Here is a 142,221-nt window from a genome sequence, read left to right on the forward strand (position 1 = left end):
AGCAACACTGCGCTGTGCACGAGTCCCCACCATCATGTCCACCTCCCCCCATACACGCACTAGAGGGAGCAGGTCCCTCCTCTGCCATCCCAATCCTGCATCTGCCCATCCTGAAGCACCTGCCACCTCTAGGCCATCTCTGCTCACCTGGAAAGAGTTTCTGGTCCCTCCCACCCCTCCACCCTTCAAATCCGCCAGAAGCCGAATGCAGCTCCTCTGCACACCCCCACCCCTTCCCTCGGAACGAGCCCAGCCTCCACGGCGACTTCAAAATCTCCGCTCCCTTTTCTCGCCCTGCTCTTTGATTTGTTCATTTATTTATTCGGAGACAGGCCCTCACTATAGAGCCCTTGTGGCCTGGAACTTGCTATGCACAGGCTGCCCTCCATCTCTGTCTCTGCCTCCTGAGTGCCAGGACTAAAGGCACGTGCCACCATCCTGGCATTCTGCTCTTTCTCCTCTGGTCCACTGCCTGGCTTCTCCATACCCCAGTCACATTCTGTTCTGCCACAGTTTTCCTGTCTTTTACAAACCACTTCTCAACACAAAACTCTTACTCTTCAAAGCCCATCTTAAGGGCTGGAGAGATGGCTCAGTGGTTCAGAGCACCTGTTACTCTTCCGAGGGGATGAGTTCAGAAGCCAGCACCCACAAGGCAGCTCACAACTGTCCCTAACTCCAGTTCCAGGGGATCTGATACCCTCCTTTGGGGACTGAACGCACATGGTAGTGCACAAAACACCCATGCACATAAAGCAAATATTAATTAAAAAAATAATCCCATCACCCGGGGGCTGGAGAGATGGCTCAGAGGTTAAGCGCATTGCCTGCTCTTCCAAAGGTCCTGAGTTCAATTCCCAGCAACCACATGGTGGCTCACAACCATCTGTAATGAGATCTGGTGCCCCCTACTGGCCTTCAGACATACACACAGACAGACTATTGTATAAATAATAAGTAAGTAAATAAATAAATAAATATTTTAAAAAAAAATAATCCCATCACCCACTCTTTCCTCCGGGACAGAAGCAGGCAGTCATTGAAGAGGTGAAGGTACACGGCTTTGCTGGACAGCTTCAGCTTGGCAGGTGGTGCGGCGGGCAGGGGGGCCAATTCCACCAGCTCCCCGTGCCTCACCAGCCAGCGGGCCTGTGAGATCAGTGGAAAGATCTGGAAAAAGATAATTAGAGAGGGCAGGTGAGGAAGGGGTGCTGGGTGAGTCCAGACCAGGGAGATCATGGGCAGTGACTACCAGCCCCCTGGCCCCAGGGGAAGGAGGAAGCAAGAGCTTTCCTTTATGTATGGAGGCTCTGCATATATACCAGCATGTTAGAAGAGGGCATCAGATCCTATTATAGATGGTTGTGAGCCACCATGTGGGTGCTGGGAACTGAACTCAGGACCTCTGGAAGAGTAGCCAGTGCCCTTAAGCCCTGAGCCATCCCTCCAGCCCCGCAAGGGCTTTCCCCTACCTTGCCCTCGAAGTGTATCTTCTTACTCAGGTGAATGAGTTCCTCAGTCCTCTTCATGGACTGCACACTGGCATTGCATTCCTGCACCAGCTGGGGATGGGATGGATGGGGAGTTATCTGGGCTCCCACAAGGAGAAGAGGAGGCCCTCAGGAGCCCACAGCTCCAGTCCCCAAGCTCACCTCCTTGAGTGCACTGAAGGCCTTGGTGGCCATGTCCTCATCTTGAGAGCCTGGTGCTGTCCGCTTCAAAATGTTCTGGTGGGAGAGAGAGAGAGAGAGGGAGAGAGGGAGAGAGCGAGAGAGCGAGAGCGAGAGCGAGAGAGAGAGAGAGAGAGAGAGAGAGAGAGAGAGAGAGAGAGAGAGGCGTTCTTGGGTGCTGTAGTCACTTGCACTAAGTAAGTTCCTCACTTGCACTAAGCCGCCCTATTGAAACTCACTGGGTCACACACAAAACAGACATGAGAGTAGAAGGAGGGGTCACCCGGGAAGAGGAAGGAGACCAGTGGGAGGGGACACATGGGAAGAGGGAGATGGGTACGTGTGTATGGAAATGTCACAATAAATCCTATTATGCATAATTAATATATGATAATGAAAAGGAAGACAAACTTGATATAACAACGAAAACATAACCGCAGGTGGCAGGCCAGCCTCTCCCTCCCCGCCATTCCTGAAGTAAGCTACCTCTACCAGCATCTTGAGGCGAGTGACCCTCTGGAAGGGTAGGATGAGGAAGGAGGTGAGAGGCAGCCGCTGGCACACGGGAGATTCTTCTAGGCGGGCCAGGATGCCGGGAAACTTGGGGTTCTCTAAGCTGGACAGTGGGCAGGAAGGTGCTGTTACAGGTGTCTCTCTGCACATTTGCCCCACGCCTCATAGATGGACCTGCCCCACCAGGTCCTCTGCACCTACACCCACCCAAGCCCCCCACCGCAGAGCCCCTCCTACAGGAGGCGCTGGTAGGTGCGCTCCTGATAGGCCTGGTTGGTGACATAGGGCAGGTAGACCCGGCGGAAGGCTGGGCAGTGCTGCAGAACGACATCGCACACGCTGAAGCGCAGCACGTCGGCCTCTAGACGCTGTTCCAGGTCGTGGAGAAACCTGCCAGGCGAGCCAAGGTCAAGGACAGCGCCACTACAGACCTCTGTGCCCACTCTTAGCCAGGCTGGGCCTCTCGCTCACCTCTCACTGGTGCTCTTGACCTCGGGCAGTTTGGAAAATAGCCACTGCTTGTCCTGAGTCCCCAGACACTCGCTCAGCTCCACGGAGCCTAAGAAGTGGCCCACAGCCACCGACAGGCTATGGATGTAGGAGGCCTCCGAGGTGATGAGCTCAAATTTGGCCTAAGGGAGGGTGGAGGCCGGGTGGTAAGAGCAAAGCCAGGCCACCGGGGACCAGGGTCTCAAATCTCCCAATAGAATGAGGCCTCTGTAGACACCACTTCCCTGCCCCATGGATAATCTGGCGCCAGGTGGGGCCTGGGCGCGCCCGAAGCTGCCAGCTGACAAGCTCCGCTACTTGAAGTCTTTCCCAAGAGCAAGCGCTGCCCACGGCGCTCGGCTACGCCCAGCACCTGCCCTTGGCCACGCCCCCAACCGGGGAGGGCGCTCTCAATGGCCCCGCCCCTGTGCTGCTGCTGGGTCCTGTCCTTGACCTAGCCCTCTCCTCTGGCTTCTCCCCCCCCCCCCCCCCCAGGACCCTAGCTTTTCCCAGGTCCTTCCATCCACAACCCGTGTTGACGCGCCTCACTCCCTACTAAGTCCCCAGCGCCTGCACTTGGCCCCGCCCCGTTCTAGGCTCCGCCCCTCCGATCCCACGTCTGGCTTCCCCGCTGACTTCTAGGAGCCCTACCTGCCCAGGTCTTCTCCCCCACCCTTCGCTTTGACAGTCCCTGGGTCCAGCTGAGTCTCCTGATCAACTACTTCTGGTTCCTCTCCTGGCATAGGCTTCTCCCTCCGTTTTAGACCCTCCAGGCTCTTCTGGCTGTACAGATGCTCCCCGCTTTCCACTGCAAGTCGACAGCCCTTCATCTCCTAAGGTCCACATCACCTGCTTCTGGCCTCGCCCCATCCGAGGCTCCAATCCGCCTACCCCTTTTCCTGGTTTCCCGGCTGGGCTCTCGAGTCTTTTCCTAGGTCCTCCCACCCCTTCTCCACGTGGACAGCCCTTAATTCCCCCGTGGGTCCCCATCTCCTGCCTCTAGCCCCGCCCCTCACCTCCTGCAGTTTGCAGTCGCGCAGGCTCAGCGTCGCCAGGACGCCGCTGCCGCGCACGTCTGGGATGTCCTGCCACAGCGAGAAGGTGGAGCCTCGGGCAGAGCGCTGCGCGCGGAAGGAGCTGCTCGGGGAAAGGTTGGCGCGCGGTGGCCCGGGCCCCTCCTCCGCGCCCTCCGCCCCGTCCCCAGGGCCCTCCTCCTCGCGCTGCTGCCGCCGCAACTCGCGCGCGCTGGCCACGTCGCTGTACTCCTGGTAGAGGACAGCTGGGCGGGGCGGGGACGGGATCTCAGGATCTCATTTACCCATGCTAGAAACACTAATTGGGCACCAACTGCATGCCAACCCACCTCAATTTTCCCAAAAGCAGTCTTCCCAGATTCCAACGCCCCGGCCCCATCTCCTCCCCCTCCCCCCGCCCACTCCCGCATTCGCAGCAACTCTGCACCTACAGTTAAGGAGGAAGCGGGACTGGCGCCGCTCGGTGGCGCTGCTGGGATCCTGAGAGGGCTTTTCATGCGTGTCCAGCCTAGGAAAGAGTGTCAGAACCTGTTTGCATCCCTCCCCAACCCGAGTCCTAAGAGAGAGGTGGGTACCTGGGCTCCAGTAGACCACCGTGGACCTCATTTGGGTCAACAGGTGCTGGCAGCGACACACTATCCACCCTCATCTCCGCTCTTCGGTATTCCCTCACAGGCAGTTTCCCTAGAGAAAGCAAGAGCTGGGAGTGGGCGATCTAGAGAACGACGCGCGTGGGGCCGATCACCCGATGTTAACACGGGTGGGTAGGCTGCGCCCTGCCCGCCTGGCTCAGGCTGCCCTCAGTACCCGGAAAAATAGCAAAATAGCTGAGTACCTTCTCGGGTGATTCCAGCACCTGACCCTGAGGTCAGAGCCCTGGTGGCCGTGCGACCCAGGCGCAGAGATGAGTGAAGCCTCGTCATCAGTTCGGAGGCTGAGAAGCGCCTTCGCTCCTGAGCCTCAAGGCCCCCTCTGGTGCTTCTGGAAAGCTCCTGTGGCCTGGGCTCTTCCTCACATAGAGCCTGCTCGTGTGCAGCCTGGCCAGTCTCCAGAAGACCCATGGGGGGCTCGGTGCCACCAGTGGCCTCTTCATTATGATATACTTGGATCTTGCGCCCTAGGGGTGGGGTAAAATAACAGCTGCCCTCCACTGTAGTCTGTCCCATTTTCCTCCTTGTGGTGGCATGACCCTGGGCATCGAAATGAGATGCCCCAGGGCAACGGGATATCAGAGGTCCTGACCGCAGAGAACAAGGGAACTGGAACAGCTGCTACCAAACTGGTTATGTAATGTTGGCAAGTCATTTGGACCCTATGAGCCATCTTTCCCTTGTCGGTAAAACTTGTCCTGTCTTTTGGGACATTCTGAAGTTTAAAGAGTTCAAAAAGAGCCTCCCAGTCCCTCCCCTAGCTGCCCCCAAAGACCCACCCCCCACCACGGTGACTCACAGGCTGACTTCTTCTCTGAGCCACCATGGCTGGCCCTGCGCTGGGGCTGCATGTGTTGAGAGCTCCAGGGTCCCACCAGAGTTGGGGGCTGGGCACCAGGACAGTGGGGCCAGCTGCCAGCCCTGCTGGGTCTCATTCCTCCACTGGTGGAGATATGGGTATCTGGGCTTCCTGGGGAAGGTGGCCATAACAGTCCTTGGAGAGGGGCAGGAGTCGCCAGGGACCAACGACTACCAGGAGCTTGTAGCTCCTCTGGCGCAATGGGGAAAAGATCCACACACACTGGGCTTGGGGGCTGCAGAGAGGGCAGTTCCACGAAAGACAGGCTTTCCTGCTGGCACACGGCTACTGGGCGGCGGGCAGTGCCAGGTGGTCCAGCCAGGTGAGGCTGGAAGGTTGCGGGTGGCCCACAGTCCATTTCTCCTTTGCTCTGCCACCCTCCTGGGCCTGGAGGGTAGAAGGGACGAGATCCAGATATAGTACAACAGGCAGTGCTGGTGAGCCATCATGTCCTGGGGGCCCCGAGCAAACCCTCCGGCACATGTGTACGCAGCTACACAAACACACTCACATGCCCTTTTAGTAATTGTCAGTGTTAGTCAGTACTTATTAAATGAGCAACACTCATGTAGCACCTCAGTTAATCTCCACCAGCCTTCAGCACTGATTACGTTACCCCCATTTGACAGAAGAGGGGAGTGAGGCACAGTGGTTATCTACCAACTAGTAGAGCCAGGATTCCCACACAGACATCACGACTTCCACATCTGCGTTTTCAGTCACCTTGTACAATTTCTAATACACATTGACATGTGACCAGACATATAGATAACATACGTTGTCACACAAATTCATGTTCCAACACACAGCCACACATTCTCTTCCGGCACACATACTTTCATAGATAAACTTGAGACATCTCAAATGCGGATAGACACATACTTATTTTTGTTCTGTTTTGTTACATAGGCTTAGAAACTTTCAGTGACACACACACACACACACACACACACCCATTGCCTTACACACACACAAGCTACCTCACACAGCTCCAGGCAGACACACACACACACACACACACCAGGATGCAGATACATACGGGCCCAATTCCTTGTTCTGAAGTTATCCACCCCCTTCCATACCCAGACTTGAGGCCTTCATGCTGAGTGATGCCTACACCCTTGCCAGGCTGGCTGGGAGGGTCACAGACTGGCAGGCAGGCCACCACCCAGATTAGTCCCTCCCAGGGAAGAGCAAGGAGATGCCCAATCCCCAGTTTGGGATGACAGAGGGGCTTATCCCCGTCCCAGCTCCCAGACACTAGATCAAACCAGGCAGAATGGGCCGTTTCTGGGCAGGATGCCATTCCCAGGCAGTCTGCCAGTACCCCAGGACAGAATGATGAGCCCAGAGGTCCAAACCCCTTCAGCCTCTGCCCCAGGGCCCTCTGCGGCCTCCCTCTCGCCCCTCACCTCTTCAACAGAGACCGAAGTCTGCTGCTGATGCTGCCTGCCTGCTCCGGCAGGGGAAGCCCTCTCTCTGCCCAGCTGGCTGGGGGAGATCCCACCCAGACAAAGGGTTTGATTCATCAAACCCTGTGGTGAGGCGAGGAGAGGGAGGGAGTAGTCAGCGGGCTGGGGCTGGGCGGGGGCCTACACTTGCCTGGCTCCGTTGCGGGCAGTCTGGGCAGCAAGGACCCTTGCAGAGGCCCCTTGGGCCAAAGGAGCAGTGCCCAGTCTGACAGAAACGAGAGAGAGACCCAGAGAAATAGTGGCCTTGGAGACAACAGCTCGGAAAGCGACTCTGAGAGACTGAAGAAGAGAAACCACAGAGGCTGAGACACTTGAGGCCCAGAGCCTGAGACACCAGGAGACACCGAGGATTTCCGATGTGACCAGATGCCCAGGCCAATGGGAAATTCAGGAAAAATACAAACAAACAAACAAAAAAAAAAACAGGAAGACAGATGAACAAATAATAGCTCATGCCCAGTGGGGTTGCCAGTCTGGTGGGAGAGCCAAAAAACAAAAGCGGTTATAATCTGAGTTGGCAAGAAACAAGCCACAGGCACTAACACAGTAGGGGGCTGGGCCCGGCCCTATCTGAGTACGTCAGGAAGGCTTCCTGGAGTAGGTCCCAGCTCAAGGTTGCAAGGCTAAAACCCTCAAGGACCCAGTACAAAGATGGGACAGTAATCTCCAGCCTGAACCAGAGACAGTTTCTGGGTAGACCTAGGAGAGGATGGTTGAGTCTCCTGCTTTGCATCCCACCTGCTTCTCCCCGTACCCCTGCCTTAGGAGGCCTGAAGGAAAGACTGGCTGGTCCTCAGGGACCCTCCCCCAAACAAAAACAACAGCCATACCTCACTCACTCCCTGATTTAGCCTTTGCCCCTAAAGACTACCGTGCTCATCTGGGTAAGCCACTGTGAACCTCGGTTTCCTCAGCCAGCACTGTAGGAGAGCTAGCACCAACTTCCTAACTGCTAATACAAGAATTAATAGAGCACAGGAGGTGCCTCGGGCACAGGACACGGTGGGAGCCTTGTCATCGATAGCCAGTCCCCTGAGTGGGGTCATTTTCTCAGTCTTTGGGGTGGGGGAATGGCTTGGGCCAGCAGCCAGTGGTAGTAACAAGTGGGAGGGGACACAGCTCTGTTCACCATACGGGTCTCTCTTAGGTATAAGAACACACCCTGCCCTAGAAGCCTCTGGAGAACAGGAAATGAGCCCCTCTCCTGTGATTTATAAGGTAAATAACCAAAACACTGGAACTTAAGGTCGGAGACACTTCAATTAAGACCTCAGAGGAGAAGGCCGGGGGTGCTAAGGGAATGTGCAGGGCTTTCTGGAATATGAAATTAAAAAGAAAATTATAAAAAGGGTGGCAGGAAGTGTCGGAGTGGGTCAACCCCACTGTGCCCTGACCCAGCGGCTGTGGCAATGGCCAGTCAAGCAGAGACACCATTCAAGTAGCTTTTCAGGCAACAGCCCACTTGGCCTTGATGTTGGTAATTTGGGTCCAAGCCGGGTTTAAGACTGTGTAGCACTTTTCTATTAAAATAAAAAGTCAGGGAGGACTGGCTTCAAGTGGCTGGCCCTAGATGTGACTCCCAAGACAGAGGAGTGCTCACAAGGCAAGGGTCACTCTGGAAACCAGGTTCAAGGTCCTGTGTTGACACCGGCCAGTCCTGTGAGGCTCTAGGCAGATTATAAGCCATTCCTTGGGCTTTGGTATCCTTGTGTGTCAAGTGACCCTGAGGTCCCCCAGAAGTCTCCTCTATGAAGCCTGTGTCAAAGGTGTCTCCAGGCTAAGAAGGACTGGCAGAGGCCAGGGAGTGGTCTGTGCAGAGGCACTATTAGTTAGAGAGGGCAACAGGTCTGTCTAGCAAGGTGTCAGAGCATTCCAAAGCATTGCCATTGTCCGGGACAGCACCTCTGGCCCCGCGGTACCCAGCGTTTCCCTCCCTTCTTAGTACCCCTTGGCTCCCTGCTCAGAGAACAGACCTGCCAGACTCCCTTTTTCCTTAAGGGACAAAATCTAGATGGCAGTTTTGTCTGGAAAGGGGGTTCCAGGTCAACCAGAGCCCCAGGAGGCCAAGAACGGGTTGAAGCCAGAAGCAGCGGGCAGGCGGCACAGCACAAAGGACTCCCTTGGGACACAGCAAGAGGAGGTTGGGCTGCTGACCCAGGGCCCTACCTCAGCCAGGGAGCTCCTCCGTCCAGCGGCTGGTACAGTCCAAGGCTCCAGGCCACCCTGGGGGCAATGGGGTTGTAGCCAAGTCCTCAAAGGACCATGCCAGCATGGCTCCAATGCTGGACAATGCAAGCTCCTGGGTATTGTGTGGGGCAGGGAGGGGGGAGGCGAGGGTGAGGGAGCCTCGCAGAGGCAGGCGGCTGTCTCGACGTGCCTGCTCCCCGCCCCCCTTCCCCAGAACCGGTTTGGCCAGTCGGGTACAAGAGGGGGCTGGAACAATGGGAGTCCTATGCCTCCCAGAGGCTCTGAGGGACCCCAGACAGCTGCCCAAAGATGGGGTTAGCAGGGTTCTGCTCCTAAGAGGTAGGACACCCCTCTTTGGAGCTTTCCAAGTACTGGGGAGAGGCGGGAATTTTGTAGTAGTGAAGGACATCCTGGAAGGGAACCTCCAAACCTGGAATCCCCCTCAGGGATTCTGAGACCTCCTCTGCCCCTCTCTGAACCTGTCCCACCTCTGTAAATTGGGGACACATGACTGTCTCCTATGCTTGGGAGACAGAAGTCAATCTTGAAAGCTAGTTATCTTCTGGAGGGCCCCTTCTGGATGGCCCCTCCAGCATGGCCACTCCTCACCAATGACCCCTGTCTGCTGGAATGACCAGCCTCTAGGTCTCTAGCAACTGCCTCCCCAGTGGAATCTTCCCAGAGTCCAGACTCCTACCCGGAGAGAGTTCTCAGTAAGGCCAAGGAAACAGCCGAAGCCAAGGCAGCCTCCAGAAGAGGTGTGGAGGGGTGGGGATGGAGGGGGGGGTCCATGCTCTGTGCCAGGTACACAACTTTGCCAAGTCTGTGGAAAACGTAGAGCTGCTTCCTATCTCCCAGTGTACCGACCATTTGTGTGAGCACCTTGAAATTGCCAATCGGGTGCTATTCAGAGGCATATGTAGGGTGGGTGTGAAGATGATGCCCACGGGGTTAATAACTAGTACGCTTCCTGCATGCAAAGCACTTCACGTGCATGGATTCACTTACCGTCTGTCAGGACCCTGTGAAGCCCCTACCATGGCTGCTACCATGTAGCAGGTGAGTGAGTACACAAGGCTTGTGCCCCTAAACATGAGCACGGTCCCATCTGTGAGGTTTCCACTCCACACACACCTTTTACAGATGCTGACACTGAGGTTCTAGGGACTTCATTAACAAGAACAGCCAGGGGCTGGAGAGATGGCTCAGTGGTTAAGAGTCTGTGCTGCTCTTGCAGAGGACCTAGACTCAGTCCCTAGCATCCACATGGTGGCTCACAACCGTGTGTCAATCCAGTTTCAGATTATCTGACACGTTCTGGCTTTCATGGGTGCTAGGCATGTACACGGTGCACACGCATGCATGCATGCATGCAGGCAAAGCACTTCGTACACATAAAAGGTAAAAATGAATAAATCTTAACGAAGTAAAAGAATAGCCAGTATTGAGACCCAGGTCTGTCTGACCCCGCCACGAGCCTACATCCTTACCCACTTACCCACTGACTGTGTATTGGGAGATGCTCTGCTGACAGCTGACATTTTTTATTTCCAAACTTGGTGTATAGGTGAGGAGGATTTTAGGATGTTGAGCTTCCCACCTCTACCTTTTTGAGTGCTGGGATTACACAGAGCACCACCACAACCGGCGCCACCACACACAGTGCTGGGGATTGAACTCAGACTCTCTTGCATGCCAGACCTGTATGCCCAGACCCCAGTGAACTCTTCTTGGGAGTGGGTCCCTTAGCCTCTTATTGATGACTTACTTGCTTACTTACTTACTTTATTTATTTATTTTCGAGACAGACTTTCTCTGTGTAACAGCTCTGGCTGTCCTGGACTTACTTCACTCTGTAGACCAGGCTGGCCTCTAGCTCACCTGTCTCTGCCTCCCGAGTGCTGGGTTAAAGACGTGCGCCACCACTGTTCAGCAGATGACTTTTTAAAATTTTTTTAAATATTTATTTATTATGTATACAATATTCTGTCTGTGTGTATGCCTGCAGGCCAGAAGAGGGCACCAGACCCCATTACAGATGGTTGTGAGCCACCATGTGGTTGCCGGGAACTGAACTCAGGACCTTTGGAAGAGCAGGTAATGCTCTTAATCACTGAGCCATCTCTCCAGCCCAGCAGATGACTTTAAATTCACAGTGGAGTCCTCTATTCCTCCTGTCTATTTTGCCCTCCCCGAGCACCGTTACACTGCAAGAAGACGCTGATCAAAGTAGGTGAGGGGAGATAGGGTTAAGTCAACATCGCACGGAGAGCAGGAAAAAGGTGGAGAAAGGTCTCCAGCCTTCTCGTCAGCCCAAGTGAAATGACCCTGTACCCCTCGCTGGAAACCAGAGGGCTCCAACCTTGGAGTGGGGTAGGGCAAGAGCTCTAGATAACTTTAGGGGGCTGTGCCTCCGCCTCCACTGCAACGGGTCGGGTGAAGCAGGTGAAGCCAGCTCTCCAGAGCAGAGACCCTTCCTCTCCGCCCCCCCCCCCCCAGTCCTCTGAGAAGTCAAGGTAAACGGGGTGTGTCGTGGTCAGGGTTTGGTAAAGGGCAAGACCAAGTGGAAACTATTCCCTGTTCCACTCCAGAAGGCGGGGCATGAAAGGGCGTGGTGAGGCGTGAACAGGCTAAGGGGCGTGGTCAGTAGGGTGTGGATGGAGTCAGGGTCCACCCGGATCTTAAAGTAGCGCTCTTTGGTGGACCACCAGGAGCTCACTTGAACTTGGTAGGTACCACAGCGGGCATGTTCCACAGGAGTCAGACTATGCGATGCTGGAAGATCAGAAGGAATTGGGCAAAGAGGGACCAGAGAACGACTGCTTTAGCAATCTTTTTCTTCAGTTTTGTCCAGGCAGAGTCTCTGATGTAGCTCAGGCTGGCCTCAAAATGATCTTGCAGTTGGGCGGTGGCGGCGCACACCTTTAATCCCAGCACTCGTTAGGCAGAGGCAGGCGGATCTCTGTGAGTTCAAGGCCAGCCTGGTCTACAAGAGCTAGTTCCAGGACAGGCTCCAAAGCCACAGAGAAACCCTGTCTCGAAAAACAAAAACAAAACAAAACAAACCCCCCAAAAACAAACAAATAAACAAAAAAATGACCATGTAGCCCCGGTTGGCCTTGAACTCACTATGTAGCTAAGGATGGCCTTGAACTCCTGAAGCTCTTGCTTCCACCCTTTCTTAGTACTTGATGATACACGTGCTGCTGACAATTTTTTGAAAAACATTTCTTTGGGGCTGGAGAGATAGCTAGTGGTTAAAAGAACCGACCGCTCTTGCAGAGGACCAGGTTAGGTTCAAAGCATCCACAAGATGCCTCACAACTGTCTGTAACTCCAGTTCTAAGGGGGTCTGTCGCCCTCTTTTGGCCTCTGTGAGCACCCGGCACTTAGGTGATGCACATTCAGGCAAAACACATAAAAATATTAAAATAAAAATTTAAATAAGATTTTTTGGATTAAATAAATTAAATAAGAATTGTGGGAGATGGAGAGATGACTCAGAGGTTGAGAGTACTGACCGCTCTTCTAGACATTCTGAGTTCGATTCCCAGCAACCACATGGTAGCTCATAAACACCTACAATAAAGATTTGATGCCCTTTTCTGACATGTAGGCAGTACATAAAAAATAAATAACTCTATGAGTGTTTGCTTGCATGTATGACTGTGCACCACGTACATGCTTGGTGCCCTAGGAAGCCAGATGAGGGCGTCAGATCCCCTGGAAAACTGTAATTACAGAGGGTTATGGGTCACCATGTGGGTGCTGGGAACCTAACCAGGATCCTTGAAAGAGTAACCAGGGCTCTTAACTGTTGAGCCATCTCTCCAGCTCCTTCACAAAGATCCTGTTGTATACTATACCTCCTCCTACAGCAGGTTGGCCAGCGTCAGAGCCTGAACTCAGCTACGTCTGCAGACCCTAGACCGAGGCTCGGCCTTCCCCCAAGGGGACGACGAAGCCAGAGGAATGGCCAGCATTTTTCAGTAGTTGAGGGCGAATTCCCTCGCGCGCGACCTTGGGACCCCTGGGGGTCCCAAGATCCTCTCGGGTTCGGACTCCAAGCTCTGCACTCCTGCCCCTACCCGTCCCTAGAAGTTGGTCCTGCGGCTTCAACCCCGCAGACTCGGAACAGCTAGCTGTGTGCTGGACAGACTGAGCTTCCTGTTGTTCAAGCTAGGTCTCTCTATCCTGTAGTCAGAGCCTCACCCCATCCAGGATCATCTCTCCTCCTCTTCTATGCTCCGCACCTCCTCCTCTCCTAGGCCCGTCACCCCGCCCCCTTCCACCCAGCCTCAGCGCCCTCGCCCCCTTCAGGGCCCACCCCCTAGGTTGAGCACCCCTCCAAGGCAGGCCCCGCCCTACCTAGGCTTAGCTTTTGGGTCTTCCCGAGAAGGCCCTCCTCCACCCAGGCAGACTTCACCCCTCCGGGATTCAGCATACTGCCCCCTCTTGGGCAGGCTTGGTTCCACCCAGGTTAAGCACGGTGTCCCTACAATGCTCCCCACCCTCGTCCGTGCCTGATGGGTCTTCCTCCAGGAGGGTGTGTGTATGCTCTGGATCATGGCCAGGTGAAGGGCAGAGGCACCAGTGTGAAGTTGGCAAAGCCACTCTGCTAACTACAGTATTCTAACTGGTAGGGGAAGTGTGGCAAAGAGTTGGAGGAAAGGCCTGAAGGACCAATCCTATTTATCTCATCTCCTAGTCAGGTCCAAACCTAGGCTCACACTAAACTGTGCTTGACCTGGGATTTGCTAGGTCATGGACCCTAGGGGAAAACAGACTATTATTCTGCTTAATGAACATAGCAATAAAATGACTCCTAAAGACACACTACTCTACCCATAAATCAGTGCATCAGAGAAGCTTCTAGTAGTGGATGGGAATTAGCAGAGAGACCCACAGCTCTCTGAAAGGCACACGGCCCTAAATGGGAGATGTTTATCATACTCTCGGGCTCAGGGATTACGCCAGAGGGGAGGTAGAGAGAGACCATAAGAGTCAGAGGTGGTCGATGAATCCAAAGGAAACCACAGACTCAACAGGACAGATGTACATGTGTTACCTAAGACTCGCACAAGCTCAAGACAAAAACCCTAGTATTCAGAAGGCAAAGTGGGCACAAACTCTGACCCCTAACCAAAAGCATATTTGCAGTTGATACCGGCTAGGAAAGGAAAGATCAGTTTTCTTCAATGAGTGACGCTGGGTGTATCAACTCACACCAGGAGCAGCTGACCAACACAGATCTGACTCCAAGGGTTTCGGCTCAGGTTCTGTTTTGGTTTTTGGATTTTTCGAGACAAGGTTTCTCTGTGTAGATCTTGCTGTCATGGAATTGTCTGTAGACCAGGCTGGCCTTGAACTCAGAAATCTGCCTGCTTCTGCCTTCCAAGTGCTGGGATTAAAAGATGTGCCACCACTGCCCCAAGTTTTGTTTTGTTTAATTACTTTCTTTTTAAATAATTCATTTATTTTTATTTTATGTCCATTGGTGTTTCACCTGCATGTATGTCTGTGTGAGAGTGTCAGATCTTGGAGTTACAGACACTTGTGAGCTGCCATGAGGGTGCTGGGAATTGAACCTGGGGCCTCTGGAAGAGCAGTCAGTGCTCTTAACCGCTGAGCCATCTCTCCAGCCCCCTTGCTTTGATTTTGGTTTTTCTTCTTTTTCTTTTTTCTTTCTTATTTTTTTTTTCTGAGACAGGGTTTCCCAGTAGCTATGGAGCCAGTCCTGGAACTCACTCTGTAGACCAGGCTGGCCTTGACCTCACAAAGATCTGCCTGCCTCTGCCTCCCGAGTGCTGGGATTAAAGGTGTGCACTACCACTGCCTGGCCCCTTTGCTTCGTTTTTAAGAGAAAGAAAGAACATGAAGTTTGGTGGGGAAGAAGTGGGAGAAGATCAGGGAGGAATTAGGGAGGGGAAAGAATATGAACAAAATATACTGTATAAAATCAATAAAATATTTCTTAAAAAATACTCAGTATTTGTGGTGTAAATGTGCTTAGAGAACCCCATCACATAGCATACCTTATTTACTAATATATTCTATTAGAAACACACAAACAGAACTGAAAATATTTAAAGAAATAAGCAATATTTTAAGGAGAAACAGAAAAGCTGGACTTGCAGCAGCCATGCTACCCTCGGGTTTTCAGATCACAAACCTGGACTTTCTGCTTTTAGCTCCCATTTCCACACATGCACACACGCACAACACGCACGCACACACACACACACACACACACACACACACACATTCTTTCTTAAAATTTCATGTGTCTGCATGTTTTACCTGCATGTACATCTATGCATCAGTGCATATGTTCAGTGCCTGTGGAGTCCAGAAGAGAGTGGTGGATCTCCTTGGAACTGGAGTTACAGGGTTGTTGGCAGCCATGTGGGTGCTGGGAATCCAATGTAAGTCCTCTGGAAGAGCAGCCAGTACTCTTAACCTCTGAGCCCTCTTAGCCCCCAGTACCCTATTCTTTTTTCTTTTTGAGATAGGGTCTCACTATGCAGCCCTGACTGGCCTGGAACTGCCTCTGTAACCAGGCTGGTCTCAAATTCACAGACATCTGCCTGCCTTTGTTACTCCAGAGTGCTGGGATTAATGATACACTTGACCACACCCTGACACCATTTCCCTATTCTAGGCCTCTCCTCCGTCTCTGGTCTGATGACCCTGTATTTCCTTCCTCAACCACTCATTCCCCAAGACCAAAAGAAGAGTCCTGACCTCCATCTGGTCAACCTGATGCCTATGTCCTGAGCCCTCCATGCTGCCAACTGTTGGTTCCAGTCAGATTTTCACGCAGATGCTGAGCACAGCAAATGAGCAGTCAGGAAGGTTTCCATGGAGACAGCAATGAGCCCAAACTCTGGAGCCAGAGGAGGAAAGTGTCAGGCTTGCACACACATACACACCCCCAGGTCATATGGCTAGGCCGCTCTCACCCTTCTCTAGGAATTTATCCAAAAGCCCTCACACTCAGTGACTTCATAGCTGTCGCCGTGCTGCAGATTCTGGGCCACCACTTCGGCTGCCAGGGTGGAGAAACTGGAATGGCACAGTAGCCTGTGCCAGGAATTGCCACTACGATTCCCCCAAATTCCCTCAAAGTAGGAGCCATTAGTCACCCTTTAGAGAGGAGGGAGCTGAGACCTCGATGTCCCGCCTGAGTCTCCAGAAATTGAGACTTCTAGAGTCAGGACTCAAATGCAGTCGCCTGGACTCTGCAGTTGGTGCTCCTTGCTCAGTGCTCCAGAACGCCGTTTTGGTCTCTGGAATTCTTTCTCTCCCCAAAAGAGTAATAGAAGGCCGGCAGCTACCAATGCCTCCCATTTAGAGAAGTGTCATTGTCCTTATTGTCAGAGACTGAGAGAGTGGCAAAGCCACAGGGTCCGCTAGTGTCAGGGCTGGGCCTTGTGCCCCTGTCCCAGGCTTTCAGTCAACACTTCTTTCTACTGTGCTCTCCCAGACAAACTTGGTAAACAAAGGACACCTTTCTGGGGGCTTAGGACTGTGGCTGACTCTACCTCCCCTGCTGGTACAGTCATCTGGCTACCTACTGCTTCCCTTGACCTGAGAGACCCCTGAGGCAGATCCTACCCTACCAGGCTTGAAGATGTAATGACACTCACCCCTTCACCAGCTAGCTACCTGGGCATTCTCTTTTCAACATGCCGAGCTTCCTGCCGCACTGACCAGGAAACCCCGTTTAAACCTGTGGGCCCATTACATCTGCTAGCAATGTGTCCTTCTTCTTCGAAAACCAGACTGCTGCTCAAACTCCATGCTGAGGCATAACCACCCCTCTCCTCTATTATGCTTGGATTACTGCCCACTAACCCTGTGGGCAGGGCTGAGTGGATTTGCCAACCACTCCAATACTCGGGAGGCCTTTTTCCCCCCATGGATCTGCAGAAGAAACAGTGGCCTATATTTACAGTTCAGCCTGAGGTGTGGTACCAGAAATTGTAACATGGCTCTTTAGGAGACTCTCCGTCCATCCTGCAATGACAGTGGTAATTACATAGCAACAGCCATCTCCTGGGATCTCACCCAGTATGGCTTCTCAGTCCTCATTAAAGACCAGAGGGGTCCATAGGGAAAGAATCGACTCTGAGTCACTTCTGAACCCCACTTCTGGTACCCAGTTGAAGTCCCGGATGTACTGCAAGCTGGCCCCCTCAGAAGACACTGATGAATCCAAGCAGCTAAAGTGGGGGTTCTGTCTCCCCTCTTAAGATGAATGAAGGAATGAACGGAGGGATTGGGGGACCACAGCTACCTAGTTACAGCGGGGGAAGCTCATCCCAGGAGATGATGAGCCGGCCTCAATCTCAGCAGACAGTCTCTTGTCAGGCAATCTGGAGTCCAAAAGGTGTCGTTCCAGGCCCTTGGTTGGAAGAAAATCCTTTCAAGGAGAAGGAGTGGGGATAAGGACTAGCATCATCTGACTTTGAAAAAATGCCACAAAATTAGGACTGGAGAGATGGCTCCAGCAGTTAAGAGCACTCTCTGCTCTTCCAGAGGTACCCAGGTCATTTTCCAGCACCCACATGGCAGCTCATAACTGTAAGTTCCAGGGGAGGATCCAAAAACCCTCACACAGACATACATATAGGGAAAACACAATGCACATAAAATAAATAAATTTAAGAAAAAGAAAAAGAAAAATGCTACAAGAAGGGAGAGGAGTGGGGCTGGAGATGAGTCTCAGCTGATAGAGTGTTTGTCTGGCATGCATGAAGCCCCATGTTCCATCCTCAGCCTCTATAAACTAGACAGGACATGATGTCTGTGATCCTGCCAACCTGCAAGATGGAGGCAAAGGCAGGTTAGAAGTTAAGGTCATCCTTGGTTATATAGTAAATTACAGACCAACCTGGGTTACATGAAACCCCTGCCTCAAAACAACAAATATCGCTGGTGGGTGGTGGTGTACGCCTTAATCCCAGCACTCGGGAGGCAGAGGCAGGGTGGATTCTCTGAGTTTGAGGCCAGCTGGTCTATAGAGTGAGTTCCAGGACAGCCAAGGCTACATAGAGAAACCTTGTCTCAAAAAGGTTTTTTTGTTTTTCAAATGTAAAGTAGGGTTGGAGAGATGCTCAGAGGTTAAGAGCACGGACTGCTCTTCCAGAGGTCTTGAGTTCAGTTTCCAGCAACCACCATGGTGGCTCCAGCCATCTATAATGAGATCTGGTGCCTTCTTCTGTCCTGCAGGCATACATGCAGGACAGAACACCGTATACATAATAAATAAATAAATCTTTAAAAAAAATAAAAAATAAAATGTAAAAGTATACAAATCAACAAAGAAGATAAGAACTTGAACGTGAGTCTCCTTGTGCAGTCTAGTCCGAACACCTCGGGAAAGAGCAGAGCTGGTCGGAGTTATATTAGGTACTAAAGTCAGTCCCATGCTCCTGTCCCCAACCTACCATTACCATCCAGGTAGGGCATGAGGACTGCTGGCTATGGAGGAGTGGACTGGCTGTCCAAGCTTAGGGTCATACCAGCTTGAGTGTGGTACAGCTGATGGGGCAACACTGCCAGCCTAGGTGGAGGACCAGTACATCACCTGGATCCACTCATTGGAAGACTGGGAGGAACCCTAGAGTTCCCGCCTGGCACCTGGGAGAGTGCTCTTGCCTTTCCTTGCCCCAGGGAGTGCACCTGGGTCAGGAACACGGAGTTGCCAGCTCAGCTCGACAGGACAACGTTGAGAAGGCCATAGTAAATAAATTATGATAGATACCAGAAAAACCACCACAGTGGGAAGATCAGGAGCAGCAGAGAGGCTTTCCTAGCAGGAGGGTGGACCACTAGGGGCCCAGACACCAGGAGGGGACAAAAAAGCCTTCTCTCCATGAAGAGTATTGTGGCAAAGCAGTTACATATTGGGGGCAGGGTGATGCATTGTGGGAAGCAGGGTTCCTTCAGGCCTGTTCACAGAGTCTTAGGCCATCAGTGTGGCCAGAGCAATGGCCATTCCTGCTGGAAGGGACAGAAGAAAACAGCATCCTTAGGGCAGAGAGGCTGACGTCTCAGCCTTTAGATGAGGGAATGACCAGATTCATCATCATTTTGTTTCTGTTGTTGTTTTTAGACAAGGTGTCTCAGGGTTTCCATTGCTGTGAAGAGACACCATGATCAAGGCAACTCTTTTTGGTTTGTTTTATTTTTTATTTTTTAACGTTTTGGTTTTTCAATACAGGGTTTCTCTGTAGCTTTGGAGTCAAGGCAACTCTATAAGAAAAACATTTAATGGGGGTGACTCATTTACAGTTTCGGAGATTCAGTCCATTATCATCACGGCAGGGAGTATGGTGGGATGCAGGCAGACACGATGCTGGAGGAGTAGCTGAGTCCTACTACATCATGTAGGCAACAGGAAATGTACTGAGACGCTGGGCAGTATCCCGAGCATAGGAAACCTCAAAGCCTGACCCCAACAGTGACACACTTCCTCCAACAAGATCATAACCACCCCCAAGAAGCTGCACCTCCTAATAGTGCCACTCCCTATGAAATTATGGGGCCAATTACATTCAAACTACCACACAGGGTCTCACTACATAGCCCTGACTAGACTGCAACTTGTCATGTAAACCAAGATGGCCCTAGGTTCACACGGATCTGCCTGTCTCTGCCTCTTTCATGATGGTACTAATGGTATATGCCACTATACCTGATATTATCTTTGGTTTAGTATGGCTTTTCTCCTGAGGACTACTTAAGAGTCTGTGGGCCAGGCGGTGGTGGCATTCACCTTTAATCCCAGCACTCAGGAGGCAGAGACAGGAGGATTTCTGTGAGTTCGAGGCCAGCCTGGTCTACATAGCGAGTTCCAGGACAGGCTCCAAAGTTACACAGAGAACCCTGTCTCAAAAAACAAACAAACAAACAAACAAACACAAACAAAAAGAGTCTGTGGATGATGAGTGGAGGGGTGGACAGATAGATGGTGGGCAGTTTGGTAGATGGGTGGATGAACTGGATGGGTGGATAAATGGCAGGTGCATAGATGGCTATGTGGCTGGGTGAGATGGTAGATGGATAAGTGTGGGGTTTTTAAAAAAATATTTCTAGGGCTGGAGAGATGGCTCAGCAGTTAAGAGCACTGACTGCTCTTCCAGAGGTCCTGAGTTCAAGTCCCAGCAACCACATGGTGGCTCACAGCCATCTGTAATGAGATCTGGTGCCCTCTTCTGGCATGTTGGCATACATGGAGGCAGAATGTTGTATATATAATAAATGAATAAATCTTTTTAAAAAATTCTAAACTATTTATTAATTATTTATTTTATGTGCATTGGTGTTTTATGTGCATGCCTATCTGTGTGAGGATGCCAGATCCCCTGGAACTTGAGTTACAGACAGTTGTGAGCTACCATGTGGGTGCTGGGATTGAACCTGGGTCCTCTGAAAGAGTAGCCAGTGCTTTTAACTGCTGAGCCATCTCTCCAGCCCCTGAGTGTGGGGGTTAATCAATAAATGGATAGGTACTAGGATGGACAGGTAAGTGGATGTGTGGGTGAGTGAAGGAGCTGGTCAATAGATGGGTAAGGAGAGAAATAAAGTTTTAATATACGCAGAAGGCTAGAGACTGGTGCACGGCTGGGCAGGAGGCAGATACTTAGGCAGCTGAACTGGAAAAACAACTAGTAAATTTCTGTAAGGGCATACAAGTGGGTAAGTGAGTGGGAAGGCAGATGGGTGGGTGGTTGGACAGATGGATGGGTGGAAGGACAGATGGGTGGGTGGATGGATGGTGAACAGCTAAAGCAGATGAAGGTCTGATTGGATTGTTGGTGGATATGAGGACAGATGGATGGGCAGGGAGGTTAATTTACCAGTCTTAGTTAATTGACTGCGTGTGACTCTGCCAGCAGGACACTAGGTATCCCAAAGTGATGATGGGTATCCCAGAGGATGGTATCCCAGAGCGATGGGTACCCAAAGTGATGATGGGTATCCCAGAAGCAATGGGTATCCCACAGCGATAGGTACCCCAGAACGACGGGTATCTTACAGCGATGGGTATCCCACAGCAATGGGTATCCCACAGCGATGGGTATCCCACAGGGAACACACTAGACAAGGTCTATATACTGATGGAGTCTTCAGACTAGCTGGGGAGACCGACATCAAAGGAGCAGAGAGACATAGCTGTGAGTAGGTCCTCCTGAGGAGAACCTCTGCAGGGGCAGACAGACAGACACTGCAGAAACCAGTCTTAGCTGAGACCTAGAAAATAAAATGGAGCCCAGTAGGATGACAGTAGGGGGAACGCAGGGCAGTGTGCAAGGGCCAGGCCATTCTGGAAAGCCATGAGTTGTGTACCACAGCTCCAGGGGGAACCACTGATATTTACATTGTTTCTTCACCCTTCTGCTTTTTCAGTTTTCCAGCACCCATCTATCCAAATATTATGTTAAATTCCCTGTTAAAATAGTGGCTTTTGCTTTCTGAAAACACTAACCACTGAACGACTAGTATTTGAATGGCTGGATAGACGGAGAGCTAGACTCATGGATTCATTCAACAACCATTTACTAAGCACCTTCTACATGCTAAAGACTATTTTGGGCACCAGCGGTAGGGTAGCTGGCATGACATGACACACCAGGTCTCTGTTCACATGGAGGTTTCATTCTAGTTGGCAGAAGACAGACAACAAAACTAGAGCGATAAACGTGAGGAAGCCCAAGGGTACAGGGCATCTAGGGATTCCGGGGTCCCTATGAAGGCGGTGTCAACACTGACACCTAAACCAACATAAAGCCTGAGTGGAGAGAATCCCAGCAGACACAGTGCTAAGGCATTGGGTGTAAGTAAATGTGTTCTACTCAAGGATCCGGTTAGTGCCAGTCAGGGGAGACACCGGTCGAGGCCAGATGGAACAAGGCTTGCAGGCTGCTGCAAGGGGTCTGGATAGATCACCAAGGGTGTCCCATGTGAGCACACACAGCAAGTGGGTGATCGGATGCAATATTAGTTTTTTTTAAAAAAATAGCTTTGGTTATTATTTTATGTATACAGTATTTGGGCTACATGTATGTCTTGTGGCACCATGTTGTGTGCCCTGGTGCCCTCAGAAATCAAATCCCCTTGGTGCTGGAGAGATAGCTTAGAGGTTAAGAGCATTGCCTACTCTTCCAAAGGTCCTGAGTTCAATTCCCAGTCAACCACATGGGGCTCACAACCATCGTTAACAGGGTCTGGTGCCCTCTTCTGGCCTACTGTCATATTACACAGACAGAATTATTGTATACATAATAAATAAATGAATATTTTTTAAAAAAATAAAAAATAAAAATAAAAAAAAAAGAAATCAAATCCCCTTGAAACTGGAGTCATATACAGGTCTGCCTCATATTGCCTGGGCCTGAGGAAGCCAGAAGAGGATGCTGGATCCCCTGGAATTGGAATTACAAACCTTTGGGAGTCGCAATGTGGATTCTGGGAACCAAACCTGAGTCCTTTGGTAGAGTAACCAGTGCTCTGAACCACTGAGGGACCTTGAGAGACTCGATCCCTGAGGTAACCCCATCCTCCTCTACCTGTAGCAGGCACAGTCCCCGTGGGAGGGTCAGGATAGCCCAGATTACCACTCAGTTGTGCTCCTGGGAAGCCAGGCGTCAGGGTGGTCCCCCAGGACTAATCACTCCAAGAGGCGAGAAAGGGGGTGCTGCAGCATTCCTGGGGAGAGAGGAGGCTCAGGGAGATTGTCTCTGGCTACTCTAGCTTCCTCGGTGGGGTGTGGGGGGGTCTCTCATCTGGAAGAAAATGCTGTCACTGGGGAATGGGACATGAGTGTCCTGTAGTACCCAGAGACCCTGGTCACTACCGGAGCGTTGTCTGCAGCTCATTGCTGCCTCAGGTGGAAGAGGCGTGAGGGATGGGTGATCAGAGAAGGCAGATAGGCAGGAGCCAGGAGCTGCTCATGCAGTCCGGCTGGGCCACCCCTCCGCCTACTCACCCTCACTTACCTGAGCTAAAGATAGAATGAGGAAGCTCCTGGCAGACTGAATCCTTTCTTACTCCCCTCCGTGCTCTCAGCCTAAGTGTCAACCTCGATCATTAGGATGGCCTCTGCACTGGTGCAAGAGTGCCATGACAGTTGGGAGTAATCAGGTAACCAACTGCTTTCGATTGGACTTGGGGTCTGCCCCAGAGGAGGAGGGGATTCATGTCTGGTACTGTAAGCCTGGCAAAGGCTCTGGATGCCATAGGCTCTAGTGGGAAAGCCCTTATACTGCTGCTCTGTTAAATGGACTGAGTCCTCAGACTATGGGTGGAGCTGTCAGGCTATGGGAGGATTGTCAGACCACCTTCTAAACATTTGTTTATAGCTACAGATTAGTGTTGCTCTCAGCCTTGGCCGCAAAAGCCCCTTTCTGCAGTGGAGAGCAGTGAGTGCAGAGATTCATAAACTAATCAGACTACAGAGACCAAGTGACTGTTGAGTGCTCAGGACTAAACAGGACACGCACACACACAACCCCCCTTCACCAGCCCCAGGCCATGGAACACAGAAGAGCCATGGAAGGAATGCAAGAACCTAAAGCATGGGAAGGAGGACTGGGAAATGCTGTCTTTTGGACGTGCAAGGCTGTTGTACTTGAGAACTTCCCGTAACTAATGGTTACCTGCACTCGATTGAGCCAATGAAATCAGGGAGCATTTCTGCAGGCAGCATGATGGACTCAGTGGGTTACAAAAAAGAGAGGACATGAAGATGAGATGGGGAGTGTTGAGGGGGACGGTCAGGGGAAGTTAGGGACAGGTAAGATCAAGAGATGTTGTATACCTGTATAAAATTGTCAAAGAACAGAAGATGTTCTAAAACAAAACAAAAGAGAAGACCTCAGCAACAGCCAGCATTGCGGCACCTTATCTTGGTGTTGGGCGGGGGTGAACCTTTATCCGGGTAGAGTGCCATGCTGCTTTTAACTCCCCTGGGCAGTATGTCAGTTGAGCTCACGGTGACCACTGCAATATCCAACGCCACTCAGTCCTCCCTCATCTTCCTGCTGGAGCACCCCTTAAGTAAGCCCCAGTCCCTCTCCAGTACTTTTCTCTAGGAGTTGAGCACTCACTCCCTTGACGACTGTCCTAGCCCCCTTCCTTTATCCTACCCCCCTCCCCAGTTGAGCCATCTGTCGATCTGTCCTGACCCTGAGCCCCGCCCTAACTGCACACTCCTCCCTCCCCTAATCTGGACCTGGCCTGTGAATGTTAAGACTGGCACGGGCTAGCCAGGGAGTAAGATCTAGAGCCTGGACAAAAGACTCAGGCCCAACCCAGAACTCAGCCATGGTCTCCTGTGGCCTACCCAGCAGCCTTTGTATGACCTGGTCCTGTATCCCAGTATCTTGCTGTGGATCTTCCCTGGCATCCCAATGCCAGGCTGCTCAACTGGTAAGAACTTGACTAGTGGCTCAGGATGGCCAAGGAAGGAATGGAGATGGGAGGGAAGGAGCAGGGGCAGAGGAGGAAAAAAGGAAGAGAGCAGGGACAGGGACAGGGGAGAGGAGAAAGAAGGAAGGATGGAAGTCAGCGGAGGGATGGAGGAGGGAGGGAGTCCCCAGCAAAGTATCTTCCCTCCTGCAGGGTAGAAGCAGGATGGGCAAGGGAAGCCAGTGAGCAGCCTGAACCACCAAGGGCTGTTCGCATCTCTGAGACCTTGGCTGCCTCTCCTCTTTGAGCTTCAGCCTCACTGCAGGATGTGAGGAGGCAGGAGAAGGAAGCTAGGGAGTCCTGTGTCTGGAAGAACGGTGGGGCTAGATCTAGGGAGTCCTGGGTCCAGGAGAACGGTGGGGCTAGACCTAGGGAGTCCTGGGTACAGGAGAACGGTAGGGCTGAACCTGGGTGTACACATCCCCACCCTCCTAGTCCACAGGAAGACAGCCCTACCTCCTTCCTACTGGCTCTCTCTCTAGAGTTCCAAAGCCCAGAGGCTCAAGCTGTGAGGAGCCAATGGCTCTTTTTTCCCAGTTAGTACCTCTAAGTCCAGGTCACCCTGATCCCATGTGGGGTGTGACCACCACCTTCGTCCTCCAGGGAACCTCAGGAAATTTCAGGAACATGAGACATCACAGAAGAAAGCTGTAGTCACCAAATGGAGGGAACCCAAGAGAGGTTCTAAGGGCATGCTGCAGAATGGTGGAGGTGGACATGGAGCCTTGGGGCTAACATCTGCCATCCTGGGCTTCCACTCTGCCTTTCTTCCCCTGGTCCTTCTTTTTGGAATGGAATTGTAGACTCAGTGTCAAAGTTAGATGTGTGTAACTTATCCTGGGACTGTTTGGTATAGTACAAATATAAAAACACAAAGGCAGACATTGGGGTTCAAACTGAAGATCAGAAAAGCAAAATAGCCACGCCACGACAAAAATCTTTTTTTTTTTCTACACACAATTCTAGTTTATTATGGCAAAGGTGAAAACGCCACCTTCTCCACAACAGCAACCAGTAAAATTTATCCCAAAAATAACTCGGTACAAAACAGGTCTGTTTCAGAATTTAAAAAAAAAAAAGAAAATAAAAAAGCCTTTACATTGAGTTTTTAGATCCTATTTTAAAACAGGAGGGAAAAATGAAACAAAAACAAATCCACCATTGTCTGCATAGTCCAGTTGCCAACCCTCCCTCTCTAGGGATCTCGGACGAAGCTTCTGGGTTCTGTTACTTGTGTGGATTTGCTCGGCTGTTTAACTGGTGTCCATCCTGGCATTGTAAGCATCCAGCTGTTCATCTAGCTCCTCAGCAGAAAGCTGCTGCTTTGAGTTCCTGCCGGTACCTCTACTTCTTCCCCGGCTGCCTCCACGGGTTTCTCTCCGGGTGCCACCACCACCAAAACTACCAGAGCCACGGTTTCTTCACGACAAAAATCTTAACCTCTACCAAGGCTGGGTGACTTCAGAATGCACTCTGAGCCTCCTCCCGTCTTATATTTCCCTTTAGTTCTGGGATTAAAGGCGTTGTGACTCCCTAGTGCTGGGTATTAAAGGCTGTGAGGCCCCACCACCTGGTACTATTTCTGCACTGATCTTGTGTAGCCCAGGGTGGCCTTGAATTCACAGAGCTCCATCTGCCTCTGTCTCCCAAATCCTGGGATTAAAGGTGTGTGACACCACTGCTTGGCTTCTAGTGGCGTAGTTTTACCCTCTGATCTTCAGGCAAGCTTTATTTATTAAAACATAAATAAAATGTCTCTATAGTTTAGAGTACAGGGCCTCTTCAGTCGCCATGAGCCTATGGGGGCACGGCACAGAATGTGGCGGCCTGGGTCTGCCCTGTCTCCCACAGGTCCAGCTGTCTGAACATTTCCGAGATGGAGGTTGCTGTTTGGGGACATTCTGAACCTTATATTGGAAGCTGAGCTCTGGGGTGATCAAGGTGGGTTGCTGAGAGTGGGCTGTTTGTTTGTTTGAGACAGTGGTCTCCCTATGTAGCTCAGGCTGTCCTGGAACCCACTAAACAGACCAGGTTAGCCTTAAACTCCTAGGCCAAGCCCTTGTCTGAGGGCCAGTTTACAGCTTCATAGTTGTCAAGATCAAGAGTCACCCGAGTGAAGGGCTGGCTCCCTGGATATGCGGGTGAGCCACTTCTCTCAGGTTCCCTTTTTTCCGCCATGTGACTGGGTACCGGCCAATGCAGTGTGTCCATAGAAACCTCCGGCAGCCTTCTGTATGCACTCATTCCGTGTCTGCTGCCCAGGATGCTAATAAACTGGGAACATGCCTCTGAGTAGGTACAGGGAGCCAAAGAAGAAAAACAAAAGAACAACCAAAACAAACACATCTACAGAGTTCAGCCACTGAGATGTCAAAATTATCTGTTAGAGCAAGTGGTGTTATTTCAACCAATAATGCTCCTGGCTGAAGTCAAGAGAGGTCCCAGGGTCCTTTTGAGATGTGCCCCAAGCCTACCCTCGGTGGGTGCTGCAGAAGGGTGAAGGGCCGGGGGGCTGGGAGACCTTTCAGCTCTGGAGCCTTGTGTTCCCATCTGACAGCCAGGTGAGGGCCTCCCCAGCCCAGTCCCGAGGACAGAACAGTGTTCTTGCATCAGCCTTGGGCCCCTAGGGTCCCACCATCGATCCTGGGTTACCCAAGAGACAGGAGTGAGGATCATCAGTCCCTGTCTCTACTCAAGATACCATCACCCTTCACCCAGGAGCATTCTCTGGGGAGCTGGGGAGCAGGCCGGCTGCCACCTGGTCCTGGTGCCACAATTGCTCTGCAAGGCCATTGAGCACATGAGCAACGTCAGCCAGCCCAGCCCGCCCGTCCAGTGTACGCCCATTCTGCCAGCCGCCGCCCTGGCACACTCTTCACCCGTAATAAGGGTATTTGCCAGGTCTGCCGGAAGGCTGTGAGGTCTCGCTCTGGCACGTCTGTGTGCATGTACTGGTCAAACCTGGAGGAGGGTTAAGGCTCCTAGCCAAGAGGCTCTGCTCAGCATCCCATCACACTCAGCCTTGGCCTACTCTCTAGAGGTCACACCAGGGGCCAGTCTTTAAAGAAAAACTGTGGCTTGGACCTCACAGGGTGACAGGTACTTTACCAGGTGTGCATCCTATGGGCCACTCAAAGGATACTTGGAGCCAATGACCATCTTGACGACCCCAGGGGCTTCGCTGGCTACACGGGTTAACTGTCCAGGAAGGTCTTCGAAGGAGGCTCGGTCAGTGAAAGAAAAGAGGAACAGGAAGGCGTCTGCATTCTCTTTGCAAGCCTGAGGACACACGACATGTGACCCCGTGACTCCGCGGGCCTAGAGGCCCCCAAGAAGGATCAGTAGCATCTCCTCCTTCCACAGACTGAGAAACTGAGGCCCAGAGCAGAGAGTGGCTGGGACACAGGTCCCGGAGCTAGTCAGAGTACACCGACAGCCCTCAGGTAACTGATGTCCAAGTCAGGTTCCTGTAGACAGGGTGGGTCTCTGACAAGCCCCACCCAAAGCCCACCCAGGCCCACCTGCCCAGCTCACCGGCAGCATGTGGTCAAATTTCTTGAGGGCGGACTCGCCACAGTCCCAGAACTCAAAGCGGAACATGACCACACGGTCGCTGGCCTTTAGCTTGGCCGGCCAAAACACCACAGTAGTCTGAATACCTGAGAATTGGGATCAGCCAATCAGAAGTGGGATGCGGGGTGGGGCGGGGCTGGGAAGGGGCACGAGGAAGAGCTAAACATCCACCCTGTGGGTCACCACCCTGACGTGGTGGAAGGCATGGTCCCTGAAGTGGGAGAATCCTCAGAACAGGAAGGAACGGTGTTACTATGCAGGAGTCCTTGGTAGGCCATGTGGAACTGACCCGTGCCACATGAAAACGGGAGGAAGGAGACCTCAAATGTTCTGGGACATACATGGATCAAAAAGAAACACAGCTGGGGATAGGCAGGTCGTAAGCATCTACCAACCAGACGCCACCACTGTCTCTAGCTCCAACCTGAAAAACACTACTTCCCAAGGCCACAGAGGAAACGGCATTGTTTTGTATAAACCCCTGCTAAAGCAGTCTGGGGCCGGGTTCTTGCCTCCCTCAGGGAAGGCTACCAAGGATAGGCTGAGGGTTCGAGCTACTCACCAGTCGTCTCATGGTGCACTACAGGCACTTCCAGGCCTGCCAGCTTCGCCACCAGTGCAGTCTTGCCCACACCACTCTTTCCGGACACAAAGATCTTATAGCTGGCAGTATCAATGGCCACTGAAGGGGGTAGCACTGGCCGTTCCAGCAACCCTGTGGCAAGGAGGGAATCAGGGAGCTGGGGAGTTATTTCTGCTCTTGCTCAGACCCTGGGAGAGATACCCTGTATCTAAAGTTAACTAGCCAGCTTGGTTCTCTGCCTTCGACCCAGCTCTACAGAGGCCCAGAATATATAGAGATGACCTAGGAGCTCATAGCTGATCTGTTCAATTGCGAGATGCTCGAGAGCTTTGCCGGGAGCCTGGATGACATACCCCTCTGGGCACATAGACAAAGCACTGGGTGTTTTGCTTGCATGTATGTCTGTGTATCATATGTGTGCCCAGTGCCTGCAGAGACCAGAGGGTGGTGTTGTATTCCCTACCACTGGAGTTACAGACAGTTGTGAGCCGCCATGTATGCGCTGGGAATCAAACCTGGGTTCTCTGGAAGAGTTGCCAGTGCTCTTAACTGTTGAGCCACCTCTCCAGCCTTTCCAGGCCCCTTTTAAGTTTGATGCTGGAAATTTTTTGTTTTGTTGTTTTTTGAGACAAGGTTTCTCTGTGTATCCCTGTCTGTCTTGGAACTTGCTTTATAGACCAGGCTGGACTGGAACTCACAGAGATACACCTGCCTCTGCCTCCCAAGTGCTGGAATTAAAGGCATGTGCCACCACCACTGGCTTTGAAATATTTTTTATTGTTACTATTTAATCTGGATTTCTCATACACAAAACCATGGTGCTGTAGAATTTCTCCTTTAACCGGGAAATATAAGCACAAGTATTTCCAGTTACTAGAAATAAATCCCATAAAACCAATTCGTTGAGATCTTTATGAGTTCTTAAAACTTGCACACAGGGTTGGAGCGATCGCTCAGTGGTGAAGAGCACCAGCTGCTCTTCTAGAGGAGCCAGGTTCCATGCCCAGCACCCACATGGTGGCTCACAACCATCTGTAACTGCAGTCTCCAGGGATCTGCCCTCCTCTTCTAACCTCAAGGGCACTGCATGCATGTTCTGCACAGTTATGCATGCATGTAAAACACTCATACACACAAAGAATATTTAGTAATAAAACATTGAATATAAAAATGTCAAAACGATGATATTCCATAATCTAATAATTTGAAGTCCTAAGTTCTGAGCTGGTTTTTGAGGCTCCAGGGACAGAACAACCCCCGGCATGCTAGGTGACAGCTCTACCATTGAGCTATATCCCAGCCTCATGAGACAGACTCTTTCTATGTTGCCCTGGCAATCCCTGAATTCGTGATCCTCCTGCCTCAGCCTCTCCAGTAACTATGGTCTGAAGCCTGCTGGTGCTAGACTCCCAAAGCAGATGTTATGCCTCTTGGCCTGAATCATGGCTTTGCTTGGGTAATGTGGCTTAATTCAGGGGCACACCAATGCCTCACCTTAGATAGCAAGGCACTGAAGGGTTCTCCTTTCCTCATTAGAGTATGACCCTAAGCAAGTTCTTTTTTTTTTTTTTTTTTTTTTTCGAGACAGGGTTTCTTCTGTAGCTTTTGGAGACTGTCCCAGAACTAGCTCTTGTAGCCCAGGTTGGCCTCGAACTCACAAATATCCGCCTGCCTCTGCCTCCCGAGTGCTGGGATTAAAGGCGTGCGCCACCACGGCTCCCTAAACAAGTTCTTAAATGTGCTGCTAAGAATATTGAATAGGCCTGGCCTGGTGGCATATGCCTAATCCCAGGGCTGGGGAGGCAGAGGTAGGCGGGTCTGTGAATTCGAGGCCAACCTGGTCTGCAGAGTGAGTTTCAGACAGCCAGGGGCTACATAGAGAAATCTTGTCTCAAAAAAGAAAAAAAAAAACCCATCAGGTGTTGGTGGCACATGCCTTTAGTCCCAGCACTCAGGAGGCAGAGGCAGGTGGATCTCTGTGAGTCTGAGGCCAGCCTTGTCTACAGAACAAGTGCCAGGACAGGCTCCAAAACTACACAGAGAAACCCTGTCTTTTTTTTTTTTTTTTCCGAGACAGGGTTTCCCTGTAGTTTCTAGAGCCTGTCCTGGAACTAGTTCTTGTAGACCAGGCTGGCCTCGAACTCACAGAGATTCGCCTGCTTCTGCCTCCCGAGTGCTGGGATTAAAGGCATGGGCCACCATCGCCCGGCGAAACCCTGTCTTGAAAACAAAACAGAAACAAAAAGAGAGAGAGAAATAAAGAAAAGAGAAGAAGGTTTAATGGTGGCACACGCCTTTAATCCCAGCACTTGGTAGGCAGAAGCAGGTGGATCTCTGAGTTCAAAGCCAGCCTGGTCTACATAACGAGTTTTGGCTATGTAGTGAAACCCTGTCTTCTGGAAAAAGGTAGCTTAGAGGACTACTGTGCAAAGCGCCCAGCAGAGGGCATAACTCCAGGTGAGGAGGACTCAGTCAACAGCATCTCTGGTGACATTGCTATTGGCAGGCATGGGCTGTTTCCATGTTCCTGGCTCTGCTGGTGGAATTAGCTTTAAGGAGATTTGGGGGAGGGGGCCCTAGAGAGATGGCATCCAGGGGACCTCGATGGTGAGGGCAGCTGTTGGGCAGGTCCCACTGTCCTGTTTCTGCTACCCCAGGGAGTGTCAAGAGAGCACAAGGGTGGTATGTGGTGTGTGACAAGGGGAGGAGAGGCACTTACCAAACTCCCGCCGGCGATTCTTGCGCAGGATGCAGGCTAAGTACTCCTTGCCCTCGACGGTCTCATGCCAGTCTGGGACAATCACCGAACCGTGCACGGGAGGTCTGGCCATGGTTGAGCACGCCAGTGAGGTTAGGATGCGGCAGAATACTGGGAGTAGGAGTGGAGAGAGGGGTGACCGTTATCCAACCCCATGGTTCCTCTTATTCTCTTTTTGGCTCTCCCTTGAAGCCTGGCTCCCCACCCGAAGGTGCATTTCCATAGCCCATTCCTCCACATCGCTCTCTGGTGAACAGCCCAACCTTGTCCTAGGAAGATATTTCCACAAGCCTCTTCTGCCTGTCGCCTTCCGAGGGTCTCACACCCCGGCTTCACCTCTGCCTCCTACACTCCGACTCCCGGGACCGCCAACTTTCACAGTCCCGGCGAGCAAGCAAGCAAGCAGGAGGAGGGAATGATCCCTTTAAAAGCCCGCCCTGTGTGCTTGCCCAGCCCGCAGAGCCCGCTTCCGCCAGGCCTAGACGTAGTCCGTGAGGCGCATGTGCAGGATGTTGCCATGGCAACACGGAGAGAGGCGGGGCCCCTTATTCAGGCCGGTCTTTGTGGGTTCCGCAAGGTCCGCAGTTTCATCCCTCAGCTTTGGCTTTACCAGTCTGGGCTCAGATTTTCCTCTCAAACGTAGTCATTTCCTCCAGGAAGGAGGCTTCCTCAGTCCTCTGGGCCTCCCTTTCTTCTACAAGGTGGATGTTAACATCAAATGCTTTTTTCCCTTTCTTTCTTTCTTTCTTTCTTTCTTCTCTTCTTCTTCTTCTCTCTCTCTCTCTCTCTCTCTCTCTCTCTACTCTCTCTCTTTCTTTCTTCCTTTCCTTCCTTCCTTTCTTCCTTCCTTCCTTTCTTTCTTTCTTTCTTTCTTTCTTTCTTCCTTTCTTCCTTTTTTAGACAGTCTCACTGTGTATCCTCCCTGGCTAGACTGGAACTTCCTATGCAGAAAAGGATGGCCTCGAACTCACAAAAATACTGCCTCTGCCTCTCTAGTACTGGGGTTAAAGGTGTGCACCACTATACTTGCCCCCCCCCCCACCTTTTTTCCTCATAGCGTTCTTTACCAAAGTGTCTGGGCAACACAGCTCAGCGAGCTTTAGTTACTGTGTTGTTGTTACTAATGTCACAGTCCTATTGTTCCTGCTCAGCAGGTCCATCATCAAACACCTCTGGACTGAGAAGTCAAGAGACTTTTGTAAGAGGTCCAAATAAAGAGTCATTTGTTTACTAATTGATTTATTCATTCCTTTCATTCAGTGGTGATCAAGCCCCGACTGTGTGCTCAGCATCTAGTAGGAGCTGTGGAAGCCATGGTCCTGCCCTGAGCCTGGATGCTCCAGCCTGGGCCTGTGAGCAACCCAGAAGCGGGCTGCTCAGTAAATGACGTGAACTGGACAGGACAAAGGGACCAGCTCTGAGAGGCGTCTATTACGTTTACCCTGCACAGGTATCTCGCGCAGTGTGTCTTCAAGTAGGGCCAGCCACTGTTTTGCAGTGAATGAGTTAAGGGGGCTTGGTGGAGGCTACTGCACTGGAGTCTACGGCCCTTCATCTCCGTATAAACAGTACCATGTCTTTTCTATTACAGATGAAGAAAGCCCGAGGAATGACATAGCCTGTCTGGGGTTACACCTGCCACACAATAGTCAGTGGAAAAACAGACTCAGAAGCCCAGGTTACCTGACTCTGAAAACACTATCCATTCAGCCAGATTGGGTTTTCAGCACTTCACCCCAGCAGCTAGGAGGGGCTAGTGAAGCTAAAAGCAGGAAGAGGGCCGCAAACCTTCAAGAGAGGTTTGTGTCTCACTGTGTAGGGAAGGGAGGAGGGTGCAAGAAAGGGAGCTTTCCTCGCTGGCTTACACTGCATGGAGGCAGAAGTATAAGAGGAAACCATTTGTACAGGACTCTGTGGCTGGAATCCATTGCTCATGCTCCCGGGCTCCTTCTGGAATGTTGGGGATCTGCCCAGCCAGGGTGATCCATAGCTGTGCACGGCTCTCCACAGGCCAGGAGGGCTCAGATCTGAATTGTCTTTGGGTTTCTAGACTTCACATCCAGCCTCGCCAGGTCTGACTTGTGGGAGACACAATGCGGGGGGGGGGTGTGTGAGAAAGTGCAGCAAACAGCAGAGCAAGCTGGTGTTAACGTGGGGGGTCCTGGCGAGGCGTCAAGTCCTCTTGGGCACAGACAGGGAGGCTGGTGGATAGAGCAGCTGGTGGCCAGAGGGTGAGGAATTCACTCAGTATTCACTGTTTTGCCTGAGCTCAGGAGAAGACCCTTGCCATCCTCAGCACGCTACTCCTGTGCAGTAAGTGGTTCCTTGCTGCATCTAGAATACCCATGCTCTGCTCCCTCACTGCGGCCGGTAAGCCCACCAGCCCACCCTCCCCTCACTCAGATATGCTAGCTACACTGCTTTTTCCTCCTTCAGTGTGTGGACTTCATGCTGCCCCAGGGCCATTGTTCCTGATACCCCACCTACATCTTTCTTCAAGATCTTCCCATGGCCAGCTTCTCCGGTCAGCTCCCAGCTGAGACTTGTCTCTCCTGAGGCTTCCTGGGATCAGCTGGGCTACAGGGCTGTGCAGGCAGAGCACTTGTGGCCAGGCATGGTGGTCTGAGTTTGATCCCTGGGACCCACATAGTAGAAGGGGAAACTCCGGGGGCCCCATAAGGTAAATGGAGAGAAACAACTCCCACAAGTTACCTTTTGACTGTGGTACATGTTTATTTATGAAGGTACAGACACACAGACACACATAGGTGTATACACACACAGATCAGAATAAGTCTTTTTTTGTAGTAACTTTAAAAAATATTTATTTATTTTGAGACAGGGTTTCTCTGTGTAGCCCTGGCTGTCCTGGAACTCACTCTGTAGACCAGGCTGGCCTTGAAATCACAGAAAGCCAACTGCTCTCTACCTTTTAAGTGCTGGGATTAAAGGTGTGTGCCACCACCACCACCAGACCTCTTGTCTCATTTTAATGCATCCCTGAATCAGTCATTTCAGTTCAGCGATTTCCGGGTAAACTCTAGTTCCTTTCTTTCTCTCTCTTTTGAGACAGGGTCTCCCTACACAGTCCTGGCTGTCCTGGAACGCACTATGTACACCAGGCTGGTCTGGAACTCAGAGACCCACCTGCCTCTGTCTCTCAAGTGCCCAGCCTCTTTTTTGAAATCTCTTGCGCCCCCAGCCTTGGGGCTCATGTTCAGTGTTGGAGGAGGGCTGACTCTAATGCCAGGGAAGCCATGGTGGGAAGGTCACCCACTCAGAGGCCATCTGAGAGTGTGCTCCAGGGAGAACTCTGCACTCAGCTCTTTGGTGCTGGTCTGGTCTGCTTTCTCCTCCTGGTGGGGATTCAGCCACATCTGAGAGGATGAACTCAGGCCGTCATATAGTCCTGGAACAGTCTGCCAATCCCAGCAGCCATTACTAGCATAATCTAGTACCTGTGACTATCTATGGAGAAGCGACCTCCCCCCAAGATCAGGCCTGCTGACAGTCCCTCACAGAGGGGTGAGGAAGGACGTTAGATCTTCACCGGAGGTCCTAGCCACTCCGTCATGCACCCCTACCGAACTGTATGTGCCCCAACTGCATGTGGTCTCAGGAAGTGGAGTATATAGAAGAAAAATTAACTAAAGGCCGATGCCTTTACTCATTACTCATGCTGCGGTGGGACTTTTCAGTGTAGCCGCTGTTTGGGGGGTCACCTGTGCTTTTGCAAAGAACCCCACCCATGCTCCTACATGTAGGCCCACCAACTCATTGTTTACTAAGCTTGGTTTGGATGGAATGGTTCTTCTGATCGGCTGCTGACTGTTGAGGGGAGAAACATTTGTGAGGAAGCTGGAAGCTCCACCAGGGGTGAGTTAGTATGTGCCACTGCCTGGGGGTGAGGGTCAGTAAAGGGTGCCCAGGTCAGTGCCACCCTCCACAGACAACAGTCCATGCCTTCCTGCCAAGTGTTTGCAGCAGCCCTCCTTTTTATCCTGTAGGGGGCGGGCATGTGGGTCCCTGGTGTGGAGAAGACACCAGCTTGGCTTTGTATATATGACAGCCAGAGCCTGGCTTCATAGGTACTGAGTTTCCCACAGCTGGGGGCTGGGGCAGACAACACTGGGGTGGGGGTGGGGCTGTGCTGGGCCTGCAAAGGTTAGCCTGGGGGTGGCACTCTGAAACTGAGGCAGGCTAATCAGGGAGTGCCAACCAGGGTTCGGAAAAGGGAACAATGGGCAAGCCCATTGTCTCTTTCCTTATTACGTCAGACAGAGCGCGCGCACACACACACACACACACACACACACACACACACACACACAGGTGGACCGTGCACGTACAAAGTTTTTCCTAGGACTCCCCCAAGTGGCCGTTTGGGGAATCACATCCATTCAAAAATCTTGCCTGGTTCCAGCTAAATTGCTAGAGCACAGCTTCCTAAAACTGCTTTACTGACAGCCTGAGGATCAAAGAAGTGAGGAGGCTTATCCCAGCTCATCTCTGGTTCCATGTCTATTTTGGTTAAAAGCCTGTATTATAAGCCCTCTCACTTCTAAGACTCTCTGAGTCTGAAGAGTCAAGTAGTTTCAAGAGTCAAAGGGGCAGGGAGAGCTCATTCCCAACCTGATGCAAGAACCAGCTGTCACCCAGCAGCTCATCAGTGTCCACTCAAACACTCGCAGCAAGGGAGAAACCACCCCTCACACCCATTCCCTGGCAATGCTGTAGAAGAGCTAACACAGGTAAGAGATGCTGTCCTCAGGGGTGGAGGGAGAGAAGCAGCAAGGGGAAGCCCCAGTCATGTGGCTAGCCTGGTAGGTTTGGAGGCAGTGCCCTTATTTTGCCAGGCCCATGGGTGCTCTAGGCCCTCTGCTTTTAGGGATCTTTCTCAGGTTCCTATAGCCTCAGGATAGTGGCCTGGGCTGGTGAGTCTGCGCTGTCTCTCTTCCTGCACTTACACTGAGACGAGGGAGGCCACCCTGGCTGAGTACTGCGTTGGACCTGCGCGCAGAGAGTGGGGCTTCCGTGGGTGACAACTTACCATATGTGAGGCACACTGCTGGCTTGCTTCCTCTACTCCTGCAGCACACCCTCCTGAACCCACAGGGTGAAACGACCACCCCACAGCTGGTAAGACCTGCACCCCAGGGTAAAGGAGAAAAGCAGGGGCAGCAGCACCCAGGCCCTATTTGCTGTGTGCTCTGCATTTCTCTTGGAGCTCCATCTCAGGGTGGGACCAAAGATCAGCGATGCCAAGTCCTTCAGGCATGGTGGGGACAGGGTAAGCAATCAACCTTCCAGCCACTGGTTTCCTCCCACTTCCCTCCACCTGGGGAGTCCCCCTTTCTCTCCTGTACTAATAAAACAGTCCAGACAAATCAGTCCATTTTTGTTTTATTTGTTAAACTGCTAAAAAGTCATCAGGGGAAAACATTAACAAAATGAAATTGACAGATTTAAATATCCATGGGTTCCATTTTCATTCCTACACTGTGATGTGCCTAAAATGACGATCAGGGTGAGCCACCTGGCACCCCTGAGTGGTATGGAAACATCACTCACAGCACCAGCTTCGCCAGGGCACGGTGGGTGCGCACTGACATGAGCCCTGGTTGGTAGAAGGGGACAGAGCGAGCGAAGCGAGCACAGTGGAGCCCAACAGGCTGGCTTTCATCCATAAGGACGGCGGTGAGAGGCCACCAATGGTGGCAGCAGAACATGCTGTATGCAGTACCCGAGGCCAGGTTTTCTTTCCTGGCCCCCTTCAGCTCCTCCCCACCATCGTATGCGCTGGTGAGATAACACAAAGCAGAGTACATCACCATGCTGGGGTCACCATGAGGACAAGGACAGACAGACGGACACACCAAGCAGGTGATTTACTTTGAAGGGGAAAAGCAAAGCAGAATGAACCCAGAAAGATATGGTAAAGGAAGGGAGGACCCCCTTGTTCTGTTGCCAGTGGCTGTTCCCGCAATGCGGCTTCCTCCTCTTCTTTGCTGTATTTAAGGAGTTCCAAGACCGCTCTTCCACAGTTCATGGCTCAAACATTAAAGTCAATCAACCCACAGAGGCTGGGGGGAAAGCAAGCTCCAGCATTAACTTAAACAAAACTCTTTCTACACCTTATTGGTGATCCCAAAATGTGGCGGGAGGTGCGGTTGTGACGTGCTCACCGTAAGCAAGGAAGGAAGGTAGAAAGAGGAATGAAAACAAATGCTCTCTGCTACGTGGTGTGTGGATAATGAACAGGAGGCTCTGTGCAGGAGCGGAGCAGTGCCCAGAACTCTTACACGAGAGAGGCCAGCGAAATGACTGAAGTTAATATGACTGAGGGCTCTCAAAGGCACACTTGTAGGAATGGAAAGGGTTAAAGCTTCAAGTAGAAATAAGATGTATTTTAAATACTTAAATACTGATAAATATTTGCTTTAGGTGCTCCTGAGGGTTCAAACAAAATATTTTGTCTCATTTCTCTCAGTGAATTTTAAGACAAAATTGGTATCGTGTCAAAAAAAGGAATTGTGGTTAAATTTGAACTAATGGTGTTGTGGGAATGCTGACCTCTGCAGAGACACCGGAAGTCCTGCCACACAGTCTCCCGGGGCTGGGAAGACACCATCGTCACTGTGGAGTCACTTTCCCACGGCACACATCCACAGAGCTCAGGGACTACCAAGTCCTGCACTGCTGGGTGCACACAAGCTTCCTCTGGAGGGACTGCAGATACCGGGCTCTCAGCAGTGAACGCAGCCCCAGGACCCCAGAGTTCTGAGGAACCCACTGCTTTCAAAGAGGTTAATATTTCTGTTGCCTGCCTACTTGGGAAAAGTAGGAGAATCAACAGTTGACAGACAGCTTAGGAAGGCCACAGGGGAAAAAGAAAGACTACAAAGTGGAGATTTTAAACTTCTAAGTGTCTGAATACTTGGTATTTAAGTAGAAACCAAGTCTAGGGGCACCGTCCACATGCAAACATCACAGCCAGGGTTCAGAAATACGAGGTTGCTCATCTGCTGGCCTTGCCTCATAAGGCAGGGCCCCATAGGATCAAACAGTCTCGGCCAAAGGACTGGCAGAAGCAACAAGGCAGGGAGCCGGAGGGGTGGGACACACAGAAGTAGGCACAAGGGTGTTCCCTCGGGAGCAGCTCCAGAGCACAGGCCTTCCCTGGGCTCCCACGGGGGCTTTCCTGCCGAGACCACTAGAGCAGAGCGAATGGCTAAGGGAAGACTGAGCATGAAGCAGACACAGCTCTTAGACAGGTGGGGCCAGCAGCAGTGGGCTTGTGTCTGGGAGATGCTGACAAGAAGAAAGGAGAGTGGGTGGAGCTGGGAAACGTGCTTTCGTTGTTTCAGTTTTGGTTTTAAAAGCAAAATGAAAATTCTTCACCACTGACAAGAAGCCACCAAAATCCAGAGTTGCACGGCCATTTAAAATAATCTTCTTTGCTATCTCCTATGCACAGGCTGTGCTTCAAGTCTAGTCATTTCCAGCGCCTCTGAACAACACGAACCCTCTCCTGGGGGGTCGTAGTTATCAGGACTGAAGTGAAGTACAATGCTGGGGACTTAGGTGCAAACAAGAGAGGGGAGGGATAGATAGTGTTGCCCCCAGGTCATGTCCAAGTGTCAAGGACGTGATACTCAACCCAGTCACTTGCCAACAGCACAGCAGAAGGTGTCACAGGTCAGGAGACCCTTTCTGGGAGGAACTGTTCCCAGATTCCCCTTTAAGACCAACTCCTACATTTTACTAACAGGGACAGGTGTGCCATGTGCAACAGAGATAAAAGAAACAGAGAAAAAGGAATCTTTGGGGCTGGGCCTGGTGGCACCTGTCTTTCCTCCCAACATTCGGAGGCAAAGGCAAGAGAGTCTCTGTGAGCTACATAGTGAGAACCTGCCTAGGGTAGGCGGGGGTGTTTTCTTATGCTTGAGTTTTGTTTTGTTTTAATGATATTGGCATCTTAATTTTACTTGTTTTGTTGAGACAGAGTCTCATCATATAACCCAGGCTAGCCCCATCATCCGGCCTCTGCTCTGAGTGTTAGGGTCACAGGTGTGTACCCCCACACTGCGGTGGAAGGCTTGAGAAATCTGACTTCTACAGACACTGGAGTTTTGTAAGAGAAGCTGGAGCAATGGAGGTCCTGATGCTTTTTAAAAAGACCAAATGCCCAAACCCAAACAAGTGAAATAAAACACCCCAAACCAAAGCGAACCGCTGAAGGGAGGGGAGCAGCCAGACAGAAAAGGGCCGCAGAGGACCCAGTTCTAAAAGGAAAACACTATGTTTTTTTGGCAACTTGCAACCAAACACGATTGTCAGAAAAATCTCATAATTGGACACTGCATGTTTGCTGAGACATGTAGGAAGAACTAGGACCGACAGACAGGAAGGAGGCAGACGGATGGCAGCTCTCTAAACATTGTTTCACCGTGACTCCGGCATGTGGGGAACGGTATTTCTTGTTGGGTGACTTCTCTGGATCACAGAAGGGACCAGGCACAGGTGCTTGTGCAGAGCCATCACAGGTCCTCTGGGGTTCAAACAGGAGGGGGAAGAACTTTTTCTGTTAACCGACTTTGACCCTGCAGCGCGGCGTCTGTCTGAGAAGGCCACAGAGATCACAGGGGGCTCTTCAGCTTGCTTCTCGTGGGAAGTTACTGCTGTTCGTCTTTCCCTAACTTCCTGGTCTGGTTATCAGCACAACAGAAAAGGCAGCACAGCCTCCACAACAGCTCATCTGAACCAGGACGGAGATCTCACCTTTACTTGTAAACAGAGTTGGGTATATAATATATCTGTATATATTTATATATAATCTTTTCCTTAATGGAGATTTGATCCCAGCCTGGAGTGAGTTAGGCCTGGAATTGGAGTTTTGGTTTGTGAGAGTTATGTTGTTTTCCCAAGTCTCAGTCCAAATGCTTGTACACTGGAAAATTCCAAACGAAAAGGGATTTCGAACACATTATCTCTTTGCTCGCACAAAGTACAAGGCGTTTGTTTTTGGATAGTACTTCACATTCTGCTTCTTGTCCATGAGCCCTCCAAATATGATAAGCTCTCCTCGGCCCTGCACCACTGTGTGTAGGCTGGTCTCTGGAGGTCCGACCACGGAACTGCTAGTAAACACTTTCCATTTGACCCGGCCTTTCTCCTTGGTGTCTTTAATGTCCAGAACATACATCTGCATGGGCTTACAGTTCATACTCTGGTACAAGGGTTTTCCAACATTGAGGGACTGTGGAGGGTGGTGGCCCAGACGGCGAGCAATGGGGGGTAAAGAATGACCATCTCCTTGGGCTGGTCCTGGGCGGGGGATGGGTACTGTTTCTCCACTGCTCAGGTTTTGACTCCCAGGAGAGCTTGGAGAAGACCCAAGAGGAGGACTTAGTGTGGCCGACGCTGAGGGGCCTTTGGATGACATCGCTTTGATGGCTTCCAAACTCCGCCGCAGGGCACTGGGGGATACAGCCCCTGCAAGGGCACTGGCCACATGTGGTGGGGTATGAACACCATTTGTCTGTTCTGGAGGGTGTCTCACACTCCCTGCAACTGTCCTGTTGTCTGTACCATCCACGTGACTGCTACTGGAAGCAGACTTCAGGTCCCAATTCAGGTCAATGGAATTTAACCTCAAGTCCTTCTGATCTGGTAGAGACCCTCGTCGGGGGGCTACAGAAAGTCCCATTTTTAGGTCATATCCTTCAGAGGCAGATGGAGTGCTTGGAGATACTACCTGTACAGGGCTGTCTAAGGAAGCACCCCCGACAGCTGCTGTTCCTGGAGACAAGGTTCCACCATTGAGGATGGGAGAGCCATCTCCTCTGGCTGGGGAGAGGCTCCCTTCCCGGGAACCTGAAGGAGTCTGCCTTTGAGCCCTGGGCCTCAGTGTTCCCCAGCGGCCATTGACACAAGGAGCTTCATCCAGACTCCTCACTGGGGACTGGGAGCGGTACTCTCGGGCTTCAGGAACCAGGGCTGGAGGAGTGGCACTGATGGGTGATGGGCGAGAGTTCAAACTGGGGCTGAGCGGTGCTCTCCCACTAGGAGCCTGGCTGAAGACCACCACACACTGTCCCACCTGGAAAACAAAGGAGTGTGCTCACAGCCTCGCCTACAGTTCTCATCATTCTTGCAACCATCCCACACACAGTACCTGTGTGTCTAACACAGGTACTGGGAAAGGCCGGGACTGAGAGGCTGAAAGCAACAGTGGTCCTGGCTAGGAAGGAGGTAGCCCTGAGCGACTGCACTACAGCGGCTGGGGAACAGAGCTCTGTTTGAGGGACCTGGGGAACACTCTGCAGACAGATGGATCCTTAAAGCTAGAAGTCAGACGATGCGCACCTATGTCCTCCTACCAAGAGGCTCATGGACATGGTAAATACTGAAAGAGCATGCGACACCAAACTGATACTTCTGTCAGCTTAACAAATTTGCTTTTCCAGTTTAGGACATTTCCTGCTGGCTGCTCAATCCTTGCTTACCCGGCAGGCTGGATGGCACCATAGTTCCGGGGCACCGTGGTCTTCATTTTCTACCTTGAGTGGCTGCCAGGCCCAGGGACCTGGGTGCATGTGCAGCAGCCAGGCATCTTTGAACAGCTGCAAGAGAAGGAGCAAGGACAGGAGTCAGGGTTGTCAGGTGCTCCAACACATACAACCGCTGTCTCACACTGTGTTACATCTATTTACAGGTATCTATTGTGTGACAGACTGTCATCTTAAAGCTGTGCTACCTGGTTTAAAGTGTGTGGCTTTGCAGGACAGACATCCTAAGTCCTCAGCTATTCACATTCAGCTCTGTCTGCGCCTATGACTCCTGCCTCCATTCACTCATACATGACCCACACCAACTGTAATGGTGTGCGCTTGTGCATGCAGGGGAGAGATGATTCCATTAACTTTCTCAGTCTGCATTGTAAAGTAAATTCCATGTGGACTTCAGTTTTCCACCTATTTTCTATCCCATTGCCCCCTTAATGGGCTAATCTTACAGCTCAAAGAGGAAACAGAGCCAGAAAGAATTGAGGAATGAATAAGAGACTAATGTTTCTGATTAAAAAGAACCTCTCACTCCACACACCCCCTCCCAAAAAAAGAGAACAGAGGAAAGGGCGGAAAACATGAGCACTGCCCTCGGAATGTAAGGGTGCTCTCTGAGTCAGCATTCCCCGAGGGCTCAGTCTCACTGAACAGCTGAGGCAGAATGAGTGGCACTGATACTCACAGCATTGGGACCGCCACAACCGCCAAGGATCAGGATAGTTGCATCATCTATAACAATCTGGGAAAGATGAAGAAATTTAAAATAAACTACAAAGACACAGGCATCTGACTCATGATTCAGTGACATACACAAATGCCACCAGCGCCCAAGTGAGTGTTCCAGCTGCCTACTCTACCAAACCCACACCAATTTGAGACCTTTGAACTGATGACCCTTTAACAGAAATATTCTAACTGAAAAAGTATTAATACAAGTGCGTTAATCATGGAAAATGAAGAGTTCTCTTAAAAAAAAAAAAAAAAAAAAAAAAAACCCACAGGCCTGGAGAGCTGGCTCAGTGGTTAAGAGCATTGCTTGCTCTTCCAAAGGTTCAATTCCCAGCAACCACATGGTGGCTCACGACCATCTGTAATGAGATCTGGTGCCCTCTTCTGGCCTGCAGATGTACATACAAACAAAATATTGTATACATAATAAGTAAATAAATATTTAAAAACAAAAAACCCACTAAGGCCACTCTAAGTAATACAGCAATAGAAGCTGAGAACAAACAGAATAAAAGAAAAGAAGAGAAATTCTCTTTGGCTCAGTGCACAGGGTACCTCACCTCACTCCCATAAAGATACTAACTACAGTGCCTGCTCAATAGTCAAACTCTTTAGTACCTGAGACTGGCCACCTCGGGGATGAGGGCTGGGGCCAGAGATGTTTGGCTTGGACCACGCCCACTGCTCCAGGTCCAGGACCCAGACTTCATTGCTCCTGTGAGACAAGAACACAGCCGTAAGGAAGCTAGGTGGGAGCTGCAGAGCACAGCGGTGGCTGGGAGTTTCTGGTGCCTGTGCCCAGAGGGAAAACTTATATCACTTTCATACAAACAGCCTTCAGAGAGGCTTCCTCAGAGTCCAGGGACTTCAGAATAAAAAGACCGTGGCTGAACTCTACCTAGTTTTGCATCCTAAACAAGAAACTTTATTTTCTCTACCTTTGGTTTCCTTTCCTATGGAACAGAAACATTGCTGATCTTCAAAACTGACAGAAACCAGGCACATGCCAGTGGGGAAGGGGGCCAGAGACCAGAGTTTAAGCCAGCCAGAGTAAGTTCCAGGACAGCCAGGGCTATACAGAGAAACCCTGTCTGGAAAAACCAACCAAATAAATACATAAATAAAATAACACACACACACACACACACGCACGCACGCACGCACGCGCGCGCAATTTACATTATACAAGTGTCTCAGAGACACCAGCACTGAACCCATCCTGAGACCTTTCAACCTTTTATTTCTCTGTGGTCGTAAGGTCTTAGATGAGGTGAATGCGCTTCCATACCTTGGACCCAAAGTACCAGCAGGAAGCAGATTCTAAAAACAAAAACCAGGAGAGACAAAAAACTGGTTCTAAAGGCATCTATCATGGTGCAGGAGCTAATAAAGGTCCACTGATCATGATAACAGAGTATTTCACAGTGGTCGTAAAAGCTTCAGGTTTTTGTTTATCAAGATAGGTTTCTCTGTGCAGCCCTGGCTGTCCAGAACTCACTCTGTAGACCAGGCTGACCTGGAACTCACAGAGATCCACCAGCCTCTGCCTCCCAAGGCTAGGATTAAAGGTGTGCAACACCACAACCTGGCTTAAAAGCTTTGATTTTATTAAGAATCAACTGCTACATTCAACTCCAGAGGGCAGCAGTGCTGGACGTGGCGGCACACACCTTAGGTGGCAGGCAAAGGCAGGCAGGTCACAGTGAGTTCAAGGTTAGTCAGGTCAGCTAGAGAGTTCCTGTCTCAAAACACCTACTCTCCCTGTCAAAGGAAAGGAGCAGCAGGTCAAGGACTGCGGGAATTCAAGGCCAGACAGCAGGGCAAGGGCTGAGTCCTGGCTGCAGTCTCCAGTTTTATCTCTTTAAGGTCTTCTACTTACACACAACGATACAAAGTAGGTACTCCCAAACTTAAACCCTAAATCCTCTCATTTGGAGGGCAGTTCCTTTTGTTTCTCCCCACAAATATTTTTTATTTAATTTACATTTTTGTTTTACCTTTTTTTTTTTAAAGACAGATTTTCATATAGCCCAGGCTGGCCTCAAATATGCTAACGGAGAACTTTGTTCAGGGACAAGGCTGTGCCTAGTTCACCTTTCTGGCCTGTTATGTCCAGGAGTTTCTAACTTTACATTAGCATGAAGCACATCAGAAATACTTACATTTGCCGGGATCCTAAAGAGCCACCAAAGACAATCATTTTATCACCTATCACACAGGAGGAATGGCCAGCCATGGGAGGAGGCCCGTGGGTAGTAACAATGCAGTTCCACCTAATGGAAAACAGGGAGAAGCAACAGTCAGAACCACCTACTCCATCTTGAAAGTATAAGGCACAAAGGAGTGGTGGCATCCACTAAGAAAGACAGCCTGTAACCTTCCTAGCAGACACCTGCTAGACACACACATACATACATGTAGGCAAATGCACATAAAAAAAGAAAAAAAGAGAAACGTATCTGTCAAGCGTGGTGGTGCACACCTTTAACTCCAGCACTCAGGAGGGGCAGGCAGGAGGATCTCTGTGACTTGAGTTCCAGGACAGTCAGGGCTACCTAGAAACACAAAATAAGACAGGCATGTCTGAGAAATAACCTGTGTGGTCCAAGACTGTGGCAGTACACAGGGTCTCCATGCACACTGCTCCTGGAAAGGAGCCACTTTCCTCAGAGACAACAGAACTCCCCTGCTTCTCCTCCTGCGGAAACGGCATTGTAAAGGTCTTAACCCAGAAGCAAGCTCCTGATGTGCGCCCTCTGCACGAACAGAACTTTAGCTTCCATCAACCTCTTCAAGGGATTCTCTTGTTTTGTTAATAATTTTACAAATATTTACTTTCATATTAATGTGTGTTTATCTGACTGTATGCTGTGGGGGGGCAGAGTCCAGAGAAGGGAGCTGGATCCTCTGGAGAAGGGATCTCTAGTCCTCTCTCCAGTCCCTCCAAGGGATTCTTGACACACACAAAAAATAAAGAATCCATTGATTGCTGGGCAGTGGTAGCGCACATCTTTAGTCCCAGCACTGGGAGACAGAGGCAGGTGGATCTCTGTGAGTTCAAGGCCAGCCTGGTCTATTAGAGCTAGTTCCAGGACAGACTCCAAAGCTAGAGAAACCCTGTCTCGAAAAACCAAAAACCAAAACAAAAAAAAAAAAAAAAAAAAAAAAAAAAGGAATCCATTGATTTAAACCCCTTTTTTTGGGCCAGCAGATAGCTTGATGGGCAAAGGCACTTGCCACCAAGCCTGACAACCTAAGCCCGATCCCTAGGATTCACATGGTTAAAGGAGAAAAATGGCTCCTGGAGTTTTTCTCTGACCTCCACATACATGTTGCAGCATGCAAACACACACACACACACACACACACACACACACACACACACACAAATGTAATACAATAAACCCATTTCTTCCAGATACAGGATGGATTATCTTCATGGCTTACCAATTTTTAGATGGTGAGTATGTGTGAATTTCATCAAAGAATCTCTCTGGTTGGTGTAAGGGATAGGGACTTGGTCTCGTCCAGCCACCGAATAGCACTAGCAAGTCCTTATACACGACTAGAGTGGCTCCAGCTTTGGGGGAAGGATAGGACCCTAGGAAAAGGCAACAGCACCATGGTTAGGATTTAGGAACATACAATTCATTAGGCTAGCTACAGGTCATCTTTCTTGGAAGGACAAGGAAGGAACCAATGTCACACAGCAGAAGAGAGAGAAGCTGGGTTTCAGGTCTTAGAGACTTATTACTAATTTGTACATCTTCATAACCAACAGAGAAAGTTACTCAGCTTTTGTTGGAGAGTAGAGTAGGTGGGTACCCATCTCAAAGGGTCCCAGCTTATCTTGGCTTAACTTTACAATGTGCTGCAGTGGCCAACAGTCAGTGGAGATCCTCCTTTGGAATTTCATCTTTTATAGGCTAGTAAGAATGCTGGGTAATGCAGTGAACCTCAGCTCCCACTCAGTCTCCTGGCACAAGAATGGGGGGGGAGGGTACTGCATGCCATTCTCTGTTGTTGTGCTGGGGTGTCTGGGAGGTCAGGTATATTACATATACTTCCCATTTATGATGGGATCATTGGGCTATAACCCTATCATAAATCACATGGAGTTTGAGACCAGTTTGGGCTCCATGAAACCCTATCTTAAAAAAAAAAAAAATTTGGTTCATGCTGGGAAGACAGATATCTCATAAACAGGAATAAGCCTTTCTAGAGTTTCTGTTTTGAAATGGCCATTGCTAGTTCCTCCAGTTCTTCACTGGGTATCTATCTCACTGTTAGTATGGTCAAAGTGACTTGTCCCAATATCTAGGGGCCAAAAAATACTGGCGTATCAAAAAAAAATTACCAGGCTAGAAATGGCTTAGCAGTTAAGAACACTGTTGTGGAATATTAATTTAAGGTGTGTTACATTAGTTTATGTTTGTGGAACATTTGTTTAATGATGCAGAGATATGTTGCATTCTTTTATGTTGCATTTGTTAAACTCTGCAAAACTGTGTTACTGTTCCTGCCTAAAACACCTGATTGGTCTAATAAAGAGTTGAACGACCAATAGCAAGGCAGGAGAGAGAAATATGTGGGGCTGGTAGGCAGAGAGAATAAATAGGAGAAATCTATGGAAGAGAGCAAGTGAGGAATGAGAAAAGGAGGAGAGGAAGACACCAGGGGCCAGCCATCCAGCCACACAGCCAACCACGGAGTAAGGAGGAAAGAAAGATATAGAATAAAGATTGAAAAGCCCAGAGGCAATAAATACACAGTTAAAGAGAAATGGAATAATTTAAGCTAGAAAAGCTGGCTAGAACCAAGCCAAGCTAAGGTTGGGTACTCATAAGCAAGGTAAGTCTCTGTGTATTTATCTGGGAGCTGGGTGGCGGCCCTCAGAGAGTTTAAGAACAAAACAAACAAAACAAAAAACAACAACTGTATTTTGGCATTTCAACCAGGGACCTGAATTTCCACATAGAGTCTGAGAAAGTTAAACAAAAGAAAAACCAGAAACGGTTCTTTAAGAAGCTCTGCCATACAGAACAGCCTTTTTCACATTAAGTAGAAACAAAAAACTAAGTAAAAAATGCCTGCCACAGGGCAGAACTGCCACTTCAGAGCTGGGAAATTGAATGCGGCTCTCAGTCACCTCCAACTGAGCAGTGAGCTTTCGACCTGGCTTTCATAGATCAGAGGAGGAAGAGCCAGCCACCAAAGCTGCAGAGGCAGAACCAGCTATAGCTAGTAAATTTTTTGCTCACATGGTCAAAAAAAGGCTACAGATACACAGTAAAGCAGATTTGTACAGAAAAAGAACACCCCTTATACAAGTTACAGTATGTTTAAATATACACGTAGGCTTAAGAAAGAAAAGAAGGATATAGTCATAGAAAGAAATAATTTTTAAAATAGTTTTTAAAGATAGAGTAAAAGTAATGTAAAAAAGAATAAGCCACACAGAGATGGGAACACACAGGGAGTCTGGTCCTGCACAGCACTGTGCTGACACTGATTTTTTTGAGTGTTGATGAGCAAACAACAGTGGCCGACAGACCTGGGACTGTGAACTGCGTCACTGAACCAACCTAGATACTTTAGGGCTAGCTGAACTTTAAAAAAGAAGTTAAGAGGTTTTGTGTTTGTTTCTATAGGAAACAAGAGGCTGTGAATTCTTTCAGGGTTAATATGGATCAGGTTTGATGGGGGGAGACCTCTTGAATCTTGACAGGTGATAGTATCAACAAAGGTTACAGCTGGTCTTCCCAGGACTTGGCCATTATCTCAATTTTCTTAGGGACCTCTAAAGATGCTGTCACCCAGACAACAGAAAGCAGTCTAGAGAACATACTACCTATATTCCCAAGAGGTAGGGTGGGTGATTTTGGTTATTTGGTGTGTTATGAATGTTTGTTATCATTTAGAGAAATATAGGATAAAAAGACAACTATTAATCTCAGATATTTTTGCATTAGCATGGATTTTAGTATACTGATAGAAATTTAAAGTTATTTTTGTTATACCGTATATATGTTTTTACTCTTGTTTGGGGTATTGTGCTTATGCAGCTCATTTAAAAATGTAATATATAATTAAGAAAAGAGGTTAGTAGTTAATATACAATAATCAAAAAATATATAATCAAACCATTAGGTATATTTTCAAAGTTAAACAGGTATATTTTAGACAGATGATTTTCAAACACTTCAAAGACCTGCAGAATATGGCATCTAAAATATTTAATAACCTAAGGTTTATCATGACAATGAGACACATCTGCTCCTGGTAGCACCAATTTACTTCATATAAGGATGATGGGCATTGAAGAATCTCCATATGAAACTTGCTTTCAATGTGGCAAGGCTAGCCATTTGAGCAAGAAGCTGCTCTTGCCTTGACTGTTGATTGTATGCTGTACTGACTGGACAAGCGGGACACAGGAAAAAGACTTTTGAACTTTGCCAAGGCAAGGTTGGACAGTCCCTCTAGATTCCTGTTTCCCAGAAGAGTCTACCAGATATTCTGCAAGACAGAGGGAAGTGACTGATAAACTTTGCCAATGCAAGTTGGGACAATCCTTCAAACTTCCTGCTTCACTGAAAAGTCTGCCAGATATTCTAGGGCTGTAGGCCAAAGATGGATGCCCCAATGTTGCAGAGGAACTCTGAGTGACTGCCTAAGCAGTTAGATGTCTCTGTTGGTAGGTAGTATTACATCCTTCTGGGATATTTGATGGAGTTAAAGACTAAATAGTTTTAGTTTCCCTTAGTTATGACAGAAAGTAAATTAGGTATACAACTTTGGAATCCCTAAAATAAAACAAATAACGGAGTATTTTCTCTGAATTTGCTAAATATAAACGGGCTGAATATTGTAAATGTAACTCTTACTAGATAACTTTTTGCTGTATGTAGCTTTACTGTGTTAAAGTTAAAAACCTTTTCATTTTTATTTAGACAAAAAAAGAGAAATATTGTGGAATATTAGTATAAGATGTATTACATCTGTTTATGCTATAGAGCATTGGTTTAATGATGCAAAGATGTGTTACATTGTTTTATGTTGCATTTGTTTAACTCTGTAAAGTTATGCTACTTTGCCTGTCTAAAACACCTGGCTGGTCTAATAAAGAGCTAAATGGTCAATAGTGAGACAGGAGAGAATAATAGGCAGGGCTGGAGGGCAGAAAGAATAAATAGGAGGAGAAATCTAGGGAAGAGAGTGAGCAACGAGTGAGAAAGAGAGAAGAGGAGGATGTCAGAGGCCACCCACCCAGTCAGCCATGGAGTAAGAAAAAAAGAACAGAATAAAGAAAGGTGGGGCTGGAGAGATGGCTCAGAGTTTAAGGGCACTGCCTGCTCTTCCAGAGGTCCTGAGTTCAATTCCCAGCAACCATAAGGTGGCTCACAACTATGCATAATGAGGTCTGGTGCCCTCTTCTGGTCTGCAGGGCCAAAACAGGGAGAACACTGTATACATAGTAATTTTTTAAAAATCCTAAAAAAATAAATAAATAAAGGAAAAATGCCCAGAGTTAAAATGTAGTTAAAGAGAAATGGGCTAATTTAGGTTAGATGAGCCGGCTAGAAACAAGCCAAGCTAAGGCTGGGCACTCATAAGTAAGAATAAATCTCAGCGTATCTATTTGGGAGCTGGGTGGCAGGCCCCCAAACAGTAAACAACAAACAACGGCTGCTCTTTCAGAGGATCAGGGTTCAATTACCAGAATCTGGCTGGCTGCTCACAACATTTAACTCCAGTTCCAGGGGATTTGATGCCCTCTTCTGGACCCCATAGGTATCAAGCACACATATGTTGATGCACATGTAGGCAGAATATTCAAGCACATAAAATAAATTAAATCCATTTTTTTTTTGAGACAGGGTTTCTCTATAGCTTTGGAACCTGTCCTGGAACTAGCTCTTGTAGACCAGGCTGGCCCCGAACTCACAAAGATCCGCCTGCCTCTGCCTCCCGAGTGCTGGGATTAAAGATGTGCACCACCACCGCCTGTCTTTTCCAAAGTTCAATTCCAAGCCACCATATGGTGGCTCACAACCATCTGTAGGGCTGGAGAGATGGCCCAGAGGGTAAGAGCCCTGGCTGCTCTTCCAGAGGTCCCGAGTTCAATTCCTAGCAACCGCATGGTGGCTCACAACCATCTGTAAGGAGACCTGGTGCCTTCCTTGCCAACAGTACATTGTATGCTTAATAAATAAATAAATCTTTAAAAAAAAAAAGCAAAACAAAAAAACAAAACAACCCTCTGTAATAAGATCTGGTGCCCTCTTCTGGACTGCAGGCATACATACTAAATATATACTATATATAATAAACAAACAAATGAGTCTTTTTTTTTTAAAAGTTTATTTTAGTATTTCTGTGTAAGTGTGTGTGTATGCCCTTGGCAATCAGAGGCATCAGCCCCCCTGGAGCTAGAGTTGCAGACCCCTGCTGTCTGACAACATGGACACTGAGAACTAAACTTGAATTCTCTGCAAGAGCAGTATGTGCTGTCAACTACTGATCTATCTCTCCAGCCCCACAAAATACAATTTTTAAAACAAACCTGGTAATCTGCATAAAAATCTCTAGATCACCTATACTGAGCCAGGGATTTTATTTCTGGGGTTAATAAGATCCCTGAGCAAAAGAAAGAATCAGGGGCTGGAGAGATGGCTCAGTGGTTAAGAACACTGACTGCTCTTCCAGAGGTCCTGAGTTCAATTCCTAGCAACCACACGGTGGCTCACAACCATCTATAATGAGATCTGGTGCCCTCTTCTGGCCTGCAGGCACATATGCAGACAGAACACTGTATACACATAATAAATAAATATTTAAAAAGAAAGAATCAACGCTGCACAGGTATTTTGTCTGGGAAGAGGGACTTCAATTGAGAAAATGCCTCCAACAGACTGCCTGTGGGAAAGTCTGTAGGACATTTTCTTGGTTAATGATTGATGTGTATGGGTTGAACCCACAGGGGTCTATGACAGTAACAGCCAAATGTCATAAGACAACAGGAAGATTTACAATCCCATCATTTCCTCAAAAATCATTTATAGTCTCAACAAAAAAGGATTTTAATCTTAGTTTTAAGATTTAAATAAGTAAAATAGCACATTTTAATTTATTCATGTGGTATATGCATGCATGTGTGTGTGGTGGTGGTTACACACTTGTCAAAGTACTTGTGTGAAAGTCACAGGATACCTTGCAGCTCCTTCCTTCAGGGATGGAATTCAGGTTGGCAGACAGGGAGCAGGCAATGCTTTTTCCTCTGCTTTCTTTATATACAGGGGCTTCCCTTTGGAGGGTACCACCATCCCGAGGGTCTTCCTTTCTCAGATAACCCTTCCTGGGAATGCTCTCATGGACCTGCCAGCAGATGCATCTCTTGTTGGTTCCAGTTCATCGTGATTAAACATCAAGGATAGACTCAGGGTTAAGAATCCTCCTGCTGGGGGGCATGGTGGACTCCCAGCACTTGGGAGCTGATCACTGTACACATCCCAATGCTCACATCAGCTCCCAGCTTCTTCAGCCTTCCAATCAGGACTGAAGGCCACTGGCTCTCTAGGAATCTTCCAGGCTTTCAGCATCAGATTGGGACTGCTGAGGTTTCTGGACTGTGGGCTGAACTCAGCTTCTCCAGTGTGCAGATGGCACTGTTGGACCACCCAGTCCCTATGGCGTTAAGTCACTCTAATGAATCCCTTTGATTTCTACTTGATTATCTATTATATTTATTTATTTTTGGTTTTTCAAGTCATGGTTTCTCAGTGCCCTGGAACTTGCTTTGCAGATCAGGCTAGCCAGATCTGCCTGTCTCTGCCTCCGATGTGCTGGGCTTAAACGGATGTGCCACCTTTCATAATCCACACAAACTCATATTCACTTACCACTCCCCTTCTTGTGACTATCTGGACTCCTTTCATTTCAATAATGGGATAATGACATAAATCCAAAATGGGTTTCACTTTACAAATGTTCTGATTAAAGAGTTACTAACATAAACTAACATTTTTAAATATATAAATATTTCACTAGTCACTAAACTATACTACAAAATAAATAAAAACAAACCCAGATTGTCCCCACTACTGACAAAAGATTTACAGTTGTATATGTGACTTGTTAATAGCTGACAATTTTGAAAACTGATCTAGGACTAGATATTAGAGACATGCCACAGGTAAGTCTAAGAATGGGACTCAACAGCATTCCACTCCAAAAGAAAAGCAGCAAGTAAAAAACAAAAAACTGGCTCCCATGTGTTTAATTGTACATTGTTGCTTTTTTTTTTTTTTTTTTTTTTTTAAAAGAGCATGGTCTAAAATGCCCTGAAACCAACAGCGAACATTGTTCTCTTGGGGACAGAAAAATGGTGTACTGGTTAAGAGTGCTCACTGGTCTTGCAAGGGAAGGAGTTTAGTTCCCAGTGCCCACACTGCCAGTAACCCCCCCTCCTGGGAATCCAATGTTCTCATCAGATCTTTATGAATGGCATTGCACTCATGTGGTCCTCAGAACTTCTGTCTGTGCTGGGCTAAAGGCCTTGGAGGGAAAGGAGTCACCTTCACCTAAATTAACCCAATGGTTTACTTATATACACTGTATTAAAATGACCTGCTCAGCATCTGCCAATAACAGAATATCCTGGGGGCAGAGGGGCTATTTCCTATAAAAACATCTGATGAACTGAACCCCATCATCGAAGCCTACTGATGACAGGTCCCTCCTGTACTGGGACAGAGTTGGTTCCCTGTAATCATGGCAGAGCCTGGAGGCAGTGGCTGCCATCTCAACATCTTTTTTTTTATTTTTACTTATTTATTTTTAGGTTTTTGAGACAGGGTTTCTCTGTGTAGCCCTGAATGTTCTGGAACTCGCTTTGTAAACCAGGCTGGCCTGGAACTCACTGAGACCCGTCTAGCTCTGGCTTCTAAGTGGGATTAGGGTGTACATCACTTCTAGTTTTAAACATTTCCTTTGTTTGTTTGTTTGGTTGGTTTGGTTTTTCGAGACAGGGTTTCTCTATGTAGCCCTAGCTGTCCTGGAACTCCCTCTGTAGACCAGGCTGGCCTCAAATTTACAGAGATCCGCCTGCCTCCACCTTATTTCTTAGTATAAACCTGTCTAAACATTTCTTAGTATAAACCTGTCTCTCCAATTTCTCCCATCTCTATTTTATTCCTCAGTTTCAACAAGATCGGACAATGATACAAAAACTCACTGACGTTAAAGCTCAAGGATACACAGACACACAGACAGGCGCGCGCGCGCGCGCACACAGACACACACACACACACACACACACAAGGTTTCACTATGTGACTTTGTTTTGTGAGCCAGGGAGACCTTGAATGTGTTTCAATCGTCTCGTGTCAGGTTCTGCAGTGATGGAATTACAGGCATGTGCTCCCATGGCAAACCAAAGATACACATTTTCACTCTTACACCCACACCCATGCCTTAAAAAAAAAAATCCCTGCATAGTTTATGAGTATCCCAATGGCAAGGACTGTAGTACCCACCATGAGAAGCAGGCCATCATGAGCATAAAGAATTCCATAGGTGTTGTTCCCAGTGCCAATAAACAGAGCCACATGAAAGACCATGCATGAGCAGGGAAACACTTACCAGCTAAAAATTAACATGAAAAACAGTAAGGGCTCCTTGATTCCACTGCAAGCTCTCTTTTGATACAATTTCTAGGGCAGGAGAGGTTGCATCTGATAACTTGTTAATTGCAGGCTTAGTCAGGGGCACCTTTCAAGTGGCTCCATACATAGTGAAGCCAATGTTAGTCACAGACCTCCCCGCCTGGAGAACAGGAAGGCCCACAAGCCCTGAAATATGCCAGTCTATTTAGTCTCCCCAGGGGACCAAAGGTTACCACAGATCTGTATGGGGCAGTTCTGTCTCATCTCTCCAGCAGCACAGAATACTACCCATCTCCAAAAAGCATGTCTTCTAGAAAAATTCCAGGATCTGAACTTTATAAACAAAAATTCCTTTCTTCCCTCTGCTCTTCCCCACACACCCTGAGACCATAGGCACGAACTGTCCCAGGGCTGCTCTGGGTCAGAGGAAACGAGGCAAAGCAGCCACCCAAGAAGAGTAAGATCAATAAACAGTGCCTCCAAACAAAGTAAGAGGAGCCAAAGTCAGCTAATGAAAGGTAGAGAAGCCCTCTAATCAAGCCCATTTCCTTCTGGGTCTGTGCTCTACTTGCCTGAGGCTCCACTGCCTGCCAGCAAGGGAAAGGTGGGTAGAAGCAGACCAAGGCCAGACCTACCCCACGAGAGGTGCTCCTCTTGATTGTGCCCTCTTGCCTCCCTACAGAACAGAGCAGCAGTCCCACCTACAAATGCAAGAGGGAAGCAGAGGGATGGAGGCATGCACACACACACACTCCTGTAGTCCCTGGATTCTAGCAAAAGGGGGAGAGGAGGCTGTACCCTAAGCCCACCACATCCAACATGCTAACAGATGGAGTTGGCAGCCTTAGATGGAAATGATGATAGCCAACTGCGGATCATATTGGCCACATCAAGCCCCGGTCAGGGGACAGACCTACTCACAAGCCCAGGAACACCATACTCCCTTCTCAGGCACTCTGCAGGAGACAGCGCCTGTGCTGCTGCCACTCACGGACACCCACAGCCCTAGCCCTGCACCGCACAAGGTTCTGCTTGCTTCTATCTCTCCTGTGTCAGGGTGTCCCCTACGGAAGACCCAAGTTTAGTGTTTATGTGCTCACTAGACCTCTACAGAACAAAATGTTTACCATGGTAAACAGGGGCTACTCCAAGTCTCCACCCACTTAGAGCCCAACTGAAATGCTTTTTGAATAAAAGGACATTGGAACCATCAAAATTGGTGCACATAAAAATCCAGTCTTGGGGCTAGAGATAGCTCAGTGGTTGTGGTGGTTTGAAGAAATTGGACCCCACAGGGAGTGGCACTAATGGGAGGTGTGGCCTTGTTAGAGAGTTCCAGTATAGCTAGGGTAACATAGAAAAACACCGTCTTTAAAATATAATTAATTAATCAATATGCATAAAATGGACTAATTTGTATCTTAAACTAGGCAAGCACTCACGGCTGCTGTGATGGAGACATGGTTTGGTTGCTGTCCATGGTTCTTGCTCCTGGCTCTGGCCACAGAAACTAGAACTTCTCCTCTAGTTTCTAGGCATAGGAATTGTCCTGTACTGGAGTAGCCATAAAGCAATGTTCTGGCCTGCCTTGCCTGACATTAGACGATGAGAGATCCATTTTGGAAGGGGTCCCGCCCCATACCTAAGAGGGAGGAATGCTGCTAAGGGACCAGGAGGACTGAATGAGGCCTGGCTGGATTGCCAGCACCTCACATGCAAGGAAATCTGTAAGGAAGCCCCAGTCTAGTCTGAAGCTTCTGGGTGGCTGAGCGGGTGGAGAGGTTCCAGGGACACATAGACCCTCTGTATCTCTTCCCACCTGCTTGCCTTTCCTCACCTGCCTCCTTTGAGACGCCCTTTAAAGCACTTTAGTTTTAGTGCGAGTGTTTACCTGCATGTGTATATTTGTGCAGAGATGAGTGCTGGTACCCAGAGAACAGAAGGTCCCCTGGAACTGGAGTTACAGACAGTTGTGAGATGCCACAAGGGTGTTGGCAATCAAACTTGGATCCTCTGCAAGAGAAGCTAGTACTTTTAACTGTTGAGCCATCTCTCCAGCACCACTCTTCACCAGGCCAAAAAAATCTCAGGGGGAAAAAAAAAGAAAAAAAAGCCAGGCATGGTGGTGTACACCTCTAATCCTAGCACTTCTGAGAAAGTTGTAGGTGGATCTCTGTGAGTTCCAGGCCAGCCAGGTCTATATAGTGAGATCCTGCCTCAAACAAAACAAAACAGCCAACGTCAAAACTGGTAGAGCAGTCTGTAAACATTTTCCCACTGTTGTTACACGATTCCATAGGCTACTTAACTCATAAATAACTCATAAAACTCTTTGGTCTAGGTTTTTAAGAAGTCATTCTTAGGGACTAGCAAGATAATTCATTGGGATGACCTGGGTTCAATCCCTGGAACCTACATGGAGAAAGGAGAACCAACTTAGAAACACTGGCCTCTAAGCTCCATACATGTGCCACATTGCATGAATGTATGCAAGTGTGCACGCGCACACACACACACACACAAACACACACACACGTGTAGATTTTTAATGAGGCATCTATTGTTTTTAATTTTTTATTTTGGTTTTGAGACAGGGTTTCTCTGTGTAGCTCTAGAGCCTGTCTTGGAACTCACTCTGTAGATCAGGCTGGCCTCAAACTCACAGAGATCCCCTGCCTCTGTCTCTCAAGTTCTGGGATTAAAGGTGTGAACCACAACCATCTGCTATTATTTTTTAAAATTTATTTTTATTTTATGTGCATTAGTTTTTTGCCTTCATGCATGTCTGTGACAGGAAGTCAGATCCCTTGGAACTAGAGTTACAAATAGTTGTGAGCTGCTATGTGGGTGCTGGGAATTGAACCCAGATCCTCTGGAAGAGCATCAGCCAACGCTCTTAACCACTGAGCCAACTTGCCAGCTCCAAGTGTGGTTCTTTCTAGAGCAATCATTCCTCACATAAAATGCAGTCATCGTGTCACAGACACATGCCACTCAAATAACGTTTTTTTAAAAGAATTATTTATTTATTATGCATATAATATTCTGCATGTAGGCCAAAAGAGGGCACCAGATCTCATTATAGATGGTTGTGAGCCACCATGTGGTTGTTGGGAATTGAACTCAGGACCTCTGGAAGAGCACTCAGTGCTCTTAACTGCTGAGCCATCTCTCCAGCCCCTCAAATAGAATTTTAAGATTCAGAAAGATTATTAAAATAGCATACACAATATAAAGGTACTGGCAGAGATTGGGAAAGATTAAGTCCCAGGGCACTCACTACTCATTTGAAAAGTAGATGCCTGGAAAGGTAGTTCAACCTCATTTCCCAAGGGCTGGGAAACAGCTGGCTTTTGAGCTCTGAAGGATTAAGCAGTCTCCCCTAGAATTCAGCTGACACCTATAAGTCAACACATGACCAATCATAGTGCTCATCTGCCTAGCAAGAGCAAGCAGTCTTTTCCACAACAGACTATGAACCACTAAGTCTTCAAATACACTAGTCTCATTCAAACCACCATGCGGAGAAAGCATAAGTTAAAAGTGACTCAGGATAAGACCTGTATCTCCACAGTCAGAATCAGCTTCCTACAGTTCAGTGCATAGAAGAAAGGTTAACATCTTAGGTGGCACTGGAGATATATAAGACAACATACAAAATAAAGTTCATTGTGTCATGAACTGTTGAGAAGATATATTGCTGTGATTGATGTAAAAAAAAAAAGCTGAATGCCAACAGCTAGGCAGTGGGTATAGGTGGGATTTCCAGGGAAGGAAAAAGGAGAATTGAGGTGCACAGGTAACACAGAGAGGAAACAGGAGGTGCAAGAGGGAAGAGAGGTAACACCATGTGATAGAATGGAAATATAGGTGGGTTAATTTAAGTTATAATATCTAGTTAGGAACAAGGCTAAGCTATAGGCTAAGCTTTCATAATTAATAAGAAGTCTCTATGTCATTATCTGGGAACTGGCTGGAGGGACAGAGAAACTCATTACAATAAACCATAGTGTTAGGAGGTTCCATAGGCTCCTGAGAGTAAACAGAGGCAGTGTTGGATGACCCGAGAGTGTTACTGAACAGGGAACCCAAGAGCAATGGTGGTGTGGACTTAAAAGCGGAGAATTCTGCTTATTTTCAGTGACACTGTGGGATCTTAACTCAAATAAGAAAAAATTATAACGGCACCTGAATTGGACTAAATGACTCAAAATCAAAGAACAAAGGACTTTCAGCATAGAAGAAAATGCAAATGACATTTTGGCAATCCGTGCATTTAGTGACCAAGGGAACAAATCTAAAGGTAGAATCGAATTTTCTCATTCACAAACAAAACAAAATAAAACAATGATATTAAGGGCTGGAGAGACAGCTCAATGGTTCAGAGCACTGGCAGCTCTTCCAGAAGACTTAGTATGATTCCCAGCACCCAGATGGCAGCTCACACCTGTCTGAAACTCCAGTTCCTGGAATCTGGCACCCTCACACAGATATCTATGCAGACAAAACACCAATGCAAATGACATAAAAGTGGGTTCCTACCAACACCTGAAATCTGGACAAGTTCTAAGAAGGAAGGAAGGAAGGAAGGAAGGGAGGGAGGGAGGGAGGGAGGGAGGGAGGGGAGGCAGCATCAGAACCTCTGGAACTAGAGCAGAGTGTGTGTGCCTGAGTGTATGTCTGCACCATGTGCAGGCAGTGCCAACAGATTGAAAGAGGTGTTGTATCCAGGTATGGGAATTACAGGTATTCACCACCACACTTGGAAAATACACTACCTAAATAATGCAACTAACCTCTCAATGGACTTGGTGGCACATACCTTTTTTTTTTAAATTTATTTATTTATTATGTATACAATATTCTTTCCATGTATGCTTGCATGGCAGAAGAGGGCACCAGATCTCATTATAGATGGCTTTGAGCCACCATGTGGTTGCTGGGAATTGAACTTAGGACCTTTGGAAGAGCAATCAGTGCTCTTAACCTCTGAGCCATCTTTCTAGCCTGTGGCACATACCTTTAATCCCAGCACTCAGGAAGCAGAGACAAGTAGATCTCAGTGAGTTCAAGGCAAGCCTGGTCTACAAGGCGAGTTCCAGGTCAGCCCAAGATGCACGATGAGACCCTATCTCAAAGAAGCAACTAAGAGCTGGAGAGATGGATTGGTGGCACCTACTGTTCTTCCAGAGGATCTGAGTTCAGTTCTCAGCAGTGAGGTCAGCCAGTTTTTTTTTTGTTTTGTTTTGTTTTTTTAAATCACCTGTAACGCCAGCTTCAATATCTCTGGCCTCCTTGAGTACCAACACTCTAGTGCATATATTCCCACACTCCAGAGACATAACATATATAACCAATAAAAGCAGTATGTCAGCTACCATTTCAATGTCATGCCTGTGTCACTTGGCACCTCTACAAACCACAGGCCGATTCCTTTAGCTGGTTCTTACCCTTCTGCTCACATCTTTCTGAGCTGGCATCATTTCTCATCTAGAGATCACTACCAGCTCTTTAGACTCTCTTTACCTTCATGATATCCTCTTACAGGAACTCACCTCAGGTGCATGCTATCCCTCTTATATCCTGTCGAGATACTTGCCCTCCATGCTCTCTTCTGTTCATTCCGGCTTCTGTCTCATTGGTTCCTCACTGGAATCCTGGGCTATCCCAAACACCCTCCCACCTCTGGGTCTTTGCGTTATTTGAGATGACATAGCCCCAGTCACTTGCTCCTTGTGGCTATCAAGTGTTTTTTTTTTAAATATTCATTTTATGTTTACAAATGTTTGCATATATACATATATAATACACACACACACACACACACACACATACCACATGTGTACCTGGTACCTGAGGAAGCCAGAGAGGACATCAGATCCCCTGGAACTACAGTTACAGATGGCAGTGAGCCTCCATGTGGATGCCAAGAACCAAACCTGGGTCCTCCGTAAGAGCAGACAGTGCTCTTAACTACTCAACTATTTCTCCAGCCCCTGTATTCATCAAGTTTTTTATTCCTGTGTTACTTTCTCCTTGATCCCCTTGTCATGACTCCCCTGGTGGAGCCCCATACACCAATCTGTAGCTCCTCTTCTACTTAGAACTGTCCAGTATTCTATATTACATTTATTTGTTTTCTATATTGGTTTTGGTTAGTTTTGTTTTTTTAAGCCAGGGTCTGACTTTGTAGCCCAGGCTGGCATTGAACTCATGGCCCTTCCCTCTGCCCCGGTCTCGGGTCACAGGCGCACACTGCCCCGGTCTCAGGGTCACAGGCGCACACTGCCCCGGTCTCAGGTCACAGGCGCACACTGCACAGGCGCACACTGCACAAGCGCGCACTGCACCAGCTCCATAGCCATCATTTCTATTCGCTCATTTTTGGTAGTCTGTCTGTCTGTCTCTTCTCTCTCATTCTCTCTTTGGTTTTTCAAGGCAAAGTTTCTTTGTATAGCCCTGGAACTCACACTGTAGACGAGGCTGGCCTTAAACTCAGAAATCCACCTGCTTCTGCCTCCTGAGTGCTGGGATTAAAGCCATGCCATGATTGTTTGACTTTTTAAACACCCTGGATATGCCAGGTGGTGGTGGTAAATGCCTTTAATCCCAGCACTTGGGAGGCAGAGGCAGGTGGAGGAAGCTAAAGAGCAAGTCCCAGGACTACCAGGGCTACACAGAAAACCCCTGCCTTGAAAAAACAAAAACAAAACAAAGCCCTCTCCCCTTATTTGAATTCATTCTCCATTAAAATTGGAATTTCTGTCTGCCACTGACTTACAAGGATCTTTTTTTTTTTTTTTTTTTTTTTTTTTTTTGGTTTTTCGAGACAGGGTTTCTCTGCAGCTTTTTTAGAGCCTGTCCTGGAACTAGCTTTTGTAGACCAGGCTGGCCTCGAACTCACAGAGATCCGCCTGCCTCTGCCTCCCGAGTGCTGGGATTAAAGGCGTGCGCCACCACCGCCCGGCTAACTTACAAGGATCTTAAACCAGTTCCTAAATATCTGTTACTTGAAGAAATGAAGGAAAAGGTATAGGCAGATGGGTCAGTGAGTGAAGTGCTGTGGGATAATCCTTCTGTATGCTGTGAATATATATTATTCTCACTGGTTAATAAAGAAGCCACTTCAGCATATAGCAAGGCAGAATAACGTGAGGCAAGAAAGCCAAAATGAAAATATAGAGAGAAGGACGGAGTCAGAGGAGAAATGAGCCAGTCCCTGGGGAGGGGAAGCAAGATGTGCTAGTGAACAGGTAAAGCCATGGAGTCTCATGGTAAAATGTAGATTAATAGAAATGGGCTAATTTAAGTTACAAGAGCTAGTTAGTAACTAACTAGCTATAGGCCAAGCATTCTGTAATTAATATAAGCTTTTGTGTGATTGTTTGCAACTAATTTGCAACTAATAAAGTTTTATTTTACTAATAAAATAAGTAAAATAATAACACCTACACTTCTAAAGATCCAGCTAAAAGTCATCCACTTCATTCTATCTTCATGCCATGACTCTAGTCCAAGCTTTCATAATTTCTCCTGGTTCTTACTGTGATGGAGCCTCTTCAATCTGCTCTCTTTGATTTACTTCCTTAAGTAGGTGCGGCCTTGTTGGAAGCAGTGTGTCAACAGGGGTGGTGGGCCTTATGCCCATGCCAGGCGGCCCAGTCGCTCTTGGCCCATGGATCAGGATGTAGCTCTCAGCTACTGCTCTAGTGCTGTGAGTGTTGCCGTGCTCCCATATGATGATAATGGACTAAGCCTTTGAAACTGTAAGCAAGCCTCCAATTAAATCTTTTCTCTAGAAGAGTTGCCTTGGTCATGGTGTCTCCTCACAGCAACTGAACAGTGACTAATAAGACACTCATGATGTGACACCCATACATCTTGCTTTCAGTTCCTCTAGTATGTCTTCCTCTTTGCTGCCTCAAGGTCTCTGCATATGAATTCTCACTCATTTCCACTTCACTTAGCACTCCTATTTAAAGTAGTCATCTCTTTTTATTTTGTATTTTGTTATTTGGTTGTTTGCTGTGTAATTTTTACCTTGGCTTTTGCTTTACTACTCTAAGCTCCATGAGTTCTTTCTGGAGAAGTCCACCACATACAGTCTCTTTCCACTGTGAGATCTGCCACCCTCCTGCTGCAATCCAGCTGGAGCACCGCTGCCACGTCAGTCTGTAGGGCAAGGGGACCTGAAAACTTCACTTTGGCAGCCTAAGCCATGATGCCAGACAGACCAGGACCACCTCAGGCTTCTGTGTGGCACACCCAAATCTACATGGAAGACACCTGCTAGAGCAGTCACTACCAAGACCCCTGCCAATCAGAAGCACTCCACTGTTTGCTTGATATTTCACTTCTCTAACAGCTGAGTCTGAAGACTAAACACTGCTTACGCTGCAAGCATGGGCGGCACACACTCAATTCTACAAAACCACTTTGCAGCTGGAGCCAGAAGAACAGCCCTCCCTACAGCCTGCCCGTCCGTGCACTCAGCAGGTCAGCCGGACATGGCAGGACACACAAATTGTGTTTTATTCTAAAAGACACCAATGTTTCAGTTAGAAAGTGGTTTGGATTGGGATTCAGGAAGGCATACACAAACAGTCTTTCAGGGTATCGTCCCAAGGGATTTATGCCTAAATGAGAATTTCATAAGACTCTTTATTAAATCATTGCTTTGTTTTGTTTTTTTTAAAATAGGAATTTCAAAAAACTAGGCTCTAAATACAGGTTGTAGTGTGGTGGCAACTAGGTCCATTGAAGACACTTCAGCAGAAAGTGACTTTAAACATCCAACAGCTTGTTTTAAAAAGGAAACAGGTGTGGTGGTACATACCTGTAATCCAAGCACTGGACAGAGGCAGGAAGATCAGGAGTTTAAGACCAGCCTGAGCTGTAAGAGACCTTATCTCCATCAAGCAGTCAACCAAAAGGAAACAGTCTCAATGACCACTCTCCCATAAACTCTGAACACCAAACCAGCTACTTCTCCAGGTCTATTATGAGGATTTCTTTTTTCTTCTTTTTTCTTTTGGTTTTTGGAGACAAGTTTTCTCTGTGTACCTTTGGAGCCTGTGTACTCATTCTGATTCTTGAACTCACAGTGATTCTCCTGCCTCTGCCTTTCAAGTGCTGGGATTAAAGGCGCGCACCACCACCGCCCAGCTACTATGGGTATTTCAAAGTACAGTCTTTAATCTCAGAGGTTTAACAGACTGGAGAGAATGCTCGGCAGAATCAGAACACTGGTTAAATTGAAGAATCAAGTACGGTTCCTAGCATTTGTGCTGGTTGCTCAAAACTGCCAAAATTCCAGCACAGCAGATCTGATATCCTTTTCTGGACTCTGCAAGCACCATCCCCATGCTATGTAATTAGAAATAAAATAAAACTTTTTTTTTAACTTTTTATTTTATGTGCATTGGTGTGAAGGTGTCAGGTTCCCTGGAAATGGAGCTACAGACAGTTCTGAGTTGGCATGTGAGTGCTGGGAATTGAACCCAGGTCCCTGGAAAGAGCAGTCAGTGCTCTTAACCACTGAACCATCTCTCCAGCTTCTTAAAATAAATCTTAAACAACAATAACAACAACAACAACAACTTAGTGGTTTACTAAAAAAGAAAGTTTGGTGTCTACTTAGATAAAGCTGTGAAAGTCCCCAAACCAGAGCTCTATTTGCAAAAGAAGGAATATTAAATACCCATGGCGGATTATCAAGGTGTGAAGCAAAGTTAGAAGACAGAGGCAGAATCAACACTGACTGGGACAATGGAGCCTGCTCTGAAGTGGCAGCTGGGCCTTATGCCAGGTACAGTGGCCACAGGGTACCGAAGCTGAAAAGATGTTCTACATTTTAAATTTTTGTCTATTTATTTGATGTACATGTATGTTTTATCTGCATGTATGTGTCTGATGCCTGTGCAAGGTGTTGGATCCTCTGGAGTTGGACTTATAGACTGTTGTGATGGTTACCATGAGGGTGCTAAGAAAAGAACTTGGCTCCTTTGAAAGAGCAGCAAATGCTCTTAACCACTGAGCCTCCATGCTCTGCATTTTAGAATCTATGACTCAAGGGCTGGAGAGATGGCTCAGCAGCTAAGAACACTTGTTGCTTTTGCAGAGGACTGGAGTTCAATTCCCAGTGTTCACGTGATGACTGACAATCATTTGTAAGTTCAGTTCCAGTGGATCCAACAAGCATGCACATGGTTCACATACATGCACACAGGCAAAACACATAAAGTATATGTTTTTTAAAAAAGAAGAATTTGTGACTCCAAATATTTATCGAATCCTAATACTTCACTAAATGAATGGGAACAAGGGAACTAGAAAAGGAGACCTTCCCAAACATAAAATCCTGAGCCCTGAAACAGTACTGGCCTTCAAATTGTCTGTAAGAGGAACATTTAGCCATATTTTCAATACTTTTATATAGATCTGCACAAACCCCACCCTCTCCCTCTCCTAGTACTCTAGTGACCCTGTCTACATGCTCCTGCTCTATTGGCTTACTGCAGGGAGCAGATCTCAGCCTCTGGGCACAACTTCACAGCAGCGGTTCTATAAACACAGGGAACGTCAACTGGTTTCCCCCCCAGTCCACACCTTTGAGGGGCGCCATAACTCACAGTCACCGAGGACTGAGATCATGCCAGAAATGAAGCTCCTGCCTCCTCACCAGGGCCCTTTCTAAAAGACCCAGCTGACCCCAACCAGTATGGCAGGGATGAAAGCATCCAAAGAAAATGAAAACCCAAGTCTCCTTGGTGTTGAGACTGAGTCCCAACCTTGAAGAGCCAAATGAAGAGTGTTGGGGAAAAGCCTGCCAATGGATCTAGCAGAGCATTTTACACCCCACCCTGGGGGCACAGGGGACTCAATTTCTCCACGGCACCAGCAGCTCCATCTTATGACTGATACTTCAAACTGACGGGGATCTCATGAGTACAAAAATAACTGTCTTTTTCAAAGGCAAGATTAAATCAAAAGGAGAAAAGGAATCTGTTTTCTAGCCTAATTCTGTTATCCTGGGACGGGGAAGGAATGCACCTCCTATGGAATCTTCCCACACTCCTGAGTAACCAGCAGAGGCACGTCCCATACACTCCCGAATATCTGAGCTGGCAAGAATAAGTGTTATTCAAAGACCTCAGCCCTGGGACAATAGCTCCTGTCAGTCAACTACAGTTCTCACGTCGCTTTCTGCTCTTCGACTCATTCCAAACACAAATCACACCTGTGCAGGTACCTGAGAAAACCATACCAATGGATTCACACACTGGCACAGTGATTTTGGACAGGTACCAATAGTATTTTTATTTTATTTTTCTTAATTTTGAGACAGGGACTTTTTATGTAGTTCTGGTTGTCCTAGAACTCTCTATGTAGATCAGGCTGGCCTAACACTCACAGAGAGCCATTTGCCTCTGCCTCCCAAGTGCTGGGATTAAAGATATACTTCACTAAACCCAGCTACAACTTTATTGTCAATGCAAAGACTTAGATGAGCATATGACCCTGGGTATTTACACAGCAGATTTGATAAGGAACCTAAGACACCAGTAACATATGCTTGAGTCCATGCCAAGAAGGCTTCTGTGAGAAGGTAGAAATCAGCAGTCCATCACTTACCTGAAGCCAATGGTCGAATCCACTCTTTGCTATTTAGGTCGAGCCTCCAGAGGTCATTGAAGGCAGCATTGCAACTGCTCTGGGTACAGCCTCCAAAGACATACATAGACTGATTGGCATCATAATAGCATGCACCTACACGGGCGGGGTGGAAGCAAGAAACAAGTGACTGCAGTTTAATTTAGTGATATTTTCAATAACTCAAACCATTATTTTTCAAAACTCTAATATTCCACATGTTCAACAACTCCTCTATACCAGACATCAAATTCTGATCTCCACATATTGTCCTCAGATTGATCAATATCACATTATTCTTGCAAAGAAAGTCCAGAAAAAGCTATGATGAGCATTTTTTAAATTTATTTTGAAAATTTTTAAAGATCTATTTTTATTTTATGTTTATAGGTGTCTTTCTTGCATGAAGGTAATGTGCGCCATGTATATGCAGTGCTCATGGAGCTCAGGAGAGGATGCTAGATCCCCTGGGACTGGAGTCACAGTTATTAGTCACTGTGTAGATACTGGGAACTGAACCCAAATCTTCGGGAAGAGCAGTCCGTCGGTGCTCTTAGCAGGCAAGCCATCTTTCCAGCTCTAAACATCACATTTCTGAGTACTAAGCAAACTAACAACAACATCACGGAACAAGGTGGCAGAATTCCAGGAAGAGCAATATGCATTCAGATGGTAGCTGCTTGAGAGCAAAACTTCTTTGAGTCCAGCTACATCACTATCTAAACTGCATCCTGTGTCCTAGAGCAAGGAAGATGTTCTTCCTCTGTCTTCCACTGACTTCGCTCTAAGTTTTGTATTTTCAAATGAAACCTAAAGCACAAGCGTTTACATGGAACACAACTGTGGAAGCATTCTAACCAGTGCCGTGAAAACCACACAGACGCCAATGTGACTAAAGCAAGGTGGGATTTTATGAAGTGAAAGTACAGCAAAGGAAACCGCAGTTCAAGCCCAAAGCAATCAAAGGGAACAGCAGAGGCTATTGGACTCCTAGGCACGCTGGCTGGTGTGGACTAAACCAGGGCAGTAGGGAAACTGAAAGAGAACCAAGGCCACAGTCAGCAGTCATTATATCACCCGAGCTTTTCCAAGAAACAGGGGCAAAGAAAAGGGCTAAACCCAGAAAGATCTATCCAAGTTCAGATGCGAGGTGGGAAAGCTGAACTCTGCCGGCATCTCCCTGAAGGCTCATCCAGCTGCTGTCCTTAGGAAAAGATGAACACAGGCCCTGCAGCCTCACGTTTACCAGCTGGGCTTGGGAGAGACTGAGCAAAGCTCTTTGTGTCTACATCATGCCACACAGATGAGTTTCCCCTCATTTCTCATATGAAACCAATGAACTGAAGGACAGAGTAAAAAAATTCGGAGTTCTGCGACACTAGTGCTTAGCTGCAGGGATCACCTAGCTATCTGCAGGTGCAGTTCAACCTCACAAACCACTACTTTCAGGTCTCTTTTCAATTACAATGCCACTTAGTCAAGGCAGAAAAGAGGAACTGCTCCTCTGTAGTGAGGAGCTGTGGACTGCGTTCCCGCCGCCTGGCTTTCTGCTTCCTGGCTAGCTTATGCCCCAAAATAACATCACACAAATTGTATTCTTTTAAACACGGCCTGACCCATTAGTTTCAGCCTCTTACTCACATCTTGACTAACCCATATCTAATCATCTGTTTAACACCACAAGTGGTATCTTACCCGGAAAGATTCAGCATGTCTGACCTAGTAGCTGGCTTCATCGCAACTGGTTGTAGAGGCAGGGCAATTGTCTGAGCCATCTACCTCACTTCCTTCTTCCTGTTCTGTCTACTCCACCCACCTATTTTCTAACCTATTAGGCCAAGCAGTTTTCTTTATTAATTAACCAATGAAATCAACAGATTGATAGAAGACCCACCTACATCACTCCTCCACTGCACCCCAGCCTGTATCGGCTGCCAGTTACAGTTATAGCAGCGGTGTGCACTAGCTCTGGAAGTTACCAGTTCTCTTAACTCAGTGGGCTGTCAGGCAGGTAACTAGCTGAATAAAGCTGTGTGCTTTAGTAGTTGCCCCAGTAATGACTGCAGATGTCACAGCAGTAACGATAAATGCAAGGCTGTCACAGACTAACTCCACCGCTTGTCCGGCACTCATGGCAGGGATATACGGAGCTTTAAGGGTTCTGGTCTGGTCGTCTTCTTTGAGATAGAGTCTATGTAGCCCTAGATGTCCCGGAACTCACTCTGGAGTCTAGGCTAGTCTAGCTCACATAGAGAGTCACCTGGCTCTGCTTCCTGAGTGCTAGGATTAAAGGTGCGTGCCACCACACCTGGCCTTTAAATGTTATCCTGTCTATGGACCCTTGTTTTTGGTTTAAAAATAATTTTGAGCGGCTAAAGTAAAAACTCAGAAGTTAAAAGCCCTGGTTATTCTTCCAGAGGACTGGGATTCAACCCAATACCCACATAGAGGCTCCTAACATCCACAATTCCAAGTCCAGGAATTTGACAGTCTCTTCTGACATTCGAGGGCACTGCATGCACATGGCCCAAAGACATACATGTAGGCAAAATATCCATACACATATAATAAAATAATTTAAAATCTTTTAAATGATAATTTTTAAGTTCTATCTAAATGAGATACTTTGTCTTCACAACAAGAAAGTCTATTTTAAAGTAGAGTCTAGCATGGTCTAACAGCTCAAGTATCAGGCTAGTCAGCTCCCATTTCAAAATAAAATAAGAGAAAGTAATAAAAACAAATAGAGTAAAAAGTAGAGTCTAGTAAAATCCCATTGCTCACATTTACTAAGCACTGTAAATAACAAAGAACTAAGTTAAAGAACATGAGAAGAATAAGGAAGATTCCTGGGGCTACATCTGGGTCTCTATTAAAGAAACTCACCAGCTATACGTTATTTTGCTTCCACAAAGACAGGGTCTCACTATACAGCCCAAGCTTGTCTTGAGCTGTGGTGATTCTCCTGCTGCAGCCTCCTGAATATTAGGATTACAGGTGTGATTACAAACTTGGATTCCCTCAGACTTGGGATGAACTAGTAATTCCAATGATGGAGCAATCATGAAGAACTAGCAGTATTCTAGAGCTTTTGAAATATAATATTTATTACAATGATACTTGATAAAGCAAATCTGGGTTAGCAAAATGGCTCATCTAGTAAAGGTGCTTTACAACAAGCCTGATGGCCTGGGAACCACATGGTAGTGTACATGCATGTGCATGCATACACGCACACACTAAATAAATAATAGACTATGAGGATAGTCAAGGCTAGTTTAAGTTGCCGGAGTCTATATACAAACTCTTAGCAACAGCTTCCTTCATGTAGCAAAAGAGCAGAGTGCCTTTATTTTTCAAAGAGATAGCAAACATTCTTCTCTATTTGGATTGAAAACTCAGCCAGCTGGGCCCCATGAGGTCCTTCACATGTATTTTAATCCTATACTAAAATAGGGCAGGCTGCATTTTCCTGTTTCTCTCTGAACAAAGAAAGGTTTTTGAAGCAGGAACATGGGGCCCAAAGCTAAGGTGCTAGGAGTCAAGTGACACACAGCTGAGTTCCAGTGACCATGGGTCAAGTACTAGTGAAGAGCTAGTGAAGCTGAGATAAAGCAGAACAAGGACACATCACACTACTGGACACAGTGCATACAGTTGAGACAACATGGTCTATAAAATGAATTCCAGGTCAGCTAGGGCTACATAGCGAGACTCTATCTCAAAACCCACAAAGAAAATAGGACACTATTTTCTAATATTTCTAAATCTAAATATTCTAATAAACACCCCATTGAACTCTGCTTACAGACTGTCTTTACTTGAGACACTGAAGTGGTGACAGCAGGGGTGAGCAATTCTCAGTCTCACCCACTGTTACTTGCCTTGTACTCAAGTTCTCCACCCAAATTCAGGACCTCTAGATGTCACCATACTTAGAGCTCACGGCAGTGTGAATACTGCACTGGGAAACGGAGAAGCTCCGTGCTCCAACTGTTAAATCTCCCAAGTAAGTTCACGTGTTCTGTGAACAACTATGACAAAGAGACCTGTCTCAAATTGTCGACAAACCACACAGCCACAAAGACAAACCACACAGCCACAATCTAACTGTACACATGCAAGTCAACATTTCTTCGCAGACCAGAAAAGTCTCCTACTGAATTACAATCATCTCAGGAGCAAGAGCTTCAGGAATCTGGATTTCCACGGGACCTGGAACAATACCCAAATGTTCCCTGAGTGAGCTGCATGCTCTGGCTTTGCAAACTTTCAGATGTCAAACTCTCTTTTGTTTCCCTACTGTCACCAGGGAAAGGCCCTGAGGCATTTATCCCATGCAGAAAGAGAATACTATGCTGTTATGTATCTCCCATCTACAAGCTGGGACATATTTGATAAGGTCTGTAATTACATAACTCAGGACAGGCGAGGGTGGTAATCCAGCCTGGGCCTGCAGACTCCTGGAGGTGCCAGATCAGCAGTGTGTGGAACTACCTGACTATATGAGAAGTCTAAACACTTCAATGTTGAGGATTCTCTACAGTAATCTGACGAGGGTATCCTCCATTAACCTAGGCTGGCGTGAACAGACTTGCAGACATTCACTAAAGATTACAAAACTGGCCTTTTCACTTCACCTGCTTTTTCTGTACCAGGCTTTTAACTGAACATGTATTTGTTATGTCTATGGTTTTTAAATTTTTTTAAAAAATTAATCGTGTGTGTGTGTGTGTGTGTGTGTGTGTATGCCAAGGCAGGTGTGTAGGAGCCAGAGAACTTGCAGGAGTTGGTTCTCTCTTCTGTGTGGGTCCTGGGAACTGAACTGAGGTCTTCTATCCTAGCGGTAGGTGACTTTTCCTACTAAGCCATCTCACTGGCCCATATTTGTTGTGATTAAGCCTACAAATCTCGACAATTATTAAAATGTCTTCATACTGACGTAGATACTCCAACAGAACTGACATTACAAAGGATCTGCTAGTAGATCTGCTTAGGAGACATGAGGACACATACCACAGAGCTGCCTCCTAAATATCCGAAAGCACAACTTTTGAGTCAGGATGTATTAACCAGCCATTAGGCTCCACTCTTACAACAAAGGAGGCAACCCTGACTTCCATCGGCCATTGGGTCCTTCACCATATGAGTTCGAGGGGGCAACACAGGTTCACAACCAATGTTAAGCCCTGGCCTACCATAGAGCCCCTCAGTTCTCTTTTCAAGAAGTTGACCCTGGGTAACAACTATTTGAAAAATAATAACTCCTAGCTCCACCACCAAAAACTGGGACTGCAAGCATGCACCACTACAGTCAGCTTGGATTGAGGGCGGGAACTGAGGGTGAGTGCAATACCTCATTTAAGATGATGGTGACATTTGCTAAATTAAGGAAGGGAGAAAATTGGAAATAGGGGGCCATTGAGCTCTACTTTTAGCTGAACTGAATATGAAACATCTAGTATTTCCATGGTAACAAGTGAAGAATCAAAAATGCAGATCTTGAATCTACATGAATTAGGGATATGAAAGAAAACTGAGGGATCAAGAATAGATACACAATAGAAAAAGGAAGGTGCCAAGGGGGGGAAATTAAACCCTTAATTTTCTTTTAATTTTAAAATTACATTTATTAGCCAGGTGGTGGTGGTGGCACATCCCGGCACTTGGGAGGCAGAAGAAAGCCTAGGTATCTGTGAGTCCAAGGCTAGCCTGGTCTTCAGAGTGAGTTCCAGGATAGCAAAGGCTACACAGAGAAATTTCCTGTCTCCAAAAAAGAAGTTCTTTCTTTATTTCCTTCCTTATTTATTTATTCTGCGGCCTTAAATAAGAACATGTATGCCAAGGTGCCATGTGTGGAGGTGAGAAAACAATTTTTGGGAATTAGTTCTCTCCATCTACAATCTGGGTCCTAGGGATCAAACTCAGGCTGTCAGGCTTGGTTGCAAGTACTTTTACCTGTTGAGCCTTCTCACCAGTCTTGGAATTCTTAGTTTTTAATCTATTTTGCAAGTTGCCCTTTTCTCTGTAATGGTCCTTTTCAGTTGTCAGTCAGCTGGGCAGTGTACAGGACACATGGGAAAAACAGACCAGAAGAAAAACGATAGGTTTTTTGTTTTTTGTTTTTTTTTTTTTTACAAAATTACATTGTGACTCTTTCCTGGATTTCAAGCAGCATGATAAACCACCCTTGCCAGAGGCTCATAGTAACAGGGCCTCTAATCTCCAGCTGCAAGGTCCAGCAGTGTGGGGGAGGGAAGCCTCCCATTCAGAAGCTGACAGCCTCCAGTGCGCGCTGCTGTGGTGGCACAGCTGACTAAGGCATCCAGACTCACTCCTCCCTCACTGTGGGACAGTCGCAGGGCTGGGGCAGAGCTCAGTGGGAAAGAGCTTGACCTCAGCAAGAAGCCCTGACATCAATCAATCCCAGCCTTGCAAAATCCAGAGCAACAGTCTTCAGAAGCCCTGTCAACATCTCTTCCTCTATCTGTAGCAGTAACACACACTGACTCAAATATGGACCCTGACAGAATATCATCCAGTCTAGCCATTCTGAATCATGATCCATAAACAGTTGAGAACATTTCAAAACTCTTTCAATAACAGCAGAAATGATGCCTTCTGCTTCTAAGACAGGGTTCTGCTAAACAGTCCAGCTGGTCTTGAAACTCTCCTGCCCCTGCTGTCCTGATAGGCATGTACGCCACTTCTCTCTGTGCTGGCAGTGGCACAAACACCTCAGAAGCACTGGGGTAGACTGCTGTTTCAGCATGGATCAAGGCAGTACCACTAAACTATTCTTTTTTCTCCCATTATATTTATTGATTGATTCACTGGGGGAAGGGACCCGTGCCACAGCGTGAATGTGGAGGTCAGAGGACAACGCACAGTTAAAGGATAACCAGCAGGAGCCGGTTCTCCTCCACCATGTGGGTCCTAGAGTTGGGATGCACTCACCTGTCCTCAACTACTCTTGTAACCCAGGGTCTTCCATGGTCACACACTCACATTTTTGACTTCAGTGAGTCCCACAGGTCTCAAGGATGTCCTTCTTCGAACAGGATAGAGCAGCACAAGTATAAAAGTAGCTTTTTGAGAGTTGCACACAACACTTTACCTGCCTCCCTGGTCTGTTTTCATCTAGCCTCAAAGCAATAAACGAATCATAACTATTTCTGAACATCTCCAGACATAAGTATAGCAATCTGGGGTAGGTAGCACTGAAGGATCTTCACCTCCTATTATTTACAACCCATACCGTCCTTGTGTGGCCAAGGGAATAGAAAGGAAGAGATATACTCACTTCAGATGGTGAAGAGATACCCTGGCTTCCTTCCATCTTGGGTACCTGCTCTACAGTATGCAGCTGACTGTGCCTGGCTCTAGCTAGAGGTCCATGCAATAAGACACTGAGGCTTCCTTTGAAGAGGTCGCCCAGTACCAAGTAAAGCTTCAGGACAGGGAATTTCTGGACAGCAATGATGGCCACTCTATGAAACATTCCTAAACCAGAACTCAGTACACCATCTCCAAGTCCCACATCTTCAAGAACAGGTTAAGAAATACTGTTTCCAGTTGCTCAGTTTTGGGATCACTTTTTTATGACACAGGCAATAACTACATGCTCCTTCCTACCAAAAGCTCAAAATATAACCAGGTATGGAGGCACATGCCTGGAATCCTTGCCTTCAGGAGGCTGGGGCTGGTGGAGACTCAAATGAAGAACAATGTGAAATTAACAAAGCCCAGCGACTCATTTGTTGAGGTGTCAGGGATCGAACCCTGGGCCGTGGTGGGCAAGCATTCTATCACTGTGTTAGTTACACGTCAGCCTTCACAACATGTATAAACTCACTTTTTCCTAACTGTTAGAAACTCTCATTTTGCATTCTCTTAATTAAAATGCCAAACAAAATGCATGCCTGCAAAACAGTGTCTAGAAACACAATCATGGGCAGTGTGGGACCTGCTTTCCCAACGTGGATACTCACTGTGGGAGAAGCGCTGCGTGATGGGGGTTCCGGGATAAGGGTAAGTCCTGCTCTCCCACTGAATGTTTCCTTCCTGGACAGCCTTCATAAAACCATGGTAACACTGGTGGGCTACACCTAAAGATGAACAAAGTCAAAGGCATCAGCTTGGATACCTAACGTGTGTGTGTGTGTGTGTGTGTGTGTGTGTGTAGACGGATCATTAAAATTGTATCTTTTAACGGCTTTATCGCTTGTATAGGCCATCAAATGTTTTGAGGAAGTCCAAATTTCTCTCATTTCCATTCAAAGAAAAGCGGAATCAAGGAATGTCAAAATAAAAGAACTACATTTTACCAAGGTACAGGAGATTCAGAGATGTGTGCAAAGTTACTAAATCAGCTCATATGATAACCCTTGTCCACTCTCAGTTATACCCCATGGCAATAAAGATAATTGGTAGCACTTACTACAAAGCAAAGGGGTGGGAGTAATTTATCTTTGTGAAGGAATACGATGAAGCAGTATCTGTAATGTAACCGCTGCTCAAAAAGCTCTGCAGTTAGAGCAGGAATCCTCCAGCTTAAGCAAGAACGTAGAAGGAGATTATTATATAACAGATTATGAAATGTTGAGTGTGTGTCTGAGGACTGTGTCTTAAAAGGTAAGAGCTTGGGCTGGAGAGATGGCTCAGTAGTTAAGAGCATTGCCTGCTCTTCCAAAGGTCCTGAGTTCAATTCCCAGCAACCACATGGTGGCTCACAACCATCTGTAATGAGGTCTGGTGCCCTCTTCTGGCTAACTGCATACATAATAAATAAATAAATATTTTTTAAAAAGGTAAGAGCTTGGGTGGGCTGGAGTGATAGCTTAGTGGTTAAGAGCACTTGGCTGCTCTTCTAGAGGACCCACGTTCACGTCTGAGCACCTACATAGAGACTCAGCTCCAACATATGCTTCTGGACACCAGGCATACATGTGTTACACAGACACATACAAGCAGGCAAAACGGCCATACACATGAAATAAAAATAAATAGTTAAATATTAGGAGCTTAGGGTTGGAGAGTTGGTGCAGCGGTTAAGAGCATTTACTGTCCTTGCAGAGGACCCAGGTTCACTTTCCAGATGCTGGGTGGCTCAAAACTGCCTATAACTCCAATTGCAGAGGATCCAATGCCCTCTGCTGGCCTCCACAGGCACCTGCACACATATGGTGCACATACATACACCCAAGTTACGCACACATACATATAAAATTAATAAATAACTTTTTTTTTTTTTTTTTTTTTTTTGGTTTTTCGAGACAGGGTTTCTCTGCAGCTTTTTTAGAGCCTGTCCTGGAACTAGCTCTTGTAGACCAGGCTGGCCTCGAACTCACAGAGATCCACCTGCCTCTGCCTCCCGAGTGCTGGGATTAAAGGCGTGCGCCACCACCGCCCGGCAATAAGTAACTTTTTAAAGTTATGAGTTTTCCAGGCATAGTAGTACTATACCTTTAATTCAGCATTTAGAAGGGCAGAGGCAGGTGAATCACTGTGAGTTAGAGGCCAGCCACACTACATGGTGAGACCCTAAACAGGTTGAGAGCTTTACTCCAAAGGTAAATATGACATTATATACTTGTCTAAATTTATACTATGGAGACCACCAAGATTGAACTCTGATATAATGGTCTCTGGGTGGTGGTGCTCTTCCAATACAGGTTCTTCAGCTGCAACAAGGTACAACTACCGTGGGCAGTGCTGACAAGAATGGAGGCTATCAGTGAGCAGGGGCATAAGCAGAAAGCAAATTCTGTGCCTACCACTAGTGACAGTGAACCTAAAATTTCTCTTAAAGTAGAGTATTAGGCCAAGCTGAGATGTAGGATGATAAGGTCAAGTCTAGCCTGGACCATACACATGGAAACCTTGTGTCAAAAAGTATATGTGTTTATGCAGTGGATTTTAAAAAGTAAAAGCTTCATGTTTGTGGAACAATCTAGTTTTTAATGCATCATTCTAATAACTAATTTTATTAATGTCCTATTTTGTTTTTTTGGTTTTTTGTGTGCATGTGGTACTTGGCAAAGCCAGAGACTGGTGAGATGCTGTGGAACTGGAGCTTCACACAGTTGTGAACCATCACGAGGGTGACGAAATCCTACTTGGTCCTCTGCAAGATCAGAAAACACTGTGCTTTAGAAGCAGATGGTTGCCAGGTGGTGGTGGCGCACACCTTTAATCTCAGCACTCAGAAGGCAGAGGTAGAGCTCAAGGCCAGCCTGGTCTACAGAATGAGTTCCAGGACAGCCAGGGCTACACAGAAGAAACCTAACTTGAAAAACCAAAAGGAAAAAAAAAAATGTATTGTGTAGTGAATATGCATATGGAGCTCTGGGGAATATTGACACCTCTGACCGCTGAAGACACCCACACACTGGCATACACTCTGACAGACACACAATCATCCATGATTTTAAAATAAAATCATAAGCGACCTCGAGAGCACAAAGTACTCAGAGACACTGAGAGCACAGGTACACCCAAGTGTGGGCCCAGGCTCAAGGGAGCAGTGTAGCCCCACCTTTCTATTTTTGAGAAAGGGTCTTTCTTTTTTCCTTATGAAAACAGAGTCTTACTGTGTAGCCCTGGCTGACCTCGAACTCACAGAGATCCAATTATCCTCCACTTCTGCTTCATTAAAAAAAAAATTATTTAAAAAATGGAAGGTCAAGAGCACATGAGGAAAGACACTGGAAGTCTGCCTGGCTCCACATCCTTGTACACACATGCATACACCCACACTAACAAGTACATACAACACACAGACACAGCCGACACACAAGGCCCACAGCTGTCTGTAACTTCAGTGCTAGAGATATGATGCCCTCTTCTGATCTCCACAGGCACCAGGTATTGTACATGGAACACAGACAATCCATGCAGACAAAAACACTGATTTTTCCAGACAGGGTTTCTTTATGTAACAGCTCTGCTGTCCTGAAACTCGCTTTGCAAACCAGGCTGGCCTCAAACTCAGAGGTTCACCTGCCTCTGCCTCCTAGAGATGCTGGGATTACAGGAGTGCGCCAAATAAACCAATCTTCAAAAACAAAACAACTGTCATTTTGAAACTGCAAATGAATTAAATACTACTACTACTACTACTACTACTATTAATTATTATTATATATTATATATTCTATTCTATTGTATATTAATATTCTAGCTGTTTATAAAATTAACCAAGATAAGAAAAATGTGTTAACTTATCTAATACTAATTTTTACAACCATGTCTTTAAGGGAGAAAAGAAAAAGGGAGCCTAAGAGTTTCCTTCAGTAGCTTTCTGCCCAGGCTGTTACTTTTTGGGGGGATGGGGTAGTGGTTGTCACTGGAGACTTTTATGTTCCTCTTTCTCAACTGTGAGTCTGCTCCAAAACTACAAAGAAACCCTATCTCGAAAAAAAAAAATAACAGTAATAATAAAAAAGGGGGGGCATCTAAAACTAAGTTACGCAATAACAGCTGACATAACCAGGGCTTTGCAGTTAGGGACTCTTGCGGCTCTTCCAGTGGACTGAGTTCAATGTCAGCTCCCACATTAGGTGGCTCACAGCCTTCTATAACTCAAGATCCAAGGCATCTGATGCCCTCTTCTGGCCTCCAGGGATACTTGCACACATGTGGTATATACACAGACACACACACTTGAAAGAACCTGTTTTTCTCATAGTACCTTTGATAAGCCGATACCACTGTTTGCAGACCAGAGCTGCAGTTTTATGCTCCTGATACGGTGAAAGGAAGGACAGGATATACTCCAAAACCTCTTCTGGCAGCTCAGACATGGACCTATTATGTCTTGTCTCTTCAACTTCCAACACTGGGTGGGATTCCTCATCTTGCTCCATTGTTCCTTCCAGTACAGTTTCTTCTTGGTCCACAGCCATGAAACTGTCATCCTCACTGTCCGAGGAGCTGGCCATGACATCCCACTTGAAGCTGTAGTGAGTAAGAAATAAGTATTAGGGAACAACTTTCAGAAGCACAGAAGCAACTGAGCACCCAAGTGGCTTGTGGATTACTTCCTACACAGCATGAAATTGCTCCAGCACTTCCTCACACTAGATGAGACCACCTTAATTTGACAGAGGGCAAATGCCAAGTTCATCATCACATTCTCCTTCCTCGAGTTCTAGTGTAACCTTAAAACAAGGAAACTGGGGCTAGGGAGAAGGCTCAGAGTTAAAAGCACTGCACACACAGGGCCCAGGTTTGGTTCCCAGTACTACAAAATGGTTCACAATACCCTGAACTCCAATTCCAGGGCCCAGCACAATCTTCTAGCCTTTATGGAAACTGCACACGTGTTGGTACAAAGACCACACATGCAGGTGAACATTCAAACACATTAAAAATCATCTTAAAAACAAAAGAAAAAACCCACCACCAAGAGTGGCATGGTAACACCTTTAATCCTAAATAGTGAGCTCTAGGCCAACAAAACTACATGATGAGACCCCATTTCAAACAAACAAAAGAAAAAAAAACAACTTGGAAAACCTGTTCTTTCATAATTTCTTTAACTCTCTTAGATCTGACTAATACATGATTCAAGGAACATTCAGTGACCCAAAACCTCCCACTGAAAAGGAAAAACTAACTGGGTTACAGAAGAGCAGAAGAACCCTGGGAAGATCTGAATTAAGAAACAGCAATTTAAGCTGGGGTTGGGGGAGGCAAGGGGTTGGGGTGCACATCTTTAATTCCAATACTTGGGAGGCAGAGTCAAGTGAATATCTGAGTTCAAGGTCAGCCTGGTCTACAGAGTGAGTTCTAGGACAACCAGGGCTACACAGAGAAAAAACCCTGTCTCAAAAAAACCAAACCAAACAAACCAAACCAAAAACCCCCTAGCAGCTTTAAGACAGGCACAGTGGCAGACACCTGTGTCCCACCAGACTAGTCTAATGTACAGAATGAGACCTGGTGTGTGTGTGCGGGGGGAGGGGGCTTTCAGTTTGAAAGAGGGTATGGTTCAACAGTAAAGTGCATGCTTAGAGTGCACTTCACAGAACAATTTAATTAGAGGAAAACAACTGTTCTAAGAACAGGCTTAATTGGCTAAACTGCAAACTATAAAGCAATATGGACAACAGAAAATACGACAAATCTAGGCAATAAAAATAAAAACCCAAATGCCTAACAACAGAATCAATAGTGTGAACTGTCATTCACAATGGAAACCCATTAAGTCAAAAATGACAGGTACATGTCACATGCACGTCTCACAAGCAACACTCAGCAAAATAGGGTAGAATGCATACTACACGACTATTTTCGCATATTTTCGCAAATTCAAAGCTAATTTGTGCTATTATAAATGAGAACAATGATTAACACACAAAGTTCCAAAAGTGCTGGTAAAATTCTGTTCCTAATTGGGAACAGGAGTGTTCTGTCTGTGAAAAACTCATGGGCTGAATACTAGTGCACTCACGAGAGCTGCTCAGAATATGCTCTTGCTAGTAGTTATCTCTAGTGGAGAGAGTGCAGACAGTTTACATTTCCTTTTGTGCATAGCTCTATTCCCAAAAATTTCTAGAAAGAAAATTCTGTATCATACACAAAGGCAAATAAATCATTTGCATATATATAGCCTAAGGTAAAAACAGTAAAATTAAGGAAATGTCATTTATATAAGAACAGGTGTAGTGGTGCACACCTTTAATCCCAATACTTGAGAGGTGAAGAGGCAGGAGGAACTTGTGAGCTAAGGCCAGCCAGGACGACCCAGTGAGACCCTGTCTCAAAAAGAGAATTGTGTCCCGGTTAGACTAAAAGGAGAAGATACTAAATAGAATTATGACCAAAAAGGTTTAGTGCTGAGTAAATTTTCTAAGGGATGTGGGAGAAGCAGGGCTCAGATAAGAGGAGACACAGATCATGATGCCAAGCTTATCAAGCCTGTCTCACAGACCTTACTGAGACAGCTAGTTAGTTGGTGAAGGATGGACAGCGTGAAGCTCCTGTATCGCTCCTTAGCTAAGGCACTGGCTAGGGACCACTCCAAGAAAACTTACAGCAAAGCTCTGGCAAACTTCAAAGAGGCAAACAATGTAGTTGAATTTTTCACAAGGAATATAGCTTTTTTATTTTCTTTCTTTTGGGAAGGGGTCTTGGTTTTTTGAGACAGGACTTCTCTGTATAAAAGCCCTGGCTATTATGGGAATCACTCTATAGATCAAGCTAGCCTTGAACTCATAGATCCACTTGCCTCTGCCTCCCAAGTACTGGGATTAAAGGTATTAAAAGAGTGCTTTTTTTTTTTTTTGAGACATCCTGTAGCCCAGACTCTCTTTGAACTCACAGTTATCCTCTTGCCTCAGCTTTCCAAATGTTAGGATTATAAGGTGTAAGGCACATGATATACTGAGGCTACTGCTTCCTCTACGACTCCATTCTCACCCCTCACCAGTCCCCTAAGTTCCTAAAGAGTTTTGTTTCTGTTTTCATTTCTACACGTACACAACTGATTCCCTTCTCTAATTTACTGAAGCTACACTAACCTCACTCTACCCTAAACTCAACAAAGAAAAAAGTCCAAGAAAAAGACCCACTGGGTGAGGTAATTTTTCATATCTACTTCAGATACACCTGCCAGCCCCACCACAACACTGACAGTGAGTCCAGATCGGCTTCAGAGCAACTGAATCAGAGGCCATAGAAGGCCATTTCCATTTCCATTTCTCTCATACAGAGTGAACAATTTACTTCCTGTCCAAATCTTCTAAAGGCACAGTTAGAAAATCTGTGCAGCAGCATTCCCACGGCCTCTGTAAGTTTTAAGGAGATTTCACTGTCAACCCTCGTATGGTTCAGGGAAGCATAATGCCATGCCTTAAAGGCTTGCTAGCTCCGCCCTGACACAGGTGCCAGGTGCCTCTCCTTGGTACTGCATGCCTGCACCAATTCACACAGTGCTTCCTTTTTGCTTCCTCTACCAAGTACTCAACCCCCGAGGACACAGAGGCAGTTTTTGATGTTCTGGATTTTGTTTGTTTTCATTTGGCCTAAAGCATTTTCCAGTGTGAGCTGAAGCCAGTGCTGTTCCTGCTGATGCAAACAATGCTGGATGAGGAATCTATACACAGTCATAACAGGGTTCACCCAAAGATTATGCTAAACCTTAAGATTACACCGCCATTATCATCCTTATCTTTATGCCAAGTCAAATGAAAAGTTACAGAAAGTAGAAAAATTGTAAGGGATAATATTTTGACATATTTCACACAGTCAATAATTATCAACAATATAACATGTACATGTGGTGTGGGAAGTCCTTCTGTCTATGTGTTGCTTTTATTGGTTAATGAATAAATCTGTTTTAGCCAGTGGCTTAGCAGAATAGAGCTAGGCAGGAAAACTAAACTGAATGCTGGGAGAAAGAAGGCAGAGTCATTGGGGTACTATGTAGCTGTCAGAGGGGAAAGCTGTCAGTTGGAACCTTGCTGGTAAGCCATGAGCCTTGTGGTAAAATATAAAATGGAAATGGAGCCAGGCGGTGATGGCACGTGCCTTTAATCCCAGCACTTGGGAGGCAGAGGCAGGAGGATCTCTGTGAGTTCGAGGCCAGCCTGGTCTACAAGAGCTAGTTCCAGAACAGGCTCCAAAGCCACAGAGAAACTCTATCTCAAAAAACCCAATAGATAGATAGATAGATAGATAGATAGATAGATAGATAGATAGATAGATAGATAGATAGATGGAAATGGGTTAATTCTAGGTATAAGAACTAGTTAGAACTGCAAAGCTATCTCTCCAGCCTTATCCTGAATGCTAATACAAGAGATTAATGTTGCCAACTTTTGACCCTGAGATAAATAGAATCATATATACTAAAAAAAAAAAAATCTAGTTAGCTATTGGCCAAAAAGTATTGCAAATAATACAGTTTCTGTGTGATTATTTCAGGGCTGAGCAGCCAGGAATAAACTAACTGCCTTCTCCCAACATACATGGACCAAAATACTACATTCAGGGTCAGGGAGATGGAAAAAGCACTTGTCATTCAAACCTAACAACTTGAGTTCCATCCTTGGATGCCATAGTGAAGAAAGTCAACTCTCAAAAGTTGCCCTCTCATACCCACTGTGGCATGCACATATTGGGACACACACATAAATACAATTGTTTCAATTATTAATACTGTTTGGATCTCACAGCAGATACAAAGAGAGAATAAGCTAATAACATATACGTGAGCAATAGCACAGAGCAGTACATGCTAAATTGTGTGTGGTATCAAGCTTGAACAGCTCAAAGTAGGTGGGGACCTGACCCACTGTGGTAAGATGTGCTGAACTCAGCTTGGCTAACAGGTAGGATTTCAGAACATCAATAGGAAAGTAGGGATGGAAGGGTTTCAAAATATTATTTCTTAAACTGGTAACTGGAAGTTAGAAAAACACACTAGAGAAAAGGATAAAATCCATTGATGCACTCAAACAGATGTTATGACCACATTCACAAAATTAAAATATCTTATCTATAGTAACGGAAGCTCATAATCGGGAGACTCCTTCACTTCTGGCAGTCAATGATTTAAGAGCAACAAAAGGAATAGAATGTTTTGGCATCACTGCTGTACTGTTGCTATTAGCAAACTGAGTTCCTCTGATACAGACACCACTGAGTGGCTTTATAAAGAACCCACATTTAATAACAGATGTCAGCAAGAGTGAGGGTTTCTTCAATGGTTAACATGTCTGTCACCCAAAAAGGATTCCCTTCAATAAAATAGGAAAATAAAATATGTCCTCAAATTACCTATCTCTGTTACTGTACTAACCATCAGTATTCTTTGTATTTGGGACAGTCTTCTGACATAGTCCAGGCCTAGAAATTTCTATATAGCTTAGATAAACTATCCTCAAATTTGTGATCCTCCTGCCTCAATCTCCAAAGTGCTGCCATTTCAAGCAAGTGGCACCAGGCTCAAATCATACTTTATACACACACACACACACACACACTATTTTATGTGAATGGATGTTTTGTCTACAAGGTATGTCTGTGTACCATGTGTGCTTGGTACCCCTGGAGGTCAGAAGAAAGTTTTAGGGCCCCTGAAACTGGAGTTACAGACTGCTGTGAGCTGCCATGTGTGTATGCTAAGAATGGAACTGGATCCTCTGGAAAAACAACCATTGCTCTTAACCATATGGCTATCTCTCCAGTCCCAAATCATACTATTCTTTACAATGGTCAATATTAAATAAAAGTGCCTTAGGACTTATAAGAGGCTGTAGAAATGGGCCAGCCTCACAACTACTCATTCTCCTTGTCTATATGCAGCAGCCAAAGGATTTGCTACCACTAAGCACATGCTGATATAAAGAGCACTGGTTTAAACAATCAGTAGACATACTCTAGGTTCCAAATTTTTCTTATGAAGAACCATGCATTCTAGACTCAACTTTCTGTACTTTGTAGAAAAGCATAATCATAGTGATGATGTGGAATTCCCCACTGTATGCCATAAATATGTTTTATTACCATTGATTAATAAAGAATCTGCTTTGGGCCTATGGCAGGGCAGAATAAAGCCAGGTGGGAAATCCAAACAGAGACATAGAGAGAAAGCAGGCAGAGTCAAAGAGACGCCATGTAGCTGCCGAAGGAGACAGACATCCCGGAACCTTACTGATAAACTATGAGCCTACTGGTAAAATAGAAAATAATAGGAATAGGTTGATTTAAGATATAAGAGTTAGCCAGGAATATGTCTAAGTCATTGGCCAAGCACTGTTGTAATTAATATAGTTTCTGTGTGATTATTTCAGGTCTGGGCTGCCGGGAAATGAACAAGTAGCCTCCTATTATACCAAACTGTAATGTTCAAACTTTTTGTTGTTATTTTTGTTTTGTTTTATTTTTCGAGAGAGGGTTTCTCAGTGTATGGTTCTAGCTGTACTGGAACTAACAGTATAGACCAGGCTGACCTCAAATTCACAGAGATCCACTTGCCTCTACTTCCCAAGTGTTGGGAATAAAGGTGAGTGCCATGGCTGGGCTCAAACTTCTATTTTTTGAGACCTGTACCCTCCTACCCTTATGCAGTGCTGATGATTGAACCTGGGATTTTGCACATACCAATAACTACCACTAAGCAAGCCACATCTTCAGCCAAAAATGGAGACACTAGCTCTCTCCACTTTTTTTTTTTTTTAAAGACAAGGTCTCATAGAGCCTAACTCAGTCTTGAATCCACGTTCCTCTTGACTTAGCGGTCAGAGGGCTGTGTGATTAGAGGCTTGTGCCACTACACCTGAGAGCTTAATTTTCTTTTTTTTAAAGATTTATTTATTTATTTATTTATTATGTGTACAGTATTCTCAGTATTCTGCCTGCATGTATGCCTGCAGGCCAGAAGAGGGCACCAGATCTCATTACAGATGGTTGTGAGCCATCATGTGGTTGCTGGGAATTGAACTCAGGACCTTTGGAAGATCAGGCAGTGCTCTTAACCGCTGAGTCATCTCTCCAGCCCTAATTTTCTTTTTTTATAGGTAAGTTTATTATTGATGGGGGAGGTGCATATGTGTGGAGGTTAGAAGACAACTCTCCTTCTACCCCTATGAAGGCTGGGGGTTGCAGAGACTGAACTCAGGTTGCCAGGCTTGTGCAGCAGACACCTTTACCCAAACAGCCACCTCACTAGCCCTGAATTTCTACACCTAAGAAAAGATGATACAAAGTATAGGATAACCCTGTTTATAATAATTTGGCATACAGGGGCTGGAGAGATGGCTCAGTAGTTAAGAGCACTGGCTGTTCTTCCACAGGACCTGGGTTCAATTTTCTGAACCTTCATGGCAGCTTACAACTGTCTGTCTGTAACTCTAGTCCAGGGATCTGATACCTTCACACCAATGTAAATAAAATAAAGTTAAATTATTAAAAATATACAAAAATAAAAAATAATTTGATATATAACTTTAAGTAGAGGGCTTTGGTTGTAAAATACAGTACAAATCAAAAGGGAATTTACAAACAGTGCCTTTTTCCAAACTCGGTCTCTATCCAGTCCAGACTAGTCTAGAACTTGTAATCCTCTTGTCTCAGCTTCTTGATTGCTTGTGCCACCATGTCCAGCTCTCTCACATTATTCAGGTCTAGATTATTAATAAGATTTAACTACCTAACACTGTATTTTACTTTTATCTAATAAACGCCAACTGATTATATCAATGGAAACTTATTAAGTCAAGTCACAGACTTTCATAACCCTATTCCACAGAGCTTGGTGTGTTACTAATAGATTCTCACATAATATTAGCTTAATGCCACTGAAGAAAAAGTCCAAGTCTTATTCCAAAGTTATACAGGCCAGAAAACTCATGATGCAGAGGAACGTGGGACATCATAAGCCCACCACTTCATGGCTTCAGTTTAAGAGGAGCAGAGCAGCTCGCTCATCCACAACAGGTCTGTCCACACAAGGTTCAGTTTATTAACTTAACTCACTGTGCTCTGTACTCCAGTTCTGCAGAGTGAACTATTCTTTCCAACATCTCCTAGAGCATCTACAAATGGCATTCTGCTACTGCACAGGCATAAGGAAAACAGAGGGAAGAAAAGTTGAAGTACTTCATTTGGCAACATTTATCCACTTAAACATGCAAACAAGAGTGGGGCTTAAGGTAATTTTAAGGCATCTTTCCACTGCAGTCATATACACACAACACATGTGCAGAGGCAGCTTCGAGCACCTTCCTTGGAGGTGGCTATAATGAGAGAAGCAACGCTACAACTGGGTCCCACAGCTTTGGTTCCCCTAGTCTAGAGCTCACTACAGTAGCTCTGCTGGCCTCAACTACCCCTTTCGTTACTCACAGAATTTAAAATGACCTTAGGTGGAGATGAGTGGGCTCCACAGACAGCTAAAAGAGTCTTCCGCAAGAATTTGGGCTTACAAGCATTTAACACTGATGAACTCTTTTTTTTCATTGATGAACTTTTAACCTTTGCTAACCTCCAACGGATGTTACCAGGAAGCCTGCCCGCCTTTAAAAACTCACCTCTCTACAATACACTCCTCAGCAATGTTAACACCTTTAGTTGCTGTTTTATCACCTTGTTTTATGTGTATGAGTGTTTTGTCTGCATATATGTTTGTGTATCACATATGTGATACAAATTCTAATTGTTCTTAATAAATAAAACCCATAGTCAGATATTAGGGGGTGAAAGCTGAAAAGCAAAGAAGCAGTGCAGCCAGTTAAAAGAGACACCTTTTACCTCTGCCGAATCCTCCAGACTAAAGGGGCAACCCTGTCTGTACTAATCTTCAGACTGCATGGTCAGACTGTTTCAGACTGCTACTTTGGACTACATTGAGTTCCTGTTTCCTTCCACCTTATATTCCTCTCTCCGCCCAGCCACATCCCTTCCTATCTCCACCCCCCTGGTACTGGGATTAAAGGTGTATGTCAACACTGCCTGGCCTCACTTCATCTTCAGGCAAGCTTTATTTGTTAAAACACAAAATATCACCACACATGTGCATCTGTTGCCTGTGGAAGTCAGAAGAGGATTATCAGATGCCCTGGGACTGAAGTTACAGATGGTTGTGAGCCACCATGTGGGTGGTGGGAACCAAACCCAGGTCAATGGGTTTGCTCTTAACTGCTGAGTCACTACAACAGTCCCTGTGCTTTGTTGTTTAAGGCAGGAACTCCATAGGTATTGAGGCTGGCCACAAATTTACATTGATCTGCCTGTCTCTGGCTCGCCAGTGCTGGGATCACTGGCATGTACTACCATGCCTGGCTGTCGATACTCTAATGAATGACCATAAAGTCCTTTACTGACAAAATTAATGTTAATGACTAGATGTAAAATATAACCTTGAAATGCTGAATGCTAAGAATTCCTGTGTGACTGTGATAATTATGAAATATATAATTGGTCTTTCTTTTGTTTCTTGGCACACAACCCCTAAAAACCAAAACATTTCCAAAGTAGACTCTTTCTGTACTAATAAGCTGACTTACAACTTGCAGCCCCAAGAGCTTCCAGATTGGTGCTGGCAATCACAGGCAAGATTAAGGCATGATTAGAAGGTGAGCACACTGGCCCACCCTCCAACTGCTAACTTGATCACCAATGGCCAGTGATTTAATCAATCAAACTAAAAAAAAGACACTAGGCACAGTAGTACAAGCCTGTAACCCCAGCTCTCAGGAGGCTGAGGCAGTAGATCAGGAACTCAAAGTCATGCTCATCTATAATAGAGAGTTTGAGGCCAGCCTGGGCTCTAAAATAGTCTGCCTTTAAAAAAAAAAGAAGAAGAAAAGGAGGAGGAGGGGGGAGGAAGAAGAGGAAGAGGAAGAAGAGGAGGAGGAGGAGGAAACCTGGGTGTGGGGAGATCCCAGCGACTGAGGATGTAGAAGGTGATGTGTTCCATTCATCTACAGCCTTTAGTGCTCGAGTATGTGTGCTTGTGTGTGTCTTGTGCATACACATGGAGGGAGGCCAGAGAAGAGTTCTCCATCACTTCACCTTATTCCTTTAAGGCAGGGTCCCTCACCGACTCCAGAGCTAGCGTTTTCTGACTGGTGGCCAGTAAACTCCAGCAATCCTCCTACAAGGGCCCTACTCAGTGCTGTGAGCTGTGTTCCTGTCTGGGATCACATCTAGTTTGTTATATGGGACCAAATGCAGATACTCATGTAGCAATCCACCAGCAATCCAGAGCCCCATCCCTATCTTCATAATAAAGTAGTAGATGTGTTTGTAGGGGTTCTGTGAGCCCAAAGGACATGAGAAACCAGACTTACAGTTGGCATCTGAGTGGGGAGTGGAGTTTCTCTGGCAGCCATGAACCTTCAACCTTGGTATCTGAAACTACCACTGCCTCTAGGTAGTGTCAGAATTAAAAGAATGACTGGATCAGAGGATGCCTAACTGGTTTATTCTACTGTTTGGTTGGGGCAGGGGCATGGCCTCCTGTAATCTCAGCATCACGGGAGCTGTGACAAGAGGATCTTGAGTTCTAGGTCAGCCTGAGGATACAGAGCAAGTATAAAGCCAGCCTAGGTTATATGGAGAAACAATGACTCAAAACAAACAAAAACTAGAATGATCAGCCAGTATATACCTTGTTGTGCCCAGGGGATTACCAGTAAGATTAGTGGCATTTCCAAGATTTCATTCAGCTCCTGGTCCTCAGACGTCCTCAGATCTCTTTGAACCCCTGACTTCTATTCTTGCTTGCCATTCCCACTTCTGAAGTATCCCTCTCTGCTTAGAGCGTGGCAGGCCTCTCAGCTCCTTCTGACCTTCGATCCCTTACACAGGAGCTGCTGCCATCTTAGAACTTGTGAGCACTTGAGTAAGGTGGCCTACAAGACGAAAGCCAGTGCAACCATGCAGAGAGCGTCTCCTTTTCACCACCTCACAAGCTAGAGTCTACCCACTAATCACCTGCCTAATTAAAACCCACACTTCATTTCTCATTGCTATGGTTTCCACGGAAGCAGAGACAAGACAATAAATAGCAGGAAGATAATAAGATGTAGCACGCACAGCTAGAATTTGCTCTAAGGTAGCAAGTAAGCTTCAAGATACAGGGTCTAGCCAGGTGGTGGTCACCCTTTAATCCCACCCAGCACTTGGGAGACAGAGATGGTAAATCTCTGTGGTCTGAGGCCAGTCTGATCTACCTAGTAAGTTCCAGAACAGCCGTGGTACGTGGTGAGACCAGCTCAAAACAAAACAAAACAAAACAAACAAACAAACAAAAAGATACAGTGTCCAGCCTTGACTCATACCCTCTCCCCAGGACCAAGGACTACTGCAAATTGAAGCCCAGCTCCATCTACATAATACACTCCAGTCCAGCTGGGACTACAGGAGACTATCACAAAAACAAAAAAGAACCATGCCCAGATACATGGAAAATGCCATTACAGACTGTTTTCTGTGTCACCCCATATAATGCTGTAGAGATTTGCATGGGTATGGATCTTGGTTTATTGATACAAATTTAAGGTTAATTTTGTTATTTTATATATATATATATATATATATATATATATTTCTGCTCTTGATTACAGTATTGTGTTTGTGCAGCTCACTTTAAAATGTAATGTAATAGATAGTCATCTATAATAGTCAAGTTTGTAGTCATGTTAGTTAGGTTTTCTAGATGTACAGAGATGTATTTCAGATGGATAGGCATTCTTCAAACCTTTCAAAGACTACAGAATATGGCATTTAAAATGTTTAAGAACGTAGGACTTTTTATGACAAGAAGACACATTTGCTCCAATTACTTCAAGAGGATGATGGGCATCGAAGAGACTCCTTATGGAGTTGGCTACCCACTTGGGCAAAAATCTGCTCTTGCTTAGACTTCTTGATAAACTGGACATGCAGGACCCACAGAGAAATGACTGCTAAATTTGCCTAAAGGTGAGATGATCCTTCGGGGTTCCTGCTTCATAAAAGAGTGGGCTAGAGATTCTGCAAGACACAGAAAAATATGACAGACAAACTGCCAGTATAGGTGGAACTGTCTTTGAAATTTCCTGTTTTGTGGAAAAGTCTGCTGGATACTATGGGTCTGTGAGCTAAAAAGATGGATGCCCCAACAGTACAGAAAAACTTTGGGTGACTGTCCAGGCAGCAAGATGTCTCTGTCAATTCTAGAGTTCTGGAAGTAGCTTACAATGCACTTCCTGTTTACTTAAGTAATATTATACCCTTCTGGAGTTTTTTTATACAATGTTCCTCCTGCCTATATACCTCCATGCCAGAAGAGGGCACCAGATCTAATTACAGATTGTTTGCCAGCTGCCATGAGGTTGCTGGGAATTGAACTCAGGACCATAGGAAAAGCAGCCAGTGCTCTTAACCTCTCTCCAGCCCCCCTTCTGGAGTCTTTAATGGAGTTTAAAAAAAGGATAAAAAAGTAAATATAAATATTGTAACTGTAATTCTTGATAGCTGTTTTGTTATATGAAATGTTGCTATGTTAAAGTTAAAGCCTTCCTTTTTGTTTAAACAAAGAGGAAATGGTGTGGGAGGTCCTTCTATCTATGTGTTGCTTTAATTAGTTAATGAATAAAGAACTACTTTGAGGGGGCTGGAGAGATGGCTCAGAGGTTAAGAGCATTGCCTGCTCTTCCAAAGGTCCTGAGTTCAATTCCCAGCAACCATATGGTGGCTCACAGCCATCTGTAATGAGGTCTGGTGCCCTCTTCTGGCCTGTAGGCATACACACAGACAGAATATTGTATACATAATAAATAAATTTTAAAAAAGAACTGCTTTGAGCCTATGGCAGGGAAGAATGGAACTAGGCAGGGAAAGCTAGGCTGTATGCTAGGAGAAAGACGGGCAGCGTTAGAGAGGAGCCATGGAGCCACCAGAGACGAACACTGGGAACTTTACTGGGTAAGCCACAGCCATGTGGCGATACAGATTAATAGAAATGGGTTAAATTAATATAAGAGCCAATTAATATAAGAAGTTAGAGCTAATGGGCCAAGCAGTGATTTAATTAATATGGTTTCGGTGTGATTATTTTGGTTCTGGGCAGCTGGGACAAACAAGTGGCTCTTCCTCCTTGCAACAATATAATGTACTTTCACATGTGGGAAAGCAGGGATGGCTACAGTCGGCAACACTGCAATTCAGTTTTAAGGATTAGCATTTAAAGGGCAGAGTAAGAAATGCTCACTTGGGGGGCTGGAGAGATGGCTCAGCGGTTAAGAGCACTGCCTGTTCTTCCAAAGGTCCTGAGTTCAATTCTCAGCAACCACATGGTGGCTCACAACCATCTGTAATGAGATGTGGCGTCCTCTTCTGGCAAGCGGGCATACATGGAGGCAGAACGTTGTATACATAATAAATAAATAAATCTTTAAAAAAAGAAAAAAAAAAGAAATGCTCACTTCCCTCTTGCTGACCAGTTTCTATGTAGATGCAAGGGTCATTTGACCACCAAGGACATGGTGGAAGAAGAGAAATAACTTCCACAGGTTGTACCATGGCACCTCCACACTCAAAAAAAATGTAACCAGGCATAGTAGTGCATGTCTTTAATCCCAGCACTCGGGAGGCAGAGGCACGTGGATCTCTGTGAGTTTGAGGCCAGCCTGATTTCCAAATCGAGTTCCAGGACAGCTAGGGCTGTTATACAGAGAAACCCTGTCTCGAAAATCCAAAAAATAAAAACAAGAAAGTAACAAATTTTAGAATATTTGGAAGAGGAGCAAACATGAGAAGTAAAAAATACATGCATATGAAAATGTCAAAATGAAACCCAGTACTTTATATGCTGAGTAAAAACTTAACCAAGAAAAAGACAGAACACTTACCTATGCAAAGGCCCCAATTCCACCCTAGTATGGAACACAGACAGGCAGACAGACATGACAAATTCTTTTTTTTTTTCTCTTGGTTTTTTTTTTTCAAGACACTGCCCGGCCAAATTCTTGAAAAGAACCCCCAGGTAAGAAAATGCCCAACTATAATAAACACTCCTGTTTCACTGTTTCACATTTACTACTATGGGAGAATCCGTTAACAAACTCTACAGTAACGCTGACACCTTGCACCACACAGCAGTCCATACAAGAGAGGGACAACACCGAGATTCTAAGGACTTAGCTATCCTGTTATTATTGTCCCCCCTGCCAGACAGGGTCTGTGAAGCCAAGGGTAGCCAGCGACTCTCTATACTCCTGCCTCAGCCTCCCAAGTGCTGGGATTACAGGTATAAGATACCACATTTAGTCTGCAACTTCATTAAAGCTGCAAGATATAAATCAAAACTTGAAATGGGGTGGGGTTTAGTTCAGTGGTTACCATGTTCAAGGTATCTGTTCAAGGTACCATGTGCACTACCATGTTCAAGGCTCTGGGTTTAATCCTCAACACTACAAGAAAATTAAAAACAGAAAACATTTCCAACTAGAGAGTGCATCAATGTAGGCTGTACTGGCAAACAAGTAAGTAGAAGCACCCCAAATTCTAATTGTATCTTTTGGTTTTCTTTTTCAATGTTGGGGAATCAATCTTGGACATGCTAGACGAGCTCTCTCTACAGTCCAGAACAGCCAAACCTCCTGCTTCAGCCACTGAGTGCTCAGATGTCTCATGAAGTATTGTTCCTAGATGATTCCACTAGGTACTTCACACTGAAGAAGTTAATACAAAGACAAAGTTGAACACATTGAACTGACACGTGGAAAAGATATAAAGCTGCTAGGATAGTGTCTGCTCATTCCTTCATGTCAGCTCAGTTTCAACAACACTGATCAGCAGGCAGAGATTTCCCAGACACTCCTCCCGACTTGATGGAAAGGATGAGGTTGAGTCAGGGTCTTACTTTATATTTATAGCCCAGTTTGGCCTCAAACTAACAGCAATCCCCTGCCTTAACATCTTGACTGCTGGGATTACAAATATGAGATGCCAGCTGCACGTGGTGGCATATGCCTTTCCCCCAGCACTTGAGAAGCAGAGGCTCTTGGAGCTCTATGAGTCTGAGACCAGCCTGATCTACAGTCCAGTCAATGATACATAGCAGACCCTGTTTCAAAAAAAAAAAAAAAAAAAAAAAAAAAAGTTCAAGGTCAGCCTGGGCTACAAAGTAAATGCCTTCCAGGCCACTCATACTGAGTAAAGAGTGAGACACTAAGCCGGGCGGTGGTGGCGCGCGCCTTTAATCCCAGCACTCCAGAGGCAGAGGCAGGCGGATCTCTGAGTTCGAGGCCAGCCTGGTCTACAAGAGCTAGTTCCAGGACAGGCTCTAGAAACTACAGGGAAACCCTGTCTCGAAAAACCAAAAAAAAAAAAAAAAAAGAGTGAGACACTATCTCAACCCCCTGAACACTTGTTCTTTAAATCGAAAGGTCATTCGGTCATTAGCATGACATTTTATTAAGATTTGTTTTTAGGGGCTGGAAAGATGGCTCAGAGGTTAAGATCACTGGCTGATCTTCCAGAGGTCCTGAGTTCAATTCCCAGCAACCACATGGTGGCTCACAACCATCTGTAATGAGATCTAGTGCCCTCTTCTGTCATGCAGGTATATATGCAGGCAGAACAGTACACATAATAAATAAATTAATCTTTAAGAAAAATTTTAAAAAGATTTGTTTTTAATTAAGTATATGTATAGGACTGAGTGCAGGTACCTACAGAGGCCAGAGAAATAAGAGTTGGAGCTGGGGTTACAGGTGGTTGTGAGCTGTACTGGGAACTGGACTCCAGTCCTCCGCTAGAGCACAATGCACTGTTGAGTCATCTCTCCAGCCCTGATATGTGTAACAAGAGCGGGCCAGGCCTGCTTGTTTAGGTTTCTGTCCCGCCCAGTACCCCACAGCCGGCAAGCCCCAAAGAAATAACATAGAGATCTTTAAGTTATAAAGCTGATTGGCCCATTAGCTCTAGCCTCTCACTAACTCTTTACATCTTGATTAACCCATTTTTCTGATCTATGTTAGCCATGTGGCTCAGTACCTTTTTTCAGTGGGGCAGATCACATCCTGCTGCTTCGGTGATCTGAGCAGGAGTGGGAGGAATCAACTTCCTCCTTCCCAGAATTCTCCTGTTCTCATTACATCATTTCTACTTCCTGTCCTGTTTTCCCATTTTTACCTCCTGCCTGGCCAATCAGCGTTTTATTTAAAACATGATTGACAGATTACAGACAATTCTCCTCCACCAGATATGTTCTTTGCTTTTATTACTTGGGTGGGGAGAGAAGGAAAGCTGAGGATTGAACTCAATAGGGCCTTTGCGTGCTAGACAAACACAAATCACTGAGCTACATCCCCAGATCTCTTTAAAAACTTCCTGAGATTAGCCTAGCCCAGCAGTGATAGAACACACTGGGGAGGCAGAGTCTGTGGCAGAGGAATCTCTGAGTTCAAGGCCAGCCTGGTCTACAGAGTGAGTTCCAGGACAGCTAGGACTACACCAAGAAATCCTGTCCCAAAATACCAAAAAAGAAAAAAAGTAAAGCTTTCTTAGATTTACTTTTTATTTATTTTATGTGAATTAATGTGTTGCCTACATGTATGTCTGTACACTTCTTGCATGCAGTGCCCTTGGTGGCCAGAAGAGGAGATCAGGTACTATAGAACTGAAGTTACAGACAATTGTTAGCCACCTTTTGGGTGCTAGGAACTGAACCCAGCTCTTCTGGAAGAACAGCCAAGTGTTCTTAATTGCCAAGGCATTTCTTAAGTTCCCCCTCCCTGCCCTGTATAAACTTTTTCTTGTAATGAACGATTCCACTCACTAGTGTTTTGAAGTCTATAAAGTCTATAGCTTGGTGGCATTAAGTCCTTTTGCTAATTGTGCACATTACCAATCTCAAACAGGCCACGCTCATCAAATGTACATCCCCATTCTGCCCTGCCCCAGATTCTGAATACTGGAGACAGTTCTAACATTTTTAAAGTACACACCAGATGACTTACACAACCTACTTCTAGAAATGTCTGAATTAAAGACTCCCACAATTAAGGCTCAGGAGACAGCTCAGTGAGAAAGTATTGAACTCAGACCACCACCCACACAAAAGTCAGGGCAGAGCAGCATGTACCTGTAGTCCCAGTGCTGGCTTGCTCATCAGACAGTTTAGCCAATTTGTGATTTTCAGGTTTCATCAGACAGACAGACACACATACAGAGAGAGAGAGAGAGAGAGAGAGAGAGAGAAAGAGAGAGAGAGAGAGAGAGAGAGAGAGAGAGAGAGAGAGAGAGCGAGCGAGCTTTTGAGCTTTTGAATTTTCTTTTGGTTTTTCGAGACAGGGTTTCTCTAATGTAGCTTTGGAGCTGTTCTGGAACTCTGTACAACAGGCTGGCCTTGAACTAACCGAGATCCTCCTGCCTCTCCCTCCCGAGTACTGGGATTAAAGGTGTGCACCACCACCGACTGGTATTAGATTTTTTAATTTTTAAAAGAAACTTTATAATGAAGAACAAAAAAAAAATCTAAACAGACTAGAGAATAAAGGAGCATTTGGAAGAGCATGGCTAACTAGTCTAAGGAATGTTACTAGCTAAAGTTGAAACCGTTTGCCCTTGTAGAAGCTAACTGCCTCAAAACTGCCCATGACTATGCTAAAATGTGAAACAGTTACTGTCAGGGGCTGAGGACATACCCCAGCGGGAAAGTGGCAGAGTGGGGGCTGTGACTAGAGCATGCACAAGTCCCTGGTTAAATTCAGAAGGAAGGGAGGGAGGGAGTCAAGGAAGAAAAGAAAGAAGGTGCATGAGTCAGCTAAACTAAGCTACAGTACAGAACAATAAAATTTTATATAATACCTACATGTTTATCAGATTCATATACGCACATAAAAACACACCATCTCAAGGTACCATAAAATACTTCCACCTTTTGAAGCAAAATAGAGTAACACTGGGAAAAAGAAAATGAATATTTTTTTTTTACAAATCAAGGCAAAAAATTTAATACAAGAACATCTAGAATTCACAACAAATTTGCCCACTAATATATGCATCAGTAAGGAAATGAAAGTTCAAGCAACAGGAATGCTACTAAGTCATAATTTCCAAGACTTGTAATGTCACAGGAACAATTTCAAAAATAACATGTATTATGTACTCAATTCAAGGTAATTTTAAAATGACTTATATATATAGGTCATATCCTTCTTCCATGTAACAAACTGTCACAATACAGAATAACAAGAGGCTGGGTACGTGGCTCACTGGTAAGTGCTTGTCTAGCACTCACACACAGCCTACAGCTGGAGCCTCAGCTCCAAATAAATCGGGTGTGGTAGTACAGGCCTGCAATCCTAGGGCTAGGGAGGCGGAGGCAAGAGGATCACAAATCCCACTGAGTTCAAGGCCACTGAAAATATACCATGGTAGACATACTGCAGATATCTGTAACCCCAAGCCTACAGAGTTTAGGATGATAGGAAGATGACAAGCTCCAGGCCAATTTGGGACCAACTAAACCTGTCACAAACAAACAATCAGGGGGAGGATAGAGGGTTGGAGCAACAAAATTAAAAGCATCCTGAATTGGATTTCCAGCACCACTTGGCAGCTCAAAACCTTCTGCAACTCCAGTTTCACAGGACCCAATGCCCTCTTCTGGCCTCTGTGGGCACCAGGAATGTACACAGTGCACAAACCTACATGCAGGCAAAAGACCCACACACACTGAAAAAACAAAAATAAGAACATAAAACAGGGCTGGGGATGTAGATCAGCGGCAAAATATCTGTCTTGTTTGCAAGGCTGGGGCCAGGTCCCCAGCACTCTCCATCATCATAGCCACCCCTGTAGAAGCAACTAAAACACAATGCTCGTGTGCTAGTGTATCCAAAAATAAACAAATAAAAAGTGTAACTCTGAAGTTTCCTCATTCAGAACCTAAGGGACATTCACTGAGGGAATGCTTCTTGTCTGCGCCTCTGACTCACTCACAAAGGCTCTCCCAAGACTGCTGGATCTTTGACAACTTGAAGCCTAACTGGGACAGGCTGTGTAGAAAGCATCATAACAGTGAATGAATAAAATGGGAAAGAACCCAGAACAAAAAAAAATTAAGTTTTCCTAAGCCACGTGTGCCTGTCCACACCTAGAATCCCAACCCAGTTCAGGTGAGGACCTGAACTGACACAAGCTACATACTGAGACAAGAAATCAACAAATCCCAGAGCTGGAGAGATGTTTCAGTGGTTAAGAGTACCAGCTGATCTTCCAGAGGACAAAGGTTGGATTCCTAGCACCTAAATGGTGGTTTACAGCCATCCACCATTCCAGTTTTGGGGAGTCCCATGTCCTCTTCTAAACTCTGAGGGCACCACACAAGTATATGGTGAACACACAGACATTCAGAAAAAAATTCATACCCATAAAATAAATCTAAAATAATTTTTAAAGAAATTACTAGAAAAGAGAAGAAAAACCACCCCCCAGCTCTGAGAACCTCCCTTCTCTCTCCAGGTTGGACAAATGCACTTATTGTACTACAATAAGCAACTGATTTTCTTGTCTGGCTTTCCAACCAGGCTCTAGCCAACTATTAGGTAAGAAGTTGTCCTTAGAATCATCAGTTCCTCCTTCTTAAGTAGCCAACACATAGAGGGGGGGCTTTTAATAGATGTTTTATTGAAGAGATAATCTTCTATTTTCCTTGTACTGTACTTTTTTTTCTTTTTTTTAAAGCCAGGGTCTCATTATGAAATCCGGGCTATCCTGGAACTTGGTACGTAGCCCAGGGTGGGCTAGAAAACAGAGATTCGCCTACCTATACCTCATGAGTGCTGACTGAGATCAATGACCTGCACTGTCATGACCACTATCCTACATATTTCAAAGTATACATTTTTCAGAGCACTTTCACAAAAATTATCTTTTTATCTACTTTACGATATTGTAAAGAGGGAGTGCCATTATTGAACCAAGCGGCTTTAGGTTTTATAAAGAATTGCTAATTCACTGAGACACCCTGAAGACACATGATCACGTACTCTTCACCTCCAGGTCTTTCTTTGCCTGCTCTTTACAGAAGGCAGCTATCACACAGCTACATAAAATGATATTTGATAAAGGCCTTCCAGAAATCAACATGAAGAAGCATCCTAGGGTTAGAGATGGCTCAGTGGTTAAAAGTGCCTACTGCTCTTGCAGATCCAAGTTCAACTCCTAGTATCCGTACCAGATGGCTCAAACTGCCTGAAACTCCAGCTCCAGACACATGGATTAGCTCTATCCCTATCCCTCTCTTTCTTTCTGCCTTTCTCTCTCATGCGCAGGCACGCGTGCGCGCGCGCGCTCACACACACACACACACACACACACACACACACACACACACACACACAGATTTAATAAAAATCTTTAAAAAAAAATCCAGGGGCTGGAGCAAAGTTCAGCAGTTAAGAGCCTCTAGAGCAGGGCTGGAGAGATGGCTCAGTGGTAAGAGCACTGACTACTCTTCCAAAGGTCCTGAGTTCAATTCCCGCAACCACATGGTGGCTCACAACCATCTGTACTGAGATCTGGCGCCCTCCTCTGGCAAATAAATCTTTAAAAAAAAAAAAAAGAGCCTCTAGAGGACTGGGATTCAATTCCCAGCACCCACATGGCAGCTCACAACTGTCTACAACTCCAGTTTCAGGGGAACTATGGCACCAGGCATACACATGCAGATGCCGGGCAGTGGTGGCACACGCCTTTAATCCCAGCACTCGGGAGGTAGAGACAGGGGGATCTCTGAGTTCAAGGCCAGCCTGGGCTACCAGAGCTAGTTCTAGGATAGACTCCAAAGCTACAGAGAAACCCTGTCTTGGAAAAAAAAAAAGTGCAAAACACCTGTACACATAAAATGACATCTATATTTAAAAAAAAAAACAAGTATCCTCAGCTGTTTTTTCCTAATCATTCTCTTTTTGTACACAAGACAGGTAAGGAAATTGAAATGATGTCACGGAGTTCCATCAATATCTGATGATTACGTAGCACAGCAATGTAGCAGATGACGCCAAGGAGCATGTCAAACCACTGCTGACTCCACGTAACATGCAGAATGACCCTCTGATTTCCTACTTCTAGTTCAAGTCTACAGCTTTAGCAAAGACACTGAGGAAATCTACACATTTCTATAGAAAACGTTGATTTAGGAAAAGGGGGAAATAGCCAAAGAGTTCGCTAATATTAAATGAAGTAATTGTTATTTTAGCTTAATAGTTGTCCTTAAAAGCTGGCTGAAGTGTAAAAAACACTCAAGGCTCAGTGTAGATTGAATGTTACATTCAGTTGGGTTTATCTAAAGCGAACAGTTATAGGATATAAACGGATCAGCATGCAACAGAAGAAGCACCCAGCCACACTAGACAATTGAATAAGCTCAGTTAGAAATCTGACAGAGAACATCCCTGTCCAGCTTACGAGCTGCAGACTGAATTCTAAGGGATGGTGTCTCCGGCAGTTTCCCTTGTCCCTTTAAATCCATGATGTCATCATTCTTAAGCACAAGCAAAGCCCGATTTGTTACAAAAGACGCTTGGTGTATCCAAGCAAAAGATATGGTCCCAACAACTCACAACAGCACAATTCCAGCTGAAGCCATTCTTTCTCACTAAAAAGGCCACCAGGCATCAAACCGGCTTCTCTACCGGAAAAACTAAACCAAAGTCACTTCAGTTACTAGCGTTTCAACAACAAAAAGTTGTTCCAAGAAAAACAACAACAACAAAATAACAAAATAGTACAGTGTTGCCTCCAGCAAGTGAAAACCGGCTATATGTCTGGTTCTGCACCTAGATACACCGGAAGGCTACCACAGAAAAGTACAAACATTGTGGCCATTGGAAAACGAAACGAAGCGTTTATTTTCCAGAAGATCCAACAGACAAAGCAATCGGTTGTTCCAAAGGTTTCGAACCAACTCCAGCATCTGAAGTTTCTCGGCTGTGACTATCAGGATCTCACCCAATTGTGTCTCTCTGGATCTACGAACCCGCTCCCACCCTCCACAGTTCTCCGAGCAGACAATTCTCACCAGGGCAAGCCTTCCTCTGTCACAACGTGGACTGCTGTCTCCAGCAAGGAGAGCCGCAGTTCCCACTCCTAAGAGAACACGCAAACGGCTAGGGGTCAGGAAAGGAACTGCTTGGGTTTCAATTCGTCAGCCGATTCCAAAAAATCATCTCTCTGCAGCTGCAGCTCCCGAGACGCCGGCCCCTCGCCGCCGCAACCCCAATTCGGGAGGGCAGCTGTCTCCCGCTCTTCTCCGAGGACTTAAGGGTTTCAGGGGGGCGGGGTGAAGCTCGATGACACCCCGAAAGCCATTCTTGCCCTGGCCACGCATCCTCTCCCGGCCCGGGTGAGGACCAGAACCGCCCTGCTGAGGAGAGGGCACAGGTCTGCACCCATCCCCACCTCAGCCAGGGGAAGAGAGGATGACGACAGCAAGCCCCCAGGCCCGCCAAGACCCACGCCCGCGCAAGACACCGGGCCCGCGCCGGATTCGGGGTGTCCCGGTATCCCCGGGCATAAAGCGCAGGAGGCGTCGGCACTCGGCTGCGGCCCCGCACCAGGAGAGGCCTCACCTGGCCCAGCCCGCTCCGCGCTCTCGTCTTAGCGTCTCCGGCGACGATGGCGAAGGAGCCAGGGCCAGGGCCAGAGCACAGCCGCTCTGCCCGAGGCCGGTGCTTGCCGTGCTCGTGGAATCTTCACGGCTGGCGGGACCCGGGACCGCCCGGAGCCGCCATCTTCCTCCACTCAAACGCCGCCGCGGCTACCGCCGCCGACGCCGTCCCCGATGCCGCCGCTGCCGCCGAAGCCGCCACCGCCGCTGCTCAGGTTGGGAGAAGACAGCGCGCAGTGCGCATGCGCTGGGGCGGGGCGCAGAGGAAGCGCGCGCGCACACACACGTCAGCGCGCGGTGGCCGCTGGGCGGCGCCATATTGAGAAGGGCGGCAGGGAGCGCAGCATTCCAGGACTCTGTCTGGAATAGCCCGGAGGCGCGGGTACCTGGGCTATTTTCCTGTTGGTTTGAGACTAAAGACTTGTCAGATTAAGTCATATGTGCTCCAGGGTAACCACTGAGCACAGAGAAGGGCAGTGGCGAACGGCAGTGCTTTTAGACGTCGCCAGAGAGAGTCTTCTCACCGCGTTAGACGCCTTTGGAAACTGGAGCAACAGTTACGCTGCTACCACCCTTTTTTTTTTTTTTTTTTTAAATAAATGAGGAAACCCAGGCTCAAAGCTACCCACGTAGAGCAGGGGCCCGGGAGGAAACAGGCCTCTCTCTCTGTTTCTCTGTGCTTCCCACTGTTGCCATCACCAGGGTGTGGGGTCTCGCAAAGTCTCACTAAAGAAAGCTCTGTGGCCAGGCAGTGGCGGCCAATGCCTTTAATCCCAGCACTCGGGAGGCAGAGACAGGCAGATCTCTGTGAGTTCGGGGCCAGCCTGATCTACAAGAGCTAGTTCCAGGACAGGCTCCAAAGCCACAAAGAAACCCTGTCTCAAAAATACAAAAAAAAAAAGAAAGAGAGAGAGAGAGAGAGAGAGAGAGAGAGAGAGAGAGAGAGAGAGAGAGAGAGAGAGAGAAAGAGAAAGAGAGAAAGAAAAGAAAGGGAAGGGGAGAAAGGAAGAAAGAAAACTCGGTGACCCGGGTAGCTCATGCCTTTAATCCCACCTTGGTCTATATGGTTGAGTTCCAGGACAGCCAAAGCTACATAATAGAAAGCCTGTCTCAAAGAAAAGTAAATAAAATAAAAATAACTACTTTATTTAAAATAAAATAAAAACAGCCGGGTGGTTCGAACCTTTTAATCCCAGAGGCAGGTGGATCTTTTGAGTTCAAGGGCAGCCTGGTCTACAGAGCGGATTCCAGGACAGGCAGGGCTTCCTAGAGAAATTCTGTCTCGAAAAACAAAAGAAAAAAATCTATATGTAGGTAAGAACCTTCCAGCATCTATCCCTACAGGTTTGGTTTAAGTAAATGCCAAATACAAGGAACCTCTTGTGCAACAGAAGCACCCTGAAACACCAAACAAATTGCCCTGGGATAAAGTAGACCTCCTAGGCTAGTTCTTGGGACATAAGACTGGGTCAGAAGCCAAACTCCACAAAGCTTGGTGGCACTCCTTTAAGTCCCGGCTACGCAGGAGGCTTAAGGGCAAGAATTGCTTGATCCCAGGAGTTCGAAACTAGTTTGAGGAGCCTCAGTCTATGAAGGATTTGTGTTCCTCAGACGAGTATTACAAAACCTCCTGGCATACAGTGTGTGAGAAACTGATTTAAGAAATTCCACTGGTTTGGCATGATAGTTCACTGTTCATCCCAGCACTCAGGAGGCAGAGGTAGGTAGATTTGAGTTTAAATTAGCATAATGAGACCTGGTCTCCAAAAAACAAAGGAGTCTTGGCCTCTGAAGTCATTGTGGTGATACTTTGTGCTCTAACAAATAAAGCTTGCCTGAAGATCAGAGTGCAGAGCTAAGCCACTAGTTAGCTATAGAGGCCAGGCAGTAGTGGCACACACCTTGAATGTCAGTACTCAGGGAGATAGAGGCAGACAGATCTCTGTGAGTTCAAGGCCACCCTGGGCTACCCGAGATTAAATCTGCCTAAAAGGGAAACAGAGCTCACACCAGCACTTGGGATCACGCGCCTTTAATCCCAGCACTAGGGAAGAGGAGACAGGAGTGATACGGCTGGGCAGAGAGAATATAAGGCAGGAGGAGATGAGACGGGCTCAGATGCAGTCTGAGGAGTCAGTCTGAGATGCAGTCCGAGGAATCATAGAAACAGGATCGCCCCTTCGGTCTGAGCATTGGTAAAGGTAAGGTACTCTCCAGTGGCTGCCGCTCTGCCTCTCTGATTCTTCAGCTTACACCTCCAATATCTGACTCTGAGTTTTGATTATTAAAGCCAATTAGAATTCACGCTATACTTCATCCTCAACAATGTCACTTGTGAGCCTGCACACACGTGTGTACACATGCACAAATAAATACTGTGTGTGTGTGTATGAGTGTCTTGTGCGCACCACGTATGGGAGTGGCCATGGAGGCCAGGAGAGGATGTCAGGTCCCCTAGAGTTGAAATTAAAAGCAGTTGTGGATGCTGGGGATTAAACCTAGGTCCTTCTGCAAGAGCAATACAAGAAGACCCTAGGTCAGTTGCCAGCACCCACAGGCAGCTCACAATCGTCTATTCCAGCTCCAGAGGATCTGATGCACTATTTGGCTTCTTGGGTACCCATACACATACTCATACACACACACACACACACACACACGCAACTATAAGTAAAAACAAAATCTAACAAAGATTTAAAAGAGTAACTCCAAGCCTAGAAACCAGAGAAATGACTCCCTTGATAAAGGCACTATCAATTTGAGTTTGAGTCTTAGTTCTTGGCATCCATATAAGGACCTTCACATGCCCATCCACACACACCATGGACCGTACACAACACTAAATTAATTAATGCCTAAGTTAATTAATCAAATACTTAAAACTTGTGATGGATGGATCTGGGTATACAACTCAGTGGTAGATGCTTGCTGCCAAACGTGAGGCTCTGGGCTCCAGCTTGAGCAACTGCTTTAAAAAAGAGGGGGGGGGCGGGCGGTGGTGGTGCACGCCTTTAATCCCAGCACTCAGGAGGCAGAGGCAGATGGATCTCTGTGAGTTCGAGACCAGCCTGGTCTACAAGAGCTAGTTCCAGGACAGGCTCCAAAGCCACAGAGAAACTCTGTCTCGAAAAACCAAAATAAATAAATAAATAAATAGATAAATAGATAAAAAAGAGAGGGGGCAGGTGCTGGAGAGATGGCTCAGAGGTTAAGAGCATTGACTGCTCTTCCAGAGGTCCTGAGTTCAATTCCCAGAAATCACATGGTGGCTCACAACCATCTATAATGCGGTCTGGTGCCCTCTTCGGGCCTTCAGGCATACACACATACAGAATATTGCATACATAATAAATAAATAAATAAAATAAAATGTAGGTTCCAAGCCAGGCAGGCAGTAGTGGTGCCTGCCTTTAATCACAGCACTGGGGAGGCAGAGGTAGGCAGATCTCTGTGAGTTCAAAGCCAGCCTGGTCTACAGAGTGAGTTTCAGGACAGCCAGGGCTGTTACACAGAGAAACCCTGTCTCAAAAATAAATAAATAAATCTTAAAAAAAACAATGAATAAATAAATGAATGAATGAAATGTGGGTTCCAGAAGCTGGAGATATGGTCAGCAGTTAAAAGCACTGGAAACTCTTTCAAAGGACCCAGGTTCAATTCCCAGCAAACACAAGGTGGCTCCTAACTGCCTAACTCCAGTTCCAAAGAATCTGATGCCTTCTGTAGGCACCATGCATACACATGGCCCACAAACATACCTTTTTCTTTTCTTTTTTAAATTTTATTTATTTTTATTACATATACAATGGTCTGCCTGCATGTGTCCCTGCAGACAGAAGTTGGCACCAGATCTTATTACCGGTGGTTTTGAGCCACTATATGCTTGCTGGGAATTGAACTCAAGACCTCTGGAAGAGCAGTCAATGCTCTTAACCACTGAGCCATCTCTCCAGCCCTCTTTCTTTTCTTTCCTTTTTTATTTATTTATTTATTTATTTTTGTTTTTGTTTTTCAAGACAGGGTTTCTCTGTAGCTTTGGAGCCTGTCCTGGAGCTAGCTCTTGTAGACCAGGCTGGTCTCGAACTCACAGAGATCCGCCTGCCTCTGCCTCCCGAGTGCTGGGATTAAAGGCGTGCGCCACCGCCGCCCGGCCTTTTCTTTCCTTTTTAAGACAGGCTATGTAACTCTGGATGTCCTAAAACTCACTATGTAGATTCCAGCTAGTCTCAAAATTCACAGAAATCTGGTAAAAGTTTTAACTTTCCTTTTTTAAAAATTAGACAAAAGGGGGAAATGCTGTGGATTATATTCTTTGCTATAAAAAACTGATTAGCAGGCTGATAGCAGGCCAAAAAGAGATTGGGCGAGACAGCCTGTCGCAGAGAGAATGATGGGAGGAGGAAGGGCAGAGTTGGGAGAGGAGAGAGAGAGAAAAAGAGAGAGACCGTGCCAGCCACCAAGCAAGCATGACATGTAGAAAATGAGTTAACACGCCATGAGCCACATGGTCAAACATAACTAGAACTATGGGCTAATTTAAATATAGGAGTTAGCTAGTAACAAGCCTGAGCTACCGCCTGAGCATTTATAAGTGATATTAAGCCTCTGTGTCAGTTATTTGGAAGCAGCTCCTGGGACAGGAAAACTCACCCTACAGAGAACACCCTGTCTCTGCCTCCAGGTGCTGAGATTAAAGGTATGGATTTTTTTGTTTTTTGTTTTGCTATTTTGGAGACAGGATTTCTCTATGTAGCCTTAGCTTGTCCTGGAACTCACTCTATAGAGCAGGTTGGCCTCAAACTCAGAGATCCTCCTACTTCTGCCTCCCGAGGCTGGAATTAAAGGTGTATACCACCACTGCCCTGTGGGTTTTGTTTTTTTGACAAAAAGCTTGATCATCAACATCTAACGCATATGGACTAACACCAGTAGGATCTCACTAGATATTTGTTGAATGAAGAATAAACTGGGAGTAAGAGGAGATTTAGGAAATGTCTATTTAGTGAGCACCTACTATGTACCAGAGTTTGGGACATGTCTTTTTGTTTATTTGCTTGGGGTTTTTTGTTTGTATGGTCCTGGTTTGCCTGGAGTTCTCTTGGTAGACCAGACCAGAATGGCCTCAAACTCATAGGGATTTGTCCACCTCTGCTTCCCAAGTACTGGGATTAAAGTGTTGCCATCATGCCCAAGGCATTTGGAGAGTTTTTGACTAGAAGTCTTATGTTGTAAAATAGACTAGCCTGACATTTGCTATGTAGTCCAGGTTGGCTTTGAACTTAAAAGTGATCCTCCTACCTCATCTTCCCAAGTACTGGGATTGTTTATAGCCATGAATCAGCATGCCTGGCCCTGATTATACATACATACAAACATATACATACACACATACAAACATATACATACATACATACATACATGCATATATGTGTATAGTCATGTGAATATATGTATAATGTATATATAACAACATTTTAACCTTTATTTCTGAGAGTGTATGTGATGTGAGGGGGGTGTATGGAGGTCACAGGCAACCACAGCCTCCTTCGACCACATGGTTTCAGGGATCACAGTAAAGTGATCAGGAGTGGCAACAAGTGCCTTTGCCTGCTGAGCCATCTCACCAGCCTGTGACGTAAGTAAAACTGATAAGGTCCCTGACAAATAAGGAGTTCTTGCAAGAAAATAAATTTATGTTTGTATTAATTGCAACATACAGAAAAGTGTTATTAAAGCAGATTATTTACTATTAACCGTAGCTTACATTTTTCTGAGAGTTTTTTTTATGATGTGTGAGAGGATGTATGTACTTGCATGCTCATGCTATGTGTGTAGAAACCCGAGGACAGCTTCAGATATCCGAACTATCCTTGCCTTCCACCTCATTTGAGACAGGGGTTCTTTGTTGTCTCCTGTAGAGTACTCCAGTCTAGCTAGCACATAAACATCCAGGATTCTCCTGCCTCATTGTAGGCACACTGGGATTACAAATACCTGCCACTATGCCCAGATTTATGTAGGTTCTGGGGATTTGAACTCAGGTCCTCATGCTTGCGTTGCAAGTGCTTCACCAATGAGCCATCTCCCCAGCCTCACTTACTGATCATTTTATCAGGTACCCAACACCGCTACACGGGTGGCACTAAAGTGCTCATCATGTGGATGCAGAAACAGGCTTCTCAAGATTAAGTAGCTCACCAAAATAGCAGGGTTCAAACCCAGACGCTCTTGTGGCTTCAACTGCAAGAGTTCCGACAGACTGGAGGTAAGCCTGATGACATGGGACCTGGATCATCAGGAAGATCGGCTGTCGTCTCTATGGTTATGGAGGCTGGGTAGAGCAATTATGTGACAGTGGTTCAGAATTGTCTCTCAGCCATAGGAAGGCTGGGGACAGGGATGAGACTGGGATGAAAAATGTGGCTCAGATTTTCCAGTAAATTTAAACGCATTTTCCTTAGAGTCTGTCCAAATAATTACAGAAATACATGTTATGGTTTTAGTTATTTAGGATAGGTAACATATGCCCATCATACAACATTTGAAATCACAAAAGGAAGCATAACAAAACATAAATTGGAGTTAAGATCATGGCTCAGTGCCTAGAATCTTCGGATCTGCAGACATTAAGAAGTTTAACTAGTAGCCCCTCAGTTACTTGGTCAACACCCTCCCACACACTAAATCAACTCTGCCACACCCTTCTGGGTCAACATCCTCCCAGCACCAAGTCAACTTCTGTTATGCCCCATTTTATATTTCCAGAGATTTTACCGGTGCAAATAAATGGGAGAAAAAAATCCTTGTATATATTTCATCATTTTTGTTTTGTTGAAAAGGCTCTACATAACGCTAGCTCTTCTGGAATTTGCTATGTAGGCTCAAACTCACAAACATCACCCTTTGCCTCCATAGTGCTGGGACCAAAGGCATGCACTAGTACACCCCTCTCAAACTAACTTTTCTTTTTCTTTTTCTTTTTCTTCTTTTCTTTTTTTTTTTTTCTGTTTCAAGATAGGATTTTCTGTATAGCTGTGGAGCCTATATTTTTTGTTTTGTTTTTTTCTTTTCTGTTTTTGGTTTTCAGGACAGGGTTTCTTTGTCTAGCTCTGAAGCTTGTTCTGGAACTCACTCTGTAGACCAGGATGGCCTCGAACTCACAGAGATCTGCCTGCCTCTGCCTCTGAGTGCTGGGACTAAAGATGTGCACCACCACCACCGCCCGGACTTTTTTTTTCTTAAAGAAAAAAGAGAATAGCCCAGCATTTGCTTTTCTTCTTTTGAATGTACATGGGTGGGAGCAAGCACACTCCTGTCTGTTCACATGCCCACCACACGTTTAACTGCGTGCTTTTCCTCAGCTTGGGTCGGTGGCTGTGTAGGAACAACAGGCTCTGTGCTTGTGTTCCTACCACACCGCAGGTTTGAGGGTGATTTCTTAACTTACAAGCCAAACATGATCTGTGGCTAAGGGCACTTCACAAGAAACAGAAGCACATGCCTTAGGGTCTCTGCCAATACACGAATCCTGTCATGATCTCAACTTTGGGGGCTTCCCCTTGAAAAATGAAACTGCCCCCGTGTTCTCAACTGTGGAGTTTTCTGCCCCCGTGCCCTTCTCTTGTAGAGAAGAAAACAGACCAAGCGGGGAAAGGACTTGCCCGAAGTCTCAAGAGGCTGCGTGATTAATTAGGGATGGCCTCTTGGTTTCCCACTTAGTGGAATTAACGTTATTATCTTTACAGCATCCTCAAATGATTCCCAAGATTTAGATCTTCCTGGTTCTCTTGAAAACCGCCACTAAAGATAAAGATTGTCCTACTTTTCAAGTCATCTACCACAGAGGAATTGTAAGAAACGGTCTCCCTCTGCTGGCAGCACTCTGTAACTACAAGGCCAAAATTACCGAGAATCTGATGTTCCACCTGTAGGCCTTTTTAGTTGACATTTGAGAATTTAATTAACTTTGCTGTTTCAAGACACAGGAGAATTCACTTCAAAAAATGAATTCAAGAGGCTCAAAAGAGGGCTCACCTGGTAATGAACTTGCTGTGTAAATGTAAAGACTGGAATTCGGATCTGGGCCAGCACCAAATAAATGACAGTGGAGACGTAACTGTAATCCCTGAACAGGTGAGAGCTGAACAGGTGAGGATACAGGGCATCCTCAGGGAGCTGAATCCTGCAGCTAAGGGGTTAAAGTGCAACACCCCAACTCGATATATAAAATGGAGAATGATAAGGGAGGCACGTGCTACGCAATCTCTGACCTCCACACACATCTACACATGTGAAAAGGCACACACACACACACACACACACACACACACACACACTTTAAAACAGATTCACGCTAAGGCTAGTTCCAGGACAGGCTCCAAAAGCTACAAAGAAACTCTGTCTCGAAAAACAAAACAAAACAATAAATCAGATTCACGGAAGATTCTATCACATATAAATACAGTCCCCAGAGAAGGGCAAGATGACATCCTTTCTTGAAGATGGTCTCACAGTGAGACCTTGTTGATGGGGACGGGGCGGGGTGGGGCGGGGAGACACTGATGGGACAGGACTGGAGTTAGTAACATCTAGGAAGTCTTCAGTATACAGGTGGAGGCCGAGAGCAGAAGGTTCTAAATAAGGGCATGGAGCGAGGACAGACCTGGAGTCAACAATACAGGAAGCTGTGAAATCAGGGAATTGGTAAACAGGTCACTCGACTAGGAGATAAAAACTAGTAACATTTTACCAACTTCATTACAATTATAATCTCTAAGAAAACAAACTGCAAAATGTCACAACAAGAAGCTGTTACTCTATTAAGACTAGTGACCCCCTAAAACCACGAGGGCAAAAACACATTCGAAGCCAGTTAGCTTGGCTAGAGCAGCTGAATGGTGCCCTGTGGAGCGGCATGGCAGGTTTTGAATAGCGCAAAGGACACGGAGCATGTCCCTGACATGAAAACACATGGTGCTTGCTCCTCGCCCCCTGTGTTTGGGGAAAAGGATCAGAGAAAAGAGAATTGTAAATCTTCCTCAGACTGGCAAGCCGCCCCCTCCCCAGTCATAACCCTTAGAATTTTTACAGTGAGTCAGATCTTGGTTGGGACTCTCCAGTGTAATAAGGTGTAGTACTAAAATAAACCTAGGCTTCCTTCCCAGCACTAGGGAGGTAGAGGCAGGAGGATCTCTGTGAGTTCGAGACCAGCCTGGTCTACAGATAGAGTTTTAGGACAACCAGAGCTACACAGAAAAACCCTGTCTCAAAATAACCCAAACCAACCAACCAACTAACCAACCAAATAAACAACCTAGGCTTCAAGTATGTTAGGGAAGTGCTTGACCACTGAGTTATGTCCTCAGCCCTCAGCGGAGTGACTTGATACAGCTTTGAAGTCGCTATGATTACTTCTATGCTTAGGGAAACTGAGGCACAGAAACTTTATATAAGTCTCATAAGATCACAGGACTTGTTCAAACTCCAAGTGTTGGTAGGAGTTCACCTTTTTTTGGTGTTATTATTTTGTTTTTAAGATTTTATATTTAGGATACAGTGTGTTCTGTATGGCATGTATGCCTGCAAGCCAGGAAAGGTCACCAACACTTATTATAGATGGTTGTGAACCACCATGTGGTTGCTGGGAATTGAACTCAGGACCTCTGAAAGAACAGCAGTCAATGCTCTTAACCTCTGAACCAACTCTCCAGCTCTTTTTTTTTGTTTTTTTGAGACAGGGTTTCTCTGTGTAACAGTCCTGGCTGTCCTGCCATTTGCTCTGTAGACCAGGCTGGCATCGAACTCACAGAGACCCACCTGCCTCTGCCTCCCAAGTGCTGGGATTAAAGGCGAGCACACCACCATCTGGTAGAAGCACAGTTTTTGTGTGGGGTGCTATGGACAGAACTCAGAGTATTTGTGCATGTGTATGCTAAGCAAGGACTCCACTCTGAGGCTGGAGAAATGGCTCAATATTTAAGAGCACTTACTGTTCTTGAAGAGGACCTGGGTTCAGTTCTTAACACCCACACAGTAGCTCAAAAGGATCCACTAACTCCAGATTCAGAGGACCTGGCCTCCACATGATCTTTGGTACCAGGTATGCCCAGCAAAACATCCATATAAACTTTTTTTTTTAAAAAAATCTAAAACAAAGCTCAATAATTTTAAAAAATATAGTCTAATATATTTAACTGTTATTAAAGACCCAGAAGAACTTCAGTGGCAGGGAATTCTGTTTGAGTTTGGATGCAATATTATGAACTTTTTCTTTTCTTTTTTTTAAAGATTTACTTATTTATTATGTACACAACATTCTGCCTCCATGTATCCCTGCATGCCAGAAGAGGGCGCCAGACCTCATTACAGATGGTTGTGAGCCACCATGTGGTTGCTGGGAATTGAACTCAGGACCTCTGGAAGAGCAGCCAGTGCTCTTAACCACTGAGCCATCTCTCCAGTCCTAGAAACAATACAGTGTTTTTTTTATTTATTTGTTTGCTTGTTTTGTTTTTTCAAGATAGGGTTTCTCTGTGTCACCCTGGTTGTCCTGGAACTCACTCAGTAGACCAGGCTGGACTCGAACTCACAGAGATACACCTGCCTCTGTTTCCCAAATGCTGGGATTAAAGACGCGCCACACCACAGCCCTCCTAATCCAAAGTTATCTTTATAGGAGATATTTTAAAACCTTTGTTGAAGTACAGCAATGTTTTCAGAATGGTGTAGAACAAAACACACAACCTGTAGCTTAGACAAACTTATAGACACGCTCTTTTTTTTTTTTCCTTTGAGATTAAAATTTTGGAGGAAAAAATGTTTTTTTTCGATAATTGCCTGATTTTAGAGACGGTAGTTCCAAAGTACACAGTTCTCGAACTCAAGCGTAACTTCACTTGAACTCTAATCCCGTAGACGAGCCGAAGGGTTGACCTCAAGAAAGATGGACGCCCTCGCCCTTCGCCGCCCTCTTCCACGATGGCGGATCAGGTTCGCCGAGGACTTGGCCCGCAGCCTCTTCCGGGCGGGGCGAGGGGGCGTGGTCCATTGAGGAAAGCCCTGCGTGCCTCCGCCCGCGACCGAGGCGCGCTGCAAGGCGCAGGCGCGGGGAGGGGTTGGGGGAGGAGGGAAAGCGGCGAGTAAGATGGAAGATGAGGAGGTCGCTGAGAGCTGGGAGGAGGCGGCAGACAGCGGGGTAAGGAGGAGCTGCCGCCCCGTGGCAGGGCCGGGCGGACCTGGCGTGAGGGAAGCCTCCGGGGAGCGGGTCTGGGGAGAGTTTTTCCCCAGGAAGGGTCCCACACACCGGACCGGAGGAAGAAGAGAGGCTCCCGGTCCCGGAGCGCCGTGAAGGCCTCTTAAAGGGGCCGCGTTCCATTTCTCCCTCTACCTTTGCCGGGTGCCTCTCCGTCCCGCGGTGTGCGCGTCGCTGAGGGCGCCCCACCCTCTACCCCGGGCCACTCTCTCTGGTCCCCGCGCCCCAGGGACCATTTTAAAGTTCGTGTGCTCTGTCTGCTGAAGGAGGGGCTCGGGCGGCGTGCCTGACTCGGAGGAAGAGCGGGAGGAGGCCCCAGACTGCGGGGAGCAAGCAACCATGTGTCCTCTGGGACCACTAGGCGCTGAACCGAAATCCCCCGCCGCTATCTGCCTTCCGCCTTGGTGGGCGAGCCTGGATTTTTTTTCTTTTTCTTTTTTTCCCCTCTCAGTTTTACTTCTAGAGCCCGAGGCAGTTGGGTTTCCTGGGGATCTCAGCAGAGCTCCCCTAAACTCAGCTAGCATCCGCTCTTCCCCGACATCCCCAAAGATCTGCGTAATGGGGAGGATCTCGGAGTAGGTTCGCCTGGGTGGAGGGAAGGGAGGAAGGGTGTGATTTGTAAGATAGCACCATTCTTGCGAGGAGAAGGGGAGATTACCGATCGGAATGATTGGGAGTTTTTGCTTGCCTCCAAAAGTTACAGGGGAAAAAAATTAGCTCAAGTAGGAACTCGTTTACTAGGTTGGTGATGAATGTGGCAATTTCAGAGTTTGAGGTTTGACAGTAATCCTCCTGGAGACGGAAACGTCTCTCTGGTGACCATGTGTCCGCGCCTGTGCCGTGCTGGGCTACGGTGACATGCATCGCAAAAGCCTGTGTTTGAGGAATCGGTACACGCCAGGGTAGAAGCTGGGTCTGTCTGAGCCTGGCGCTTCGGATCAGTGCAGCAGCGGGTGTATCTTCACAGGAATGTTAAAACTTGGCTTCGAAGTTTTTTCCGCTGGTTCAGCATTTCTTGAAAGATTGGTGATGTTTCCCCACTTAACATAATCGAGTATTTGAAGGAGTGCTTGGTTCAGAGATTGTTTCGTAGTTTTAAGATACCCTTCCTTCCAGCTTGAATCAAGAAAGCTACAGGTTTTTTGTTTGTTTTCTTTCTTTCTTTCTTTTTATTATTATTATTTTTTTTTTGGCTATAGCCCTGACTGCCCTAGAACTCACCATTTAGACCAGGCTGTCCTTGAATTCACAAAGGTCTGCCTGCTTCTGCCTCCCCGAGTGCTGAGATTAAAGACGTGCACCTCGACACCCAGCAAGTTAAAGGTTTTTATAGAGCAACAGGTGTCATTTGGGTATTTACTCATTCAACAAATATTTTTGAGTGTGTGCTATATGTTAGGAAGTGTGCACAGTAGTGACTTGGCCAGAAGATGCCCAGTTTCCGGTAGAGCCATTTATGGACTGCTGCTAGGAGTGAGTCACCCAGATACCCTCGTGTCACCTCTGCATAAAAAAAAAAAAAAACTTGTTTTTCTTTTTCTAATTACATTTGTTTGTTTGTTTGTTTGAGACAGGGTTTCAAAACTCTGGTTTTTGCAGATTTCATGTAGCCCTGGCTATTGTGAAACTTGCTCTGTAGACTATACTAACCTGGAACTCAGAGATCCATCTGCTTTGGCTTCCCAAGTGCTGTGATTAAAGGCATGCCACATGATTATATGTATCTTTTTATTTAGTTTCGAAATAAATTGCCTGGAAGCTGCTCTGCTTTTCTAGACAGGAAATTGAGGTTTGGGAATTTGACTCCAAGACCGATTTCAAAACGGACTTCCTTTGCTACCATTTTGCTACCTTTTTACCTTGAAAAGACTTGAGTTGGTCTTTATCTGTTTTATTTCTTTTTATTTTTCCATCAGATCCCCTGGCTACATATATGCCGAACACAGACTCTTGAGTTGTTCCCCTGTCCTCTGGGCTTTTTGTTTTGTTTTTAAGGCAGGGTCTCACTGTGTAGTCCTGGCTGGCCTGGAACTAACTTTGTAGACCAGGCTGGTCTGCCTGCCCTGCTTTGGCTTCCGGAGAGGAGTGCTGGGATCAAGGTGTGTGCCACTCCTAGCTTTCTTTCTCAGTTCAGAAAGTGAGCTGTGCATGCAGTGCTCAGGAGTGTGTAGGTGAGTGAGGATGCCAGGTGTGGTCGGGTCCCCTGGCCATTGTGAGCCACTTGATGGGGAGTGCTGGGAGTGGAACTCCAGTCTCCTGCGAGAGCAGCAAGCACTCCCTAAGTCCTGTAGCAGCTCTCCAGCCACCGGCTTTCATGTTTAATGTTTGCTTTGTTTTTGAGACAGTGTCTTAGTTACTGTCCTTTCATTGTGAAGTGGCACACCGTGATGAGGCAACTCTCCTCAAAGAAAGCATTAATTAAAGTTTCAGAGGGTTTCTGACCATCGTGGCAGGGGGCATATGGCAGGCAGGCATGGTGCTGGACCTAAGAGCTTAACATCCTGATCCTGAGTCACCTGGCAGAGAACAGGACACCGACTCAAAGGCCATACCCCCTAATCCTTCCCAAACAGTTTCATAGACTGGGGCCAATTATTCAAACCTAGGAGTCTATGGGGCCATTCTCATTCAAACCACCACATAAGTTTTCAGTGTGTAGCTCTGACTGTCCTGGAATCCACTGCCTAGATCTGGTTAAACCTAAACTCTCAGAGATCCGTCTGTCTCTGGGTTCAGGTGTTTATTTGAACGTTTTTGTTTTTTTGTCTGCAAGTGTCAGCCTTTCACACTGCAGCTCAGGCTGGCTCCAGATGGAAAGGAATCGTCCCGACTCAGCCTTCTGTATATCTAAAGGCTGGGATTACAGGTGTGGGCTACCCCACCTGGCCTCTAAAGTGGGTCATGAATTTGATTCCCTTAATGTACACTTTTGGAGGAGAAGACTGAGAAGGAGTGAAGCGTGTCCACATCACCACATCCAATCGACTCCCCATAGTTTTCAGATGCAGGCAGTTGCTGGCATAAAAATTCTTAGTTGCAGGTTACCTGGTCTCCCTACTGGTAATGAGTTTTGAATATGCCCAGTCTTCAAAAATGAAAAAAGCAAACAAACAAGTAGAAGAGAACTTGGGTGGAAGCAGAGAGAAGATTATCAAATGGGGGGGGGGAGCTGGAGAGATGGCTCAGTGGTTAAGAGGTCCTGAGTTCAATTCCCAGCAACCACATGGTGGCTCACAACCATCTGTAATGAGATCTAGTGTGCTCCTCTGGCGTGCGGGCACACAAGGAGGCAGAATGTTTTATACATAATAAATAAATCTTTAAAAAAAATTATCAAATGGGAGTTGGCTGATTGTAAAATTGAATGACCAGACTCCATGGATCCAGAAGCACCGTTATCCTTGGGATCGCTATCTTCTAACACTACGAAGTTGGATCATGTCAGAATGTCTTTCCCGTGTCAGGATCTGAAGTCATTTTTTTCCCTTCTTGAGTGTCTTTGAAATACCCAGTATAGAGTTGTTCCACTGAGGAAGGGCCAGCCTGAATCGCCTTGGGTATTCTGTAAACAAGGTGCTGCTCGTCTGTGGGTGCTTCCCTTCTATGCAGTTGTTCCTTTGGGTGTTTCTTCAGAAGGATTACAGCCACACAGGACAGTTCAGAAGGACAGTTCAGAGAGTGTAACGTGCCTTTCACCAAAGAAATGCTTCTTTAAAAACGTTCCCGGTGGGGAGATGAAATGAAGAACCCAGTCACTGTTGGTTCAGACCCTGTTGATATAGGGAGTGCCCTGAGGGTAACCAGGGCCTTTCCCATGCTAAGCACAGGCACTGCCCCTGCCGCATACCTTCTCCCCTGCTTCAAATTTTGAATTGAGTCCTCTATCTTCAGCAAAACTCAAATGGCAATAAGAGTGGTTTGTAATTGGAAGGCATCTTCCTGCTCCAGAAACTAGATCAGCAATTGTTCTAGACAGTTTCTCTCCCTGACTGTCCTGAAACTCACTATGTAGATCAGGCTGACTTCGAACTCACAAAGATCCACCTACCTCTGCTGAGATTAAAGGCATGCACCATCATGCCCAGCCTCGTTTCTGATGGTTTGAAACTAGTTTATATACATCAGTTGTTTAGACAAAAGAAATCTATAAAACATGGCCAAACTAATCTTGTTGGTGATGAGCCCTTCAGCTAGAATAAGGTGGGTGATAGATGAAGTTAGGTTTGTGGTTATGAAGTATTGTCAGCCTCTCATTTCCCTATGTCCCTATGATTTCCTTTGTATATTTTTTCTAAGCAGCTAATGGGAAGAAAATGTATCTTTTTTTCACTTATTTATTATGGGGGTTGGGCTTGTATGTGGAGGTCAGAAAACGACTTGCAGGACTTGGTTCACCTTCCACCATGTGGCTTCCCAGGGCGGAACTCAGGTATTGAGTGCCTTTACCACTGTACAGTCTTCTTTTTTAAAAGCAGGGTCTTTGTGGCGCCCTTAAACTCAAGGTTCTCCTGCCGCTAGGATTATAAATATGTGCCTCCACATCAAGCTCTTCAACCCCCTTTTCATTGGCTGTACTAAGAATGAAACCCAGGGCCTCAAAGTGCTGGCAAAGGCTCTACTGCTGAGCTCAGTTCCAAGCCCAAGAAAATGTCTTGTGCAAGTTAAAGGATAACTAGGTCACTGGTCTTCCGGATTGAGAATTCAGATGTATGTTTACTTTATACCCGAGTGAGCCAGTCATCCCCATCACTGATGGCTTGGTAGTGTGAAAGCCCATAAGAAAATGCCCATGGAGGCTGGTTGGTGGGGGCGCATGCCTCTAATCCCAGCACTGGGGAGGCAGAGACAGGTGCATCTCTATGAGTTCGAGGCCAGCCTGGTCTACAGAGCGAGTTCCAGGACAGTCTCCAAAGCTACAGAGAAACCCTGTCTTGAAAAACCCAAAAAGGAAAAAAAAAAAAAGAAAAAGAACAACAACAAAAAAACCCCATCCACGAACATATCAGTGTGCATCGGGCACTATGGCCTTGTCCAATGAGAGAATGAGAGAACAACGCTTTGTAGAAGAAGCACAAATGGGGTGCAGAGAAGGTCTTGTGTGGGAGCTTATGCTGTCGTGGACTTTGAAAGACCAAGAGCCAGAAAGCTGGCCTCATGAGTTTGAGGCCAGCCTGGGTAACACAGGGAGATTGTCCCAGGAAAAAAGAGGAACAATAAATAAAAGAAGATTTGAAGGCTGAGCTGAGCGGAGCCGTCCTGTCTGGTCCCTGGGCAGGTGGTAGTGTGGCCAGTGCATACATGGATGAGGCCGTGTGGGGAGAGCTGGGAACACTGCAAGTATTTCCTCTGGCTGGAGGCACTAAGGTTGGCAGGGCTCAGTGGAAAAAGATGGAGCCAGAGAGGCTTTCAGGGGCGCTTTGAACCTGCTTCTGGGAGCTGCAACTTTGTCCGCAAAGCAGTGGAAACTTTTAAATAGTGCCTCCCTGCTCCCCTTCCTTTAGCAGAGGCAAGATGTAGTTGGATTTTCATTTAAGAAATTAAATCTTTTCCTTTGGAGGAGTGGCCATATTCTGCAAGGCGTGGCGTGGCTGTTGTCACTTGAATGTGTGCAGTTGACTGTGTAGCGGGCACAAAACAACAGATGAGTTAGTTTGGGGCTCTGTGGTGCCAGTTCCCTTCTGTTTTTCTTTTCGGTAAAGAGGACACACAGGTCTGCCAAGTCTGAAAGCTTCTCAGCTGTTCCTCGTCTGAGTCCTGGGACCTGCAGTGCTTGCTCTCAGAAGGGCTTTTCTGCAGATCTTTCGGTCAGTATAGGCATGATGGCTGTGAGGTGGCTGTCCTTGAACTCTGGAGAGAGATCTGCTTTCCCGGCCTCAGAGAAAGGAGGATAATGAGCTTTTCAGCAGTGGCTCCCAGCTCTTTTCACTGGAGATGCACAAGGGGCCTGTTCTCAGCGTGTTCTGGGCACTCAGGGAGCTGCCATGGTTGCAGTGGACTGCGGGCCTTGCCTTCTGCAGGAGAGAATCGTGGCTCTCTAAAGCTGTTGGTGAAACCCTGCAAGAAAATGTTGCTATTGTGGAGATGTAGTGACCCAGATGTGTTCTTGGGGCCAGACCTCTTGACCGTCCCTTCTTCTAGAGGACATTGGCTACTCTGAATAAACATCGGTCCCTCGCTGGGCCAGGTAGCTGGCCTCCACAATGTACAGTGTGTTTTCTTAATGTTTCCCTCACTGACATAACATAACAATAACACAGATTGGGCTGGAGAGATGGCTCAGTGGTTAAGAGTACTGACTGCTCTTCCAGAGGATCTGGGTTCAATTCCCAGCACCCACATGGCAGCTCACAACTGTCTGAAGATCCAGTTGCAAGGGATCTGACACCTTCACACCAATGCACATAAAATAAAGTTAAATAAACCATAAAAAATATTTTAAAAAAAATAACACAGATTATTTATTTCTCCTGTTGAAGACAGAGACAGACTTGTTGGTTTCCTAGAAGGAAGTTGTGTTTAAATACTTTACCTGCCTGTGGCCAAAGTACAGATTTTTTTTGTTTTTGTTTTTGTTTTTCAGGACAGGGTTTCTCTGTATAACTTGCTCTGTAGACCAGGCTGGCTTCATACTCACAGAGATCCACCTGCCTCTGCCTCCCAAGTGCTGGGATTAAAGGTGTGCTTCACCACTGCCTGGCCAAAGTACACAATTTTTTAAAAAATCAATTTATTATTTCTTTTTGTGGTGCTAAGGATTGAATTGAGAGCCTTGTACATAGGCATAAGTAGCACTGGCTTATAGCTGTGGCCCTCTACTGTTTTTAGGTAGTGCTGTGGTGGCTGGGGAGAGGTCTGCCTGGCAGCCATCAGAAGCACTCTTAGTAACTCCAGAAATGTCGATACATGAATAGTTTGAACTATGTTAGGCTCTGACACACGGCTTCCTAACATCTTATTCTTGCAGGATGTTGATCCAAACATTAAGATTAAAAAAAACAGACAGAGGAATTAGAAATAAATCCCATCAGTGCTTTGTATATATTTTATCTTGTCCCTGGTGCTGAGACATCCCCTCTGTACACAGGAAGTAAGGCATTCTGTTCCTAAAAGAATAGGAAATGTGGATAGTAGAGTCCTTGGTGCTTGAATGAGTTGTATGGGAGTCTGGAGAGGTCAGGATTATCTCTCTTAATTACTTATTTATGTATTGGCATTTTTCGAGACAGGGTTTCTCTGTGTAGCCCTGGCTCTCCTGGAACTCACTCTGTAGATCAGGCTGACCTTGAACTCATAGATCTGCCTGCCTCTGCCTCCTGAGTGCTGGTATTAAAGGCATATGCCTTTTTTTGGGAGGAGGGGGTTAGCCTGTTTTCTTATAAAACCCAGGACTACCAGCCCAGGGATGGTAAACTACAATGGGTTGAGCCGTCGCCCAGCAGTCACTAATTAGGGAAATGCTTTACAGCTGGATCTTCTGGAGGCCTTTTCTCCACTGAGGCTCCCTTCTCTCTGATAACTCTAGCTTGTGACATACAGCCAGCCAGTACACAAAGCAGTGATGACCCTCCTGCTGTCAGTTCTTTTTCTGTTGTCTGTTTGCACGGCTGACTGGTGAACAGAACTATCACCCAGATCCTACAGCCCCTTTGTGGAAGGGTCTGTGAGACAGAGTGAGCGCTTGCTAGGCCTTTGTGGTCATTGTCACTGCCCTCCGAGGTCAAAGAGAGGAAATGGGGAGGTCGGTTTCAGCTCCTACGGGTCCTGAGTCCAGTTTAGGTTGTTAGCATTTGCTTGTCACAAGGTAGTTCATTAATACAGTGCTTCAGGAGGCTTTGTTGTTGATTTCTTAGACGCCCCTCCCCCACCTGGGCTTGACCTGCTTCTGTAAACAGGGGTGAGCTTGAGTTGAACGCTTAAGAGCCCATTTTAACACCCAAAATGTGACTGCCAGAGAGGTACTGGCTGGTGGAAATCGTAAACAAAACATTCCTCCCTTTATTTTGTCTCACTGTGTAGCCCATGTAGGCCTTGAACTTGTGATCCCCCGCCTCAACTTCCCTTTCTTCATCTGGCTTGAGATAACTTGTTGGCCAGATGAAAGACTATAAATACTCTTTGCTCAGGATTATTGGGCTTGAGTGCCTTCACTTGGGTCCTGGTTGCTCTCCTCTCCTGGAGTCCCCTCTTTGTGTGTCTTATGATCCATTGTGTTCTCTTCTGCCTGCTGAGTGTCACTGATTGATTCAAGCTAGACTGATAGGAGCACCCTTGGGTGTTCAAATAATATTGGAGGTGGTATCATAGTAGCTTGATTAGTCCTCCATAGCCTGCCCACTTGGGAGTTTCCTTGGGAGAAGTGGCAAGGTGTCTTCATGAGGAAGAATGGTTGCTTCCCTGCTTCTTCCACCGAGGGCTTAGTGCCAGGTCTGGTTCTGGGGCAGCTGCTTCCTGCCTTTTTCTCAGCTTCGCCCTGGTTTGTAAAACCCGATTGCTGGATTTGACCCAGGCCGGTGAAGGCTGGGGTGAGAGCTGTGCTCCTGGTGGGGTTACAGTCACTGCCCTCCAGCCCCTGGCAGCACAGCCTGAGGGCTCCCAGGTCCTAAGCCTGCCCAGGGGTCTCTCTGGCTTGCTGTCTCTAAGGACTAATGTTCTGTTTCTTCTCTACAAGTCTTGTTGCTCAGTGCTGTGTGAAAAACCAAACTGGTAAAACAATTAAATAAATAAATAAATCCTCACAGAGCAGAGTGCTGTAGACTTTGCCCTGTTTTATTTGCCCTGCACAAATTCCCTCCCACACTGAGACTGATGAAGTGTCCAAAGTCAAACATTCCATTGTGTCAGGGCTGCAGTTTTCACTTTCTGAGGCTCTCTGCTGGGGTCCTTTTAAATTCCTGGGTCTGGTTTCTGCTGAAGAACTATTTCCTTTTGTAGCCTGCCTGACTGACCATGAAGTCATCCTGCCCTTCTTGGGAAACCTGGACTTGTTTGAACCTGGCCTGCCTGGGTATAAAACTGGTTGATTCCTTCACCAGGTGTGTGTCATTTGTCAAGCCGCCACTTGAGGGTGCACAAGGCTGGTTACACCCCATGGTTGTGGCAGGGATTGGAGATGGTGACATGTGAAGGTGCCGCGTTAGAGGATACAGATCCTGCCATCCCACCAAGGGCTCCATACACACAAGTCCACATACTCAGTGGACGGTACAAGTCTCACTCTTGCCTAGCCCGTGTTCTGCCTCTGAACTGCACCCCAGCCAACCTTAGCTCCAGTTTGAATGTGTGTAATCACCTCCTTGGACACTGATAAGCCCAGCTGAGATCCTGGCTTTAGTCATGCTAGAACTGTGGTTGTGACATAACTCTCAGAATTGGTTCTTTTCCATCTGTAGAGTTGGAACAGGTCTAAAATTGCTCCATCAGGACTATTAACAAATGGTGTGTTGGACATTGTGTTAGGCTCTTGGGGCGAGTGTGGTGCATGAAGCGTCTGCTCTCAAAGCTCTGCTGGGTGAGATGGCTGGCATATGCTTCATAAACACTCAGCAGAGGCACAGAGAGTTAGTGATGACTGGGCAGAGTGCAGTATAAACCTGGGGTTGAGAGGCCAAAGATGAGAGAACTGTGGGGTGTCTGCACCTGTAACTCAAGTTTTGGGAGGCTGGGGCAGGAGTGCTCTCAGTTCTAGGGTCAGGTGGGTCTCTTAAGTTTGAGGCCTTGATCTACATAGTGAGTTCCAGCCAAGGCTATGTAGAAAGACCCTGTCTCAAAAAATAAAAACCAAACCCAAAAATACCAGAACAGAGTAAAAAATAATACTTCAGTGCACAAATAGCCATGCAAACCTACCAGGGCATTTCAGGAGGGAATGCTGAGTGCGCGGGCCTTGGGGATGGATCGGAATTGTTTTTGCCTGCTGAACAGTGGAAGCCAGTATGGTGGCTAGATGGGGAGGGAAGGTGGCCCATGAGGTTGGAGTCGCTGGGAGCCAGGTTTGGTGGAAATAGTAGATGGTATTGCCGTACAGTAGGAAACCATGGTCGTTTTTAAGTCTCACTCTGGCTGCTGTGGGGAATATAGATGGAATGGGCAAGAACCAGGGGATGTTGGTGTTTGGACTGTCATTGGGAAGAAAGTTTAGTGTGTATTTTGAAAACAGAACTGATCCCGAGCTGTTTAAACAGGAATTAGCATCTTTAGCCTGAGCTGCTGTGATGGTAGATGAAGCAGGCTGGGGTGGTCCTACAGTCGTGGGTTGTTACATCTTAAAGTCTGAGTCGATCTGACACTAAATATATATCAGTGTTCATGAAACTGTGGACCTACACAAGGTTTGGACAGTATAGTCAGGTGCGGTGGTACATGTCTGTAATCCCAGCACTTGGGAGGCCGAGGCAGAGGGTTACTGTGAGTTTGAGATAGGGCCTACCTACAAGCAAGGCCAATGGAATGGTTCAGTGAGTTGAGGCACTTTCTGCCACACCTTGCAAATTGAGTTTGATCCCCAGGACACACATGGTAGAAGGTGAAAACCTCCACTCTCCAAGTGTATAAGATAAATAAGCATAGAAAGAAAGGGAGACTGGAGAGATGGCTTAGTGGTTGAAGCGCTGGCTGTTCTTCCAGAGGACCTGGGTTCAGTTCCCAACACCCACATGGCAGCTCACAACTGTCTATAATTCCAATTCCAAGGGATCTGAAGCCTTCATACCAATCACTTAAAATAAAGTTAAATATTATTTAAAAAAATAAAAAAAGAAGAAAGGCTGAACAAAGAAATGGGTCTCTAATCCACACCTGGGAGGCAGATGCAGGTGGATCTCTGAGTTCGAGGCCAGCCTGGTCTATATATGAGTTCCAAGACAGCCAAAGCTACATAATGAGACCTGTCTTGAAACAAACAAACAAACAATAAATAAATAAAAGAAACTAACCCTTTGTACCGAGACTGTGTCTTTTTTAATTAATTAATTTATTTATTTATTTTGTTTACATTGTTCTGTCTGCATGTATGCCTGCAGGCAAGAAGAGGGTACCAGATTTCATTATAGATGGTTGTGAGCCACCATGTGGTTGCTGGGAATTGAACTCAGGACCTCTGGAAGAACAGTCAGTACTCTCAGTACTCTCTCTCTTTTTTCTTTTTTTGGTTTCTCTGCGGCTTTAGAGCCTGACCTGGAGCTAGCTCTTGTAGACCAGGCTGGTCTCGAACTCACAGAGATCCGCCTGCCTCTGCCTCCCGAGTGCTGGGATTAAAGGCATGCGCCACCACCGCCCGGCAACAGTCAGTACTCTTAACCTCTGAGCCAACTCTCCAGCCCGAGACTGTGTCTTATTCTGATCATAAAACCATGTCCAGAGGAAGGTGCCACGTAAGCCACAAAGTGCTTCCTTCCTTCTTCTTCTTTCAGTATTTTGAGATAAAGTCTCTATTATATACCTTTAGTTGTCCTGGAACTTACTAAGTAGACCAGGCTATCATTAAGCTCAGGAATGCACCTGCCTCTGCTTCCTGAGTGCTGGAATTAAAGGTGTGTGTTACCTTACCTGGCATGTTTAATTTTATTTTAAGATAGGCTCATCATATAGCCCTGGCTGGCCTAGATCTTACAGAGCTCCGTCTACCACAACCAGGCTAATGTTTTAAATTTTACTCAGTGTATCAGAGTGGTATTATTACATCATGCACTCCATATTAAAGATTTTTAAATATGGGGCTAGAGTGATGGCCCAGTGGTTAAGAACTCTTGTTGCTTTTGCATAGGACCTGGGTTCTATTCCCAGCATCTATATGGTCGCTCACAACACCCTGTAACTCCAGTTCCAGGGGATCTGATGCTGTCTCCTGGCCTCCACAGTCAGCAAGCACACAGATGGTAGAACATACATACTCACACATAAAATACAATAATAAAATTAACTTTTTAATCATTAAAAGATTATAACTGCTATTTTGCACTCTAAAGTGAGAGGGAACTCTGGTGTACAATTGGCACTTGCAGCTTGAGATGCATGACTAGAGCTAGTGTGGGGGTAAAGGGTGTCCCAAGGGCTCTCCAGGGTCTCTCAGTGCAGACACCCTGAGTGCTTGGCGGGAAGGAGGTTTCGGGGAACCTTTCCCTGACAGGTAATACCAACCTGTCCAGAGGCGCCACCCTTTGGGAAACATCTTCTTTTCTTTCTTTCCTATTAATCTTTTCATCCTCCTTTCCCCTGCCTTCCCCCCACCCCTTGCTTTTATCTGTTCCACGCTTCCTGAATTGTAGCAGTATGGCTGGCTCTCCGTACTCTGGTCTTGCCACAAGACTGCTCACACAGCACACAGCTTCTGTGGCCTGCTCACCTCTGGGCCCCCAGGCTGAGGACATCTATCAAACCATGCTCTCCAACTCTCTCCCCTCATTTGAGAAGGAGAAGCAGAATGGACATGAAGACCCCGACTGACAAAGCCTAGGCTTCCTCAGAGGGCGTCAGAGCCAGATCCTGTGCCCTGTGGTGACCTACTTAATTAAAGTGGAATGTTTTCCCTCACTGTGGGAGTAACAAAGGGAGGGGTGTTTCATGGGAAGTGGAACGGAAAACAGGCTTACCCAAATCTGTACTGTGAGCGCCTGTGGCCTCAGCCTCTCAGAGAACATTTCTCTCAACCCCTCAAGTTTTTGGCTTTTTGTTGTGAACTTTAACTTAGCCTGTACATAGTTGGATTTTTTTTCAGGCTTGCTTTTATAATTTTTTAAAGGCATGAAAAGCACATATACTAGTGTTTATAGTAATTTAGACTATCTTGGACATTTGCTTAATTTTTTAATCTGAATTTTGGGTGCTTCCCCAAGGATGGGGGTGTTCCAGTAGTAGAATGAGCAGGGACAGCTAGCCCAGTCAATCCGAGCCAGTGTCTCTGCTCCTGGCCGACTTATAAAACTGCAGGACTGTAGCACAGGCACAGAAATGATGGGCTCTGTGGGTGTTTAGAGAGCTCTGTGGGCTGCACATCTGGACTAGAGATGGCCCTTTAAGGTGCAGGACCTTCTGACTGTTCTGTCGTAGAGCAGACTTGCTGTTACAGAATGGTTCTCCTTATGAAGTTGTTGGAACAGTCTCACCTGTAGCCCATGCTGGCCTCAGTTTCAAAGTAATCCTCCTGCCTTAGGCCTAAGGAAGCTGGGAAGACAGCTCTGAGCCACCATACCTGTCTTACCTTATGAATTCCTTTGCTTTGTCCTTAAGTGAAATCGAGACCCTCAGGAAGAGCCAGGATCCTGCCCAGGTTTATGGGAACCATGAGGCACCTTAGCCAGGACCACAACTCTACTGGGTCATGACACTGGCCACCCTGAACCAAGGACATGGCTACCAATGTCTGTTGTGGGCCCAGAAGTAGCCATATAGACCAGACTGGCACACAGAGGTCTGCCTGCCTTGCCTCTATTTCTCCAGTGCTAGGATTAAAGGTGTGCCAGGTGACACCAGGCCAGCCCTGTGATGTCTTCTTTGCACTTCTCCCAACACATACGCTTGTACTGGCCCTGGTCAGTTTGGAGACTTGTTTGCTGTCCACCCAGCTCTGGAACATACTCACTTTTACGAAACTCATGGTCAGTGGTCATTCCTTGAATGTGAGAGAAAAGCCAGAAGCTGACAAAGATGGGTAGAAGTTACCTGAGGAAAGTTACTGACTGCATTGCCAATAAAAGGGGGCATTTTCTAATCTAGAGCCTAAACCTCATTGAAAGCAGCTTGCTACTCTTAAGGGTTAGGTTGGGTTGGTTGCAGTAGTCACCAAAGAAGTCGTGTTAGCTGCTATGGTGGGATGGGAGGGCTCACCACCTTCTCCCTTGGCTGGATACTGTGGCAGGGGTGAGGAGCTGGCAACAGCAGTTTAAGCCCCAGAAAGGACAAGTTACTCCCTCCCACTCTTGTAGAGTTCCTGGGGAGTATTTGGGCTTGTTCTTCTGTGGGCATGGCTGGTTTAACTCTGTCCCTCAGGGCTTCACTACCCCTGAATGAACTGATGAAACATTTCCTGAGCTTTCCTGTCGAGACAGGACAGCTGCAGTAGTATGATCTGCTGCTCTTCGCACAGAGGCCCCAAATAGCCCGACTTCTGTCCTTTGCCCCTCCTCCTTCCTCTTGCCTTCTCACCTTACTGAGTTCTGTCTCATCCACCTCATCCAGCTTTTAATATCGTGGGTTTTTTTTGTTTGTTTGTTTTTGTGTTTTTTTGGGGGGGGGAGGGTGTTGGGGATTTGGGTGTAAGTATCTGTTTTTAGGCTTTTGTTTGTTTGGTTTTTTCGAGACAGGGTTTTGTTGTAGCTTTGGAGCCTGTCTTGAAACTAGCTCTTGTAGACCAGACTAGCCTCGAACTCACAGAGATCCGCCTGCCTCTGCCTTCCGAGCGCTGGGATTAAAGGCATGTGCCACCACCCCCTGGCTGACTTTTGTTTTTTTAAAGATTTTGTCTGCATGTATGTCTGTATACCAGAAGAAAGCATTGGATCCCATGGAACTACAGTTATAGATGGTTCTGAGCTGTCATGTGGGTCCTGGGAATTGAATCTGTGACCTCTGGAAGAGCAGTCAGTGCTCTTAACCTCTGAGCTATCTCTCCAGCCCCATTTTTTTCTTTTTTCCATGACAGGGTTTCTCTGTATAGCTCTGGCTTTCCTGGAACTTGCTCTGTAGACCAGGCTGGCCTTGAACTCACAGAGATCCTCCTGCCTCTGTCTCCCAAGTGCTGAGATTGAAGGCGTGTGCTACCACCACCCAGCTCCATCCCCATTTTTGAAAGATTTATTTTATTATTTGTATGCGCATATATTTGTGTCCGAGTATGTACACATGCATGCAGGGGCCTACCAAGGCCAAAAGAGAGCTTCAGATCCCCTGGAGCTAGTTTTACAGGCAGTGAGCCACCTGGTGTGGGTGCTGGAGCTTGGGTCTCCGCAAGAGCAGCAAGCACTTTTAACTACCAAGCAAGCAGTCTCTCCAGCCTGCTGTTAATTTTTTGCGATGCAGTCTTGCCATGGAGCCCAGACTGGCTGGGAACTTGTGGCAATATTTTCTCATTCTCCCAAGTGCTGGAATTACAGGTGTGTGCGTGCCATCATGTCTGGCCAACATCTTTGTGTGTGTGTGTGGTGTAAGTCTGGTGACTTACCTGTGCATGCAAATTTGAAGGTCAAACTGGGAAGTGATGGCGCACACATTTAATCCCAACACTCAGGAGGCAGAGGCAGGCGGATCTCTGAGTTCGAAGACAGCCTGGTCTACAAAGTGATTTGCAGGACAGCCAAGGCTACACAGAGAGACCCTGTCTCGGGTGGTGGTGGGGATTGGAGGCTAGGTTCACTTTATCAATCTCCCCCCATTCATACGTGTGCGCGCGCGTGTGTATGTGCGCATGTGACAAGGTCACTCACTAATCTTAGCTCACCATTTCAGCTAGTCTAGCTAACCAGCAAGCGCCATCAAGCTCCTAGGACCTGATCACCTCCACCCGCAGGACTGGGGGCTAGGCTTGTATCGGTGTGCCCAGCTTTTACTTGGGTGCTAGGGATCAGAACTCAGGTCCTCAGTTTACCCATTGAGCCATCTCTCCAGCTCATTGTTTTTGTTCTATTTTTTATTTTCTGATTTAGTGCCTCACTCTGTAGCCCAGGTTGACTTGGAACTCACTATGTGGTCTAGACTAATGTCTAACTTATGGTGAACCTCCAGCCTTAGCCTTTCAAGTGCTAGTGTCTCAGGCATAAACCACCATCCCTTTCTCTATCCACCTCTGAATGTCACAGGAACAAACCTTCTGGTATAATTGGCCTTGCCTTTCACACATACCCCTGCCCTTTTTGTCTTCCCTGTTCCCACACAGGTTATAACAGTTTTGTAAAAGTAGGCCGGGACTGGGGAGGCAGTTCAGCCGGTAAAGGCTCACTGCTGCGATGCCTGATGCACGTGGTAGAAGGAGAGAACCAGCTCCTGACTTTCAGACATGCACCATGACAAGTACATTCACACCGTCAATGTTAAACTTTAAAAATCTATTTATTGAGACAGAGTCTTACTGTATAAATAGACTTGGGTTCCTGGAACTAAAAGTGTGTGCCAACTTGGTAAGCTGTGTGTGTGTGTGTGTGTGTGTGTGTGTGTGTGTGTGTGTGTGTGTGTAGGTATTTTGTATGTGTTTGTACAAATGTGTGCAAAACCAGAAGAAAACGTTAGATTTCCTGGGACTGTAGATACAGACAGTTGAGACCTGTTGTGTGAGTGCTGGGATTCAAGCCTGGGCACTCAGGAAGAGCAATCAGTGTTCTAACAGCAGAATCATTGTCTCTTCAGCCTCTCTTCTGGCTTCTGCATGCAGTATACATAGATACATGCAAGCAAAACATGTAAAAAAATTTTTCAAATAAGAAAGTAGTCTATTTGAGGCCCTTCCTTACCCTTCCCCCTCCTCCAGAATGAGCTCTTCCCCGTCATACCCCTGCTTTCTACCACAGCTTCCTGCCGAAGGCTCTGCAGTCCACACACTGAGGGGAAGGAAGGGCATCAACAGTAGCGAAGCTGAGCTTTCCTTCCCGAGAGTTCACTTGGAGCTGCTGGTGTCTGCTTTCACTCACCTGGGTGTGTAGACACTTCTTTACCTACCAAAGGACCTACCTGCTCAAAACACCACCTTCCCTCCCATGGTCCTCTTTTTCTGGCTTTGGGATTCTTCAGACCAAGAATAGCCTGCCTGTGTTACTGTCATTTTCATTTTTCTTTTGAGACCATGTTGCTCTGTGTAGGCTGGAGTCCTTCTGGATTCATTCTGCCTTATGAAATCTTTTGCTTTATCTGTGAGTGAAGTCGGGACCCCCTAAGGAAGAGCCTTAGTCTCCTCGCACTGGTATCACAGGCATGGTATCATCGACCATGCCCAGTGTTCACATGGTATAACCCAGTGGAGCTGGGTCGGGTTTAAAAGCTGATCTTTTACATGGAGTTGGACCCACTCAGGAGAGGCACATTGCACCCAGACAATACTCAGCTGCCCATGGAGTATTTATGTCCCCCTTTGCCCCATGTCCACTCAGAACAAAGTCGTGGCTTCAGTGTTTATTATCCTAGCCATGGGATTCCGTAGCACCATCAAGACTCTGGGCATCTTTGTAAAAAAATAAAAATAATAATGGTAATTTGATCCTTATTTGAGACTGGAATCTCCAAGCTGATGCTTCCCTGTATGACACAGCAGTGTAGGCCTGTGTGGTTCCTGGAAGAGATTTCTAGTTTTCTTGGAGTCTGTCCTGTGGGAGGGTGTAACTGGGCTCAGTTTCTCAGAACAAGCCTGGGAGCAAATGCCCAGAGCCGCATACCTGGTGCTGGCAGAGAGGTCTCCCTCTGCTCGCTGTCCTGAGCACTCTGCCAGTGGCCAGCTCCGCTCTACCAGAGTTGCTTGGCTTTGGGTCTCATTCTGTGTCTGACGGGAGACCTTCCTCAGCTTTTGTAAAGCGACCCTGCCTGCAGGGTGGCTGGCGTGGCAGCTGTGGTTTTTGCAGTGCTAGTGGTATGGCTTAGGAAGGTGACAGGATCAAATCTTAAGGTTTTCCCAGTAGTTCATCTCAGTGTCGGGTGTTACTTTCAAGAAACAGTAAGACAGCGTGCCACATTTATTTGCTGGGCGTGACTGGCTGGGGACAGAGATGTATTAATCGGGTGGGTCTTCATGTCCTCTCGAAGGCTTCTTTCTGCCCTGCACCATGTGCAGGTCCTGGGCAGATGGTTATTCCGGTAGCCCTAGAGAAGGAAGCACAGACTCAGTGGATCAGGGCAGCTCTCCTCTGTCTGTCCTTTGACCTTTGTGGGCATAGGAAAGTGAGAATCCACACAATGAATCGATGAATCATTTCCCCTGTAAAAATCATGACTTGGAAACTTGTGAAAATAGCACAAAACACACCCTGTCTTGTCAGCCAAACCTTGGCAGTGGCCTGTCCCTGTCTTTAGCTGGGGCCAATGTTATATTTGTTTTTAAGATTTATTTACTGTGAATACAGTGTTCTGCCTGAATAGATCCCACCAGAAGAGGGCACCATATCTCATCATAGATGGTTGTGAGCCACCATGTGGTTGCTGGGAATTGAACTCATGACCTCTGGAAGGACAGCCAGTGCTCTTAACCTCTGAACTCTCTCTCCAGCCACAGAGCCAATGATTTAGAAGCCTTTTGCCCCAGGTATGTCCCTTCATATATAAAACTTAGCTCCTTCCTTGACTGGAGCAGGTGCTGGGTTTAAATTCTGTTTGAAAGTGTTTAAATTTCACAGATGCGAAAAATGTATTAGATGGAGAAGCTGGAATCAGCAGTGGGGAACTTAATAGAGGGCTTGGGACTGGAGAGATGACTCAAGAGTTCAAATCCCAGCACTCGAATTAGGCAGCTCATAAACATCTGTAACTCTGGTTGCAAGGAACCTGACCTGACACCTTCTGGACTCCGGGGGTACCGCATAGGCCCACACATACGCTCAGACACACCTGCACGCTCACAAATGAAGAGATTGCTGTGTAAGACATTGCATTTGCTCTTGAAATGGCACTGCATTAGGGTAAATTCCTAGAATTAATACCGTTCTAGCAGGAGCTGTGCTTGGTAGAGAATCTGGGTATCTGTCAAGAGCATTCTGTCTTTTCCATGCATTTCAGCTGTAGTCTGGCCTTTCCAGGTGCCCCAGAGACTTGATGGTGCCTCCCAAGCACAGTATATTGTGTTGCCAAAAATGAGTGATAGTGTTTGTACTTGAATCTAGCTTCTGATAGTAGAATTTTGTATTGTTTGTAAGAGATACAAATTAGGAAAGATGAAAAGAACCTTTTAGAAAACACCATTAAAGTTGGCTTGATTGCAGGACTCAACCAGTGGATTGAGCACCAGAGTCACTTCAAGACTAACAGCTGTTCAGTTTGCTAAATAATGATTCTCCTCATAGACAATAGCTAGGTAAATCACTGATAGAGCTGGCCAGCTTGAACCGCCTCCTTCCTTGTAGAACACAGCAGGTCCCCTCCTAAGGAATTGTCACTGTAGCTGTGGTTTGGAATGTGGCCTTTGAACTCCTCATCCCCCTACCCCACACCCTCAGCCTCTACTTCCTTAGTGCTGGGTTTGTGGGTAAGTGCCAAGACACCGGCTCTCTTGTGTCTTAGAAACAGGGTCTCCAGCCTGGGCACCATTGACTTTGGAAGCTGTTCCTCACCTGGAGGCTGCCCTGTATTGCAGGACACTTAGCAGTACCACAGTCTCTGCCCAGTAGCAGCCCCCACCTCACCCACCTGCCATAGTCACAACCAAAAATGTCTTGACCTTGCCAGATGCCTCTTAGGCAGAATCACCTGTGGCTGAGAGCCCTCTCCAGCAAATACTGCTGAGCACATAGTTCCTTCCCTCCAGGAACTGGTCTTCACAGTGAGACACACACAGAGCCTGCCTCCACTTCACATGCAGGCATCTGGAATCCCTGGTGCTCAGTACAGAGGCCCCCAGGCTGAGGTCCAAAATGTGTGGGGTAATGGTCTCATCTGCTCGTCCTTTATCTACAATGCTGGCTTTGTGGTAATTAGGTTCTGTGAGAAATCTTCCCTCAGATTCCCTGGGTCCACTTTGGGGACAAACAGCAGGCTTATCTCCTATCCCCTTTCCCTCAGTGCTGGCCACAGATTGCTTGTGTCAGTACAAACTAGATTTTGAACTGGTTGACACTGTGGCTGTGAAGGGCTGTAAAAGGGAAGTCAACCCCAGGAGTAGGTGCTCAGTGCACCACGGGGATAGGAAAACTGCAAGGGAGAGGAGGCGCTTGGGCTGTGTAGGCTAAATGGGGCGTACAGTGGCTGAGGATGCTGCAAGCAAGTGGGGCAGCTCATTGGGTTCTGAGGACTGACAGCTCAGTCCTGTTCTAGTGCAAAAGAGGAACAGGAGATTAGAGGTAGGGGAGAGGCAGAATTCACATATGGTCCTTGAACAGTTGAGTGGGGACAAGACTTGGCTAGTTAGGCGTGGAGAAAGTTGGAGTGGTTGGAGTGACTCTGAAGGACAGTCCAGGAGAGGGGCTGGAGGCTATGCAAAGAACCCAGCCTAATGGTGAGATCCAGAACTGTTGTGTGGTCATGGGGCTAAGGGGAGATGGATCTGCATAGGGAACCTGGTCCCCAAACCTCAGGTCTAGTAGGAGGACACAGCCATGTCCCTGGCTAGAGAGAGGACATTGCCCTTAGCTTGGAAAAATAGAAACTTAAGGTTTTATTTGAGAGAGATTTTTTTCCACTTTTATATACATTTTTTTCCTCTAGGAAATAGACAGACGGTTGGAAAAAAAACTGAAGATCACACAAAAGGAGAGGTAAGGCTGATGTCTGGCGTGAAGGCTCATGCTCTCTGCCACTGGAGAGCTGGGCAGGCAGTGTTCCCCAGCAGGCTGATAACTTTAGAAGGTTAGGCTCCTGGGCACTAGCTCTTCAGTCCCAGTAGGAGACCAGGACCCTGGATTGAGGCTTTGGGATGAGGCTAGGTGGGCTCTGTGTGAAGTCATCTCATTGACAGCAGCAAGGTGACAAGTTGCAAGGTTTGGGTTTAGCTGTGACTGCCCCGGTGACTCTGAGGTGGCATGCGTTTCTCCCTCTGGACAGCGGTATTTTCTGGAATGAAGAGTTTGGACAGACGGCTGCTCTGTGGCCTTTGGCGTGCAGTTTAGGCTGTTATGAGGGTGTCTTGGAAGGGAAGATTCTCGGAAATTCTTGCAAGACCTTTAGTAATTGCTCTCTCACATCCATCCGTGCAGCATGGAAAGAGGGTATCAGAGTGGGTACTGGGCTTAGGTAACAGGGACAAGCAACAGAGTAGAACCAGCTACGTCATTCCCCCAGGGGATTCTGGGAGGCCCCTGCCCCACACTGGCTTTCCAGACTCCCTGCTGTTGTGATGAGACTGCTGGCTCCTTTCCTTTTCCCAGGAGCTGCTTCCTATGGTCACTGTTCCATGCTGCTCCCACCCCTCCAGGACCTTTCCACTCGACTCAGAGCACGTAGCTTCTACCCTTCCTGACAACCCAGGCTCTGGCGAAGGTCTCAGTGGTTGTGACAGGTCTGGGGTGGCCTGGTGGCTGGTGTGTTCATCTTGCCTTGCTCCAGTTCTCATCTGTGGCTCTGTTTCCTCCCTCCCTGTGTTGTTGGCCTCTTTGTGTTTGGGAAATTTCACCTCTGCTTGTGGCCACCTGGCATTGATGTGCACATCCACTAACCTTGGACAATGCTTTTCTTTTGAGCATTTGCCAAGCACTGTTTCCTAGGACCGGCCTTCACCCTAGCCCCGCCGCTGCCCATCAGAACAGAGAGCCCTAGTAAGGGAGATTTCTCTGCTCAAAGGCTCTTGTGTGGAGGTGACTTGCTTGTCTGGTGCAGCCTGCCTCTGAGAGGCACAGGTCAATGGCCAGAAGGCAGAGAGAGTTTGATAAATCCTGTCTTGCTTGTTGCCAGATAGGGTGGAATAGCAGGTGTCTATATATTGTCTTATTTTGAGCACACGCTGTAGGAGACCTGGACGGAGGGGCTCCCAGCTCACTAGCCTCTCATTCTCTGGTCTGTGTAGGGAAGCTGGGGTTTTCACCAAAGTCGTTGAATTTTGGGTGTGGAATGTTTGGTGTCAAGGGCCAAACGGTGCTTGCTGGGCCTGTTGTGCACATGGAGAGGAAGTCCTAGGACACAAGGTGGTGAACTGGCCCCTGCAGCGTTATATCTGTGGAGCAGGTTCTGTGCCCTGCAGAGCTAGTGGCAAGGTGACGCTTGAGGAGTGGGAGTGCAATCGTGGTCCTGGGCCGGTGACTAGTTAGTAAGGACGACAGTGGTGAGGAGGGTATGGGCTTGGATGGGCCTCTGGTCCTCGTGGGGTTTGTGAAGTTGTGTTTGCTCTTTGTCAGCAGGAAATCCAAATCTCCTCCCAAAGTGCCCATTGTGATTCAAGACGATAGCCTTCCCACGGGGCCCCCTCCACAGATCCGCATCCTCAAGAGGCCCACCAGCAACGGTGTGCTCAGCAGCCCCAACTCCACCAGCAGGCCAGCCCTTCCTGTCAAGTCCCTAGCGCAGCGGGAGGCAGAGTACGCAGAGGCCAGGAGACGGATCTTGGGCAGTGCCAGCCCTGAGGAGGAACAGGAGAAACCCATCCTTGACAGGTGAGTGTGGCTGCCAGCAGTGGTAGGGCAATGGGAGGAACAGGTAGAATGTACACACCAACCTGCAGGGTACCTTTATGTGGGTTCTGGGAATCCAGCTGAGGTCCTCAACTTGAGAGGCAAGTATTGTACTACTAACGAAGCTCATTCCAACCTAGGGGTACTGTAGGGTGTTAAGTGTGGTTGGCTGATGGGCCGCCTCCACAGCGTACAGGCGCCAGGAGGCAGGCTGCACAGGGAGCAGAGGATGGGCTTTGTCAGCTGCACTCTTTACAGCTACTTCACCTGATGTCTGGTCTGAGAAGTAGGGTAATGGTCATACCTGTCTTGCCAGCCAGCCATTGGGTACATACTTACCAGTGAGCAGATGGCCATTAAGGTGCCAAGTTCTGCCCAGGACCCCAGAAAAGCCCAGTGTTGAGGTGCTGGGTCTCCAGCAGACCCATGTGAGTTTTTGCTGAAATTTTAATATTTCACTTATGTCTTTTTATTATCATTTTAGATTTGTATTATGTGTGTTTCTTTCTGATAACATAGCATTTGTTAAAAATGCCTTTGGAACTGGGTGGTGGTGGTAGTGCTTAATCCCAGCACTGGAGAGGCAGAGGCTGGAGGATCTTTATGAGTTTGAGGCCAACCTGGTCTACAGAGTGAGTTCCAGATCAGCCAAAGCTAGAGAGACAATCAAAAAAACCCAAAAACCTGCCTTAGGAGGCTGAAGACACGGCTTAGTCAGTCTTAGAGTGCTTGCCACACAAGCATTGGGGACCTGAGTGTGGATCCCCAGCACCTACATGAAAGCTGGGCACGGGCTACTGAGGTGGCTCAGCAGGTAAGGGCACAGGGTGCCAAGCCTGGCTGCCTGAGTCCAGTTTGTCACACAAGTGCACACGGGGACACACAAAAGCCTGTTTTTGAGAAAGGGTCTCCTGTAGCTCAGGCTAGCCTCAGACTCACTACTGTATAAAGGATAACCTTGAATGCTGGTCCTTCTGTCTCTACCTCCATACTGCTGGGATTCCAGACATATACCACCTCACCTGGTTTACATAGAACTGGAATCAAAGCTAGGACTGCATACATGCTAGGCAAGCACTCTACTAAGACACAGGTCCAGCCCATACTTTTCCTATGTGTCTTTTGAGACAGTTTTTCCCTGTAGCCTAGGCTAACCTCACAGTCCTCCTGTCTCAACATCCCCGGAGGTAGGGGTACAAACACACCACACCAGACTGTTCTTTCTTTTTTTTTCCCCAGTGTTGGGGACTGCATGGTTGGCCTCAAAGCCTGTTAGGCAGGCAGCCTGCCTCCACCTGGCCCTAGTCCTCTAACCTGAGGCTGTCTTTGGCTTGCTATTCTGGGCTTGGACAGTTGATTGAGTTCCTTGCCTATCCCTGCTTGGTGATGTTTTGGTTTGCTTTTTGGCGTTTTGAAACCAGGTTCTCACACATGCTAGCATAGAATTCAGTGTAGCCTAGCCAGCATTGCACTCTGGGTGGTCCTCCGGCCTCCCTAGCACTGTTACAGGCGTGTGTCACCATGTCCAGTGCTGTTTGTCTTGAAGGAACCTCCGTTCTGTTTTCTCCTCTTAGTCTGCACCTGTCTGGAGTGGGAAAAGTCCATTTCCTTCTGTCTTCTCTAGTACTAGGAGTCAGCAGCTAGCCTCGTGGTTTGGAGGGAAGCAGGAGGCAGACAGGTGGGTGCCAGTTCACTCCTGAGTGCACAGCTAGGGGCCCAACGCTGGAGCAGTCTGTGTTAGCTTTGTGGGAGATGTGCTGCCATAGCCACTCCTCCCTCCATGGGATCGGGTGCACACACTCCCTCTGCTCACAGATGAGAAGGGGGCAGTGCTGTAACTGCTAGGAGTCAACATAGACCATGGACCATTACCTCCTTCCCACAGGAGCTGCCAAAGGGGAAAATGTCCCTAGTCTGCTTGCCAAAGTAGCAGCTTCGGCACCTCCAGTTGGCTGCTAACCCCAACCTTTGCCATGGGTTGTTTTTTTTTTTTTTTTTTCTTTAAGGTTCAGGGACTTCAGGCTGGGAGGGGCTCAGTTGGCATTAGCGCTGTAAGACAAGCATGAGGACCCCAGCCTGAATCCCCAGCACCCACATAAAAGCCAAGCAAAGCTACAAGTGGGTGGGGCAGAGGGGTGTGAAGGGGTTAAAAGGATCCCTGGAGCTCATTGACCAGCCAACCTAGTCAGTGAGTTCCAGGTTCAGTGACTTGAAGAATAAGATAGAGAGCAGGGGAGGAGGACACCTGACAATATTTGGCCAGACATACACACTTGTGAATACATGTCCCCACACTCAACAAACGACACACACAAAATAATTATTTGAGCATTTTTTATATCCTCAAGGCCTCTTCCTCTTATCTTCTTTTAGGCCAACCAGGATCTCCCAACCCGAAGACAGCAGGCAGCCCAGTAATGTGATCAGACAGCCTTTGGGTCCTGATGGGTCACAAGGCTTCAAACAGCGCAGATAAATGCAGGCAAGAAAGGATGCCGCTGCCGCCACCATCGCCTCCTGGATTGTCTGCCATGGGTCGCACTGCCGTGGCAGACATCTGGACTTGAGCAGAGGGAACGACCTGACTTACTTGCACTGTGATCCCCCTTGCTCCGCCCACTGTGACCTTGAACCCCATGCACTGTGACCTCTGCCTCCCCCCCTTCCCACTGTGATTGGCGTGTTGACAAGGGCTGTCCTAAGTCAATAGAAAGGGAAAGGGTGGGGATTAGGGGAGGATTGGGGGAACCTACCAAGGACTCAGAGTAGAGGGTCAGACAGTGCCACTTGGCCACTTGGGGTAAAGCCAGTGCCAGCAATAACAGTTTATCATGCTCATTAATTTGGGATTTCAAAAGACAAATGAAAACTCCCCCCACCCACCCCAAGTGCATGTCGCCATCACTTAAAAGGAAGTTCCATTGAAAATATCCTTTCCTTTTTTTTCTTCCTATTTTTGTTTGTTTATACAAATATCTGATTTGCAAGAAAAAGTGCATGGAAGGGGTTTTAGCAGTTTAATGAATTTTTAATTGAGAAAGGGTAGTTTGGTAGTCACTTGAGGATGTTTCTAGGAAATTTGCTAGAAACATTAACCAATAGGATTTTGGTGAGCTTAGCTTCTGTATTCCTACTGCCGCCCAGAAAAGGCAGGGCTCTGGAGCCCCCAGTAGATGAGCACTGTGCCTATATTGCCTTCCTCCAGCTAAGTCCCAGCTAAGTTACCTAGAGACAGCTCAGAGAGCCTGGGGGAGGTGCCAGCCCCCACCTCTAGTATTGTGGGAGATGGGGAAAGTGGCAGACTTCCCCTTCCCATACCCCTCAGGGTGGCTCACTACCAGCCAGGCTTGCTGTGTCTAGAGGCGGACAGGACAGGGAGGATACCACACTCTGGGCTCAGAATCAGGCAGTGGTGGCACTTGTCCAATGCTTGCTGTCAGCACAAGCCCAGGGGAGCCTGACTCAGAACTCCAGGCCGTCCCTTCCAGCAAGACTGGAGACCTTAAGGATGTGTGGCGTGCCACATCTGTGATGGCCCTGGCTCAGAAACGAGTACCACAGGAGTAGAACGGTTGGAGAAGGGTTGGGGAAAGAGAACCTGGATTGCAGAGGCAGATAAATGGTTGACAGGCCTATCAGAGGCTTCGACTGCCCTTTCCCTTAGAATGAGGCTGGTATGAAGGCCATTTCTGTCCCCAAGCCTGGAGATTTGCTTTGGCTCCTGAGAGGGCAGCTGTGTCCACTGGGTGCTCTCAGGCTTCACAGTCTTTCCTGTGCCCTTTGCCTTATCCCTCAGCCAGCCTGATGGTCTCCCCTCTCCTGGCCAGCACACAGGTCTGAGAGTGGGTGGCGTGGGGTGGGATTAGAGCAGCTATGGTGGTTAAAGTGATGAGCTGAGTTTCATAGGATCCTACCACCTTTGGGTCCCCTGGCTTATGCCCCTTACGCCCACAACATCCTCCCCTTGGGAAGAGTCTCTTCCATAGCATGGCTGTAGACCTGCCTGAAACCAGGGGCCTTCTGCAAGCCAGCTGGAGCAGAGCCTCAGGAGGAGGGCTGGCCACCCCCTTAAATGCAAGGAGGGAGTTGGCTGCTAGCTCATAGACTAGGGCCCACCCACAGGGGCTAGTGGTTTCTGGTTGGAGGACAGACTGTCCTTTCTTTGGAGAAGGGTGCAGAAACCCTGCTTGCCCCACCCCCTCTAGTAGGAGCTAAGGGCAGCTGGTGTCTGCATATTGAGAGCTTGTAGGAGTGGCTCTCCCATCTCACTCTGGCCAAAGAAGGCCCTGCCCATAGTGTACTTGTGCCTGCCCACCAGCAGTCTTGCATTTGACCTCCTAGATGGAGAGGTGGCTGGCACAACGAGAGAAAGAAGAAAAGAAAGGAAGAAAGGAAAACAGACTGGTGTTGGGGGAGGTGGGAGGGCATGGGAAACCGTTTGGATTGTGTGTGTGTGTGTGTGTGTGTGCGTTTGTGGGTTTATTTTTTCACTGTGTGTGTGTGGTTTATTAGTTTTGTTTTTTTCATTTTTTTGTTTTTTGTTTTTTTTTGGGGTTTTTTTTTTTTTTTTTTTGTAGTTGTCTATAACTCCATAAGTGCTTTTCTTCTTTTTCTTCCTTTCTGTCTCTAAGTAAGTTGCAGGCTTTGGCTTGGAAATCCCCAGGGGGATGAGGGGCAGGAACCTGAGGCTGCTGCCCCTTTGTTTGCCTTCATGGTACTGTCCCTTCCCCCAGCTCTTCCTGGACCCCACGAGCCAGGCCTCAGCCCTTCCAGCTAACCGCTTCCCATGAGCCACTACTCTGATGTCAGCCTATAACCAAAGGAGCTGGGGGTCCAGGTCTGGTGACCAGCCCTTCTCAGTCCCCTCAATCAGGGTGCTCCCCACCTGCAGGCAGGAGGCAACACCCTATCTGCTGCCATCAGCCCCTTCCAGAGCCCACCTGTCCCGCCCAGCCCTGTCCTGCCCTGCCATACCCTGCTCTGCCCCATCTTGGGGTGCTCTGCTCAGGGATGGGCCGGCAGGGCTGTATCCAGTCTCCCTGGTGAGCAGAGACTCAAGAAAACCTCTGGGGTCCTGCTTCTGGTCATATGACCCCAGGGGGGACCCTTGGGCATCTGTACAGAAGGGACTGGGAGGGAGGGCCGCACCCTGCAGTCTCCCTCTGCTGGTGTAGCAGGCAGCTCCCCACCCTAACCCCCACCGCGGGCTCCTGAGTCGGCAGATTAAGCATTTTATAAATTGTATTTTAAATACATGTTTTAAACTTGTCAGACATTTGTCCTCTTTTCTGGCTTCCTATCTCGAACTGTGGTTGCTTGTCCAGCCCTGGGGGGTTCCTGCTCTTGCAGAGGTCGGCTGCTTCCTGAGGCTGAGGCTTTCTGGTGTTCATGGCTTAAGTCCATCACTGTAGGACTCCCAACTCTTGAGTGGGGAGATGGGCGCTGCAGTAGGAAGCCCCACCTCCCCCAGACAGAGTTTCAATGAGTCCTGCCTAGATTCTGACCTGGGGGCATGCTGGAGCTTTGTAAGTCAAGTAGGGTGGTGAGAACTGGGGCTGAGACCAACATCAAGTACAGAGGCTGAGTGAGGTTCTTGGTGTTTATTGGCTTACCAGGCCATGAAAGCAAGCTCCCAAAACTAGGCCCTGCCCCACAGCCCAGCTGTCTATAGGCCTTGAACTTCTGGAGCCAGGATTCCAGACGATCAGTGGGTTCGGGCTGGCACGGAGCTAAGCCACTTTCTGCTGTCAGAGCTGTGTTCCCTGGGGAGGAGAGGTGGGCAGAAAGAGAGAGCATATTTGGCCCTCTTCCCCTAGACCTGCCAGGTTCATGAGTCATCCCATGTACTCAGGGAGAGGCCGCTTCTAGATGGAGTGGAACCTGAGGGGCTGATCCCAAGCCCTAGGAACTTTGAAGGGAACATCTCCTTCCCAGTTTTCTAAGCTTCCCATAATTCAGCCAAGGAGTTCCCATGCTTGAGAAACAGGGAACACCACCATCCTGAGGACACTAGGGTCACAGCTGCTTAATGCTCAGGCTTTTGTGAATTTGTCTCTGGTACACAGGCTTTCAGCAAAGGATGCTGTCTTTCCTGCCCTGTCTGTCCATCCATCCTCCCTGGAGTAAAGGATTTCTCAACGTAGTCTCTTAGAAAGAGGCCCTGGCCCTCAGTACCCACCTGCTTCCTTGCTGTCCTGACTGGAAGAAGAGGCCATGGAGGTCAGGGCCCAGGCTTGTAGAGACACACTGATCCAGCACCGAATGGTTATGGCTACCCTGTTTTCGACGGACTGCCTTCTTCTCCAGCCGTGGGCAGAGTGGGATGCAGGGCACCTGGGCATAGGGGCTCTGCATATTGGCACCTGGAATAGGAGGAAAACGAGAATTGGGAGCATGGCTAGCCTGAACCCTCGGTTTGCCACATAATAAAGTGAATTTAGGCGAGTCCTTAATGCCTGAGCCTCTAAGACGGAGAGGGTATTGGTATCCACCACACAGTAGATGACAGGGATGATGTGTACGATGCTGAGGGCTAAGCATAGAGTAAAGGCTGGCCATAGCATAAAGACGCTTGCCCAGAATAGTCAGGCACACAATTTGGGGGTGAAACTAAGTGCAAACTGCCCTTGCCGGCATACTAGCTGGGGAAGTCACTGAAGTTTCCTTGGCTCCCATTTCTGTCGAGTGGGAAGATTATAGGGCACACCTGCAAAGGGCCAAGCAGTGGAACTGACCCTGGCGGGCTCTCACACAGTAGTTGGGACAGCCTCAGCTCAGTGGGAAGGCAGGAAGGGAGAGTTCAAAGCATGGAGCTAGATGTTTGTATAGACTAGCCCTACTTGGTCACAGTTCCCACACAGCTAAATCCTGGGCTTCGTCTAGGGGAATCTGCTTGCCAGCCCAGCTGCTCACGGGCCCTCACCATAGTTCTGCTGCTTCAGTCGGCTCAGGATCCTGAGGACCCTTCGATCTGGGCCCTCTAAGCTGTCTGCTTGCTGAGAGTTGTAAGGAATTTTCTTCCTTGGTCGCAGTCCGCCCATAGCCGATTCCATCTCTCGGTTCTTGGGGGTGCCTTCCTTCAGCTTCTTCTGGTAGTAGCTGAGGAGACAAGGCCTGGTAGCTCAGCCTGGCTGTGGTTAATTCACCCCTTTCCTCCTGACCCCCCGACCCCCGGTTCTGGCTGGCTAGTTGTGTGGCAGCATTGAAGCCTGGGGGGGAGTCAGGAGATGTAGTCCCCTTATGAAATACAAGGAAATGGTTCTGTCTGCCCCCTCGCTGCATGCCACTTCACGTCTGAGCTTCAGTTCTCCGCCACACTGCTAAGATGGGGGCCGAATGTGTGTCTGCTGGAGGATTGCACATGAGATGAGACCCGTCTCAGCACCAGCCATGTAGAGATTGGTATGTATTACACACTGTTTCTGTTACTTATATTTTCACTTAGATACATTTCTGCGTGTAAACCAGCCAAGCAGGGCTGGGGATGTGGCGCAGCTGCTAGAGTGCTTGCCTAGTGTGTGGGAAACCTTGGTAAATTGTTAGGCCGAGCATGGTGGCAGGTGCCTGTAATCCTAGCACTCAGGAGGTAGATGTGGGAAGCTCAGCAATGCACAGTCATCCTTGGCTGCATGGTGAGTTCTAGGCCATTCTGGGATACCTGAAGTCCTTGTCTTGAAACAACAAACCCAGCCACGCAGCGGGCTCCATCTCATATAAGCTGTAGCTTAAAAGGTTTGCGTGCTAGCCAGGCTCCCACCCCACCCCAAGCTTGCTTGCTTGCTTTTTATTTCTATTTAGAGACAGATCTTCCTATATAGCCTTGGCTGTTCTGGAACTGGCTGTAGCCCACGCTGGCCTCAAACTCATGGTGATCCTTTGACCTCTTGTCTTCTACGTGCTGACGTGACTTGCATGAGCCACTCATCACTTGCCTTTTACCTTACTGAGTGCCTACCCCAGCAAACAGTGTGTTAACTGTTTTCAATGGCCTGGAGCAAAGGGCTGTCACACACAAGGACACGGTGCATGTGTTAGCCTGGCCCCTGCTGCAGCACTCATTTCTGTAGGGACGACTCAAAAGGTTCACCTAAGGCTGCCCCAGGATGCTTTGGACACATGGAACCCAAAGGTGCAAAGGAATTAAAGGGCCAGGAGTTGGAGGCCAGGGTATAATAAAGCATTTCTCGCTCTTCCATCTTCCTCTCAGAGAGGCAGCTTCGCTTCTCCCTCTCTCCCCACTTCTCTGCTTCCCCCTGCCTCTTTCTCCCTCCTCTCTCCCTCTCTCCCTCTCCCTCTCTCTCTCTCTCCCTTAATAAATGTTTAGCTTTAAAAAAAAATAAAGCATTTCTCTTTCTTCCCAAGACACCGCACACAGTCCTTCAGATCCAGGGTTGTGCAGCTTAGTGACACATCCTGGTGTTGCCTCTCCCTCTGGCACCCACCCCCTTCCCTTCCTTCTGCCTCTCAGTCAGCTACCTGGACACAGAACGGCCACGTTGACCATATTCAGATGTAAAGGTACCATCATCTGAGGAGTGATGGATGCTCTGAGGGAAAGGAAGGGATGGGGTAGTGACAAGGGGCTGTTTGCTCATGGTGATAAGCAGAGTACCAGACGAGGCGGCAGGAAGAGCCTTCGAGCCTTCATGACCAAGGAATGGCACAAGCAAAGGCCAGGAGGTGGGAAGGAGGCGGAGGAGCTGGAGCCTGATGGCTGCTGGGTGCTATGAAGGCTGGGTATGCGCTTCAGTCTCTCA

General features: G+C 47.1%; 5 protein-coding genes across 11 annotated transcripts in view; 1 reads left to right on the top strand and 4 right to left on the bottom strand.

Moving 5' to 3' along the window:
* Positions 1 to 8,980, bottom strand: part of Arhgef19 (Rho guanine nucleotide exchange factor 19) — an 11,848-nt gene extending 2,868 nt beyond the window's left edge. Inside the window, exons 1-12 of the mRNA XM_038334917.1 lie at positions 8,854 to 8,980; positions 5,156 to 5,602; positions 4,542 to 4,823; positions 4,282 to 4,390; positions 4,138 to 4,214; positions 3,689 to 3,951; positions 2,655 to 2,815; positions 2,421 to 2,573; positions 2,157 to 2,286; positions 1,653 to 1,727; positions 1,473 to 1,562; positions 1,010 to 1,170 (exon numbers count right to left, since the gene is read on the bottom strand). Coding sequence (XP_038190845.1) covers positions 1,010 to 1,170; positions 1,473 to 1,562; positions 1,653 to 1,727; positions 2,157 to 2,286; positions 2,421 to 2,573; positions 2,655 to 2,815; positions 3,689 to 3,951; positions 4,138 to 4,214; positions 4,282 to 4,390; positions 4,542 to 4,823; positions 5,156 to 5,573 — 1,919 coding nt within the window. The 5' untranslated portion in view covers positions 5,574 to 5,602; positions 8,854 to 8,980. The remainder of the gene's footprint in view (positions 1 to 1,009; positions 1,171 to 1,472; positions 1,563 to 1,652; positions 1,728 to 2,156; positions 2,287 to 2,420; positions 2,574 to 2,654; positions 2,816 to 3,688; positions 3,952 to 4,137; positions 4,215 to 4,281; positions 4,391 to 4,541; positions 4,824 to 5,155; positions 5,603 to 8,853) is intronic.
* Positions 8,981 to 25,479: 16,499 nt separating this feature from the next.
* On the bottom strand, positions 25,480 to 31,726 carry Cplane2 (ciliogenesis and planar polarity effector 2). The gene is given in 7 exon segments (XM_038334250.1): positions 25,480 to 27,196; positions 27,198 to 27,312; positions 27,494 to 27,630; positions 27,886 to 28,010; positions 28,487 to 28,639; positions 31,227 to 31,376; positions 31,529 to 31,726. Coding segments are annotated over 6 exon segments (777 nt in total). The 5' UTR covers positions 31,339 to 31,376; positions 31,529 to 31,726; the 3' UTR covers positions 25,480 to 27,061.
* Positions 31,727 to 36,652: 4,926 nt separating this feature from the next.
* Fbxo42 (F-box protein 42) lies at positions 36,653 to 100,212 on the bottom strand. 3 transcript variants are annotated; one of them, XM_038334114.2, is made up of 10 exons: positions 99,960 to 100,212; positions 77,573 to 77,838; positions 73,872 to 73,988; positions 65,863 to 65,997; positions 46,010 to 46,163; positions 44,725 to 44,835; positions 43,181 to 43,277; positions 42,516 to 42,572; positions 41,774 to 41,890; positions 36,653 to 41,367 (listed from the first exon to the last, which is right to left on the bottom strand). In XM_038334114.2, exons 2-10 carry the CDS (start codon positions 77,820 to 77,822, stop codon positions 40,252 to 40,254), a joined length of 2,154 nt encoding a protein of 717 aa, XP_038190042.1. In that variant the 5' UTR covers positions 77,823 to 77,838; positions 99,960 to 100,212; the 3' UTR covers positions 36,653 to 40,251. The 3 variants fall into 3 exon arrangements, with proteins under 3 accessions (XP_038190042.1, XP_038190045.1, XP_038190044.1); XM_038334117.2 differs by lacking the exons at positions 73,872 to 73,988; positions 77,573 to 77,838; positions 99,960 to 100,212 and adding an exon at positions 72,838 to 72,900; XM_038334116.2 differs by lacking the exons at positions 73,872 to 73,988; positions 77,573 to 77,838; positions 99,960 to 100,212 and adding an exon at positions 67,576 to 67,631.
* A 10,861-nt stretch (positions 100,213 to 111,073) lies between these two features.
* On the top strand, positions 111,074 to 136,432 carry Szrd1 (SUZ RNA binding domain containing 1). 5 transcript variants are annotated; one of them, XM_038335046.1, is made up of 4 exons: positions 111,090 to 111,191; positions 131,571 to 131,620; positions 133,196 to 133,447; positions 135,839 to 136,432. In XM_038335046.1, exons 1-4 carry the CDS (start codon positions 111,141 to 111,143, stop codon positions 135,939 to 135,941), a joined length of 456 nt encoding a protein of 151 aa, XP_038190974.1. In that variant the 5' UTR covers positions 111,090 to 111,140; the 3' UTR covers positions 135,942 to 136,432. The 5 variants fall into 5 exon arrangements, with proteins under 5 accessions (XP_038190976.1, XP_038190977.1, XP_038190974.1 ...); XM_038335047.1 differs by lacking the exon at positions 135,839 to 136,432 and adding an exon at positions 135,040 to 135,144 and having other exon boundaries at positions 111,095 to 111,191; positions 133,193 to 133,447; XM_038335045.1 differs by having other exon boundaries at positions 111,096 to 111,191; positions 133,193 to 133,447.
* Positions 136,433 to 139,127: 2,695 nt separating this feature from the next.
* Positions 139,128 to 142,221, bottom strand: part of Spata21 (spermatogenesis associated 21) — a 23,347-nt gene continuing 20,253 nt past the window's right edge. The window contains 3 exon segments of the mRNA XM_042055252.1: positions 139,128 to 139,227; positions 139,644 to 139,827; positions 140,388 to 140,563. Of these exon segments, the coding sequence (XP_041911186.1) occupies positions 139,170 to 139,227; positions 139,644 to 139,827; positions 140,388 to 140,563 (418 nt within the window). The 3' untranslated portion in view covers positions 139,128 to 139,169.

The sequence above is a fragment of the Arvicola amphibius genome, chromosome 6, assembly GCF_903992535.2.
Source record: "Arvicola amphibius chromosome 6, mArvAmp1.2, whole genome shotgun sequence".
Lineage (NCBI taxonomy): Eukaryota > Metazoa > Chordata > Mammalia > Rodentia > Cricetidae > Arvicola > Arvicola amphibius.

What these genes read in the sequence shown, in the direction of transcription:
- Szrd1 (XM_038335045.1), top strand. Translation starts at nt 111,141, where the DNA reads ATGGAAGATGAGGAGGTCGCTGAGAGCTGGGAGGAGGCGGCAGACAGC. An exon ending in AAGATCACACAAAAGGAGAG is followed by an intron (nt 131,621 to 133,192) that starts GTAAGGCTGATG and finishes GCTCTTTGTCAG; the next exon opens with CAGGAAATCCAAATCTCCTC. An exon ending in GAGAAACCCATCCTTGACAG is followed by an intron (nt 133,448 to 135,838) that starts GTGAGTGTGGCT and finishes ATCTTCTTTTAG; the next exon opens with GCCAACCAGGATCTCCCAAC.
- Fbxo42 (XM_038334114.2), bottom strand. Translation starts at nt 77,822, where the DNA reads ATGGCCAGCTCCTCGGACAGTGAGGATGACAGTTTCATGGCTGTGGAC. An exon ending in GTGGTATCGGCTTATCAAAG is followed by an intron (nt 73,989 to 77,572) that starts GTACTATGAGAA and finishes GTTCATCTTTAG; the next exon opens with GTGTAGCCCACCAGTGTTAC. An exon ending in CACGCAGCGCTTCTCCCACA is followed by an intron (nt 65,998 to 73,871) that starts GTGAGTATCCAC and finishes CCGCCCGTGTAG; the next exon opens with GTGCATGCTATTATGATGCC.